The sequence below is a fragment of the Balaenoptera ricei genome, chromosome 3 (assembly GCF_028023285.1).
Source record: "Balaenoptera ricei isolate mBalRic1 chromosome 3, mBalRic1.hap2, whole genome shotgun sequence".
Classification (NCBI taxonomy): domain Eukaryota; kingdom Metazoa; phylum Chordata; class Mammalia; order Artiodactyla; family Balaenopteridae; genus Balaenoptera; species Balaenoptera ricei.
Window position 1 is genome coordinate 127,572,556 of NC_082641.1, and position 143,114 is coordinate 127,715,669.

The window sequence follows — 143,114 nt, forward strand, 5'->3', positions numbered from 1 at the left end:
CTGAGAGGCGCCCCCAGAGTTTCATCTTCAAAACCTCCCCACCAGCCTGGATGAAGGGACCAGGGAGGGGCCAGGTATTAATAGTAATTATTAGTTTCACTAATAAAGAGGAGAAATGGGATTATCACCAAGCCCAATGCATTCTCCCCTCTCTGTCTACCTCTTCTGTCCTTCCTCTGGCTCCATTTCCTTTCTCTTTCCACTTTTCCTCCTTCTTCCCCTCTCCTCCCTCCCTCTATCTTCTTTTCTTTTTCTCCAGGCCTTGCCTCTTCCGTCTGTCCTCATTTCAAGGCCTCAGGATCCGCCTGCCCGTCTGGGTCTCATCAGCTTTCTGTGTCAGGATGTCTGGAGCACCAGGACATTCAGGGAGAACCCCTGTGCTTATCTGGGGTGCACAGGGAGGGTGCGGGGCAATGTTGCGGGGAGAGCGGGGTGGAAGGGTGTCTGTGTCCATTCATTCATTCATTCATTCACTGTTTTACAAATAGTTATTGAACATCTACTATGTGCCAAGCACTGGCTTGGGCCCCTGGGATTCAGTGCTGACCAGGACAGACATGGCCCTGCGCTGGGGAGCTGACATTCTACCAGGGAAGATGGATAATAAACAGTAAACTGACAAGTACACTTGAGGTCACAGATTGATGCCCACTAGGAAGGGATAAACAGCAGTTATGATGAAGAGCTAAGTGGGTGGCCACTTGAGGCTGGAGGACCAGGAAGGCATCCCTGAGGAGGTGGTGTTTGGGCTGAGAGCTGAATAATGAGAAGGACCCCATGAGAGAATGATTGAGAAAAGTGTTCAGGGCAGGGAGAACAGCCTTTGCAAAAGCCCTGAGGTGGAGAAGATCATGGACCTTGTGAGGATGTGAAAGGAGGACGGGGTGGCAGGAGGGGAGGTCCGGAGGGAGAGGCCAAGGTGAGCTGGGGTATGCAGGCCCAGGGGCAGGCCCCCTGTGCACTCACCCGGGCCTCATGCATCATTGAATGCTCTGCTGTGCCTGTCGTTGAATTCTTAATTTTTGAGCAAGGGGTTCTGCATTTCTATTTTGTACTGGGCCCCATCAGTTATGTAGCTGTCCCTACTTGGGGAGGTCAGCAAAAGAAATGAATGTCTAAAAAAAAAAAAAACTGGAATGTCTGTGTGTAGAAATATGAAGGTATGAAGACTGGTGCGCTGGCATTTGGTAAATGAATGAAGGAAGGAAGGAATTTGTGTGCACACATGTGCGAGCTCATCTGTGAGGGTGTCACAGGGTCACATAGGCCTAGACCAGGTATGCTGCTCACACACAGACATGGCCCCAACATGTCCCAGAGTCCTGCAGTACCTGCTACATTTCCCAGAGCCCGTTGCCGGAGGGGCTCCCAGGGGCTATGTGCACCAGGCCCAAAGCAGCACCCTAAACAGGGGATGGTGAGGCCAGGCTTGCTCCAGGCCCTGTTTTGGGAAATAAGGTGACTCCTCTACCCCAGGTGGAGGTGGACCTGTCTTTCCTGTAAGACCTGAGACTTTGGAGCCAGACAGATTTGAGTTCAAATCTCCTTCACACCCTGACTAGTGGATGCAAATAACTAGACTTTGGGCATGTGATTTGCTTCTCTGATCCTCAGTTTCCTCATCTGTAAAATGGGGATCACTACTTAGAATTTCTGAGAGGATTAAATGAGGTAATGAGAGGAAAGTTCTTGGCAGGGTCAGAGCTTGGTAAATATTTGCAATAATAATAATAGTTATTATAATCATACAATCTCTGGAGACTTGGGTAAACATTTGCTCCTGCCCCTAAATGTCTGCATAATCATGAACAAGTCACTTAATCCTCCTGGGCCACAGCTTCCTCTTCTGTTAAATTGGGGTGATAATAAACCTACTCATCTCTAACCAGGGTGGTCAGGGTGATCCCACACATTCACTGTGGAGCCTCTTTGAGAACTGATGTGCCCATGTGAGTTGTTGGCACGTTCCCGACCCCCACCTCCCCCATCTTGGGGCAGGTTTTCTCCAAATATGCCCCCTCCACGGAGAGAAAATAGCCCCCCCTCCCCCGTTCTTGGCAGCACATAGAACCCAGTCCCTGGATTCCCAGCCCTGAGCTGTTGTCCTCACACTGGAAAGTCTGCCTGGGAGTGAACCTCAGGGTCAAGGTCTGAGGTTGGGCAAGGAAGAGGAAGGTCCACAGCTGGGGCAGGGGAGGGGGAGGATAAGCTAAAGGAAAACAAAGGAGCTGGAGCCCAAGTACCAGGTGGCCTTACTTCCTGCCTCCCTCTGGGCAGGAAGTAGCCAGAAAGCTGTGAGAATTAATCTCTGACAAAGGGCCGGGGTGACAGTCTTGGAGTGGGTAGAGTTCCCACTTCATCTCCCACATACATCCCCAAAGGCTGATTTGCAGGAGCCTCCAAAACCCATGGGAAGCCCTGAACAGCACCAGCACTAGCCCAGGAAGGGGAGCGCCCTCCGTGACAGGATTCCTGGCCAGAGGACCCTGGAAGGGAGAGCTAAAGGGGTCCTCGGCCATCGGCAAGCAAAGACCATGGGGTCTGGGGGCAGGAAGGCTGGGTCCACGTCTAGGTGCTACGGCAAACCAGCAATATGACCACGGGGTTACTTAGCCTCTCTGTGCCTCAGTTTCCTCATCTGAAACATGGGGATAATAGTCACACCTTCTCAGAGTGTTGCTGGGAGAACTAGGTGCTCTTAAGGTTCTTAACAAAGCGTGACACATAGTGAGTGCTTCAGAAAGGTTACTTATTACTAAGGGCTTTAAAAAATGAGGCTACCCTGTGAGCTGTTACAGAATCTGTCAGATCTCCAGAGAGACTAGTTCAAAGCCTTCCCCTATATTTTGCTGTATTCTTGGCTGGCGAAAATCATTCATTCATTTGCTTATTCAAAAAATATTTATGGAGCATTTTTATGACAGCGAAGGATGGCAGATGGGGGCCCCCAAAACTGATCAGTTCTTGGAAGGGCATTTGAGCCAGAACTATGGGCTTAGTTTATGTACACTCAGACGCCCACTGCCCTGGAGATGGGTATCAGCCAGTTCACCGCGGAGAGAGCCCAGCTGAAGTCACAGACACAAGATCACAGAGCTACTAACTAAGTAGCAGTGCTGGGACTCAGCCCAGGCCCACCTCACTCCAAAGCTGATGCCTTTCCAAATCAGGATTCCAGGGCTACCTTCCTGCGGCACCCCCCTACCCCCCACCTCCGCGCCTCCACGTTGGCAGAGCCAGATCCCTAGAGGCCAAAGGTCGGACTGTTTTCTGCGGCCCTTTGTAGCAGGATTTTTGTCATTTCCTCTCTGGTTCTCCTGACCACGCAGAACAACCTTGGGGTTTTCCTCCGAGGGGAAACCCAGCCTGGAAGCAGCCCAGCCTGGAAAATATGGCTACGGGTAACTCCTGATCTTTGTCTCCTCAGCTGCAGAGCCTCTGGGTGCCTGGGAGTGGAGCAGGATGGGGGGGCGGGGGTGGGGCGGGTGTACTCCCTGAATGGGTGCTGAGCCAGTGATTCCCCAGGGGCCTAGACCCAGCCTCCCTCTGGCTCTATAGTCCAAGACAGGTCATAGCCCCACTCTGGGCCTCAGTTTCCCCACCTGTGAAAAGTGGGACAGTAACAAATCTCCAGCACCAGGCCCTCTGCATGGCCTTCGTGCTGGGAGTTGATGGGCTGATGGCACATCCTCCCTCCCACCTTTCCTCTTGGGCTCTCATGAGGATAAATGGGACTGTGGCTGTGAAAGGACTTTGAAATAGAGGACAGAACTGGATACCAGCAGATGCAGAAGCTGATTGATGTCAACTGAGACCCTCCCCACCCAGCTCCAGCTTCTGCCTCACCCAGACTCCTGCCTATGCCCCAGTGCCCATTCTCCGGACCCTTTGTAGGGCCTATGGGCCTGCCGCAGGGGGAGCCTGGGAAGAGCCTGGTTGGAAGCAGGACACTCCGGGCCTTGCACAAGCATCCGGAAGCCAAGAAGTCACCCCCTGGATACAACCCCTGTGGGGCCTTCCAGCAGCCTCGCTAACACCCTGCCATTCCAGGTTTGCGCCTTGACTTTCCCCACGGGCAGAGATGGAACGGGGAGTTTGAGAGTAGGAAGAGGAGGCCTGTGGCTGAGCAGGAGGCATCCTTCTGGCAGATCACAACACTCGACTTATGCCTGGGGGGGAAATCCCTTCTGCTTTTGGGCCGCACTTTCCCTATCTGCATTGTTCAGGCTATATCACAGGACCTCACAGTGAGCCTTCTGAGATGCAATGGGTGGGTCTCTGGGCCCTAGGCTCGAGCAGATGGAGACCAGTTCCATCCTCAGGGGCTTCCATCTGGGATTTGAACCACACTCCCCAGCTCTATCTGCTCCAGCAGCACCCCCAGATGCTCTCCAGAGTGGACAGAAGCCAAGGCTGGGGGGCAGGGTCAGCCCCCCTCCCCAGGAGGACTCAGAGGCAGGAGTCCCACTGCCAGGCTTGTGCGCATGGATGGAGAAATGACGAGCCAGAGGGATGGTGGGAGAGGCAGCTCCACGTGGAGAGGCCAGCGCCCTGGGCACACGGGCACGCCCACCCCCTCTTCCACCGCCTGGGTCAGATGGTGGGGGCAGCTGAGGGGAGGGTTCCTTGCTCCCCTCTCCCCCAACCCAGGGGCTTTGAAGGGCCTAGATTTCTTTCCACACAAAAGACACGTGGGGAGAAGCCTTATCCGCACGCAGACTTGGGGCAACATTTTAGTCTGGTGGAATCACAGTTGTAGCATTACAGAACATGAATACGCTGTAGAATTCTAGAATCTCAGAGGCACAGCATCCCAGAATTTCAGCAAAGTGAGTCATAGATTTTAGGTTTCCAAACTGTGCCATCCAACACTGTAGCCACTGGCCACATGTGGTTACTGAGCCCTTGATATGTGACTAGTCTGAATGGGATGAGCCGTACATGTAAAATACACAGTGGATTTTGAAGACTTGGTACAAAAGAAAGGATTTTAAACATCTCATTAATAATTTCTTTATATTAATTACACAGTGGACAGTGTAAAATACAAAGTGGACAGTGGATTTTGAAGACCTGGTATAAAAGAAAGAATTTTAAACATCTCATTAATAATTTTTTTATATTAATTACATGTCAAAATGATAATATTTTAAATATATTGGGTTAAATACAATGTATTACTAAAATGAATCTCACCTTTTTTTTTTTTTTTTTTTGCTTTTAAAACATGGCTACTGGAAAATTTTTAATTTGATGTATTTCATTTCAGAATTTTGAATAGAATTTTAGTACCAGATTTCCAGATCTTTACATTGCTAGCTGACTTTGAGTCTTAGACACTAACTCTCAGAGCCTAAAAGAATCTAAGAAGAATTCTGATCCTTTTCCCACCCAATGCAGGGATCCTCTAGCCCACCCTGACCAGCACTGACCAGCCTCTGCCTACCCCTTCCCCCCACCTCCCCAGTGGAGAACTCACTGCCGCCATGGCTGCTGGGCTTTTGGAATGGTTAGAGTTTCTGGGTGTCAGGTGGGATCTGCTTCCTGCAGCTTCTTCCACCCTCACGGTTGGTTCCCAGAGCATCTTCCAGGGCCTCCCAGAACAGGTCTGCATCCTTCTCCCCATGAAAGGTGTGGAGTCTGAGTCCTGCCCCTCTCTCCCCTCCCCTCTAGGCCACTGTTCTACAGGCTGCAGGGTCTACCTCGACACCTGTTCCTACAGGTGAGCTTCAGGGAGCCTCCGCTCCAGATGCCCCTCTCTGCTTCCCCATCCCTCAGCAGAACTGTTCCTGGGACGGACCCCAATGACAAGAGTGAGGATCCTTCTAGCCTCTCCCAGTTTGTAGAGTATTCTGTTTGTCTGTCTGGGTAACTGGCCTGCACTGCGTGGTCTCTGGGCCCCACCCTGTTCCCAGCTCTAGGAAGATGTGTGATGGGTGACTGCAGGTGCTAGGATGTGGGGTGACACAGGAATCAGCAGGTTGATTTAGGGTGCTTCAAATCTGCCTGTAGAATGCTGTTTTCAATTTTAAGAGATTGTGGGGAGGAAAAAGGAAGAGGCTTTCTTACTGACAGAGTCAGGAATTCCAAGGCAGTACTAAGTGGCAATGACTCACTCAGAGCACCTTAGCAATTCACAGGAGGAAGATCAGAGGTCAGTCAGGGAAGGCGTCCTGGAGGAAGTGGGACTGGAGCTGGGACTTGAAGGAAAGGAGAGGGTAGTTAGAGTTGTGAAGAGGTGGAGAGGAGGGCATTCTGGGCAGAAGGGATGCTGGGCACACATGGCCGGTACCCAGGCCTTGAGGGTCCCAGGCTGCCTGGAGTAGAGGGGTAAGAGGGCGTGCGGTAGGGCTGTGAGGGTGGGCTCAGCTGGCTGAGGGCAGCCTGGGAGTTGGCTTCTGGGGAGGGGTGTGTATGTACAATAGAGGGGGAACCCCAGTGAGCTATAGCGGAGTGCTGGATAAAACAACAGTAACAACTACAGCTATGCCAGGCATGGTGCTAAGTGGCTTCCTAATATTTCCTTTAATCTTCTCAGTAACCCTATGATGTAAGTACTATTATCCCCATTCTACAAATAAACAATTGAAGCCACATTAAGTGACAGTAAGTGAAGGCTGACCTTGGATTTCCACACAGAATAGTCTGGCTCCAAAGCTCTTAAGCAGTGGAAGGAGGGCAGGTTGGGGGAGAGGGGGGTGGGTGGGGTGAGTGGTGTGTGCAGCGGATGAGTGAATGAGTGTGACCATGTTATGTGTGAATGGGGGGTGGGTATCCCTGCCATTTCCCTCCTGCTTCCCTCCCCCAACCCCAGCTCCATCTCAGGACAGACCCAGCCCAGACAGGTCTGTGTGAAGAGGAGGCCTTGGAATGATAAGAATTTCCATGCCTGTTGGAGCAGATAGCCCCAGACAAGAGTCTGGCCACCATGCCAGTTCCAGAGCCAACTTCCCACTGGGGTCAACACTGTCCTTCCCCCCATATGCTGGCACATCTCCAAGGGCCCAGGAATGGTGTCTAGACTTGACCCTGGGAGTCCTTGCCTTACTGGTGCCACCTTCTTCTCAGCTTCTGATGCACACACAGCTGGGCAATGGGGAAGGGTCGTCGTAGCTCGGCTGCATCACTGGTGATGGGGGCAGGCCCCTGTTCCTCTCTGGGCCTCAGTGTCTCCATTTCTGTAAAAAGGCAGTTTGGATTGGTTCAGGAATCATAAACGAAGATGACAAGGTAGCCCAGGAGGAGAATGCAAACGAATGAGGTGGGCTGGGTATGTGTAAGGGGTGCGGGGACCCAGGAGAACTGGACAGCAATCTCCAGACCAGGTGCCGCACTTTCTTTAACTAGAAAGTGGGGATTGTGGTGCCCACTGCCTACCCCATGGGAGTGGTGAGAATTAACTGGAATAATTGATGGGAATCTTGAGGAGAAATGTGCCCCCTGCCTTTGATGAATGTAATCTTTTGATCTGAGTCATGTTAAAAGGATTTAGCTCCAAGCTCATACAGCTCAATATCAAAAAAACAAACAATCCAATTTAAAAATGGGCAGAAGACCTAAATAGGTATTTCTCCAAAGATGACATACAGATGGTCGACAGGCACATGAAAAGATGCTCATCATCACTAATTATTAGAGAAATGCAAATCAAAGCCACAGTGAGGGATCACCTCACACCGGTCAGAATGGCCATCATGAAAAAGTCTACAAATAATAAATGCTGCAGAGGGTGTGGAGAAAAGGGAACACTCCTACACTGTTGGTGGGAATGTAAATTGGTGCAGCCACTATGGAAAACAGTATAGAGGTTCCTTAAAAAACTAAAATAAAAGTTACCATATAATCCAGCAATCTCACCCCTGGGTATATATCTGGAAAAAATGAAAACTCTAAATTAAAAAAGATACATGCACACCAATGATCATAGCAGCACTATTTACAATAGCCAAGACATGGAAGCAACCTAAGTGTCCATCAACAGAGGACTGGATAAAGAAGATGTGGTATATATGCACAATGGAATATTACTCAGCCATAAAAAAGAACGAAATAATGCCATTTGCAGCAACATGGATGGACCTAGAGATTATCATACTAAATGAAGTAAGTCAGAAGGAGAAAGACAATTACCATATGATATCACTTATATGTGGAATCTAAAAAAATAATACAAATGAATCTGTATACAAAACAGAAACAGACTCACAGACATAGAAAACAAATTTATGGTTACCAAAGGGGAAAGGGTGAGGGAAGGATAAATTAGGAGTATAGGATTAACACATACACACTACTATACATAAAATATATAAGCAACAAGAATTTACTGTATAGCTCAGGGAAGCATATTCAATATTATTCTTATAATAACCTACAATGGAATATAATTTGAAAAATAATATATAACGGAATCACTTTGCTGTACACCTGAAACTAACACAATATTGTAAATCAACTTTACTTCAATTTTTTAAAAAAGGAGTTAGCTCCCGGTGGTCAAGTGAAGAGAACTGAAGAATGAGGAGGCCAGATAGTGGAGGAGTGGATGAGAAATGGCCTGGGGGTGAGGGCAAGGCCAGTGCAGAGCCCCTCTAGAGAGGTTTGGGAAAGAACAGTTCCGCCGCTGCCCTTAGCTTCTGCCCTCACATTAGGAGGGTTCTGGTCCCAGATTAGCAGGCTGGAACTGAGCCCCAGACCCTGCCTTGCCCTCAGAGGACTTGGAGCTTATTGCGGTAGTGTCATTTAGAGACCACACGCGCTTGTATTTTTCTTTTGCCAGGTTGTAATTAGTGCATCACAATGAACACAGTAAAAAGGGAAATTAACCGATTTACATTTGTTTGCAGAAGCTATTATCTTCTCTGTGTGAGGATTCTGAAGATCTTTCACCCTTCATCTCCGTTCTCTTGGTCAAGTTGAACCTTCCAGGGACTTGGAAGAATGCGGCCGGTGGTCTGAAATGGTGTTTAGCTGCAGCTCGGCTCTCTGATCAGCTGAGGGGATCTTCCACGGTTTGGCCAAACCTCCATTTTCTCATCTTTGGGGGTGGAAAAGCCTCATCATCATCAAATGGGGGTGAAAAAGCCTCCACTGTGAAAAATCCTCGGGACTGCTGTGGAGTCCCCAGGAATTGGTTTACAGAATGGGGAAATGCTTTAGAAAACACAGGAAGAGTGCTGCACGTGCAAGGGATTGTGCTAGCTGAGTCCTTGGCCCAGGCAGCTCCTGGGAGTGAGGAATGGGCTGGGGAAGGCGGGACACACATCCTTGGGTGGGTTCTGCCTGAAACAGGAAACCTGGCCCCAGAGACGGGACTGCTTTGGAAACCAGCTGCAAGTGCTCTTCAGACAGCAGCAGCATAGATGAAAATGGGGGTGCAACAGGGAAGGGTGGGCGAACCCTGTGGAAGCGGGGGAATAGGGCACAGAACCCAGGTGGTCCTGCACAGTTTGGAGACTCACTGCCCCCGGGCACTGGGAGGTGGGGTAATAGTGCTAAGAAGTTAACCTTTGAGTTAGGGGGGCCTGGATTCAAAACCTCCTCTGCCACGGCTGTCTGGGTGACCTTGGGAAAGTTGCTTCACCTCTCTGAGCTACAACTCTCTGGGCTGCTCAATAACAAATGGCGGAAAGCAGGTAGCATGCACCAGAGTAAGCAATTATTTGCTGTTAATTACTCCCATTCCCCACCTCAGACACTCTTTGGTTGCTTTTCAGAACAGTTTATATCCATTGTCCATCTGAAGCATGGATAACCTGCCCATTTCACAGATTTTTCTCCTTCATTTGATTAACAGATATCAAGGTCTGCCAGGAAGCAAATAGTCCCTGTCCTTGAAGAACTGCCTGCGTGTGCATGTGTGTGTGTGTGTGTGAGAGAGAGAGAGAGAGAGGAGAGAGGAGAGAGGAAACTGTTACACCATGTGGTCAATGCTGTAATTACGGTGACCATGTTCTCCAAACCACAAATCAGGTCACATGGTCTGACAGAGGCTATTTTCTGCCTCCACTGAAGTCCAAACGTGAAATCACATGTAGTTACACATTCATTGAATCACCTTTTACTTTTTTGAGAAGCAAATGACATGAAATTTGGATTCTCTGTGACAAATCCCACCATAGTCCCAGAAAATCACTAGAGCCGTGACCAAGTCCCATAGAGATCCCTGGCAGGAACAGGAAGACTTCCCAGAGGAGGTTCTGCTTAAGTGGGGCCTTGAAGGCTGAATAGGAGGTCTCCAGGCAGGGAAAGAGGGGTGATCTTAATGCCCTTGGGACAGGACCTACCTTTCCTGCTCTGTTATAGACAACCCTGCTAAGACCTGGGGGTAGGGGCTAAAGTAGGCAACAGTGTCTGTTTTCATTTACTTTTCACTTTCCTGTTCCAAAGACCTCCTGGGAAGCAGAATTGTTTCAGGCCAGTATAACAACATGGTTACATTGCGTCATATCTTCTGGTGCATTTACATGTTTGTCTCTGCAGTAGACCATACATTCCGTGAGGACAGGGGCCACATCTGTCATGTTCATCTCTGTATCCCTCTGCTTTTCCTCCCCCACCAGGATGGTGTGAGGAAAACTATAGGAGAGGTACTAATCAATGTCAAATGACTAAATGAATGAAGTACCATGGACGGGCATGTTGTACGGAGGCAGTGTTCTTTGTTTTGTGATGAATCTGTTGACTTTCATTTTATCTGTTTAGTTAGCAAATCTGTGCTGGTTGCCTGCCCTGTGCCTAGCTCTGTGTGGGGTTCCAGAGCTCAGCTGTGTCCGAGACAAATGTGGTCCTGCTCACACACAGCTTACACTCTAGAGAGAGGCAGCCGACAAGTAACTACAAGAATGATGAAGAGGGATTGTGACATGTAGACCAGGAAGTGGTCTGGGTTAGGGACACAGGAAAAGCCCCAGGACGAAATGAAATTTAACCTGATACCCGCAAAATAAAAATTAACCATTTAGCTAACATTTTAATAGTGCTTATCATGTGACAGACACCACTCTGAGGGCTTTACATGTTTAACTCATTTAATTCTCACAATTGTCCTAGGCAGTACAGACTATTATCCCATTTTAGAGATGTACACAGAAAGTTTGAAAAACTGACCCACAGGAACTTCCCTGGTGGCAAAGTGGTTAAGAATCCACCTGCTAATACAGGGGACATGGGTTCGAGCCCTGGTCCAGGAAGATCCCACATGCCACGGGGCAACTAAGCCCGTGCGCCACAACTATTGAGCCTGCGCTCTAGAGCCTGCAAGCCACTACTACTGAGCCCGTGTGCCACAACTAATGAAGCCTGCACACCTAGGGCCCGTGCTCCGCAACAAGGGAAGCCACCACAATGAGAGGCCCACACACTGCAATAAAGAGTAGTCCCCACTCGCCACAACTAGAGAAAGCCTGCCTGCAGCAACAAAGACCCAACGAGCCAAAAAAAAAAAAAGATAAATAAATAAATTTATTTTTAAAAAAATAAAAACTGGCCCACGGTCACACAGCTTGTAAGTGGCAGAGCCAGCATTCAAACCCAGGTAGTCCACACTCTGAACGAGGAATTAGTCAGGTAAAGGGGAAGGCCAGGCATACCACTTAGGACAAGAGATAAGGCTGGACAACAAGGTGGGGAATTTATCCTGAGAGCAATGGGAAGGCATTGGTGGCTTTAAGTAAGAAATGGGCATGATTAGGTTGCATTAGAGGAGGCAAAGTTGGGGGGAGGGAGAGCAGTGAAGGGGCTGTTAACATGGGCCGAGGCAGAGACAAGATGTTGACTTGGACTAGGGTGGTAGTGATGAAGGGATGGGGTTGGGTTAGAGAAGAAAACTGGAGGCGGAACCAATGGCCCTGGCTCATGGATGGGATGTGGGAACAGGGGCTGGTGACAGATTTCTGGACTGGACATGTGAACTGGACACATAGGAGGAGGGAGAGAAGCAGGTTTGGGTGGATGCAGGTTTGGAAGTTCAGCCTTTGGTTTACAGAGTTGGATAAAGGGGACCTTGGGGCAGCCAAGGAGCATGTCAAGTGGCCAGTGGGGAGGACACTGGACTGAGGAGGGGGTGTGGGCAGGGGAAGTTACCAGCACAAAGAAGGTCCCCAAAGCTCTGGGAGGTGTGGGTGGGTCCTGAGGGGATGGAGGAGCAGGGCACCTCGACAGTCTTCCTCAGAACCTCCCAAGGTATAGTTAGAAATGCGAGTCCTCAGCTTCACCTAGACCCATGGAGGCCAATGCCCAGGGTGGAGCCTGGGCCTTGCCTTTTTGCAGGCTTTCTGGGTAACAGTGAGCTGGAGGGCCTTGGGCCCAACTTGGTGAACGGTAACTGAAGACTTGAAAAGAGTAGGAAGAGCTGTCAGTGATGGGGAGTCACCCCAGCTCACAGCTGTCCCCCCTCCCCCCTGCCAATGCTTGGGACCTGCAACTCCATTGGTGAGATGCTGGCTCTCGCTCAGCTTGGGCAGAAGAATAGCTTCGTGACCTGACCGGCCTCCATTCCCCTCTACCCTCCCACAGCATCGTTCTTATTATCTCCTTCCCCTGCTTATAGCCTTCTCACTCCACCTGGCCCTCAGGATAATGTCCTTTCCTTTGGGCCCCTCATAGAAGGTCACCCATAAACTGCTCCTAACCCACCTCTCCAGTTTTCTTGCTCATTCTTTCCTTCCTGCTTCCTCTACCCTTCCCCCCACCCACCTCCATGCAACACTCAGCTTTTCCTGAACACTTTCCATGTGGCCTGTAACAGGTTGTTCCTTGTACTGGGAATGTCCGTATCCCCGCCCTGATCCCCTCCGGTCCCTCCAGATCCTGCTCAGAGGCTGCCTCCCCCCAAAGTTCCCTTGTTCTGCTCCCCTCTTATTGTGGGCCATAGCACTTGCCCTGGGCCTCCCCAGCAGGCCCTCAGCTCAGCCAGCCTCCGGACACAGGGAGGGACATGCAGATCACCTCCAAACACACCCCGACACTTCTTGAGAGTGCAGACCCATGTCTCTTTCAACCCTGTATCTCTGTTACCGAGAACACAGTGCCTGGCACAGGGAAGATGCTACAGGACCTCATGTGGATGAAAATGGTCTTCTAAAGCAGAGATTAGCATAAGATTCTAGGGGCTTGTTTAACCTGCCCAAGACCCAGACAGTATTCAAGAACTTTAGATCATTGACCACAGGAACATAGATTATAAAAGAGAATTTGCTGGTGGATGTTGATTTCCCTGGCTAAATTGGTGGCATGGCTGGAGTATACACTAGGAGGTCACAAGCCTATCTTTGAACATGGCCTGCAGTTTGGGCCTGTGATCACCACCTTTAGGCTTAGTCCTACTGACTACACTCCGTGCAAAGCTGTCACATGGGCATGACTGGGAGTCCAGAGCCTTGTCTCATTCCCCAGCATCAACCTTGCTCAGGCCTCAGCGTCTTTCCTCCTCTGAGACATGAGTGGGCTGGCTGAAACCCCTTCCCCCCCTCCCCCCAGCACAGGAGGTTACCCTTTAGGGGAATTGGGATGATTCTCTTCCTATTCTTGTATGTCAAGCTTGGCTTCTCTACCTCTCTTGGCTCTGCTTTGGTTGCTCATATTTTTTTTAAGCTTTGCTCCTACAATTAGGTAATCTCGAGCCTCTGAAGGTCCTTAGGAAACCACCAATCCATTGTTTTCCAAATTTGCTAGTCTCACCCCAGGCCCACAGAGCCAGGATCTCTAGGGTGGCCTGGTGATCTACATCATTAGCAAGCTCCTTATGGCTCACTAATCAACCAATCAACTAATGACCCAGTCCCTCATTACAGGCAGGCTCATGGATGGTAAAGAGCCCCACCTGGAACAGTCAGATCTGAGTGCAGGCTGGGGCTCTCAGCCATTTTAGAGACGCCCAGAAATCATTTTGTGTTTCTGGGCCTCGCTGTTCTCATCTGTGTAATGAGGATGACCAGTGTAATCTTGCCTAATTTGCAGGGTCCTTGAGATGGTTGCACTAGGGGTGGGAAACTGAGGCGCAGTGGGAGAAGAGATTTGCACAATGTCATCCACCTCTATCTGCCTGTTATGTGCCAGGCGCTGGGAATTCAGCTGGGAACAACTTGTTGGGGGAGATGACATTCTAGTAAACAATGCAACCAGTAAGTGAACCAGATAGTCACGAAAAAGGAAATAAAGGGGTTTTCGAGAGTAAGGGCAAAGGGGTAGGTGGGGCTGGGCAGGACTGCCCAGGAGGGGTCACTCCAGCAGAGACCTGATTGTTGCAGAGCCGTCTGAGGAGGCCCTGGAGGGTTGTCATCAGCCCAGTGTTGGTAGAGCCAGGAGGCCCCCTCGGGCCAGCCAGGGCGCTCCGAGGACCCTCGGAGGCACGGCGGGCGCGGGTCTTTGTCTCTCTCGGTCTCTCTGCAGCCTCTCCGACCCCCAGTGCTGTTCCCTCTTTGACCCCCGAATAACTTGTTGGCTTCCCCCGGGCTTTGTTTCCCCGGGGTCACCGCCTCCCGGACTCCCGGCAGCCGCCCCGGACCCTCGTGGGTCCCGCATCTGACACCCCCTCCGGCCCCCGCCCCCTACCCGCTCTGAGACTGGGGTCAAAGGCAGCCTGCGTCACGTGGTCGCCGAGCAGCACCGAATCGGCCGGGAGAGCCGAGGGAGAATCCGGGTGGAAGCCGAGAAATCCAGCCCCGATAGCAGCGCCCGGTCCCGCCCCGGCCCCCGCCCCGGGGTGCTCGCCGCACGCCAGCCGGCCGCTCGGGCCTCCGGAGCCGATCTCCGGCCGGCACCCACGCTCCACCACGGGATCGAACCCCGCTCCCTCCGCCGACATTCGGGGAGGTAGGCGCCAGGGACTGAGGGGGTAAGGGGAGACAGGCTGGGGGCCCCTTGGCGCGCGGGTTCGCCCCTCTGTGTTCCGCGGGCCCGCGGGGAGCGAGGCGGCGCGCCCCAACTTCCAGTCTTCAGGGAGACCCCCACCTCCCACCGCGGGATGAGGGGGGAGGCTGCGCGCTGCCTCAGCGCAGTGCCGGGGACCGGGACTGGGGGCTGGGCACCGAGAGGGAGGGGGAGGGGGAGAAGAGCGGGCGGGAGGCGGGGCGGGCGGCGGCAGCGACGGCTGCGGCGTGGAGCGGGGGTGGGAGCTGCGGGAGGCGGACGCGAAGGGGTTAAGTCCGGCCCGGGCCACTGCCCGGCAGCGCACACACGGCCCAGGGGACCCAGGCGTCCGGCGGCTCGCCGGGAGCGCCCCCTCCCCCGGGTGGCGCCCCAGCCGTGGCAGGTAAGAGGCTGGGAGGGCCGGGGCGGGCCAGTCCCCTGTCGCCGAGCCTGCGGGGCCCGAGCCGAGCTGGGCGTGCAGGCCGCGCGGGGCCCAAGCGGCCGCCGGCGCAAGTTTGGTGCGGGCGGGCGCCGGGCGGGCTCGTAGAGTCTGCCGGGCCCCGCGCACCCGGGTGGGAGGACAAAGGGGTGGGGGACCGGGCGGGGGCCGGGGGCAGGCTGGGGTGCCGGTGAGGGCAGCGCGGCAGCTGTAGGTCATGGATAATGTCACTCACGAGGAATGCCCCTTCCCCCTCCTCTACTCCCGAACAGGGGAAACTTTTGTCTGGCGAGGGACGGGGTTAGAGGCCAGGTCCCCGCTTCGGAAAGGGTAAGGGAGCCGGACCGGTTTTCTCTGGGCTGTGATCGGCCTGGTCTCTAACTCCCCTCCTCCCTCAGGTTCTCGGGAGCAACGATACCCCCGCTTTGAACGCTGCCCTTTAACACCCTGGGACGGGGTAGGAGGGGGCGCGCGAACGCGTGGGCTCTGGGACAGACTGGGAAATTGGCTCTTTCCCAGATTTAAGCAAGCGGGTCAGCTAGGAGCCATGCCAGGCCCAGAGGATACAGAATCCCACCATCACACCCGGGTGCTGTAAAACCGCCCCTCCACCCCCTGCCCCAGAGCATTTGGAATGGCCTGGGGCATTATTGTCCCTGGTTTGAGGTTCAGACTGACCTGGGTGTCTGTCACTTCCCAGCTCTGTAGCCTTGGGCTGGTTCCTTACCTTCCCCTAGCCTCAGTTTCCTCACCTGTAAAATGGGCAAAGTATAGAATCTGCCAGAATATGGATGAAATGAGAACCTGTGGTACCTTAGTAAACGGTGGCATGTTTATGTTCAACAAGTATTTGTTGCATGTGTACTATATGTCAGGCCCTGGGCTAATTGCTTTAGATACATTATCTCATTTAATTCTCCCATGTTACTATTAGCAGCATTTTACAGCGGGGCAAACTGAGGCACAGAATCGTAAAAGTCGCACAGCTGTGATGTGGTGGAACTTGGATTTGACTCCCCTCCCCCAGCCTGAGTCTCAACTGCAAGGCTTTATAAGATCCTGCTGTGACCGAGCTCATTTTCCATTGAAATCATGAGGACACAGGCCGCTCTTCCCTTTACCCTTACCCCCAGGTGTTGCTCCTTCTGTCTGGTACTGGTGTGGGCTGAGGTCTTGTGCCCTGGCTCTTGTTATTGTGGGCAGCTGGAGCCTGGGCCTGGAGCTCCGTTAAGGGTCCAAGTTCTGTTGCTGGCTGGGTCCGTGGCAGGAACGCTTTCGTAGTATGGGTGGTGCAGGGAGGAGCGCTCCCTGGCTCTGGCTGGGGACAGCTGGTGGCTTTGTCAACAGGCCTCTCCCCAGCACCCAGGGGACCGAAGAGCCTTTCTACTCCATCCAGACCAGGTCACTTTCAGATCAGCAGGGGGCAGAGGTAGGGCCAGGAGTGGAGCCCTTGGGATGATGGGATTCATATTGCAGGTGTCCTCTTGTGTGACTCATCAGCAGGGTCCTCATTGAAAAAGTAATGCCCCAGCCCCAAGGGTCCTTGAGAACAGTAATGAAGGGTGGACTTTGAGCACATGTCTCGACTGCAGAATCCTCATGGAAAATGCATGCGTGTATGGGTTTCTGAGCCTAGGGCATGCATTTTCCATGTAAATAGCCCAGGAGTGAATGTGGGGTGGTCCAGACTTTCACTCACCTTAGTGCCCTGTGCTGGCCTAGCCTTTTGGTAGGGTACCATCCCATGACTATGGGTCTGGCTCTGAGTGGGAGCCTTGAGTAATTTCTAAAAAAATGGAAAACAAATTGCTAGTTAGTGAATGACATCTGAAAACAATGGAGTGGGAGCAGATAGCTTAAAAAAGTCCTGGGGAGAGGAAAGTTTGTGCATTACTATTCTAACTTCTCCGAGGGCTGTGCCAGCACTGCTTCTGGAATTTGCAGTGTCCGTAGGCTTTTCCTGGGTCCTGAGAATAGGAGGTCCTCCTGGGCTGACAGTTCACTGCCAGCTGGTAGGAACAAGAGTGGAAATTCCACTACTTAGCTAGACTTTAAGGGGGCTCAGAAATGTGGGGGATTGAGTAGAGGGGCTGAAAAGATTCCTGAGGGATGGGGATGACCCTAGGCATGTGGTCAGACTCTCCTTGAGATCAGAGCAAGAGAATCAACAGGTGAAGGGAGGAGGAACCAGCAAGAATGAAAAGACAGATAATGAGTTTCCTATCACAAGGGGTATACAAAGAACAGTTTTACAATCACAAGTTGAGGATGTGGTTAAGAGTATGAAATCATAGGCTGGGGTTGACCTAGGGGCCAACTGAGAGACCCTGCACGTGAGAGACTTAGAAATGGACTCTGGTCTTAGCAGCCCAGAGCTTTCTCTGCCCTGGGCTTTGGGCCTGCTTGACCCGGTTTCTGTACTTTGGGGTCAAAGCCAGGCCTGCGAGTCCCTAGAGACTGGGTAGACTTCTGCTGGCTTGGAATTTGGTTTTGGGTATGGCTTGAAATATCTGGACTGTTTGGAGGACTTGGACATTCTTTACTTGAAATGGAACGTTAGGGTAATTTGTTAAATATGTATGGAAAATGTCTGTGGACGGGGGTGACTGGGAAATGAAATGAGGTGAGATGCTCCTGCTTTCTGGCTGGAGAGGCCGCTAATCTGGCAGGGGAGGGAAGGCAAGGATCAAGTGATGGCGAAGAGGCAGGATGGGATCAGTGATAGATGGGCTTTGGAAGGTCAGTGGAGGGGAAAAGCTCTTCTGGTTGTTAATGTCGACAGGGCTTCCTGGGGGAGGAAGTGTTTGTGAGGGTGCAGGCAGTGGGAAAGGGGGCTGTGGGAGGCAAGATGGGGTCGTGGGGAGCTTGCAGTGTTCTCCTCGGGGGTTTGGATTTCATTCTGTGGCTGGTGGAGAGGACAGAGGGTTGTAAGCAGCTCGTTGAGTCGATGCCTGTTACTGTGTCTTGTGCCAGGCTCCTTACAGACGCTCCATTGAAATCTCACAATACCCCTGCAAAGTAGCTGCTGCTGGCCACCCCCAGCCCCACCCCATTTTCAGATGAGGAAGTGGAGGCTCCGAGGGGTCGAGCCACTTACAGAACTGTGTTTGAACCCAGGCTTGAACAGTTTCTGCCCTGTTGTGCTGCTCCTCTCAGGGGTCATTTGGCCAAAGATGGTGCCAAGACTGGCAGGGTTGAGACCAGCTCAGAGATGATGCTAATTGTGGTCTGGCAGAAAGTTGACCAAAGGTCTGACTCAGGCCATGGGACTGAGAGGGAAGGAGAGGGAGGCTGCAGGACTTTGTAGGTATCTTGGGGATGGGGTCATCACAGGTGGTGTAGGGTTTGGGGAAGGACCCTTAAGTGGCAGTGTCACTGCTTTCAATTCCCTGCAGGGCTGTCTACTGGCAGAGGGCATAGTCTTGTCCTGTGTGGCTCTCAAGGGCAGAGACAGCACCAAGGGTGACAATGAAGCTAACGGGAATTAACTGCCTGGGGAGGCAGCAAGGTCCCCATTGCTGACAGTATGCAAAGAGGCCAGAGAGTTGGAGAGGGTGCCGGAGGCGTGTACTGAGAGGGTCAGGCCTGGGTGACCTCTCTCAGTTCCCTTTTCACCCGAGAATCTTGGGGTGGTGCTCGGCCCACTTCTACTCCGTTTTTCTCATAGCTTTTCATAGCTGCCCCTTCTGGAAGTTCCCCTGCAGCGCTCTGCCTGGGAGAGCCCTTGCCCCATGGAAAACACTCAGCCCAGCTGATCTTTGAGGGGCCCCTCAGAATTTCTGGATCAGCCACCAAAGTCTGGGTTGCCAGGGACTGTGGTTTCACAAAGGACTGGAACCTTCTGCTTTCGTTTCCCAGTCTGTGAAATGGGTTCAGTCTCTCGTTCCTCAAATGTGGGGAAACAAGGCTGAATCACAAGTCAGGCTGAATCAGTAGGGGCTGGAGGAAAGGGCTGATGGATTTGAAAGTGAGGAGTGGGAGGGGTGGGGTGCGTGGGCTGGGGGGCAGGGCTGTCCCTCTCCTTCCCCTCATTAGAAGGTAAAGCCGGGGCTCCCGGCCTGAGGGGTCACAGCCAAGGTGCTTTCTCCTGCCTGTGGGGCTGGCACAAAGCTCTGTCCATCAGCTTCAGCTTGGAGGTTGGGAACTTAGAGGCAGGGGTGGATGTGGATGTGTTGGACTGTGTGGCCTCAGGGCTAAAGCCAGTCTGTCACCAAAGGAGTTACAGAGGGGCCTGAAGCTCTTACCTAGATGAAGAAGGGTTTGTGTCAAGTTGCCTCCTGGCCCTTTTTATTCCTACCTGTTTTATTTGTTGATACAGATTGGATTAGTTTAATTTTAAAATGTGCATTGCAAATGAGCATTTATTTATTTGCGGACAAGGCGTGGTAGGTGGCCTGCTATGTGACCACAGTGCCTCACCTCCCAGTCTCCCTCAACCCTCAAAGAGAACCTGCCACTTTTCCCTCCCTGTGTGCGCCCTATCCATTCCTGCCTCCACATTTCTGCTCACAGTGAGGGTGCTGCACCCCAGTCACTTCCGCTCACCCACCCCCAAATCCCCCCCAGCCAGTGCCCAGCTCCAGCGTGACCTCTTCCTAATTCCGCAGAGCTCGCACTACCTGCTCCCTGCTTTCCATGTGCACAGTCTGTTATCTGGGCCTCTACAGGGCCCTCACACAGCTGGCTTTGAATTCCGGTTCCTTCAGGACATGTCTCATCTCCTCCAGGCTCTGTGCTCTGGAGGCAGTGGCTGTGGGCAGCCCATTCCTGCCCCACTGGGTGTGGGCAGCATTGCAGAGCGGAGTCAGAAGTCCTGGCTTCACATCCCAGCTCTGCCACCATTAGCTGTGGGATCCTGATCAAAGTACCTAAATCTCTCTGGGCATCGTTTTCCTCAGCTGCAAAATGAGGATAGTAACAGTCCTGTTTTGCTAGGGAGATTGAGCAGATCAGTGCCTGACCCATTGTAAGAACCCAGTAAGTGGGAGCAGTTCAAAGCCAACAATGGTTATCATAATTACTGTTTATACCTAGGAGATGATCTATCCTTTTAGAGATAGAGGGAAGAATCTCTGGAGTTTGAGTTTCTCAACTTTCTGTCTAATGACTTGAGGCATGTATGGATGAGGAAACTGAGGCCTGGAGAGAAAGGGCAATTTGCCTAGGGTGTGGGACCTGCCCGTCTTATCCTGGAAGCCTGGCAGGATTTCCTCTCTCGGTTACACCTGTTTTTCCTCTTCTCTTCTTTCATCAAGGTTAAGGTGCTCAAGTTCTGTAGTCCCAGCCTCCTCCCTGGTGGCCACGTGGAGTGGTATCTAAAACTTGTGCCAGATAAGTTGGCCTGGCTGGCAGGCCTTCTGACTGTCCCCAAGACCAGGGACCCATACCCTAGACTGTGGACACTGTGGAGGCTACAGCCTCCAGAGGCCTCCTGCTCAGCCTCCCTGTGCCCCAGGAACGGGGAGAGGATGGTGGCAGGGAGAGGTGACCTGGGCTAGATCTCACTCGAGGTGGGTGGCTAGGACACAGATAGAGGAGAGGCTGGAAACTAAGCTCTGGAGCAGGATGATCTGGGTTCAAATCTCTGATGGGCCACTTCGTACTTACGGGACTTTGGGCAAGCTGTTTTTAGTTTCTTCATCTGTACAAGGGGGATAATAATTGTCCCCGTCTCACAGCATTTAGAAAGAAAATTCAGGGAAGGTGCTTAACTACAAGCCCAGTCCATGTTAGTTATGGTTATTGTTGTAGTTGATGATGTAGTTAATGACTAAGAAGCTTATTTTAATCCTCCCAACAGCAGTAGGAGACGGGCAGTGTTACCACCCCCTTTTAGCAGATACGGTGACTAAGTCCCGGCAAGGTGGACGGCTCGGCCTGCAGAGGTTCAGACTCGGGGGACTGCCTTCGGGGTCTGGTGATTTCGAGCGGCTGCTCTGGTCGGATGAAACTGACTTGTCGTGTGAGGCACTGGGAGTGAGGAAACAGAGCTGGCCAGGATGGAAGGGATTGTGTCTGGAGGTGTGGAGCGGAATCCTGGTGCTCACGTGGCTGAGAAGTGGTGGGGAGCCGAGGTCTGGTCCACGAGGCGTAGCTTGGATTCTCCTCACCTGCGGGCTGGCCCAGGCTCGGCCTGTCCGGGCAGGTCCGGGCTGTCGCTCGGTGGAGGTTTGCTGTGGTTATTGTGCAGCCGCCGCTGGTTAATGCTATGTGCCCAGGCAGAGGCCAGGTGAGGAGAAATGAATGTCATCATCGCAGGGCCTTCACTCAGGCTGCACCCTCTGCCCAGGTCCCCTTCCTCCTCTCCTCACACCGGGCGGCTCCTGCTTGTGCGTTTACAGGACTGTTAGCATCACCTGTTCACAGAAGCGCTGCCTGATCCACCTGCAGGTTATAAGTCAGTGGTTCTCAAGGTTGGTCTCTGGACTAGTAACATCGGCATTACCTGGGAACTTATTAGAAACGCAGATTATCTAGCCCCACCCCAGACCTACCGAATCAGAAACTGGGCGGGGTGGCGGGGTGAGGAGGGGGACCCAGCAAGCTGTTTAAGTTCTTCAGGTGATTCCAGTGCATGCTAAACATCCACAAACACTTGGTTAGGTAATATAAAAAAAAAAAAAAAAGATGCTTCTTTCTTTGGGCTCTTAACGTATTCAGACACCAGCAAAGGTTGGGGACCCAGAGGAAAGCCCAGTTTCTCTCTACCCTGTCTTCAAAGAGCCACCGTCTTATAACAGCTTCTCCTGCCCAGGAAACAATCTTGTGCCACAGTGCCACAACATGATTACAGGAGACAGTGCTGGGGCCACTTAAAGAAGGTGGGATTGGGGGACTCGAAGGTGGGAGGCTTTGTGGGTGGGAAGGATGAGTGCCGGGAAAAAGCTGGCTGTGTTCTAGGGCTGGGGCCAGGGCTGGGGTCAGAGAGTGGGTCCTGCTTCAGAGAAGGGTGTGTGCTGGGGCCGGGGGTATGTGCATGCATGTGTGATTACAGTGACCAGATGTGGTCCAAGAGGGCCAAGGGGTCATCAGTCCAGTGGTTTTAAGCATCTCAGTAATTTAATAATGGTGATCATATAATTGCTGCTCACATTTGTGGAGAGCTTGTCAGTGCTTGATAGGCACTTCCGTGTAATCTTATCTGGAGTAATCCCCAGAGTAATCTTATAACGTCAACAACATTATTGGCCCCATTTTATAGATGAAAATACTGAGGGCACACAGTCATAAGGAGGTAGAATCTAGGAATTCTTTAGGGGTGCTTGGAAACAATCTCATTGGAAGAAGGGTGGTGGAGGGTTGTCTTGGAGTGTTTGGGTAGCAGGCTTTATAAAGCTGCAGAAATATATATTCTATCAAATGAGTAAATTGGGCTTTACTGTGGGGGGGTGGTGATGGGATTGTGTTGGGATGGTTAGGGCTCAAGCCTCCAAGTTGGGGCCTCCACTGCAGACACTGTCATTCTCCTCTTATGGATGGGCCATTTGAGGCACAAAGAGGCACAGTGCTGACTTCAAGGTCCCACAGCTAGGGCAAGAGATAGAATCAGAGAGAAAAAAACCAGGGTCTTCTCTGGTTCTAGCAGGAGAGGTGGGGTGTCAAGATCAGTGCCCAGTGTCCACCCTGCTCTTCTCTTCTGCCTCAGTGTCTCCAGGGTACGGTCCAGGAGCCCAAGGGCTTTCCTGACACAGTGCAGGAACCCCTTCATCTCTCAGTGGGGAACAGAGGCCCAGAGAGGAGCAGGGACTCGCACAGGGCCACACACCGTGTCACGATTGGGACCAGACACAGAGCCGTCTCTGTTCTGACCAGGGAAGGGTTTGTTTCCTGAAGACTGTCCCTGCCCCCCACGCCTCCTTTGGCAGGCTGGGTAGCCGTAGCCCTCAGAGTGGCCCAGACCAATGCTGGGGGTAGAGGTGGGTGTGTCCGGGGGAGAAAGCTGCCAAGGAGGGTGGGGCAGCATGCAAGAGAAAGAGCACCAAGAAGCCCAGACCCCAGACGGAAACCAAATGTATTTTCTAGGTCCTGAGAGGATATCTGGAACAATGGAAGTAGAATGGGGGAAGTCAGACTATAAAAAGGGCTTCTTGATATCCTTACGAAAAAAGAAAGTAGAGTCTTTAGGTTTGACTTTTGTTTCTCTGAAGGATGTTTATGTAACTTCCTGAAAGCAGGATCCCAGGGCCCTGTGAAGTTTGTCAGATGCTGTTGTTTATAGACTCAGGGCTGTGGAGCTGGGAAGGGCTTGATAGGGTAGTCTTCCCACTTTACAGTTGGTGAAACTGAGGCTCTGAGAGGTGCGGCGAGGGGGCTGCTGCCTGAGGCTGCACAGTGAGGCACAGAAGACTTGGGATGGGAGCCTGGGTCTTGCGGTGCCTTGTAAGGGGCGGTTGTCTCAACTTACTGCTCCCGTGGCCTTGGCTGGCCTGGAGGCTCGCGGGGATCGTGGAGGGTCCCCTCTTGGAAACGCTCAGAGCTGCTAGAGTCAGGACAAGGCCAGGTCCAGTCTGCAGTGAGGTATGCCCATTGGATGGTGACCTGCATGGTGGGGAAGCATGGTGGTATGCTTGGTGATGCCACCCCCGTCCAGATGCACTGTCTGCCCAGCAGCTGTGAGCTGTGAGTCACACCCAGTGGGTGCAGAGGCGGGGGCTATTGTGTATCGTGATTCATTCTGTTCTCCTAGCCCTGACGGGATGACTAGGCCCTGAGCCCTGATAAGTGCCCACGCCTGTGGACTAAAGTGGCCAACCGTTTGGGCTCCAAGTTCAGACATGAGGGGACCAGAGAACCTGGGGGAGTCCTGTTCCTCTGCTACCTCCTATCTCTGGAGTATTCCATGATCTGGATATATCTCTTCTCACCAGTGCAGGGGTATGTAAGCCCCTAAAATCTTGTGCAACATTTTGTAGGCATTTCCATGGATTCTTTCTCTGCAGAGAGAATCTGTAGGTCTCATCAGGTTGTCAGAGGGCTTGGTGTCACCCAAAGTGCTGATGGGAGGGCCGGGGGCCGAACGCGTGCTCTACAGGCTTGAGAGGAGGTTGCTGGAGAGGCAGTATGGTTCTAGTCGAAAGTAGCGTGGTGGCAGTATAGTGTCGTGGTTCAGAGAATGGTCTTGGAGGCCACTGTTGGCTTCTCTAAACTGGCTCCTCCTCTAAGCCAGCTCCTGTGTGACCTTGGATAAGTTACTGTGTCTGTGCTTCAATTTCCCCATCTGTAAAATGGCGAAAATAAGAATAGTTATCTCACAGTGTTATAGGCTTTCAAATAAGATAATGTGTGTGAAGAATTTATCCTGGTGCCTGGTACAAAGTAACCACTTGGTTAAAGTTTGCTATTATTATCAGTTTCAGCTTTGCTGCTAATTTGCTGTGTGATCCTGTTAAGTGCCTTATCTTGGGGTCTTAGTCTCCACCTGCAGCTCTTTTGGGCTTTTCAGGAGCTGCAGGGTGAGGTTGGAGAATAGCGGAGGGAGGAGGAACCTTCCTCATCCCCGGGCTCCCCAGCCCAAGCCCTCACTGGTGCCTTGAACATAGCTTTGTCCTAAGGCAAGATTATGTAACCAGTGGGGCCTGGCCAGGCAGAACATGATTCTCAACCTCGTTTTGTCCTCCATTGTCTCTTCCTCTCCCTTCCCCCCACAGGGCTATTGCATTAGCTGACCTGTTCCCCAAGCTCCAGGGATGAAATCGAACCCGTGCTATTCTGCCACCAATTGATTTAGTCTGGAGGTTTGCTGGGCAAGGGGCCCCTCCCCTGGCTACCTGGGGACAGACAGAGCTGATGCCTCTGTGCCTGCTTTGGGGGTGGAGACAGGAACCCCTTTTTAGGGGGATAGGCAGGCTATAGGCTGGGGGGTGGCACCCTTGACCCATGGCCCCTATGGCTTGAACGGGTACACGCCCCCACCATGACTCCCCACGAGTGGCCTACCCATCCTTGCAGCCCAGCGCCAAGCCTCCTCTCCCAGAAAGGCTTCCCTGGCACCTTGGCTGCAGGGAAGGCTCATCTACTGAGCTTTGCGTTCTATTCTCCGTAAGAAAACAAAGGCCACAAACTGGCAGGCCACATACACCCCATGGGCAGCTTTTACTTGGCCCATGCCAAATCTTGAGCTAGTTGCTAACAGGAGATTTTACGTAAGAATCCCAACTTCTGGCTTTACTTCAAAAATGAGAAGATCATACAACTTTGAGTGTAGCTCTCCAGTGGCCACTACTGGAGATGAAGCACGTAAGCTCCTCTTTGCCCCATTCCCCCGTCCACTTCGCACACTTATACAGTCTTTCTAGCCCCCAAGGTGTCTGAATTTTCGACCCCATCCTGTAGGCACGGCCAGCTTTCTCTCCTGCGCTGTGGTGTGGTCCCCCATCTGTCTGCTTTGTGGGCTCTTTGGTGGTGGTGGTGGGGGTCTGACTCATCTCTGTGTCCCTCGAAGCATTGTGCTCAGGCTCAGGACTGCGTACACAGCAGGAGCATAATAAATGTTTCCTTTATGAATGAAGGCGGGGCATTGCTGCTCCTCACCAGCTGTGAAGATTCCATTTAATGGAAGCCTCTGGATCAGCCTGCCCCATGGCCAGAGAATCCTCCTCCCAGATAAGCTGTGGCTGCTTAGCCACTGACCCAGGCAGCTTCTTAAGGTGCGGATAAACAGTCACTCAGAGTTTGTCCCCACGGTGCAGTATAAACAAGGAGAGGGACATTTCTCCTGAAGCTGTCCCCACGTTTCACTCTCCCAGGGGGCTTGGAGGAGCTTTCGGGGAGAGGGAGGCTGGGGTCAGCAGCCTTCAGATGGCATCGAGTGCAGACCTTGGCATCCTGGGGAGACAGCGGGATGGGGGGAAGGATCAGTTCAGGTGTTTAATGGACTAGGCTTCCCCTCCTTCAGGCCTTTCTCTGCTTTATTCTTCTCCTAGAGTGTACGCTTTAGCGACCAGCTTCTTTGTCCAGCTATCTGTCTGTCCAAGGCGTATTTCACTCTTTTAATTGAAATCTGAACCTTCCCTAGAGACCAGCTAAGCTATCTCCTCCTTGAAGAGGTCTTAGCAGAGAGGTCACAATTGTACTGGGGACAAGAAAAACCTGGGAAGCTTGTAGAAAAAAAAAAAAGCATGCAGGTTTCTGGCCCCCATCTTTGATTCCTTCAGTCCAGGGTACAGTGTCCCCCTCCCTAGAAGATTCAGACGCGAGGGTCTGTGGACACGCTTTGAGGACCCTGCCTTAGCTCAAGGAGGCCAGGGCTGGTAGAGAGGACCCCTGAGTGGCAGTTGTGTGACATCGCGTGCCCCTTTCCCTCTCTAGGCTTCTCTTTTACCCTGGGTGCACTAATACGCTGGGCTTCTGCTGGTGGTTGTGGCTGAAAGCGTCTGGTGAGCCATCCTTGGAGAGGATGACGGGGGATCCGGGCAGGTGCCAGTGTCTGGGCAGGGCCCACAGAGATTTCACGTTGTTCAGCTAACAGCTCAGAAGAGGAGTGCCCTGATGTCAGGGCAGGAGGCAGGCTGGAAGCCCCGGTCTGAGTGGGCAGGGGCTGTGCCCAAGGAGGTTGGAGGACTGGCCTGGGCTGCCCAGTGACCTGGCCACAGGCTGAGGGGCACCTTGCTGTGTGATCCTGTGGCAGGCAGGCTGAGGCTTCAAGCGCAAGCCTATACAAGCCATTTACAGAAGGGTAAACTGAGGTACATGGAGGGAGGGACTCCCCCTGTGTCACACATGAGTGTGTGGAAAGCCAGGCTTGGACCCCAGATCTTCTGACTCCCGGCGAGAACCCACTCCTCTGTCCTCACCTCACTCTGCAGGGTCGGTGCCAGATCACCCAGCTGGGACAGTCTGCTTGTCTGTGACAGCCTTGAGGCTTGGTCCTGGAAAAGTGAAGCCACCATCGTCACAGCCACCCTGGAGGCATGAAACCGGTTGGGTGTGCAAATTACCTCTCAAACATCCTCCATCCCATTTGTTTTTTTTTTCCTTAAACTGTCTCTGATGGGCCAGCTGCCTCTGTGCCCGTTTCCGCCTGGCACTGGGCTTCATGCTCTTTATTCTGAGAACAAAGCTTCCTTCTGACAGTCCTCCTGCCGACAACAGGAAAAGGGCAGGCATGGCACTGGGCCTCACTCCTCCGCCTCCTCTAGCTGGGAGCATGGGGCAGCCTTTGTCAGATGCTGGACCCTGGCAGCACTGGTGTGCTGGGAGGGAGCCCAGCTTCAGCCCAGTCCATGTTCCCGCTGGGGCTGGAGCCGCCCTGTGGGCCCAGCTGTCAGACCCCAAAGTGGCCAAAATGGTGGGCAAAGGTATCGGACAGGGACCGGCGTAAGTCCTGTTCGGGTCCAAGCAGTTACTTGTCCCAGGACTGTTCATGTGACAGCCATCAAGATTCCAGCTGGCACAGGTGGAGTTTCATTTCCGCCTCCAGGCAACCCTGGTCTCCTAGGGGACTGCAGAAACTAAAGTGCTCAGATGAGGGAAGCCATAGTCCCTCATCCAACACATTTTTATTGAGCATCTACTTTGTTCCAGGCACTTTTCTGGGCACTGGGACACAGCAGTGAACAAAACAGGTTAGTCCCTGTTTTGGACTTGGGGGTGACATTCTGGTGGTGGGAGAGAGTCAACAAACCAATGAATACTAGCTATTTGTCAGTTGGCAAGAAGTGCCTGCCACAAAAATCTGGGTTGGGGGTGGACAGTGTGACTTAAGGGAGTGGCTCTGCTGTGTTGGGGGTCATGGAAAGTCTCTGGTAAGGGGACAGGAGACTCCAGGAGTGTAGCTAGGGAGCCACAGGGTATGTGGGGAAGAGCATTCCAGGCAGAGGGAACAGCAACGCAAGGCTTTGAGGCAAGAGGGTGCAGGGTGTGCTCGAGGAGCAGCAAGGAGGCTGGTGTGGCAGGGGCAGAAGAATAAGAGCAGTCCTGGGAGGAGATGTGGCCAGAGGGAGTCTGCCCATGGGCGGAGGGGATTGCCTACGGCCTCCTGACCTTCGAGAGGACTTCGCTGTTTGGTCTGAGTAAAGGGTAAAGTAAAGTAAAGCTGCTGAGCAGCTGGGGCTGAGGGCTGCCTTGTTTTGACACATGTTTGAGAGGGATCCTGAGGGCTGCTGCGTGGAGAGAAGCCTGGAGGCTGGAAGCGGGATGCCCGCCAGCCAGTGGGTGCCACAGGTGAGGGAGGACGGCTCAGCGTGGGGACGTGGGGAGGCGGCCCGGGGTCAGATTCTGAATTGGTTTCACTGGATGTGCCGATGGATTAGGTGTGGGCTGTGAGAGGAAGAAGGTGTCAACGGCAGGGTTTCTGGCCTGAGGGACTGGAAGGCTGCAGGACAGCAGGTTTGGGGAGAGAAATGGAGATTTCAGGTCAGATGTTTTAGGTTGGAGCATACCTGGTGGGAGGGGAGACACATGGGTAGAGGTTGGTCCTGGGCCTGCACGTTCCTGTTGTTGAAGGGGTGTGAGGGGTGCCCTGTAGGACCTCCCGAACTCTGAGAATCTGTCTGTAAGAATAAGTATTTCCTGGGCCTTTCGTGTTCTTTTTCTTTCTTTGTAAACCTCTTCCTGCTTTTCCCTTCCTCCTGGACAGAGGAAAAAGGCAGATTCTGAGGACTCACTGTCTTGATGGTGGCCCTGGCCTTTCTGCCTGCCGTGCTTCTTGGGTGGGGGGCTAGGGGGAGCCCTGGAAGGGGAGGCCAGAGGCCTCAGGCCTTTCCCTGGCTCGGCTGCCAACAGAGAGAGGTTTCTCTCTGTGCCTTGGTTTCCTCTCCTGCACATAGACGTGTTAAGTTGGCCCCAGGGTTCTGAGGGCGGCAGGGAGCCCTTGAGGAGGCTGGATGCACAGGGGTGAAGAACCTGGCTTGAAGGCCAGTGTGGGTGCGAATCCTTGCTCGGCCGCCTGCCTGTGAGACTCTGGGCCAGTGACATAACCTCTCCGAGCCTCAATTTTCTCATCTGTGAAAATGAGCCAACCGTAGTACCTGCATCACAGAGTCGCTGTGGAGGGTTAAATGAGAAAATGCACATGAAGCACTTAGCCAAGTCCCTGGCATATACCACACCCAGTTAACAGGGGCTGTTAGTGACTGTGCAGTCGGTCAGGATAAGGGGTTTTGCCTGGTAGGTGGTGGGGGCCGTGGAAGGCTATCGAGTAGGAACCCGGTACTCATGTGGTCTGAGGAGGCTGCTGTGAGTTCGGAGACTTGGGCTGAGCCCCTTCCACCTGCCGGAGTGAGAACTGAGGGCCAGCCCTGATGGACTCTCCTGCCCTTCCTTTAACTGCGGGTCTTCACTGACTTGGCATGGGCAACCTCTGTCTTGAACAGGTCCCTTGGGGATGGGGGTGGTCATTTTCCCGAAGATCTCCTACAGAACCCTTTGTCTCTACGTCCCAGTGGCTGACCTTAGGGAATGTGAGTGTGGGGCTCTGAGGGGTGGGTGATGTTGAATGTACTCGAGTTGTCTGGACAGGATCAGCAGGGGCAGGGCAGGCCTGGAGTGACATTCCACTGGGCACTTGGATGTGACCTTGGTTGCTGGTCTGGGTCCCGGCTGGGTGGTACTTGCTCCAGTGGGGCCATGGAGAGGTTGACAATGGGCGGAATGTGGCCCCCTTAGGACCCACACTTCAGTGGTGCCTAGGCATGCTGGCCGAGCCCTGTGCTTTTGCAAGCCTGTTACCCAGCAGTTGAATCGTGCCAGGACGGCCAAGGACATTTCAGGTTCCCCCAGGGCTGGCAGCCAGGCTGTCACCAGGCATTGCTTGTTTTCCCAGGGTCCAAGGGCTTTTCAGGATGGAGAGGGCTCTGGAGATATTCCAGGAACTTTTCTTAACAGCTGGGTAAATTGAGATCCAGAGAGAGCAAGGCACTTGACCAAGGTCTCACAAGGCCGCCTCCCTCCTTTCTGTCACCTCCCTCTGTTCCCGTGTCCCTTGCTCAGACTCCTGGCCTCCTGCCTGGACGTTTGAAACAACCTCCATCTTCTGGGCTCTCCAAGAGCTTTGTTTGTCTTCCTATTATCCTAATCTTGCCATAACCTGCCAGGCACACATGCTGTTCGAGTGTGTCTGCTCTCCTTTCCCCTCTGGTCCCAGACAAAGCACGGAGGTTCTGAGCGCAGGCCCCAGAGCCAGACTGACCTCAGTTTGAATCCCAGCTCTGCCCCTTCCTAACACGGCAGACTGGGGCAAGATACTCCACATTTCTGAGCCTCAGTGTCTCTGTCTACGAAATGAAAACAGTAGCAGTACTTAGTTTATGAGGTTGTCTTGATGGCTAAATGAGATAATACGTGAAGTGCTGGGTATAATACCTGCACAGAATGAGCTCTCAAAAATGGTCATTGTTGGGAGTTCCCTGGTGGTCTAGTGGTTAGGATTTGACACTTTCACTGCCGTGGCCTGGGTTCAATCCCTGGTCGGGGAACTGAGATCACGCAGCCAAAAAAAAAAAAGGTCATTGTTACAAAGACCCATCAATGCTGGTTGAACTGAAAAGTCAAGGGCATGGAAGAGTAGACAAAGCTCTGGACCTGGAGGAAGAAGATGTGGGCTCCAAGTTCATTGCCAAACGTTGCCTCACCATGTACTTTTGGGAAGTCACTCTTCCTCCAGGAACCCCACTTTCCTCATTTGAGAAAGAGGGAAGAAATCCCTGCCATGATCTTAGAAGCTTGTCATGTGATGCCTGAGCAGCATCTGTGAAAAAGCTTTGCATCTGTGTAATGATTTAAAAATGGCACAGTGGTGGCTGTGGTGTGCTGATGGTGACGAGGACATTGTAGCCACAGCAGTGGACAGCTGGCTGGGGTGGAGGCTGGTCAGTCTGCAAATGCTCAGCACCCACACAGGCTTCCCATTCCTGCCTGCCTGCTCCCGCCTCCAGCAGCCCGCCTTTAGCATTAGCCTCAGCATTGCACACTCGAAGATGTAGGAGGTGCAAAGACCCAATGGCATCTTCTGAGCCATAGTGAGTTTTGGGTTATCTGTGGCGGATCCCATGGAATGTAGGATTACAGCCAGGCGCTGGTTCAAATCTCAGCTCAGCACTTCCCACCCGGAAGCTCGAGCCAGTTGCTTAACTTCCACGAGCCTGTTTCCACATTTGTAAAATGAGGCCTTGATGAAGCAGAGGCCAAGCGTTTAGCAAAAGGCATAGCACACGGTTATATGGAGAGGTTGTATCATGGTGGAGCATGGTGCCCGATGGGCTTATGGGTGGCGGGAGTGGGGGCCATTGTGCCCATTTCTGGGGAGGAGCAGTGGAGGTCAGTTACACTCCCTGCAGAACTGCCCAGCTTCGAGTTAGAAGGGCCCCTGGAGTCATCTGGCGCCATTCCATTTTACTGGTGAGCAAAGCAAGGCCTGACAGGAGCGGGTGCTTGGTGGGGTCACTGGCAGGTTAGTGCAAGGCTGGGCCTAGGGCGAGGCGAGGGAGGCACTTAGAGGCGGACTGTGAGGAGTGCTTGGGGCCGCGGTGCGACTCTCGCCGCCGTCATGCAGGTGCACGCCAGCAGCTGGGAGTGGGCGCCTCCTTCATGTTTGTGCCTGCTGCCTGGATGCCTCACTCTAGCCCAGTCTAGGACTAGAGCGCCAGCCTCCTGACCCCAGGAACTGGTCCCCGAACCTTGGGGGTCTGGGGACACCTGCCAGCTACCTTGCAGAGTCTCACCAAGGTCCCCTGGCCCCTTTAAAAAGGACCTTCGATAAGTAGGTCACCTGCCCAGTGCTTCTTACTCTGTCTCTGCTCTCTAGCAGTCTGTGATCCAGAGAAAGCGAGGTCCTCCCGCCCCCTCTCCCCACCTGCTGCCCCTTCCCCTGCCAGCTGCGCCTCCATGTAAGCATTCGAGCCCCTCACCCTGGAGGGGAGGCATGTTAGCGGCGGGCTCCTGTCACAGCGACAAGCCCCAGCGAGTCTGGAGGGGCGAGCTGCTTTTATGCGGGCCCTGATGAAGCTTCCCTGGTCTCAGCAGGCCTGGGTTGTGCCCACCAGGCCTCCAGGAGATTAGGGGGCTTCTGTGGCTCCAAGTGCCTCAAGGCTTTCCCTTCCTCTTTGTTGCCCCCAGTGCACCTGGCTTCCCTCCACTCTGGCCACAGGGCCTGGAGCCTTTTCAGTTTCCCCAAGGCTTCTGGGAAGCCTGGTCTTGGGGTGTCCAGCTGGGCCAATCTCCCCATCACCACCTCCGGGCCTGCAGGCTGGGCCTCAGGTGACTTGTGAAGAGGTGGCCACAGCCGCTAATCCCTGCAGGGGTTCCTGGGATCACCCGGGGCTGGCAGGAGCCTAGGCCACCCTCGTGGTTTGACATGAGGGGCCTTGGACAGTCGGCAGTCTCCACCCCCAGGTCCTACATGTACAGACATGCCATTATTTTCCCCACTGCTGCTCTTGGGACCTGAAATTCTGCTACTTAGCAAGTTTCCTTGCGCTCTCCTTGGCATCCTCTAAAAAGGCAAATACCAGGGCTTCCCTGGTGGCGCAGTGGTTAAGAATCCACCTGCCAATGCAAGGGACATGGGTTCGAGCCCTGGTCCAGGAAGATCCCACATGCCGCAGAGCAACTAAGCCCGTGTGCCACAACTACTGAGCCTGTGCTCTAGAGCCCGTGAGCCACAACTGCTGAGCCCGTGAGCCACAACTACTGAAGCCTGTAAGCCTAGAGCCCGTGCTCCACAACAAGAGAAGCCACCACAGTGAGAAGCCCACACACCGCAACAAAGAGTAGCCCCTGCTCACCGTAACTAGAGAAAGTCCGCGCAACAACGAAAACCCAATGCAGCCAAAAATAAATAAATAAATAAAAAGGCAAATACCCTCGCAGGTGGACACTCTTTCGTGTTTGCTGCTGAAGAGCAAACCCAGGCTAGCCTGGCCCTCATCCAGCTGCCTGTGTGATCGTGGCCGAGTTGCTTCTCCTCTTTGGGCTTTGGAAGGCCCTTTTCAGCCGTAGCACCTCCGCACTCTGGCAGTTACCCTTCTTTCTTTGTGGGAGTTGGGGACGGGGCAGCGAGGGCAATGGGAAGGGCCTGGCCACTGAGCTGGGGTTGGGTCAGGGACCAAAAGCCAACATCACAGGCACTTTGACCACCTGCTGGCCTGATAGGAGATATCAGTCCTTCTTCCTCTTCTTCTCAGGACAGGCGGGGAAACTGAGGTCTGGGGTGGGGGAAGAGCCCTGCATGGATCGCATAGGCAGTCAGGCAGGGCTGCAGCCAGAGCCCAGTTACCCTTGCTGACAGTGAGGGCTCAGCTGCTCCTGGCTGCCACCTTTCTTGAGAGGAAGCCTAGGGCGCATTGGCATCAGGGTCAGGGACATGCTTTCTCCTCTACCATGGAAGGCACCTCTGGCAGGGCAGGGGTGAGCGAGCGGGATCCCTGCCTGCTGAGGGGTCCCCTGGGCATGGGGCAGAGTCAGACAAGACATCCTCTTCCTGAGGTTCAGGAGGTAGGGGTCGGTGGCCTCTGGCAAGGGACATGGCGGTGGGGAGGCCTGGAGGCTTCTGGGAACGTGGTTGGTGGCCCAGGGTGCCCTAGGGCCACGCCCTCCCTCCCAGGGAGGGAATTGGGTGGACAGTCATGCCATTTGTCCTGGCTCTGGGATTAGTTGTGACTGCGTTACGTGAGGAGCGTGAAGCCATTAAGAGGATGTGGTGACGCAAAGTGGAGTGGAGCTGAGCAGCTACTACCTGGAGCTCGGGTGGGTCCTGTCATTTTCTCCCCGACCTCCCTGTACCCTCTGACCACAGCCCCGTGTCCCCTCCCTCCTGTCCAGTCCTCCCAGGTCTGTCTGATGTGTGTGTACCCACAGTGTGTGCGTGTTCATACCAATGCAGGAGGGGGCCGGGGGGTGCAGGGGTTAGGGCGAGCTGGCCCCTAAGCCTGGCACTGGGTCCCGTCTGCATTCAGGACCAGAAGTGGGTTCCTCAAGTGTCCCAGCCCCCAGTACTGCCCCAGGGAGATGGGCCAGGGCTGACCTGGCAGATTCCTGATGGTAAAGGAGACCATGGCTGAGGGGTGGGAAGGAAGGGCTTAGCTTCTCTTTGAGCTTCTTCTGACAGCTCAGCAAGTTCACAAATCCACCTGAAGCCAGCAGGTCTGGGAGTTAAAGATTTACTGCAAGGCCATGGAGGGAGCTGGAATGACGCGGTCCCAGGGGCTCAGATGTTACATTCATGGCTTCAGTCCTATCTTGACGGTGAGGCTATGGCTTGTCTAAGTCAGAGGGGCTGCTACAGAGTTTCCATATTCTTAACTTGGCTTTTGGAGAGGGGTGCGGTCACAACCTCCCTGAATTTGTATGGAGTAAGTAAGTATGGCATCTGTCTGGGGAGAGTCCACTAACAGCCTTCATGATACTCTCAAAGGTTCTTTTTTTTTTTTTAATTTTATTTTTTATTTCTTTGGTTTTTTTGCGTTGGGTCCTCGTTGCTGCGCATGGGCTTTAGTTGTGGCGAGCGGGGGCTACTCTTCATTGCGGTGCGCGGGCTTCTCATTGTGGTGGCTTCTCTTGTTGCGGAGCATGTGCTCTTGATGCGTGGGTTTCAGTAGTTGTGGCATGCGGGCTCAGTAGTTGTGGCTCACGGGCTCTAGAGCGCAGGCTCAGTAGTTGTGGTGCACGGGCTTATTTGCTCCACGGCATGTGGGATCTTCCTGGACCAGGGCTTGAACCCGGGTCCCCTGCATTGGCAGGCGGATTCTTAACCACTGTGCTGGTTAGGGAAGTCCTCTCAAAGGGTTCTGTAACCCCAGGAGATCACAAACTTCTGATCTAATCTATACCCCTTGCTGTCCAGGTGAGGAAACAGGCTCAGAGAAGGGAAGGGTATTGCCCAGAGGGAGCCAGTGGAAGCGCTGGAATGCCGATGTGGACTCCAGGCGCACATGGAGTTTGCTTCCGCATCCTAGAGATGGAGGGCTTCCCCACCCCCCATACACCTGTTTCTCAGAATCTGTCAGGGATCATATGGCAACCTGGAGTGGGCAAGTGGGAGGGCGGGGGCTGGGGCTGACCAGCATTTCCTGGCTCCTCTGCAAGGGTGGCAGACAGGGGGGAATGAATAATGGTAAACTTGTTTGTACTTCTTTGAGAGAAGATGACGAATAACTGAGGTCATGATTGGGAAGTGCTTGTACCTGGCGTGCAGCAGACCTGTGAGGCTGTCCAGTCACTGCTGTCCTTTGAGTTGGCCCTTTTAGCTGAGATCTCCTGCTTCCGAGCCTCCCCACCTCTCTCTCCCTCCCATTCCTCAGCATGAGACCTCTGCCTGGGGCACAGAGGCAGCCTCCCTTTCTCATGTGGGGTCTCTGCCTATCTGGGGATGACACAGGCCCCTGGGGCGGGGGAAGGTGAAGACCGTCTGGCTGAGGTCCTGCCTCTGGGGATCTGTGGTGCCCCTGTCTGCCCGTGAAGGGAGGCTTTCCCATTGCCAGAGGAGCCGATCAGCCTGCGCTGAGGCAGCTGGGGCTGGTTACCTGCAGGAAGCCTGTCTCTGGGTACGTTCTGGGCCGCCGACCTGGCTCAAGAATGGTGTGGAATGCTGGGCAGCTGCCCGGAGGTTACAAGCAGGGGCTCCGAGGTGGGCAGGCTTGGGGTTGTCCAAGTTCTCCCCCTGCCCAGCTGTGTGACCTTGAGTCAGTTGCTTCGTACCCTCTCTGAGCCTAGGTTTCCTGTCTGTGAGTGCACATATCGGTGACACCAGCTCTCAGCGTGTGAGGAGTGGGTGTGATAAATCAGGGAAAGCTGGTGTGGGGCTGGCAAGTTACCAGGAGCTCAGTCAGTGCTGGCTGCTGTCAGCGAGGGAGGTTATGATATTTGCAAAGAAATATCTTTCTGTTTTTTTCAAGTGCCTGTGATCTGAGCCTAAGAAAAATAGCTAGGAATGGATTTGGCTCTGCGTAGATGGATTTGGGGGTTGGGTGGAGAGAGTCCTATTTTGGGGAGTTCCGTGGGCTAACGAAGAGCTTGCCCTGTGAGGGTCCTGCCCACCTTGGTCTGCCCTAGAGCTTCAGTGGGACCAGAGGGCAGCTGGTCCTGACCTGTCTTGTTCCCCACTCTGCAAACCCCCTTGCCCCCAGCTGTCTTGTTTGTTTGCTCAGTAAACTCTTTTTTTCAGAGCTGGTGCAAAGATAAACTCTCAACTCAGGGCTTGTTGGAAGAAACACAAATTCTCAACAAGTGGGGGGTATAAGTTCTTGAGGTTTTTGTTGGGCATTCCCCTCCCGGGAACCCAGAACAAATCCCAGGTTGAGAACTGGGGAGTGAACCGGCGCTTTATGCTTTGTTTGCTTGTCAATTGATGCGTGATTTGTGGGTCTGCTTCCAAGAAGGATCGTTAGAGGCTGCTTTTGATGTTAAAACACACATAAAATGCATGAAAATAAAAACAGAAAGTGGTATTCAAAGGGAGTGGAGCATGGGGTGTGTGGGCGCTGGCTTATGTCAGCTGTCCTAGGTGAACACGGAGGGCGTGTGTTGCTGAAGGATGATGAGCTGGCGCCTCGGTGCTGAGATTCCCAGTTACCCACTTGTTAGCTCTGTGGCTGGGCAAGTCACGGGCCCCCTCTGGGCCTCGGTTTCCTCATCTGTAAAATGAAGGGAACGTAGGTCATGGTGCTATTGTAAGGATTAATAGTAGCATGTAGTGCAGGCATATCATGTCTGATAAATGGAAGTTCATGTTTTAATGCATTTGGCTTGGCGATTCCTCATAGCACATTCAAAAAGGGAAAGGTCATTGGCAAGGGCACTTCGCTCTTAAGTACTTGCTGTGGGTGGGAGACCACTTCTGCCTTGGAAAGCTTTAGGTGAAGTTGGGGACCAGTGTTCTAGTTATAATTGCAGCCGACATCTGGCAGCATAAATCCGGCACTGCATGGTGGGGTATGGAGCAGGAGAACTCATCTAGGACTTCTGAAATCCACAGCTGGCAGAGTCCAGCTCTCGGCTGAGGCTGGCCTTGGAGGAGGACCTGCAGGGTTTTAGTGGGTAAGAAAATGGGCCAAGGCAGGTGGGGCTGGGGCAGGCCTGGGAACGCCACCCGAGGGGGTCCTTTTCTGTCTCTGGGCCTCAGTGTCCCCATGTGCTCACCGCAAGATGGACTGTATACTCTGTAACCCTGAGACCCTTGAGCCAGACTTCTGACAGTCCCTTGGTGGCAACCATGGACTCCGGGGTGACTGATGGGCGGCATCTTAGCCCCCAGCCAGGCGGTACTGCGGGGCTATGGGGGATGGGGTGTGCAGCAGATTACAGCAGAGGAAGGGATTTGCTTCTGGTCTCGGCCTCCCAAGGGTGTAATTGCGCTGGAGAAACTCCTGCACAGCTGGGAAGCAAATGTGGAGGATTTTCTTTGCTGTACGTAGTGGGTGGGGTAGGCTAGGGCGGGGTAGCTGGTGGAGCAGCGTGGCTGTGGGGTATGGCTGGGTAATGGGTGGTGGCGTGACTGTGCTGGGGGTGTGACAGGATGGGAGGGGCCAAGTCAGCTCTGGGGAGTGGCCCTGGGATTGCATGTGGGGCTACCAGTGCCCGGCCGGCAGCCACTCCTCCTCCCCGAGGCCGGGTGCCCCTTCACATAATTTTGAGCCTGCTTGTGGGGCTCTCCCTGCACTCCTCTCAGCTCCCCGCCCCATACTTGTGCCTGTGACCCAGATGCCTGTGATGACACCATTTGAACATCTCGGCACCATGTGAGTTTGCCTGTCCATTCGTGTGCCTGTGAGAGGGGAGGGAGTAGGGGGCATGGTCGGGAGTGACCCAGGCAGGGTGAGCATGGGCTGGGTGAGCATGCGGGGCTCTGGGGACCTGCTCCATTCGCCCGGCAGCAGCATCACACCAGATAAAACCTTGGAGCCCAAAGGCCTGCATCTTCAGTGCCCAGTGCCAGGCTTGGTACCTGGCGGTGCTCAGGTACAGAATGAGGGAACAGGGAATGGATCCTCTGCTTGTTCCCGACTTCCCGTGTGCTCCCAAGCCTGACGTCTCTTCCTCTTTCTGGATCCACTGTCAATTTGATATGTGGCCTTGGGTCAGTTCCTTCCTGAGCCTCAGTTTCCAACTCCATTAAATGGATAATCATTTTGTTAGCCTGCATCACTGTGTGCCAGGCACTGAGCAGTTTTACGCATATCATCTCTCTTAGTCTTGGCAACAGCCCTGCAAAATAGATAAGTAGTATAAACCCTATTTTATACTTGGGGAAATGGAGACTCAGAGAGGTCGAGAGATTTGCGCAAAGGTCACAGGCTGGTAAATAATGGAGGCAAGATTCAAGACCATGCAAGCTGGCTCCAGTCTGAGCCTTTAACAGAGATGCTAGCAGCCACTGCATCACTGCCCCTCAGACGGTTGGGGTGAAACAGCATGATGCATTCGGCCCTTCACAGGAGGCCTGCTGCACATGGTAGGCAGCAAGTACATGGGAGTTGGGTTGTTAAGTGCATTTTACCATAAAAGGCACAGGGAGCTCTTGGTCTCATTCCTGGAGCCCACCTGTCTATCCATGGCAGAGCTGGTCCTGCTCTCTAGACAGCTTGGTCTCCGAGAAGTCCCTTGTACCTCTGCCTCCTTTTCCTTTGGGTCCTAGAGAGGACTGTCGGGGCACCAGAGCATTTTGGAGTGAGGGGTGGGGTCGTGAGTGACTTTCAACTCCAGAGCAGTGGCCACAGTTACCGTGGTATTTCCCGAAAGTGCAGTGTTGCCATGGCATCTCCATGACAACCAGAGCATCTCATTCATTATCCCCAGCACCTTGGCAGGGAAAGCTAGGCCTAGGGCTGGGAGAGCACAGTGGAAGCCTGGCTGAGGGCTGGAGGCCTTGGTAGCTGAGGCCCCCTCATGCTCTCCCCTGTCCCTGCCAATATTCCCCTATGGGCTCTGGATCCATCACCACTTCATGGGGTCTGGGTTCAAATTTCAGCTCTGTCACTGACTAGCTGTATGGTTTTGGGCAAGTGACTTAACATCTCTGAGCCTTATTTTCTGCAACTGTAAATGTGAATAATGACAGTACTAGTTGTAAGGATTAACTGAGATAAAGTATGTAAAAGTGCTTAGCACAGTGCCTGGCTCAGGGTAAATGCAGTTAAAAATAACAATGATGATAATTATAATGGTATTATTGCTATTATTTTTAATTATAGAAACACCTGGGCTTCATGGAGGACTGAAAGTCACTTCACCTTGGGCCTCAGTCTCCTTATCTGTAAACTGGGAATAATAACAGCTGCTCATCATTTATATCCTGAGTATTCAATAAGGACCATTGCTGGGAAAAGTGATGGGAGCTTCCACAATGAATCAGACTTGTCCCTGCCCTTTGGGGCACCCAGGCATGTGGGGAAGGCCTCTGTGTGCCAGGTACCAGGCAGGGCCTGCCCATGCACAGGTCAGTATATCCTGGTCCGGCCCCGTGATCTGCAGGTTCCAGGGCACAGAGCCGTATGTAGAAACGCCCCAAGTCTGCTCCGCCTGGACCACACACTCAGGTGTGCTCAGGGGCTGGGCAGGAAGCCAAATGAGAGAGGGAGGTTGGTTATGGGACTGTGTTAACCCATGTGAGGCTGGCACTTTATAGCCTCAGCTGATGGTGGCCAGTGGGCGTGTGTGTCACCAAAATGTGCTCTTTTTATATTTCATGTTTTTTTTTTTTTTTTGGCCGTGCTGTGCTGCATGCGGGAGCTTTGTTTCCCGACCAGGGATCGAACCCATGCCCCTGCAGTGGAAGCTCGGAGTCTTAACCACTGGACTGCCAGGGAAGTCCCTAAAATGTACTCTTTTTAAAGAAGTCGGAAGTTCTGACTTTTATATGAAATCTCCTGATTTTAAGATGTTGATAGCTAATCTCAAAGAAAAATGCTGTCAAGGAACAAGAATGCTGCATCCTGTTTTAGCCTGAGGGTCCTGGTTTTCAGCTTCCATGCTATAGCTTAGGGATGGGGTGGGAGCCTAAGGAATGGGACATGGGGGCGGGAAACGGGGTGGTGGGTGGAGATGACTTCAGAGAGGTGATGACATTGGAACTGGGGTCTTGAAGGATGAGTAAGTGTCCCAAGGGGTAGGGGGAGGCATTCCAAGCAATGGGAACTTCATTAGCAAAGACTTAGATGCATGACCAAGATTGGTGACTGGTTGGGCGAGGCTGGAGTTTAGGAAAACGGCTGGTGATGTCGGCAAGGCCCAGGCAGGCCCAGGGCGGGAGGGAGGTGTTGAGGCCTCAGCCCCGCAGCTGTCCTTGAGGCCTGGGTGGCTCCAGAGGGGTTAGAAACCCCCAGTTTGCCATCCCTTGAGCCACAGGGGTGCAGGAATTCAGGCGGGCACGGAGGGCCTTGAATGGCTGGTGCCAGGCCTTTGAGGGGTTGCAGTGGGGCCAGTGCTGGAGGCCCCCGTTGCCAGCTCACGGGTGGTCAGCACTTTGCCAGGGTATTCGGCCTTCTCTGGGGATGGGGGCTAGTTGGCCCACCCTCTTTCTCCCTTTACCCTCTCTCGGGCCTGGGCTTTGCATGGCCTTCTCCCTAGCCTGCTGGCCTCTCTCTGGCCTCTGCTCATCCATCCAGCTCCCGGGCAAGACACAGTTTCTCAAAATGGGGATTTGGGATTCCAAGGGCTGTTTGAGACTTGAGAGAGAGAGAGAGAGAGCGCGAGCAAGGAACTTGATGGTGCTTTGTGCGCTCAGGTGTTGCCCACATTGTGAGTATGTTAAATAGGCAACAGGAGTGCATGACAACAGCGGCTGACCCTTGTTCAGCACTGTGTGCCAGGCATGGCACCACCTATGTGTCCACTCATTTAATTTTCACAACTTTGGGAAGTATGTCAAGTTTTCCCATTTTACAGATTAGGAAGCTGGGGGCACTGAGAAGTTAAATAACTTGCCCAAGATTGCACAGTTACTGGGTGGTAGGGCTTGGGTTTGAACGAAGCTGCCTGGCTCTAGTCTGCCCATGTAATCCTTAGGCTCTACTACCTAGGGCTTTAGGTCCATGGATGGGGCTGGGGACACGGGGTTTGGACTCTGAAATTGTTAAAACATCTTCTAGCATATGTGCATATTTTTTATGGAGAAATGTTGTCAGATTCACACAGGGGTCTGTGACCCCGAGATGCCTGAGACTGCTGATTGTGTCGTCATTAGCACACATGTTGAAAGGCTGTTAATGCAATAGACCAAAGGCCAGAGACCGCAGTGCCCAGGCCTGCAGGGGTTGTGGGGTTAGGTGGCCCGAGTAGGCAGGTGCCCCCAGGCAGCAGGCAGGGTACCTTCGAGGCAGCTCTGCCTCCCCACTCACTCTGCTCCTGCCCTGGCCCCGGGCCAAGGGGTGGGGCTCGCTGTGGCTGCAGGGCAGAGGGCTGCCCTTATCAATGGGAAGTGGGACGTGGGTGCCCTTTGGGAATAATTGCAGGGCCAGTCGCCTCAGCTCTTCTGGCTTCGCCCAGGAAGCCTGCCCCTTCTGGCCCCGCTCTCAGCTGGAATTGCAGGGACTCCCTGGAAAGCTCTGCCTACTCCCCTGCCTCCAAGCTGTGTATGTGTTCCTCACTGTTCCTACCCCTGGTCAACCCTTACTCGGTCTTCTGGCCAGTTCTGCTACCACTTCCTCCAAGAAGCCTTCCTTGGTCCTCCCCCTTCCTCCTGCAGGGGGATTAAGTGCCCCTCAGTTCTCTCAAATACCCTCCCTTCCCCTGTCACACTCCCCGCATTGTAGGTGCTTGTTTTCTTGGCTGTCCCGGCTTCCCTGTGATGCTGGCACATAGTAGAGACTGAATTGTAGAATATCAGAGGTGGAAGAGCCCCCAGACACCATCTGGCCCAGGCCTCTCTCTAACAGGCAAGAAGCCCAGAAAGGGGCAGGGTGTGCCTGGGGTCACACAGCACATTATGGCAGAACTGGGAGCAGACCCGATGTCCAAGACATGTCCTCATTTCACACCTCTGCCTTTTGCTTCTGAGCACATCTTTTAAAAACATTTGTTTTCTTATATTCACAAAAATAATAAATGATTATTGTAGAAAATTTAGGAAACAAAGGCAAATAAAAATCAGAGATAATTGTTACCATTTTTGTTTTGTTTCTTGGATTAGTACCAGTTTCTGGCTTATGCATAAAATTTTTCACAAAAATATGACCATGCATACGGTCTTATAAATGTTTTCCACTTTAACAATATATATGGTAATTATATTTCTTTTTTTTTTTTTTTGAAAATTTATTTATTTATTTTGGGCTGCATTGGGTCTTCGTTGCTCCGTGCAGGCTTTCTCTGGTTGCGGTGAGCGGGGACTACTCTTCTTTGCGGTGCACGGGCTTCTCATTGCAGTGGCTTCTCTTGTTGCGGAGCGTGGGCTCTAGGCGCGCAGGCTTCAGTAGTTGTGGCGCATGGGCTCAGTAGCTGTGGCACACGGGCTTAGTTGCTCTGCGTGGCATGTGGGATCTTCCTGGACCAGGGCTCGAACCCATGTCCCCTGCATTGGCAGGCGGATTCTTAACCACTGCACCACCAGGGAAGTCCTGGTAATTATACTTCTATGTCAGTAAACGTCCGCCTTCAACATATTGTAAATGGCTGCCTGGGATTCCATCACATGCTTGCATTGTAATTGCTAAAGACAATCCCCTATGGTTGGGCATTTGCTATTATAAACAACATCCTTTGCTGTTATAAACAGCACTGGGATTCGTATTCTTGTGGGGAAATGTTGACACACTTCTGCAATTACTCCCTCTAGGATAAGTTCCTAGAAGTACAATTGTAGGGTCTCTGGTATACTGTATCCACGCGAAGCACACCATATAGTCTTGGGCCGGGAGGGATTCTGAAGATCTTCCCCCCGACCCCGACTCTGGATCTGAGGCTCACATTCCCTCCCTGGCAGCAGGCCAGTCCCTCACACCTTCTGTCCTTGTCCCCATCTCCCATCTCCAGGGGAGCTCTTCTGCCAGCTTTCAGCGGCGGCCTCCACTCATGTTAAAGGGAGACTGGAGGGCCGTGGTGTGGGGGGGCGCTGTCTAGGTGAGGAAGTTGGGCAACTTGGGATCCTCAAGTTGGGGAGTTCAGTCACCTGCTGTCCTGTGCCACTGTGGGCACGTACCCTGAGGATGAGAGATGCCTGTTGCATTAAGGGGCAGATAGTGACAACTGCGATTTCTTTTTTTTTTTTTTTTTTTTTTTAGTTATTTCTGAGATATACATTTTAAGGTAATAACTAGGATTATGACTTATAACATTATACCAGAACATATAAGATTTTTAGAAATTTCACGTAATGTCTGAAACATTTATATTAACATATTTCCATACAAATAACCCAATGAAAGTTTAGTATTAGTTGTTTTGTTTGTTTTTTTATACTGCAGGTTCCTATTAGGCATCAGTTTTATACACATCAGTGTATACATGTCAATCCCAATCGCCCAATTCAGCACACCACCATCCCCACCCCACCGCAGTTTTCCCCCCTTGGTGTCCATATGTCCGTTCTCTACATCTGTGTCTCAACTTCTGCCCTGCAAACTGGCTCATCTGTACCATTTTTCTAGGTTCCACATACATGCATTAATATACGATATTTGTTTTTCTCTTTCTGACTTACTTCACTCTGTATGACAGTCTCTAGATCCATCCACGTCTCAACAAATGACTCAATTTCGTTCCTTTTTATGGCTGAGTAATATTCCATTGTATATATGTACCACAACTTCTTTATCCATTCGTCTGTCGATGGGCATTTAGGTTGCTTCCATGACCTGGCTATTGTAAATAGTGCTGCAATGAACACTGGGGTGCATGTGTCTTTTTGAATTACGGTTTTCTCCGGGTATATGCCCAGTAGTGGGATTGCTGGGTCATATGGTAATTCTATTTTTAGTTTTTTAAGGAACCTCCATATTGTTCTCCATAGTGGCTGTATCAATTTACATTCCCACCAACAGTGCAAGAGGGTTCCCTTTTCTCCACACCCTCTCCAGCATTTGTTGTTTGTAGATTTGCTGATGATGCCCATTCTAACTGGTGTGAGGTGATACCTCATTGTAGTTTTGATTTGCATTTCTCTAATAATTAGTGATGTTGAGCATCTTTTCATGTGCTTCGTGGCCGTCTGTATGTCTTCTTTGGAGAAATGTCTATTTAGGTCTTCTGCCCATTTTTGGGTTGGGGTGTTTGTTTCTTTAATATTGAGCTGAATGAGCTGTTTATATATTTTGGAGATTAATCCTTTGTCCGTTGATTCGTTTGCAAATATTTTCTCCCATTCTGAGGGTTGTCTTTTTGTCTTTATGGTTTCCTTTGCTGTGCAAAAGCTTTGAAGTTTCATTAGGTCCCATTTGTTTATTTTTGTTTTTTTTTCCATTACTCTAGGAGGTGGATCCAAAAAGATCTTGCTGTGGTTTATGTCAAAGAGTGTTCTTCCTATGTTTTCCTCTAAGAGTTTTATAGTGTCCAGTCTTACATTTAGGTTTCTAATCCATTTTGAGTTTATTTTTGTGTATGGTGTTAGGGAGTGTTCTAATTTCATTCTTTTACATGTAGCTGTCCAGTTTTCCCAGCACCACTTATTGAAGAGACTGTCTTTTCTCCATTGTATATCTTTGCCTCCTTTGTCATAGATTAGTTGACCATAGGTGCGTGGGTTTATCTCTGGGCTTTCTATCTTGTTCCATTGATCTATGTTTCTGTTTTTGTGCCAGTACCATATTTTCTTGATTCCTGTAGCTTTGTAGTATAGTCTGAAGTCAGGGAGTCTGATTCCTCCAGCTCCGTTTTTTTCCCTCAAGACTGCTTTGGCTATTCGGGGTCTTTTGTGTCTCCATACAAATTTTAAGATGATTTGTTCTAGTTCCGTAAAAAATGCCATTGGTAATTTGATAGGGATTGCATTGAATCTGTAGATTGCTTTGGGTAGTATAGTCATTTTCACAATGTTGATTCTTCCAATCCAAGAACATGGTATATCTCTCCATCTGTTGGTATCATCTTTAATTTCTTTCATCAGTGTCTTACAGTTTTCTGCATACAGGTCTTTTGTCTCCCTAGGTAGGTTTATTCCTAGGTATTTTATTCTTTTTGTTGCAATGGTAAATGGGAGTGTTTCCATAATTTCTCTTTCAGATTTTTCATCATTGGTGTATAGGAATGCAAGAGACTTCTGTGCATTAATTTTGTATCCTGCAACTTTACCATATTCATTAATTAGCTCTAGCAGTTTTCTGGTGGCAGTTTTAGGATTCTCTATGTATAGTATCATGTTACCTGCAAACAGTGACAGTTTTACTTCTTCTTTTCCAATTTGTATTCGTTTTATTTCTTTTTCTTCTCTGATTGCCGTGGCTAGGACTTCCAGAACTATGTTGAATAATAGTGGTGAGAGTGGACATCCTTGTCTCGTTCCTGATCTTAGAGGAAATGCTTTCAGTTTTTCACCATTGAGAATGATGTTTGCTGTGGGTTTGTCATATATGGCTTTTATTATGTTAAGGTAGGTTCCCTCTATGCCCACTTTCTGGAGAGTTTTTATCATAAATGGGTGTTGAATTTTGTCAAAAGCTTTTTCTGCATCTACTGAGATGATCATATGGTTTTTCTTCTTCAATTTGTTAATATGGTGTATCACATTGATTGATTTGCGTATACTGAAGAATCCTTGCATCCCTGGGATAAATCCCACTTGATCGTGGTGTATGATCCTTTTAATGTGTTGTTGGATTCTGTTTGCTAGTATTTTGTTGAGGATTTTTGCATCTATATTCATCAGTGATATTGGTCTGTAATTTTCTTTCTTTGTAGTGTCTTTGTCTGGTTTTGGTATCAGGGTGATGGTGGCCTCATAGAGTGAGTTTGGGAGTGTTCCTCCCTCTGCAATTTTTTGGAAGAGTTTGAGAAGGATAGGTGTTAGCTCTTCTCTAAATGTTTGATAGAATTCACCTGTGAAGCCATCTGGTCCTGGACTTTTGTTTGTTGGAAGATTTTTAATCACAGTTTCAATTTCATTGCTTGTGATTGGTCTGTTCATATTTTCTGTTTCTTCCTGGTTCAGTCTTGGAAGGTTATACCTTTCTAAGAATTTGTCCATTTCTTCCAGGTTGTCCATTTTATTGGCATAAAGTTGCTTTTAGTAGTCTCTTAGGATGCTTTGTATTTCTGCAGTGTCTGTTGTAACTTCTCCTTTTTCATTTCTGATTTTATTGATTTCAGTCCTCTCCCTCTTTTTCTTGATGAGTCTGTCTAATGGCTTATCAATTTTGTTTATCTTCTCAAAGAACCAGCTTTTAGTTTTATTGATCTTTGCTATTGTTTTCTTAGTTTCTATTTCATTTATTTCTGCTCTGATCTTTATGATTTCTTTCCTTCTGCTAGCTTTGGGTTTTGTTTGTTCTTCTTTCTCTAGTTTCTTTAGGTGTAAGTTTAGATTATTTACTTGAGATTTTTCTTGTTTCTTTAGGTAGGCTTGTATAGCTAAAAACTTCCCTCTTAGAACTGCTTTTGCTGCATCCCATAGGTTTTGGGTCATCGTGTTTTCATTGTCATTTGTCTCTAGGTATTTTTTTATTTCCTCTTTGATTTCTTCAGTGATCTCTTGGTTATTTAGTAACGTATTGTTTAGCCTCCATGTGTTTGTCTTTTTTACGTTTTTTTCCCTGTAATTCATTTCTAATCTCATAGCATTGTGGTCAGAAAAGATGCTTGATACGATTTCAATTTTCTTAAATTTACTGAGGCTTGATTTGTGACCCAAGATGTGATCTATCCTGGAGAATGTTCCGTGCACACTTGAGAAGAAAGTGTAATCTGCTGTTTTTGGATGGAATGTCCTATAAATAGCAATTAAATCTATCTGGTCTATTGTGTCATTTAAAGCATGTGTTTCCTTATTAATTTTCTGTTTGGATGATCTGTCCATTGGTGTAAGTGAGGTGTTAAAGTCCCCCACTATTATTGTGTTACTGTCAATTTCCTCTTTTATGGCTGTTAGCAGTTGCCTTATGTATTGAGGTGCTCCTATGTTGGGTGCATATATATTTATAATTGTTATATCTTCTTCTTGGATTGATCTCTTGATCATTATGTAGTGTCCTTCTTTGTCTCTTGTAACATTCTTTACTTTAAAGTCTATTTTATCTGATATGAGTATAGCTACTCCAGCTTTCTTTTGATTTCCATTTGCATGGAATATCTTTTTCCATCCCCTCACTTTCAGTCTGTATGTGTCCCTAGGTCTAAAGTGGGTCTCTTGTAGACAGCATATATATGGGTCTTGTTTTTGTATCCATTCAGCCAGTCTATGTCTTTTGGTTGGGGCATTTAATCCATTCACGTTTAAGGTAATAATCGATATGTATGTTCCTATGACCATTTTCTTAATTGTTTTGGGTTTGTTTTTGTAGGTCCTTTTCTTCTCTTGTGTTTCCCACTTAGAGAAGTTCCTTTAGCATTTGTTGTAGAGCTGGTTTGGTGGTGCTGAATTCTCTTAGCTTTTGCTTGTCTGTAAAGCTTTTGATTTCTCCATCAAATCTAAATGAGATCCTTGCCGGGTAGAGTAATCTTGGTTGTAGGTTCTTCCCTTTCATCACTTTAAGTATATCATGCCACTCCCTTCTGGCTTGCAGAGTTTCTGCTGAGAAATCAGCTGTTAACCTTATGGGAGTTCCCTTGTATGTTATTTGTTGTTTTTCCCTTTTTGCTTTCAATAATTTTTCTTTGTCTTTAATTTTTGCCACTTTGATTACTATGTGTCTCGGCGTGTTTCTCCTTGGGTTTATCCTGTATGGGACTCTCTGCGCTTCCTGGACTTGGGTGGCTATTTCCTTTCCCATGTTAGGGAAGTTTTCGACTATAATCTCTTCAAATATTTTCTCTGGTCCTTTCTCTCTCTCTTCTCCTTCTGGGACCCCTATAATGTGAATGTTGTTGCGTTTAATGTTGTCCCAGAGGTCTCTTAGGCTGTCTTCATTTCTTTTCATTCTTTTTTCTTTAGTCTGTTCCGCAGCAGTGAATTCCACCATTCTGTCTTCCAGGTCACTTATCCGTTCTTCTGCCTCAGTTATTCTGCTATTGATTCCTTCTAGTGTAGTTTTCATTTCAGTTATTGTATTGTTCATCTCTGTTTGTTTGTTCTTTAATTCTTCTAGGTGTTTGTTAATCATTTCTTGCATCTTCTCAATCTTTGCCTCCATTCTTATTCCGAGGTCCTGGATCATCTTCACTATCATTATTCTGAATTCTTTTTCTGGAAGGTTGCCTATCTCCACTTCATTTAGTTGTTTTTCTGGGGTTTTTTCTTGTTCCTTCATCTGATATATAGCCCTCTGCCTTTTATCTTGATTATCTTTCTGTAACTGTGGGTTTTGGTCCACAGGCTGCAGGATTGTAGTTTTTCTTGCTTCTGCTCTCTGTCCTCTGGTGGTTGAGGCTATCTAAGATGCTTGATGGGAGGCTCTGGTGGTGGGTAGAGCTGACTCCAGCTGCGATTTCTTGGGTGTTGCTTATGCCGGGCTCCTCTGACAGGTTTACTCACTTATCCCTTGGCCCCAACCCGATGCTGCAGGGGTGGTGCTTTCCAGATGAGACCACTGGTGTTTGAGAGGGGCTCCTAGCACAGCCAAGCTGCTGATGCCTCACAGCCCTGAGTTTGAATCCTAGCCTGAGCCTTAGTCTTTTCGTCTGTCAGATGGGGCTTCTGGGTGCATTCAGAGAAATGGGTGGGGAAGCACGTGGGTAAGTGAGGGGAAGATGGTGAGAACGTGGTGTTGGGTCGTGATTTAGAATTCCACCTCTAGCTCCTAGGCCTTGCAAATGTTTGTTGTCTCACTTTGTCCTTCCTGCTTCTGGAGTTTTCTTGGTTTAGTCTTGGACTGATCATTATGATAAATAGCAACTATCATTGTAGACATCATATGCTAGGTACTGCCCAGTGTGATTTATACACATTAGTGGATGTAATCTCCCAGCCTCTTGTGAGGCAGGTACTGTTGTCAACAAATGGAGAGGCTGAGGCTCAGAGAGATTGACAAGCTTGCCCCAAATGATGAACTCAGGTTGGGTAGCGGTCATTGAATCTGGGCCCACCGAGGTCAGGACCTGTGGGTCCACAGTCAGCGGACCCCCGGAGCCCACACTCTGACTTTCCGCCTTCTGACTCTCCTCCTCTCTCCACAGCCTTAGCCCCGGGGGCCCCACCGAGCGAGCGGCATGCGGCACCCCCAGGCATTCGCAGCATCCTTCGGCCCACTGCCCAGCCCCCCCAGGAGGCCCTAACGCCCTGGGGCACTTCTGCTGTGCACAGGACCGCGTGGGGGTTTGCCATGGTGACATAAAGGGGCGCGGAGGAAGGAAGGAGCGCAACCAGCCGCGGACTGCACCCCTGGCTGGGAGGAAGGGCCGGGGCCCGGATCCTCCACTGCCACTGCCACTGCCCGCTTCGGGCCTTGCTCGCTGAGTCTCTGTGAACTTGTTGGTCGGTGGACAACTTCGGAGTCTTCTCCTGCGTGGGGCCTTGGGGCAGCCAGGGCGGCCGGGCCCCCGGTGGCCGAGGTCTCGGGGGCCAGGATGCCCGCCCTGGCGCGCCTCCGCAGGCTGTGTCGGCACATGTCCCCGCAGGCTGTACTTTTCCTGCTTTTCGCCTTCTGCCTGTTCAGCGTTTTTGTCTCGGCCTACTACCTATATGGCTGGAAGCGGGGCCTGGAGCCCTCGGTGGACGCCCCCGAGCCTGACTGTGGGGACCCGCCGCCTGTGGCCCCCAGCCGCCTGCTGCCACTCAAGCCCATACAGGTGGCCGCCCCTTCCCGCACGGACCCGTTGGTGCTGGTGTTCGTGGAGAGCCTCTACTCCCAGCTGGGCCAGGAGGTGGTGGCCATCCTGGAGTCCAGCCGCTTCAAGTACCGCACAGAGATCGCACCGGGCAAGGGTGACATGCCCACACTCACCGACAAGGGCCGCGGCCGCTTCGCCCTCATCATCTATGAGAACATCCTCAAGTACGTCAACCTGGATGCCTGGAACCGGGAGCTGCTGGACAAGTATTGCGTGGCCTACGGCGTGGGCATCATCGGCTTCTTCAAGGTACGTGGGGAGGGGGTCCCTGCGCTGTGGAGAGCTCCAGCTGAGTTTGATTCTCATCCCCACACTTGCTAACTGGGTGTCTGACTCTCCTCACCTGTAAAATGGGTTGTAATGGTAGCACCTCCTCCTCGGTTGTCATGAAAGGTAAGTGGGTGAGTGTAGGTAAGGCGCTTGGAGCGCCTGGCGCCTGGTGTCTAATAGGTACTTTTTAAGTATTAGCTTTCATTGGGAGCACACGACAGGGGCATTGCCTTCCAGGCATGGGGCCCGGCACACAGCAGGCTCGTGCCTAAGGGAGGCCCCAGGGATGGGTGCAAGGGAGGAGAGCATATGCTCTGCTGGGTCCCTCAAAACCTTTCATGGCAGTCCTCCCAATGGATGGGGTGTGTCCTTGTTTTGCATATGGGCAAACCAAGGCTCAGGAGGATTAAGTTAGGTTACAGGCGGCCATGTAGCCAGTAAGTGGGAGAGCCAGGATCTGAACCTGGACTTAGACGGTTGGGGGCTCTGGGTCCTGCGCCCTTTCCTCTTGGCTGTGGAGGGGTGTGGAGTTTATGTACCTCTTGAACCAGAGCCATTTTGCGTTGGAAGAAAGAGGAGAAAGAAATCCCAGTGGACAGGTGAGCTGCTCTGGGCTCCGCGGGATACCCAGAGCAACTGCTGGGACCACAGTCCTTGCAGAAAGTGTCGTGGAGAAGCTGTCCTTGGGGAGGAGGTTGTGAACAGCGGGATGGGGGATCCAGAGGCTCTGGTCAGAGAACTCTGACGCGCATGGCGGGTGGTTGGGACTGTAGTTGGGTGCTCGGGGGTGTTTGTTCCATCATTCAGCAAATATTTACTGAGTGCTTACCATGTTCCAGGTCCTTTGCTAGGCACTGGGGACACAGTGGTTATCGAAGTATGCAAAGTCCAGGCTGTGGTGCTGTGGACATTTCAGTGCAGTGGGTGGGGTGGGTGACTAGACAGTGAACAAATAAACATATCATGTGACAGGTGGTGATAAGTACAAAAAAAAAAAAGAAAGCGAGGAAGGGCACGTGGGTGATGGATATGGGCAGTTGGTGCTGGTTTTGATAGAATGCATTACCAGTGATGTCATCTTTGATAAAGTGACCAGAAGGGAGTGAGAGGAGCCCGTGGCTCTCTGTGCAAAGGGCCTTCCAGGCAGAGAGGACAGTAAACACACGGGTCCCAAGGTCGGCTCTTGCTTGGCATGAGTGGGGAGAGGAGCAGGAGATGGGTCAGAAGTGGGCCGTGTCCACCGACGGCTGCTCGTTCGTCCCCAAGCGTTGGCGGCACAGCCTCGCCCTGGACCCGTGCTCCGTGCTGGGAGGAGCCTGGTCTAGCTGAGGGTTTCTCACGGCTGTGTTCTTTCATGCACTAATGGATCGGGTTGCTCTGCCACTAAAACAGGTTTTGTGGGCCAAGAAATTGAAGGCCCTTAGAAGTCCTGCAGTAGAGCAACCTGGTGAGATTTGTTCCCCAGCTGGCTTAATGACAAAACCCTTTATTTCATGGCTCACTGTCTGGGAAACGCTGGCCCGGTTTATGGCTGGGCAGTGGCATAGCATCAGACAGCTTCATTGTCTGTTTCCCTTTGCTCCTGGACTCTGTTCCCTTTCCTGCCATGAACTTCATTAGGCTTGATTCAGAGCCCCAGGCCTGAAAAACATCACAATGGCTGACACTTGCCGAGTGCTCACCCAGCGCCACGCACGTCCTACGTGCTTTATGTGAATTAACACATTTGACCCTCATAAACCATCCTCCAAGCCAGGTGGATGTCATCTGATTTAAGAGAGAAGGAAACTGAGGCAAAGAGGGGTGAAGCAATGTGCCCACACTCACACCTCTAATAAGCACAGACCTAGGATTTGAACCCAGGTGGTCTGGCTCCAGAGGCTTTATTCCTACACTGTGGGATGAGTCCAGGAACTTCAAACACCATTTATTCTATTTAGTAGAATTTGCATCAGAGACCACAACTGGTGCACAGAGCTCCCACAGTCTGTGGGGACCAAGCAGTGGGCTGTGGTCATTGGGCACAGTCGGTACAACATAGCTTGGATCCTATCAGGCCCCCGGTTCCTTGCTCTACAGAAGGTGAACATGAGGCCCAAGGAGGGGCAGGGAGGTGCTCAGAGTCTCCCTGTGGGGTCAGTGGCAATTCCAGGTCTCCGTGCTCTTCCTACCCTGCTGTGTAAGACAAGACCCCTCGTTGGTTTTGATCAGGGGCCTGTGACTTTCTGCTCTAACGGGAGCCATCTGGTGGTCAAGCTGCATCCTTCTACTTTTCTGCAAGGCCTGCTTCAATGCTGTGCATAGGGCTTGGGACTCCAGGGATCTGGAGACACTCACTTTCCAATGCCCGCTGGCAGTGGATTCCCAGGTCAGTGGGAGAGCAGGGGCTAAAAAGTCCAGACTCTGGTTCAACTCTTTCTGTCATTTATAGGCAGAGTGTCCTTGGGCAGGATATTCAACCCATCTGTGAAGTGGGGGCCAATCACAGCACCACCTCACTGTGCCATGTTGGAGATAGGACAGTGGAAGGGAAGCACTAGCACAGTGCCTGGTACCCAGAGCCACCCAATAAATGGCAGGTGGCATGCCTTGTCATCTCACCTCGGCACTCACAGCTGGTGGTAGCTCTTTATCTGTCTTGTGGCTTGGCCAACATGTGCCCCTGAGGACCCTGAGGGTGGGAGCGGGTCTTCATCGGTAGCCCCATTTCCTGGCTCAGCCTTGCAGCTCCAGGTGCCCCGGGGTTGAGCACATCCTGGTGGAGGCCTGACAAGGGCCACTGATGCTTGATTGCACACTTACTACGTGCCAGACCCTGAGCTCATTGCTTTGCAGGCCTTATCGTATGTAATTCTCACAGCTACCCTGTGAAGTGGGCACTTTATTTTCAGGTGAGGAATCAAGGCTCAAAAAGTTATGTGGCTGTCTAGACCGACACAGCTAATAAGTCAGAGCCAAGATTCGACCACCGCGCTCAGCCCTTCTAAGCCAACCACGGGTGAGCGCGTTGGAGCAAACTGACCGACGGACGCGGGACCTGAGGCCCTGAGAGGAAGCACCTTGGAGACCCCAGGGTTCCCAAGGTCATGCAGCCAGTTACTACCTAAGTCTGTACTAGGTCTCCCATTCCCCGATCAGGGCTCTTCCTTCTTCTGCCTGATGACCCCACTGGAAGATTTGGTGTCTCCTGCGTGGGTCCCCAGTGCTGAAGAACAGGAGGGATTCCCCTCCCATGGGGCGAGGCCCGCAGTGGGGGTCACTCTCTGCAATGCTTAGGCTTACTCTCCATTCCCTTCCCCAGATGGTTGCTTTCACTGCAGACTGGGGTGGACAGTCGGCAACTTGGCTTTCTCCCTTCCTTGATGCCTCCCAGCTGGGCAGCTGGCTGAGCTGCCAGCGCCTGGCAGTCAGCTCGGAATCGGGGCTTTGAAATAGGATCTCTCAGTGCCTGTGGTCCAGTGTGGCCTCCCAGGCCACAGCAGGTGATAGACAGGGCCTGAAATGTCGCTGGCCCCCACTGCCTTTGTCCCCAGTGCCGGCTTAGTGGTCTTGGAGAACCGGGGGCTGGGGGAGGGGCCTCTCAGTTTGGGGCTGTCAACACCAGAGGCTGGCTCAGGACAGGGTGGGAGTTGGCAGGTACTCCTGGTGAGTGGAGAGTCAAATGCAGGCCTCTTTTCTCGGTTTACGAGGCAAGGGCCCTGCAGAGCCTTCGTGGGAATTAGAAAAAAGCACTTCTGCATGAAGGTTATTACTAAAAGGCACCCTGGGCAGATGTAGCTCTACTTGAGGCCCAGGGCTCAGCCCTCAGCTGAGTGTCCTTGTTCGGTGCTCACGCGGTGAGCTCTCCAGGGCGGCCCTGTGTACCACTCTGCCTGCCTCTCCAACCTCATTTGCTGCCCTTTGTCCACTCTTGATTCGTCCCACCCCACTCATTCTTCACACAGTGGCCAGATGGATCTTTTTAACATGCAAATTGGAACCTGTCATCCCTCTGTTCAAAACCCTTTGATGGAGTCTTTGATGGCTTCCCACTCAAGCCTCTAGGGTCCTGCAGGTCTGGTCCCAGCTGACCTTTCTACCTCATCTCCTTTCCTCCCTCTTGATCACTCTGCTGGCCTCTTGATATTCCTTGACTGTGCTGAGCTCTCTCCAACCTCAGGGCCTTTGCACTTGCTGTTCTTTGAACTTGGCTCCCACCTCTCCCCTAGTTGATGCTTGCTCAGTCCCTTTCTCCAGGAAGCCTCTCTTGAGCCAGCTGACTATGCCCAGTTATCTACTCTTCTAGGACTATGAACCTCCTCTGTGTAGCATGTGTCACACTGAAGTTTACATATATTTCTGCTATTTTGATTACTCTCTCTCTTCTCTGCTCGCCTTTACAGTTCACAAGGGCAGGAGCCATGTCTGTTTTTCTCACTGTATCCCTGTTACTTAACACAGTGCCTGGTATAGTGAATAATTGTGGGATAAACAAATGAAACCCGTAATGAAAAGCTGTCATGTGCCAGGTATTTGGGATCTGTCTGTTCTTCTTTCTTTTTAAAAATCCAGTTACTCATCCGATATGCGTTTGCTCCCACTGGGTGTCAAGCCTGTGCTGGCACCAGGGATCCAAGGTGGAAGTGACATAGTACTTGCCCTTGAGAGGGTGCAGACTGGTGGGGGAGACTCTGAACAGATAGTGCAGCAGCCAAGGTGAGAAGTGCTACAGCTGAGGCTTTAATGTCCCAGGGAGGCCAATGAAGAGAAGAGGGTAGATGCATGTTTTTTGTTTGTTTGTTTGTTTGTTTGTTTATGGCTGCGTTGGGTCTTTGTTGCTGCAGGTGGGCTTTCTCTAGTTGTGGTGGTCGGGGGCTAATCTTCATTGCGATGCGCGGGCTTCTCATTGCGGTGGCTTCTCTTGTTGCGGAGCATAGGCTCTAGGCGCGTAGGCTTCAGTAGTTGTGGCTCTCGGGCTCTAGAGCGCAGGCTCAGTAGTTGTGGTGCACGGGCTTAGTTGCTCCGCGGCATGTGGGATCTTCCCGGACCAGGGCTTGAACCTGTGTCCCCTGCATTGGCAGGTGGATTCTTAACCACTGTGCCACCAGGGAAGTCCTGATGCATGGGGTTTTGAAGGATGAGCAGTTTGTCAGGCCAAGAAGACCAAAAGGAGTTGGCACAGGGACAAGGACAAATTGTACTGTATCCAGAGGCAGGTGGCTGGGAGGGTGAGGGATAAGGAGCAGGGGCTGTGAGTCTAAGGAAGAGGAAAAGGGGGGTGCTGTGGGTACTGCCTGCAGGTGGGTCCTGGGAGGAGAGGGAGGCACAGGGAGCTGGGCTCCTCTGGGGCGTGGCCTTGGGAGTGCGGGGGGCATGTGGGGGCTGGGAGCACTGTGGGCAGAGTGTCTGCTCCTACACTCCCAGAAGATACCTCCTCTTTGATCTCTTCTCTGTTGGCATCCGCCCAGGATTTCTCCTGAAGAAAGGATTGTGACAAAAGCCAGCTTGGAAACCCTAGGCAGGGGAGCCTGGTGGTCAGGTGTGTGGGCTCAGGGGTCAGCCATCTGGCTGTGAGGTGTGGCTCGTCCTGACCACTGTGCGACTCAGGGCAGCACCGCCCTCAGAGCCTGGGTGTCCTCGTCTGTGAAGTGGGGATGACAGAGGAACCCTCCTCCTGAGGCTGATGTGAGGACTGAACGAGCAATGGGCGATGCCGCTGGCCCTGTTCTAAGCACTTTGTGGGAGTCAGCGCTCACCCTCCTCCGTCACCCCTTGAGGGATTTACCATTCTTGGCCGTGTTTTACAGCAGAGGAAACTGAGGCGCGGGGAGGTTACATAACTTGCCCAAGGCCAGGCAGTCTGGTGGCAGAATCCATGCTCTCCACTGCTAGACTTCCCTGTGTGTGATTTTGGCCAAGTTGCTTAGCCTTTCTGGGCCTAATCTCCTTGTCTGTATAATGGGACTGAATGGCAGTGATGCCTCCATCGTGGGGTCACTGCGAGGGTTACGGCACCCCTTCACATCAGGTGCACGAGCTTGGTTCCTGGCTTTGGTAAGCGCGGCATGTGTGTTAGCTGGTCTATTACGATGACAGGCGGAGCGGGGTTTGCACCGCTAGGTCAGCACAGGATCAGGAGCGTGCCGAGCCCTCTGTGAATGTTAGTGAGTACTGTTGACATGACTGTTATGAGTCCACAACTGATACTCCGTGGTCCCTTGGGGCTGTGGTTCTGACGGCTCTCTTCCCCCTGCCCCGCCCCACCCGGCTGCAGGCCAATGAGAACAGCCTGCTGAGCGCGCAGCTCAAAGGTTTCCCCCTGTTCCTGCACTCCAACCTGGGCCTGAAGGACTGCAGCATCAACCCCAAGTCCCCGCTGCTGTACGTGACCCGCCCCAGCGAGGTGGAGAAGGGCGTGCTGCCCGGCGAGGACTGGACCGTGTTCCAGTCGAACCACTCCACCTACGAGCCTGTGCTGCTGGCCAAGACGCGGTCGTCCGAGTCCATCCCGCACCTGGGCGCGGATGCCGGCCTTCACGCCACGCTGCATGCCACTGTGGTCCAGGACCTGGGCCTCCACGACGGAATCCAGCGCGTGCTGTTCGGCAACAACCTCAACTTCTGGCTGCACAAGCTCGTCTTCATCGACGCCGTGGCCTTCCTCACAGGCAAGCGCCTCTCGCTGCCTCTGGACCGCTACATCCTGGTGGACATTGACGACATCTTTGTGGGCAAGGAGGGCACGCGCATGAAGGTGGAGGACGTGAAGGTACGGCTGGGGGTGCCAGACCATGTAGGGTGGGCCTCGCCACCTTCAGACCTTACTGTCCCCATCGTGACTTTGCTGTCTGCACCTCCCCTGTGCTGTCAGTCCCCCTCCCTTGGCCACTTGGTTTTATTGTCTTATTAGAAGCAAGTGCCATTTAAAATTATTTGAAGTATTGAATATACAGGAATTTTGCATCTGGTTATATGGAGCTCAAGAATATAACTATGGAGAGAGAGATGGTAGCTGTGCAGAGAGTACCTACCTCTTAATCCAGACATGATTTTTAACTCTCAAAAATGTTTATGTCAGTACCAAAGCTCCTACAAAACTCATAAAACAAGAATTAGAGTTTGAATCATATACAAAGCATACTTTAACTGCGGTCTATATAGATAGTGAAAGGCATGTGTTTAATTCAAAAAATGTTTACCAAACTAAACTAACTGTATGTAAAAGCATTTTGCAAACCATGAAATTTTACACATGTATCACTGTAAAAGAGAAGCCTGCAAATTAAGACCATTTTCATCTACTCACTATTTTACTCAGAGTTGTATGCAAAAGGAACAACATCACTAGTGTAAATGGGGAAATCAGTATCAGTTGCCATACATAGAGGGCAACCATAACAATAGATCCAATGAAAACGAAACAGGGGATTAAATTCTAGCGAAGTACTGCTGCCTACTGCTGGCCTGTCCTCTCTTACACGAGATTAGTGAGAGTTAGAAACGTATTAGCACCAAACCAAGACTTCTTTTTGACGTTAGGAGGAGGATTGAAAAAGAGACTTGATTAAGAGGAATGCTTTCCTCCGTGTGGGTGCTGTGTTGGGATCGGCCGTGGGTCCTGGAAGGAAGGCCCTGGGCTGGGGCAGGGGGCGGGGTACATTGTCCTCCTGCCTTGGTCTAGAGTGAACTCTCTGCTCCTCCTTACACCTCCAGAGGAGAAGGGCAGAGCAGGCACTGTCTGTGGAGTCAAGACCTGGGTTCCAGTCCCAATCTGCCCCTAACTGACTGGGTGACTTGGGCAAGTCCCTTCCCCTGTCTGAGCCTCAGCGGTGAAATGACAAGATGGGGTGGATGGGAAGGGCCCGGATGGCTGGGGTGAGGGGGCATGTGCAGATGCCAGGCTCTGAGCCCTCCCGGCTCTACCTCTGGGACAGAGCAGTGTTGCTTTGATCTGCTTTATCCATTGTGTTTGCTCCTGAGATTTCACTTCCTCAAGGGCTCCGCTATTGAAAGAAAGTTCTGAGACGGCTCCTGTTGAGCCTTCCAGCTCTGAGGCTTCATGCAATGCCACGACCCACCTCTAGCAAAGAAGATTACTCTGTTTTCTCCTTAGGACGTTCTTCGGGTGGCCCAACCTCGCTCTGTCCTGCTGTAACCTAGGTATTTTCTTGCTGTCCAGGATGAGTCCTTGAGACTGGTCCAGGGTCGACCTCATGAGGAAATCAGGCTGCCAGGCTCACTGTGTCTCCTGTGTGAACCCTGGGCTTGCCCTTCTTCGTTCTTATTTTCCCCATTATTGGAATGAGAGGAATGCTAGCAGTTTGGAGCCTTAAGAATACCAAAAGAGATGCCCTCTTCAGTGTACTCAGGTCCCATTTGCCTTAAACATCCTTTTGAGTCAGAAAGGACAGTTGTTTTTTTTTTCCTTTAATCCCAAGGACTGGCTACAACTGAGCTTTTCTTGCAGAGACATGAATGTTGCCTCATTAACTTGTACAGTACGGTCTGTACAGTGCAACTTAAATGACACCAACAGCAATGCTTATTCAAGGCTTGGCGAGCGCCAGGCTCTGTGCTCAGCCCTTTCTGTGCGTTGCATCATCTGATCCTCACAGCAGCTCTGTGAGGTGGGTATTGTTTTAAATCCCATTTTACAGAGGTGGACACTAAGACTCAGAGAGGTGAAGTAACTGGCCCAAGGCCACACAGCTAGAGCATGAAGGTCCATCAGGTAGTACATGGCCTTGGTAAGATGCCGGTGGTGGCCCCAAGGAAGGCCAGAACTTTTTGTTTGCAAAGTGTTCTGATAGCGGGCTCTTCTTACAGGTTTCCTAGCAGCCTTGTGCATCATACCTGGTAGGGATTTTTTTGAGTCCTGACTCCAGAGGACAACTGTATGTTTGTTTCACAAGTGTCAGCATCCCTTCATTGACTTGCAAAGCACTGGGTGCGCTGTGCATGGAAACATTGCATTGCTGGGCACACAGTACGCCTCTGGAAAAGTCGTGGTCCTTTGACATCAGCCTTGCAGTCACCAATGAGGTGAAATCTCCCACATTTGACAGATGAAGACATGAGGCTCACAGTGGCAGTGACCACAGACATGATAATGGCACTATTTTTCATCATTTACCAAAATGCCAGGCTGTTTTACATGCAGTATCTCATTTAATCCTCCCAAGAGCCCCATGAGGGAGCTATTATTATCCCTATTTCACACCTGGGGAAACTGGGGCCTGGAGCAGTTGCAAAGCTTTCTCAAGGGCATGGCAGAACCAGGCTAGAGTCTATGTCCTGTCTTGCCAGAGGCCTGGTGGAGGTGGCAGCACAGGGCTGGCTTCATGGGTATGGAACCTGTATAGTCACACAGGGCCCCATGCTTGGAAGGGGCCCATTCAAGATAATGCTCTGCTATTTACTTCTTGACATTTTTAACAATCTTTGAGCAAGGGTGCCTATTTTCATTTTTCTATGAGCCCTGCAAACTTTGTAGTTGGTCCTGCAGGAGCAGGACCCTTCTGGACCCTTATGGGAGGAGCGGGGAACTTCTGGCTTCCCCTCACCCCTTTCTCCCCACTCTGCCTATCCTAGGCCCTATTTGATACGCAGAACGAACTACGGACACACATCCCAAACTTCACTTTCAACCTGGGCTACTCAGGGAAATTCTTCCACACAGGTAAGTGGGCCTGGCTCTGCCCCCACTAGCAACTTCCAGGGGCCCTCAACATCCGGACCCTCGGGGTGCTATGCCATGGGGTCAGCAGGTGGGCGGATGGGCCCCCTTAGGGCCACATTTGACCTCTGTGGCCTCTCCCAGAGCCAGACAGCCCACAGAGCAGTCACAGCCCCAGGCAGAGGGCATTTGGAGACAGCAGTGACACACGATGGCCCCCACCCATCTGTCCCCGGGCCTCAGGCTCTGCTGTTCAGGGGGTGGGCATCTTCTCCCTCTTGTCTCCCTCTCACCACCACCTCTTAATATTCTTTATACTACTTCTGCCTTAGAAAGGAATTGGTTGAATTTTAAGAATTTTACAGAAATACATAGCAGAGAAAATGAAAATGCCCTATAATTGTACCCACCCCAGAGATGAGCACTGTCACGAGTTTTTCTTTTTTTTTTAAATTTTATTGGAGTATAGTTAATTTACAATGTTGTGTTAGTTTCAGGTGTACGGCAGAGTCATTCAGTTATACATATATTTATTCGTTTTTAGATTCTTTCCTCACAAAGGTTATCACAGATGTTTTTTTTTTTTTTTTTTTTTTTTTGGCTGTGCTGCCTGGCTTGTGGGATCTTAGTTCCCTGACCAGGGATTGAACCCAGGCCCTCAGCAGTGAAAGTGTGGAGTCCTAAACACTGCACCACCAGAGAATTCCCCCATCACAGACTATTGAGTAGAGTTCCCTGTGCTATTCAGTAGGTCCTTGTTGGTTATCTATTTTATACATGGTAGTGTATGTTAATCCCAAGCTCCTGATTTATCCCTCCCCACCATGTTTCCCCTGAGGTAACCATAAGTTAGGTAACCATTTTTGTTATCTGTAAGTCTGTTTCTGTTTTGTAAATAAGTTCATTTGTATCATTTTTTTAAAAATTAGCTTCCACATATGAGTGATACGATATTTGCCTTTCTCTGTCTGGCTTAGTTAGTATGATAATCTCTAGGTCCATCCATGTTGCTGCAAAATGGCATTATTTCATTCTTTTTTATGGCTGTGTAATATTCCATTGTATATATGTACCACATCTTTTTTATCCATTTGTCTGTTGATGGACATTTAGGTGGCTTCCATGTCTTGGCTATTGTAAATAGTGCTGCAGTGAACATTGGGGTGCATGTATCTTTTCAAATTATGGTTTTCTCTGGATATATGCCCAGGACTGGGATTGCTGGATCATATGGTAGTTCTATTTTTAGTTTTTTAAGGAACCTCCATACTGTTTTCCATAGTGGTTGTACCAATTTACATTCCCACCAACAGTATAGGAGGGTTCCCTTTTCTCTGCACCCTCTCCAGCATTTATTATTTGTAGACTTTCTTTTGGTTGCACTGCGCAGCATGTGGGATCTTAGTTCCCTGATCAGAGATTGAATCCACATCCCCTGCATTGGAAGCACGGAGTCTTAACCACTGGACCCCCAGGGAAGTCCCTGTTTGTAGACTTTTTGATGATAGCCATTCTGACCAGTGTGAGGTGATACCTCATTGTAGTTTTGATTTGCATTTCTCTACTAATTAGTGATGTTGAGCGTCTTTTCAAGTGCTTTTTGGCCTTCTGTATATCTTCTTTGGAAAAATGTCTATTTAAATCTTCTGCCCATTTTTTGATTGAGTGGTTTGTTTTTTTGACATAGAGCTGCCTGAGCTGTTTTGTATATTTTGGAGATTAATCCCTTGTCAGTCACTTCCTTTGCAAATATTTTCTCCCATTCTGTAGGTTGTCTTTTCATTTTGTTTATGGTTTCTTTTGCTGTGCAGAGCTTTTGAGTTTAATTAGGTCACATTTGTTTATTTTTGTTTTTATTTTCATTACTCTAGGAGGTGGATCAAAAAAGATATTGCTGTGATTTATGTCAAAGAGTGTTCTGCCTATGTTTTCCTCTAAGCGTTCTATAGTGTCTGGCCTTACATTATTTGATCCATTTTGAGTTTATTTTTGTGTATGGTGTTAAGGAATGTTCTAATTTCATTCTTTAACATGTAGCTGTCCAGTTTTCCTAGCACCACTTATTGAAGAGATTGTCTTTTCTCCATTGTATATTCTTGTCTCTTTTGTCATAGATTAATTGACCATAGGTGTATGGGTTTACTTCTGGGCTTTCTGTCCTGTTCCATTTATCTATATTTCTGTTTTTGCACCAGTAGCATACTGTTTGGATTACTGTAGCTTTGTAGTATAGCCTGAAGTCAGGGAGCTTGATGCCTCCAGCTCCGTTTTTCTTTCTGAGGATTGCTTTGGCTATTTAGGGTCTTCTGTATTTCCATACAAATTAAAAAAATTTTTGTTCTAGTTCTGTGAAAAATGCCATTGGTAGTTTGATAGGGATTGCATTGAATATGTAGATTGCCTTGGGTAGTATGGTCATTTTGACAATATTGATTCTTCCAATCCAAGAACATGGTATATTTTTCCATCTGTTTGTGTCATTTTCAATTTCTTTCATCAGCGTCTTATAGTTTTCAGAGTACAGGTCTTTTGCCTCCTTAGGTACTTTTATTCCTAGGTATTTTATTCTTTCTGATACGATGGTAAATGGGATTGTTTCCTTAATATCTTTCTTTTCTTTTTACATTTTGGCCGCGCCATGCGGCATGTGGGATCTTAGTTCCCCGACCAAGGATCGAACCCGCGCCCCCTCCATTGGAAGCATGGAGTCTTAACCACTGGACTGCCAGGGAAGTCCCATTAATTTCTCTCTCTCATCTTTTGTTGTTAGTGTGTAGTAATGTAAGAGATTTCTCTGTATTAATTTTGTATCCTGCAACTTTACCACATTCATTGATGAGCTCTAGTAGTTTCCTTGTAGCATCTTTAGGATTTTCTATGTACAGTATAATGTCATCTTTAAACAGTGACAGGTTTACTTCTTCTTTTCCAATTTGGATTCCTTTTATTTCTTTTTCTTCTCTGACTGCCGTAGCTAGGACTTCAAAAACCATGTTGAATAAAAGTCATGACGGTGGACATCCTTGCCTTGTTCCTGATCTTACAGGGAATGCTTTCAGCTTTTCACCATTGAGAATGATGTTAGCTGTGGGTTTGTCATATATGGCCTTTATTATGTTGGGGTAAGTTCCCTCTATGCCTACTTTCTTGAGAGTTTTTATCATAAATAGGTGTTGAATTTTGTCAGAAGCTTTTTCTACATCTATTGAGATGATCATATGATTTTTATTCTTCAGTTTATTAATGTGGTGTATCACATTGATTGATTTGCAGATACTGAAGAATCCTTGCATCCCTGGGATAAATCCCACTTGATCATGTTGTGTGATCCTTTTAATCTGTTGCTGGATTCGATTTGCTAGTATTCTGTTGAGTATTTTTGCATCTATGTTCATCAGTGATATTGGCCTTTAATTTTCTTTTTTTGTGGTATCTTTGCCAGGTGTTGGTATCAGGGTGATGGTGACCTCATAGAATGAGCTTGGGAGTATTCCTTCCTGTGTAATTTTTTGGAAGAGTTTCAGAAGGATAGGTGTTAACTCTTCTCTAAATGTTTGATAGAATTCACCTGTGAAGCCATCTGGTCATGGACTTTGGTTGGGAGTTTTTTGATCACTGTTTCAATTTCAGTACTTGTGATTGGTATGTTCATATTTTCTATTTCTTCCTGGTTCAGTCTTGGAAAATTGTAGCTTTTTAAGAATTTCTCCATTTCTTCTAGGTTGTCCATCTTATTGGCCCATTGTTGCCTGTAGCATTGTCTTATGATCCTTTGTATTTCTGTGGTGTCCAGTGTAACTTCTCCTTTTTCATTTCTAATTTTATTGATTTGAATTCTCTCCCTTTTCTTCCTGATGAGTATGGCAAAAGGTTTATCAATTTTGTTTATCTTTTTAAAGAACCAGCTTTTAGTTTCATTGATCTTTTCTATTGTTTTCTTTGTCTCTATTTCATTTATTTCTGCTCTGATCTTTATGGTTTCTTTTCTTCTACTAACTTTGGGTTCTCTTTGTTCTTCTTTCTCTAGTTGCTTTAGGTGTAAGGTTAGGTTGTTTATTAGCCTATTAATCTCTGAATAACCTTTTTTCAGAGATTTTTCTTGTTTCCTGAGGTAAGATTGTATTGCTGTAAACGTCCCTCTTAGAACAGCTTTTGCCGCATCCCATAGGTTTTGGACTGTTGTATTTTCATTGTCACTTGTCTCTAGGTATTTTTTGATTTCCTCTTTGACTTCTTCAGTGATCTGTTGGTTGTTTAGTAGCATATTGTTTAGCCTCCATGTGTTTGTGTTTTTTAAAGTTTTTTTTCCTGTTATTAATTTCTAATCTCATAGCATTGTGGTCAGAAAAGATGCTTGATATGATTTCAATTTTCTTAAATTTACCAAGGCTTGGTTTGTGGCCCAAGATGTGATCTATCCTGGAGAATGTTCCATGTGCACTTGAGAAGAAAGTGTATTCTGCTGCTTTCAGATGGAATGTCCTATAAATAACAGTTAAGTTCATCTGGTCTAAGGCTTGTGTTTCCTTGTAGATTTTCTGTCTGGATGATCTGTCCATTGGTGTTAGTGGGGTGTTAAAGCCCCCTACTATTATTGTGTTACTGTTCATTTCCCCTTTTATGGCTGTTAGCATTTGCCTTATATATTGAGGTGCTCCTATGTTGGGTGCATATATATTTACAATTGTTATATCTTCTTCTTGGATTGATCCCTTGATCATTATGTAGTGTCCTTCCTTGTCTTTTGTAAGAGTCTTTATTTTAAAGTCTATTTTGTTTGATATGGAGTATTGCTACTCCAGCTTTCTTTTGATTTGCATTTGCATGGAATATCTTTTTCTGTCCCCTCACTTTCAGTCTGTCTGTGTCCCTGTGTCTGAAGTGGGTCTCTTGTAGATGACATATATATGGGTCTTGTTTTTGTATCCATTCAGCGAGCCCATGTCTTTTGGTTGAAGCATTTAATCCATTTAATTTAAGGTAATTATTGAAATGTATGTTCCTATTGCCATTTTGTTAATTGTTTTGGACTTGGAGGTCTTTTTTCTTCCCTTCCTCTTTTGTTCTCTTCTCTTGTGATTTGATGTCTATCTTTAGTATTGTGTTTGGATTGCTTTTTCTTTTTTGTGTGTGTGTCTATCATAGACTTTTGGTTTGCAGTTCCCATGAGGTTTTGATATAGCAGTCTATATATGTACAAGATTGTTTTAAGTTGCTGGTCTCTTAATTTCCAATGCATTTCCAATATCCTGCATTTGTACTCTCCTCTTCTCACGATTGCTGGTTTTGATATCATATTTGTGTGTGGATGATTTCCTACCTTTACTTTATGTTGCCTTTACTGGTGAGCTTTCCTATTTGTAATTCTCTTGATTCTATTGTGGCCTTTTCTTTTCTGCCTAGAGAAGTTCCTTTAGGATTTGTTCTAAGGCTGGTTTGGTGGTGCTGAATTCTCTTCGCTTTTACTTGTCTGTAAAGTTTTGATTTCTCCATCAAATCTGAACGAGAGCCTTGCTGGGTATTCTTGGTTGTAGGTTTTTCCCTTTTATCACTTTAAATATATCGTGCCACTCCCTTCTGGCCTGCAGAGTTTCTGCTGAAAAATCAGCTGATAACCTTTTGGGGATTCCCTTGTATGTTATTTGTTGCTTTTCCCTTGTTGCTTTTAATATTATTTCTTTGTCTTTAATTTTTGTCAGTTTGATTAGTATGTGTCTCGGCATGTTCCTCCTTGGGTTTATCTTGTATTGGACTCTCCACATTTCCTGGACTTGAGTGACTGTTTCCTTCTCCTGTTAGGGAAGTTTTCTGCTATAATATCTTCATATATTTTTTCAGGCCCTTTCTCTCTCTCTTCTCCTTCAGGGACCCCTATAATGCAAATGTTGGTGCATTTAATGTTGTTCCAGAGGTCTCTGAGAGTGTCCTCATTTCTTTTCATTCTTTTTTCTTTATTCTGTTCTGTGGCAGTGATTTCCACCATTCTGTCTTCCAGCTCACTTATTCATTCTTCTGCCTCAATTATTCTGCTGTTGATTCCTTCTAGTGTATTTTTCATTCCAGTTATTGTATTCTTCATCTCTGTTTGTTCTTTAAATCACTAGCTCTTTGTTAAACATCTCTTGTATCTTCACAATCTGTGCTTCTATTCTTTTTCCAAGATCTTGGATCATCTTTACTATCATTACTCTAAATTCTTCTTCAGGTAGGTTGCCTGTCTCCATTTTATTTAATTGTTCTTGTGGGTTTTTATCTTGTTCCTTCATCTTGAATGAGTTTATTTTTTATTTTTGAGTCTTAAGGGTTGAGGTTGAAGGCTCAGGGTCACCTGGTTCATACTTGCCCTCCTCTTGGGGGCTTTCCCAAGGTCCTCACAAGCTGCCCCTTGGGACTGGGCAGGAGGGAACAGCCTCTGAGTAGTCATCTGTAGTGAGCATTCCCTCGAGCTGCCTTTTGCGTGGGCCACAGTGAGGACAGCCTCTCTTGAATTCTAGGCAAACCCTATTAGTCTGAAGTTCTGGGAGGAAAGTCTGCAGCATAGCTCCAAAGCCAAATAAGAGCAACACTTGGTTGTCTGTGTGTATTTTTATATTCTTAACCCTTAGTATATCAGATGTAGTTGTAGTGATATACACAAGACAGGGTTAAACATCTTGTACATATACAAAGAGCATCTACAAGTCAATAAGTAAAAGACAAATGACCCAGTAGAAAAATAGGAATAGGATCAGAGTAGGCAAGTCAGAGCTAGAAGAAACCATTAGAATCATTGCCTCTGAACTGCATATTGCATAGACAGGCTCCAAGGGCCAGAGGTGGGGAGTACTTGGTCAAAGTCACCCACTGAGTCAAGGCCATACTCGAATCCAGGGCCCTGGACTGGGGCTCTATCTGCCCCACACTGTAGCTTACAGAACTACTCTAAGCAGCTCTCAGGTGGGCTGTGGCCGTGCACACCCATCCCTGGGCCTCGTGGCAGGTGGGCCGGGCTGAGCTGCCTGTGCTCGGGCTGTAGGTACCGATGCTGAGGACGCGGGGGACGACCTGCTGCTGTCATACGTGAAGGAGTTTTGGTGGTTCCCCCACATGTGGAGCCACATGCAGCCCCACCTTTTCCACAACCAGTCCGTACTGGCTGAGCAGATGGCCCTGAACAAGAAGTTCGCTGTCGTGAGTAAGATTCCCTACAGGGCAGAGCCGGGAGGGCTTGGGGCTGGGCTGGGGGTCAGAACTACTGGCCTTGTGCTGCTTTTGCAGTTCGTCTGACAGCTTTTTATTAACATCTTTATAGCTGCTGTCTCACTGAAGCCTCACAGGGATCCCAAGAGGCCGGTATCTCAATAGCCTCATTTTAAACAAGAAACTGGAGCTCTGGGAGGCCACACCAGCTAATAAGAGGTCCGTGCAGGACTTAAACCCAGGCCTGTTTGCTTCCTGAGCCCAAGCTCTCATCTTCAGGCTAGAGTGGGTACCCCAGAAGGCTGGAGGGAGATGCCCAGCAAGGAGGGGATGAGGCCTGCTTGCTGGCTCAGCCTGAGCCACCAGCCAGTCAGAGGCCAAGAGAGGCAGGAACAGCACCTGTCCTTGTTCCTCACTCCTGGTGCTGGAGGAAGTGAACACTGGGCCGAATTGGAGTCCCGGCTCAGCTGGTGCCTCTTTCCGAGACTCTGGGCCCTGAGCCTCAGCTTCCCCATCTGCACCTCAAGGGCTCAGACCCACTGCTCTGCCGTTCTAGCCCCTGATTTTTCTCTGCAAAGGGGAGATAAAGCCCAGAGGGGAAGAAATCCTGTGCTCACCCTGCCCTGGCCCTCCTCTCCCCAGGAGCACGGCATTCCCACAGACATGGGGTACGCAGTGGCGCCCCACCACTCGGGCGTGTACCCTGTGCACGTGCAGCTGTACGAGGCCTGGAAGCAGGTGTGGAACATCCGCGTGACCAGCACGGAGGAGTACCCCCACCTGAAGCCAGCCCGCTACCGCCGCGGCTTCATCCATAACGGCATCATGGTGAGTGCGGCCCAGAGCCTGGGAGGCGGGTATGCACATGCTATCCTGGGAAGCATAAGTCTGGGGAGCTGGTTAGGGGTTTCAGGCCACTTTCTACTGTCCCCTCTGTCACCTGAGGCTCTCTATCCCAGGGAAGGAGGACTGCCAGTCTGCCTCTTTCATGAGCTACTCCTATGCTTTTGTGACAGGGGATCAGGAGATAAGCATTCTTTAAGGGGCCTCTAATGAGGCCCTGGGATAGGCTTCTGTCTCATCCATTTGTTGGCTTATGTAAAATGTGTGTCTGTCCCTTTTCTACAGAATACTGAAGTGCACAAAATCTGGGAATACTGAAGTGCACAAAATCAACAAAAGTCCTCACCTTTGTAGACCTGACATTCTAGTGGCAGGAGACAGTGCGTTCATAACTGTGTAAAGTATACAATGGTCAGATGGCATAAGTGCTGTGGAGAAAAATCAAGCAGGGAATGGAGACAGGGGGTGCTGAGGAGAGGAGAAGCTTAAACAGGATGGTTAGGGAGAGCCTTCCTGGGAATGAGCCATGCTGCTACATGAGGAAGAGCATGCGTGGCAGAGAAAACAAGTGCAAAGGCCCTGAGGCAGGCTTGTGCTGCGTGGTTTTGAGGACCAACTAAGAGACAAGTATGGCTGGAAGGGAGCAAGTTGGGAGGAGGTGGTAGGAGATGAGGTCAGAGTGGTGATTGATGGACCAGATCATGCAGGGCAACATAAGGCCACTGGATGGACTTTAGCTTTTAGTCTGTGATGGGAGGGTTTTGAATGGAGTGCTCTTATGATCTAACTCATATTTTAAGAGGATTTCCATCATTCTGGCTGCTATGAGTTGCAAAGCCTGTAGGGGGCCAAGTGGGGAGCAGGGAGACCAGTTAGGAGGCCGCTGAAGTCTTCCTGTTGAGGCATAGTGGCTTGGACCAGGGTGCAATGCTGGGACCTGATCACATTCTGGACATATTTAGAAGTTAGAGCCAACAGGAATTGCTGATGAGTTGGATATAGAGTATGGGAGAGAGAGGTAAGGCAAGGATGACTCCAGGTATTTGGCCTCAGCCACTGGAGTGGCTAGATGGTTCTCATCAGTCCAGATGGGCAGCTATGGGAAGGCCAGATTCATGCCTGCATCCATCTATCCACTGACCTCCCAGGCGTTCCTACTGACTCTGGGGATGAGGCGGTGACGAGACGGGTGAGTTCTCTGCCCTCCTGGATCGCATACTAAACAGCTAAACCAGTGTACAACCAAGAGTGCTACGAGGCAGGTTCTAAAGCCAGGAGAGAAGTCACAGAGTGTGCCTGGGACAGCTGCTCTAGAGAGGGGCGGGGACCCTGGCTGGGCACACAGTCCAAGTTTCCAGAAAGATTCTCACTTGCCTGCCCCTGTTACTTTGGAGTCTGCTCATTTTGTAGAGAGAAATATGAAAAGTGTGTACATATGTAAAATGGCAAGGGCCCATGGGGTCACTTGGGGGAGTGTCACAGGCTGCAGGTCTTTGGTGGAGAAGACCCCCAAGGGTTGGGGGGCTGTGTGGTCACACAAGAGGCTGCCTTTCTGAGGTCACCTTTCTGGTGACCCTGCTCGTCACCATCTGTCCCTGGAGAAGCCATAGCTCCTCTCTCCCACCCCATCCTCAGGTCCTCCCGCGGCAGACCTGCGGCCTCTTCACACACACGATCTTCTACAACGAGTACCCAGGCGGCTCCAGTGAGCTGGACAAGATCATCAACGGGGGCGAGCTCTTCCTCACAGTGCTCCTCAACCCTGTGAGTGCTCCACAGCCCTTGGCTGGTGGTGAAGAGCCAGGGAGGACAGTCGTCTGCAGCTGAGGGAGGCCTTCCCAGGCCTGGGGGGGCGGACAGGAGCAAGTATGCGGCCAGGAGTTGGGAAACCCGCACTCTAGCCCTGGCTGTGTCCCCGCTCTGCTGCATGACCTTGGTAGAGAATCTGAGCAGTCTTTTTTTTTTTTTTTTTTAAGAAAGACTTTATTTATTTATTTGTTTGTTTATTTATTTATTTATTTATGGCTGTGTTGGGTCTTCGTTTCTGTGCGAGGGCTTTCTCTAGTTGTGGCAAGCAGGGGCCACTCTTCATCATGGTGCGTGGGCCTCTCACTATTGCGACCTCTCTTGTTGCGGAGCACAGGCTCCAGACACGCAGGCTCAGTAGTTGTGGCTCATGGGCCCAGTTGCTCCGTGGCATGTGGGATCTTCCCAGACCAGGGCTCGAACCCGTGTCCCCTGCATTGGCAGGCAGACTCTCAACCACTGCGCCACCAGGGAAGCCCCTGAGCAGTCTTTGTTTTCCTTTTATAATCTTGCACTTCCATACAATAGTGTTGGCACTTTTTTAAAAAAAATAAATTTATTTATTTATTTATTTTTGGCTACGTTGGATCTTCGTTGTTGCGCACAGGTTTTCTCTAGTTGCGGCGAGCGGGGGCTACTCTTTGTTGCAGTGTGCGGGCTTCTCATCGCGGTGGCTTCTCTTGTTGCGGAGCACTGACTCTAGGCACACAGGCTTCAGTAGTTGCAGCACGCAGGCTCAGTAGTTGTGGCTCACGGGCTCTAGAGTGCAGGCTCGGTAGTTGTGGCGCACGGGCTTAGTTGCTCCACGGCATGTGGGATTTTCCCGGACCAGGGCTTGAACCCATGTCCCCTGCATTGGCAGGCGGATTCGTTGTTTTTTTTTTTAAACTTGTTATTTTGTGTGTTTATTTTATTTCTTTTTAATTTTTTAATTTTATTTTTATATACAGCAGGTTCTTGTTAGTCTGCGCCACCAGGGAAGTCCAATAGTGTTGGCATTTTTGTCTGTTCTTTTTCCAGTCTTTGTGTGTGTGTATAAATATATAAATGTTGTATATTAATATACATAGTAAACTGAATTTGTTAAGGTATATATTAAACTATATATCTACATAGATAGATAGTTTAAAATGCACTATATATATAGTTCAGCTGAAAGTTCAGCTGAACTTTCTGGGTCTCTCCTTATCTGTAAAATGGAAATAATCATCCATGCTTTAATAATATTAGATAGATATCAAGTGGTGGTGTTATCAGCTTTATGGGGTAACCGTGTACACCTTATCTTCCATGCACCCCCTCACCCTCCTGCCAAAAAAGTACAAAAGAGCACCCATATGACTGCACAGGAGGTCAGCTTCCCCTTTCAGGTGTCAGTCAGACCAGATTCACCTGGCTGTACCTAGCCCAAGGTCACGCTGTGAGTTTATTGACGGCCCCGGTGAACCTTGGACTGGTCATTGAGCGGCCCTACAAGCTCAAGCAAGACCAGAGGGTCAGAAGTGGGGGTGAAGGTAGTGAAAGGGGCTCAGAGGCTAACTGGCCCCGCCTCGCATCTTGCCTCCCCGGAGCAGATCAGCATCTTCATGACGCACCTGTCCAACTACGGGAACGACCGCCTGGGCCTGTACACCTTCAAGCACCTGGTGCGTTTCCTGCACTCTTGGACCAACCTCCGGCTGCAGACACTGCCCCCGGTGCAGCTGGCCCAGAAGTACTTCCAGATCTTCTCTGAGGAGAAGGACCCGCTCTGGCAGGTGGGTGGGATGGGTGGCCTGGGTGCCTCATTGCAGGGATGGAAGGCCTACCACCCACGGGCATGCACCCCAGGTATGGTCTCAGGGACTCAGTCCTCAGGCCCTCATGCTCTCTCAAGTGTAAACTCAGGTGCACACTTGCTCACCAGCGTGGGCATGCTTGCTTGCTCTTGTGCACACTAGACCTCCCACGCAGACCTATGTGCATGCATACTCACAGCCTCTGAAAAACAGCACCACAGAACTGTAGGTGAACACAGTGTAAACAAGTGTGGAAAGCAGCTGCCCTGCCTGGCATGTACCTTCTCACTCCAGCAGGCTCTGAGCGTGGGAAAGGGGACTGATCACAGGGCTTGGGGGACAGTTCTTGGGGAAGTTGCCCCAGGGCGCTGTCAAAAACTGGAAGCAGAAGCTGGAATTGATGGTCTCAGGGGTCCACAAACCATGGCTTGTGAGCCAGTCTGGCCTGCAGTCTGTTTTTGTAAATAAAGTTTTATTGGAACATGGCCACACTCATTCTTGTACATACCATCTGTGGCTGCTTTCAATCTACAACAGCAGAGTTGAGTAGTTGCAACAGACCGGATAGTACCCAAGCTTAAAATACAATATTTACTAAACATTTCAAAAGATTTACTAAACTTTATAGAGAAAGTTTGCTGACCTCTTGCTGAACTTTTAAATTCAACAATAGGAGCTCATGAGCCAAGTGCTGTGCTGAGCATTTTACTAGGCTATGTCTGGGAGCGTGAGACTGACTAGACATGGTCGCTGCCTGCCAGCCGTTCAGTGTCCCAAGATGGGGATGTGACAAGGACACATGCAGTTACACTTGTCATTCAGGGCTGTAAGATCCACATATCCATGTGCAGTGGGAGTCCAGTGTCCATTCTTGGGCACCCCTGACATCTCTTCCCCTGTTGTTTTAGGATCCCTGTGAAGACAAACGCCATAAAGACATCTGGTCCAAGGAGAAGACATGTGACCGCTTCCCAAAGCTCCTCATCATTGGCCCCCAGAAAACAGGCAGGTCTCTCCACTCTTGACCAGCCTCTCCCAGTGCCTGCTCTCTCAGCCACAGAATTCTGAGGGCCACCATGCCCTAGTCCCACTCCCCAGTAATCTGCCCCCTCTTTCCTAGGAAGTGAGAGTGAAGCTGGGGTGAACATGAATTGCCCATCAGTGTGGAGGTGGGAAGAGGATAGAGGTTGGGCATTGGATTCTCCTATCTGTCCTGAACCACAGCCTCAGGGAGCTCTCCCTGTGTCCTGCTGGGAGTCTCAGAGTCAAATCAGAGAAGCCCAGATCAGCTACTCTGCAAGTTGGAGCAGTGCCAGGCAAAACTGGTTCAGAGCAAAGAAGACTGTGATCAATTAGTCATGTCTGCCAGAGGTGCAGGAGGGAGCAGTGGAGAGATGGTTGCTAAGCATTTACCATGCGCACTATATGGCATGGATGGGTACTCCCATGTTACAGACAAAACACTCAAGGCTCAGAGAAGTTAAGTGACTTTCCCTAACACATTTAGTTAGGAAATGGCAGATCCAGGTCTGGAACCCTGGTCTCTGTGACCCCAAAACTTACACTCTTGATCACCAAACTCTGTAGTCTCCTTCTCTTCTAGAACCTCTCATTATAGCATATTAACTGTAGACTCACACGTAGGAAAGGAATGAACTCTCTAAAGGAGGGGGTCGGTCCTGTACTGTCAGTTAGGGGAGGGAGTATGAGTGAAGGAAGGGTACCCAAAGAGGAGGCATCTGAGCCAGATTTCTTAGCCCTTCAAGAATTTCTTATCAGCACACAAGAGTCTGGAACTCCCTTGTCCTTGAGTTCCTCCCAAGTGCCATAGAGCACAGAGGCCCAGAGCCAGAAGGGACCAGCAGAAACCGTCTAATTCCTGGATTATGAGGAGATAGTAATCAAGTGTGGACATGACTGCTGGAGTACAGTGGTGAGAGGATTCTGAGGCCAAGTCTTTGTTTAGTGATGAAGAATGCCGTGATGGATTAGTGACGTCTGCAGTGGATGCAGGAGTTGGCATGCCCACGTGCAAGCCATGTATTTGCCCATCCTGAGTTTAGTATGATTCCTTCATGGTAGAGATGAGGAAACTAAACCCAGAGAAGGGAAGGGACTTTTCCAGTATCTCCCAGTGAGTAATGGAGAGCCAGGACCAGAACCCAGAATTTCAGACTCCATCTTTGTGTTGGGGTGCTGGGCCCAGGTCTCACCTACCTTCCCTCCCCCCAGGCACCACGGCCCTCTACCTGTTCCTGGGCATGCACCCCGACCTCAGCAGCAACTACCCCAGCTCCGAGACCTTTGAGGAGATCCAGTTTTTTAACGGCCACAACTATCACAAAGGCATCGACTGGTGAGTGGGCCTTTCTGTCAACAGTGGGATGGGATGGTCACCATGGAGTCTGCCCAGGAGGAGGTCTGCTGTGGCCATAGCAGGAAGCAGCTGGAGCTCGCTTACACACAGCTAGTTCCTGTAAACAGGGACAACACACAGTGACCCTTGAGTCATGATGCTGGAGCCTGGTCACAGATGGGATAGTTGATGGGGAAGCCCTTTTCCCCTTTACATTATTGCCTGGGCTCAGAGAATACTAGAAATCAGAGCCCAGCCCCTCCCTTGCCTGCACAGAAACACCCTGAGTCCCAGAGGAGAAGAGGGACATGCCCGAGGTCCCGAGAGCTGGGGCTAAAATCCAAGGGTTCTGACCCGAAGGCTGGCCCTTCCCACTGTGGATGGCTGACTGTGGAGCAGGAGGTGTTCTTGTGAGCCCTTCAGAGGTGGCTTGCTAGCCTTCAGGGAGTCTCCTGGGGAGGTGGTTGAAATTGCAGATTCTCACCAGCGGTTGTAACACATGTATTACTCTTGTTTATTATTTTTATGTCAGTGGTTTACCTGAGTAGAGATATCATGGGCGTTCTTCTGTTTGTGTTGTGGTATTTTTCTGTGTGTATTTCCATCAGTCTCTTTCTAGCTGTCTATCTTTCAATCAGCCAATCATCTGTCTGTCAATCTACCTGTCTATTTCTCGCTCCAATATTGCCACAGTCTCTTATCTAAAACCCACTGTAGCCAGATGCATTATTGAAAGTCATCTCTTTCTGGATTTAGAGAGACACAATATATTTAACAGCACCTTCACCAAGGTCTGGGGCAGTGCCCATTAGCAAATACATTAATATATCTGTAGGAAAGTATGTGAATATTTATGCCAAGTAAGATTCATAAGTCAGGTTTTGCTGCCAAATGTCTTTGCTACAAACTTAGGAAAAAAGCTTCTTTCTCAGAGCTTTCTCCATTTAGATATAACAAACAATGGATTGTGGACGTAAAAATGCTATTTTGTAAAGAAAATTCAGAAATGTGAGAGAGCTAGCAGTTTCTCGGCTCCATTCTCAAGATTTTGATTTTGTTTGTAGGGGTGCAGAAATCTCACAAGCCCCCAGGTGATTCTGATTTCTGATAAAGGGGTCCCTGGGACCACCTCAGAGAAACCCTGTCTCACAGGATAGAGTAGGGATCCTACACCCTTAACTAGGGTAGGCTTTGTGGGTTTTGGTTCCCACACACCCCTGAAGTTGTACCTCTATTTTGCCTCAGTAGGTGCTCCTGGGAGGGTCTGGAGTGTTCACTTAGTTTTCTGAGGGGCCCTCAACCTACAGGTGGTCTCACAGGACTGGTGTGGACAGTCACTCTGGGTGGGACGTGGGAGGTTCATCTGGGAAGCTATCAGGTTCTCCCGCATGAGGCCGGGGAGGGGGTATGGGTGGCAGGAGGTGAACCCCGTCCCCGCCTTGTCTCCTGGTCCACAGTAGCAGCTTAGAAAGCACCATCAGAAGTCAGTCTGGAGGCAGCAGAGGGCGTCCCTCCCCTCAGTGCTGGCGTCCCCGGGTCAGAGGCATCCCCGCGTGCCCCCTAGCGGCAGTGAGAGTTAGGGCCCTGCCAGTTTCACTCTGGGACCATCCCATTTAGGATGGAAAGATGCAGCCCCCTTCCCATACGCTGCCACCCATACCATACCCACAAGTCTTCACATCCTCCTGACCCCAGAGTCTCCCCGAAAAAGGAATGAATTCATAAAAGGGAGACTGCCAAGTGGCCACTCCGTCTAGGACCCCTGCCAGAAGTGAGTCCTTGTTTGACTGAGAGCCATGTGCCTGCTTGCTTTCTCAAGTTCCACCCCCAGCCACCGCGGCCCTCCCAGCTGCGTCCCTCAGACCCCTTCATCCTGGGTCTTGCCTGTGAGCCCTCCTCTCTGGGCTTCCTGCAGGTACATGGAGTTCTTCCCTATCCCCTCCAACACCACCTCTGACTTCTACTTTGAGAAAAGCGCCAACTACTTTGATTCGGAAGTGGCTCCCCGGCGGGCGGCTGCCCTGTTACCCAAGGCCAAGGTCTTGACCATCCTCATCAACCCAGCAGACCGAGCCTATTCCTGGTACCAGGTGAGCCGGGGTCGGGGTGGGGCCCTGGGTGGGGGTACGGGCTCTGTCTACCACTCAGCCACCAATAAATACCAGCAAATATTTATTTATTTATTTATTTATTTAAATTTATTTTATTTATTTATTTTTGGCTGTGTTGGGTCTTCGTTGTGGTGCACGGGCTTCTCATTGCAGTGGCTTCTCTCGTTGCGGAGCACGGGCTCTAGGCGCATGGGCTTCAGTAGTTGTGGCTTGTGGGCTCTAGAGCACAGGCTCAGTAGTTGTGGCGCACGGGCTTAGTTGCTCCGCGGCATGTGGGATCTTCCCGTACTAGGGCTCGAACCCGTGTCCCCTGCATTGGCAGCCGGATTCTTAACCCCTGGGCCACCAGGGAAGTCCCTCAGCAAATATTTATTATGCGCCTCCTTTGTGCCAGCCCTCAGTAGGCTCCTGAAATGCTGTGGTGGGTAAGAACGGCCCCGCCTCCACTGCGCTTCTAGCCCGGAGGAGAAGCCAGGCAGAAATCCATGTTGAATCCCAGCCGAGTTACCTGCTCACCGTCCCAGCTTCATCTGGGGACCTGCCTCTGACACCAACAAGAGGTGGAGGCTGGTTCCATCTTGATGAAGCCTAGATTTGGTGAACAGTGATCTGGGCTCATACTAACCGTGGCCTCCTTGCTGGGCACGGGGCGGGAGAGGGGTGGGAAGTCAGAGAAGAACAAGACACAGGACCTGCCATTCTTAGTGGAGAATGCAAATGCCCGATCAGGTAAGGAAGTTACGTGGACTGCGGTTTGTGCTAGAGAGTGTGACTCCTAGTTCCTACTTGACTATGTAAGAACTAGAAGGTTCTTTAATTTCAATGACCTGACTTAATTTTTTCTGAACATCATTCCACTGGGCTTGCAGGAAAGCTTAGGCTCTGGCCTTTTGGGGGTTTCCTCCCCTGCCTACCAGTCTTCCTAGGATTATGCCACAGTGCCAGGGTGTGGGGCTTCCTCGTCTAGAGCTGGTCCAGGAAGGCCCCTCTAGGTCTGGCCACCCTCTGAGCCTCGTCTCTGGGGCCTCATTGTGGCCACAGGCTGGCAGGAGGCAGGTGCAGACCTTCTTTGCTCCCTGTTCCCACAGACCTCTCTCTCTCCTCTCACTCCCCAAGCCTGGGGACCCTCCTCATCTGGTGGGCAATCTCTCTCTTCTACTTGCTTCTCTAGGACTTTCTATCTATATCCCAATATTCTCCTTCCCTCTGGGCTTTGTCTGTGGGGGAACAAAGGCCACTTCTCTTTTCTGCTCTGCCGAGTGCTCCCCACCTCCTGGCAATGAGCAGAGATTGGCTGTCTGCGCTTATGGGGGAAGGAAAGAGGAAGGAGAAGGCTGTAGCGGGAAAGCGGCCCTGGCTGAAGTCCGTCCCCATTCTGTTCTAATGCTCCTGCTCTACATCTTCACCTCATTGGAGCGTCACAGCAGTTTTCTAGAGGGCAGAGGGCTTTGTGCATGTCCCCTCTCACAGATGAGAAGACCAAGGTTCAGCAAGCCAGGTGACTAGCTCAAGTTCATGTGCTGCCATTTTGAACCCAGCTCCTCCAGGTCTAAGACCCTGTTCTTTCTTCTGTCCATGGTCGAGGCGGGATAAGGAGAAGGGGGACTAATTCCTACCAGGAGGATCCAGGAAGGTGCTGGAGGGAGAGGAAGGACAGTGGCCTGCCTCAGAGGGGAGGTCAGGAGGGGGAGCTGTTATGCACCATTATTGCACCTCCCCCACCCGAGCTCTGTGTGGTCCTCAGTGGAGGTGTAGGGGCTCGTGAGGGTTACCCCTGGTGGACAGGTTCCTGATCTCTGGACTTGGGAATTCTGCAGATGCTGACTGCCCGTGGCATTATTTTAGGTGGTTCAAACCTGGTGTTTTCCCCTTTCCAATTCTTCCCCAATCCTCCTGTCTTAGACTGCTTGGGCTGCCATAGCAAAATATTATAGATTGGGTGGCTTAAACAACAGAATTTTTTTCTCACAGTTCTGGAGCCTAGAAGTCTAAGTCCAAGATCAAGGTGACCGTCGGTTTGGTTCCTGGTGAGAGCGCTCTTCCTGGCTTTTAGACAGCCACCTTCTCACTGTGTCCTCACATGGCAGAGCAAGCAAGCGAACTCTTTGGTGCCTCTTCTTACAAGGGCACCAATCCCATCACAGGGACCCCACCCTCCTGACTGTATCAGGCCAGTAGCAGACATTTGTATCTGCCTGGTGTTTGAGAACATTGCTTTATTTTTATTGTATTTATGAATGATTACCTTTATATATGACAACTGATTCTAGTTTTCTATTTATGGAGGCAGTATTGAGTTTTATTTTGAAATACATTTACGTGAATAAGAAAGATGATTCAATGTAAAGAAACTTAGGTTGACTTGGCACGTACAGGTGGTTTGTGGATATGGCAGAAATTGCATAGATGGTGTGAAGCAACCAGCATTTGGAAGCTCTGATCTAGTCCAACTCCCATCTTGCAAAGATGGGGAAACTAGGGCTCCGAGGGGCTATGACTTCCCTGAAGTCAAAGGGTAATGACAGGTAGAACCAGAACTTGAACCCGGGGCTCCTGGTTCCAGCTCAGGGTCTTCTGGCTGCCTCCTGGTTTCTGTCCCACAAAAGCCTCTTCCTTTGGTCCCTCCACGTGACATGCTGACCCTCTCTCTCCCCTTGTCTGCAGCACCAGCGAGCCCATGATGACCCGGTGGCCCTGAAGTACACCTTCCACGAGGTGATCACAGCTGCGCCCGATGCATCCTTGAAACTGCGTGCCCTCCAGAACCGCTGCCTGGTCCCCGGCTGGTATGCCACCCACATCGAGCGCTGGCTCAGCGCCTTTCACGCCAACCAGGTAGCTGCCTGTCCCTGACCCTCGGGAGGGCAATCACAGCCCTGGCTCTGGGCGGTTAGCAGAGAGCCTCAAAATCTCTTTTACCAGTTACAGGGCCAGACATGGTGTCATTGGAGAGTTAGATCTTTGGGGTCTTCAAAGGTTTCAGTCTTGTTTATCCCAAGCCCTTGTCCCATCACAACAGGCTCTGTATCCCTAAGGGGACCCAGAAAGTTCTGGGATAGGCCCCTGGGAGTGAGGGAGACAGGCGTGTGTGACGGAGGGAGAGCCTGGTTGCAGAGGTAGATGGGGCCAGATTGCTGAGGCATTTTAGGGAAACCCTTGGAGGATTTAGGCAGGAGAGTGACATGTGGTCCGGAAACTTGGAGAGAGGCAGAGAGGGGATGTCACAGGGATATGAGGGGCAGGCAGGGTTTTGCCGACAGCCTAAACCCTAGGAGAGGATGGCATCGGTCAGAGGAAGCTGGCAGAAAGCAGGGAGTTAGACTGCCCAGGACTGAGGCATGGGGACATCTCCCGTCCACAGGTGGAGGAAGAAGCAGTCTACAGAGTGTGGGGTCCCCAATTTATAACCATGGCTGCTGACCCAGAAGACTGGGGGCCTGTTTGCCACTGGAGTGAAAACAGGTTCAGATCACACTCTCCTTTTTCTTTTTTTCCAGATTCTGGTCTTGGATGGCAAACTGCTGCGAACAGAACCTGCCAAAGTGATGGACACAGTGCAAAAGTTCCTTGGGGTGACGAACACCATTGACTACCACAAAACCTTGGCGTGAGTGTTACCTTGGCCTTTCAACAGGGGGATGTCCTGAGCAGGCACCTGGGCCCAAAAGCCAAAGGCTTGAATGATTAGGAGAAAAACACAGATTAGTCAGCAAGTGTGAGAAAGTATGCATGTCCCTGATGGCAGTTTAGCAGGAAAGTTAATATGACTTGAGTCATATTAATAAAGATATTGACTCAAGAAAAAGTGATGTGATGACTCTGGTCAGTCCTACACCTGGGGTGTTCTTTTCACTCTGGGCTGAACATTTTCAGAGTGTTTTACCTAAGTAAGTTAGACCAGCAATGAGCAACTCCAATTCCCACAAGGGTTTCTTATCATTAGATTATGACTTACATATAATTTAAGGAAAAAGATACTATAAATATTGTCATTGACTAATCATTCCCATCACTCAAAACCCAGTGCAAGTGCACTGAGAACGCTGTCCCAAGATGGATAAGTGCCAGCCTATGTTGAGGGGCTCAGGGCTGGGGAGAGGCTGTCTCCGAGGGTCACAGACAGGTGACACACACATCTGAATGAGGGGGTCTCAAGAGAAGGAGAAATAGTCACCTTCCCCAGCTACCTTCTTAGGAAAGCCCTTCAGCAAGAATATTCCCTTCTCCTTACTTTGGAAGTTGAAACCGGAAGGTGGAGAACGGTAGTCAGTCCTTCCCTTTGAGGGTAGAAAGGAGCAGCAGCTGAGGGTATGGCTGTGGCAGTAGAGATGCCTGGGTTAGGATCCCAGACATCTTCTTTAACTGTGGACCTTGGACATGTGTCTTAGTTCCTTCAAGCCTCACTTTCCTTCTCCGTAAATTGGGGATAAAGGTAATAATTCCTACCTCTGGAGAGTCACTGTCTTGAATGAAAGCATGTGGGTGGGGCTCTTGGCTCAGTGCACGGGATGTACTAATCTCAGTAAATGATAGCTACTCTCATCCTCATCACCACCACCATTACCATCACGTGTGCCTACCCTGGGACCCATTCAAAAATCCCCGTCTCCCTTTCCTGCCAAATGTGAACTCTGTTTTCCTTCTGTCCTCATGCCCAAGAACCTCCTAATGGTTCCTGATCTGGGACTGAATTCTGATGCCATTATGCCTCTCCTCCCCATGACAGCATCAGATGTCCTCTCCCAAAAGTACCTTTGAAGGTCCAGCATGACTTCAATTCTGAAGGCAGTCTTGCTCTATCATTTCTGAAATTTATTTTAAAAAAAACACAACATTCCAGTGACGCACATGCTTAAATGCAACTGTAGATACAGCATTTCTTGATAAAGATTGCATTTATTAAAAAGCAAAAGAACCTCCACTAAACTTTTTTCCCCCTACTGGGTTCTCACCCCTGAGTTGGAGAGTGCTAAGAGGATCCCCAGAATAAGGAAGGATGGGAAGTGTTCATGTTAGGGATTTGCTGCAGGAACTGAGCCTGCCCAGTCAGGAGAAGAGAGATCTCAGAGCATGCGGCCTGCCTTCTGCTGGGAAGAGGGGGCAGGTGTGTTTAGTGGAGCCCAGAGCCAAAGCTTGGGCAAACAGATGCAAGTATCAGTCCCACAGACCAGAGTGTGCATATGGGAGTGGATCCTGTGATTTTCTAGTAGGCTCTGCCATTCCTGAGGTCTGTGAACATTGCCTGAAGTGGGAAGGGGCTGGGCTGGGCCGGGCCAGCTCCCATCCACAGGCTTTCCCCACCTTCACAGGTTTGATCCAAAGAAAGGATTTTGGTGCCAACTGCTCGAAGGAGGAAAAACCAAGTGTCTAGGCAAAAGCAAGGGCCGGAAGTACCCAGAGATGGACTTGGATGTAAGTAGCAGACCTGCTGCCTGCGGCAGGGGAATAAATGATGGGGGTCCCTGTACTGGAGGGAGTCTTCTCTTTACCTGACACCCAGCACTCAATGGCTTTGGCATTTCTTGGGTGGTGTTCTTAGCAGGAGGAAATGTGGGCTAGGGGATATGGTGGATCAGAATTGATTTAGTCAACTGAGTATTTCTTCTACAAGGGCTGAATGCTACGGGGCTTTGAGAATGAATCAGACCTGTTCTTTGCCTTCAAGGAGCTCCTAGTCTAGGAGGGAAATGAGTCACATATGCCAATAAGTAGAATACAAGGGAGGAAGTGTTTTGTGTAGTTAGGTATGAACAAGTGCTGTGAGACTTCAGAACAAGGACATGCCACTTGAAGTTGGATGGGTAAGAAGGCTTCTCAGACGAGGTGGGGGGGGTGGGGGGGGGTGTCTCTCGAGTTGGGCCTGGAAGGATGGAGTAGTATTTGGACCTATGGCATGGAAGGATAAGGCATTCTTGTAGGAAAGGACAGCATGTATAAGGATATAGGGGAAAGGGCACACACTGTGACTCTGGTTACATTTCCCTTTTTTTTCCATTACCCCTTGATAATTTTTTAAGAACTGAAGTATAGTTGATTTATAATATTGTGGTAGTTTCAGGTGCACAGCAAAGTGATTCAGTGATATATATATATTTTTTTCAGATTATTTTCCATTATAGGTTATTACAAGATACTGAATATTGTTCCCTGTGTTATACTGTAAATTCTTGTTGCTTATCTGTTTTATATATAGCAGTATACCTGTTAATCCCATACTCCTACTTTGTCCCTCCCCCCTCCCTTTCCCCTTTGGTAACCATAAGTTTGTTTTCTGAGTCTGTTTTGTAAATAGATTTATTCTTTAGAGTCCACATATAAGTGATATCATACGGTATTTGTCTTTCTCTGTCTGACTTCACTTAGTATGATATTCTCTAGATCCATCCACATTGCTGCAAATGGCAATATTTCATTCTTTTTTATGGCTGAGTAATATTTCATAGTGTATATATATACCACATCTTCTTTATCCATTCATCTGTTGATGGACACTTAGGTTGCTTCCACATCTTGACTATTGTAAATAGTGCTGCTATGAAATTGGGGTGCATGTATCTTTTCAAATTAGAGTTTTTGTCTTTTCTGGATATATGCCCAGGAGGAGGATTGTTGGATCATATTGTATCTAGTTTTAGTTTTTTAAGGAACTTCCATACTGTTTTCCATAGTGGTTGCACCAATTTACATTCCCACCAACAGTGTAGGAGGGTTCCCTTTTCTCCACACCCTCTCTAGCATTTATGGTTTGGAGATTTTTGATTTTGGCCATTCTGACCAGTGTGAGGTGGTACTCATTGTAGTTTTGATTTGCATTTCTCTAATAATTAGTGATGTTGAACGTCTTTTCATGTGCCTGTTGGTCATCTGTATGTCCTCTTTGGAGAACTGTCTATTTAGGTCTTCTGCACCACTCCGTTTTTGTTTTTTGTTTTTTTTAATCAGTCATCAATTTTATACACATCACTGTGTACATGTCAATCCCAATCGCCCAATTCAGCACACCACCATCCCCACCCCACCGTAGTTTTCCCCCCTTGGTGTCCATACGTTTGTTCTCTGTGTCTCAACTTCTGCCCTGCAACCCGGTTCATCTGTACCATTTTTCTAGGTTCCACATACATGCGTTAATATACGATATTTGTTTTTCTCTTTCTGACTTACTTCACTCTGTATGACAGTCTCAAGATCCATCCACGTCTCAACAAATGACTCAATTTCGTTCCTTTTTATGGCTGAGTAATATTCCACTGTATATATGTACCACACTTCTTTATCCATTCGTCTGTCAATGGGCATTTAGGTTGCTTCCATGACCTTGCTATTGTAAATAGTGCTGCAATGAACATTGGGGTGCATGTGTCCTTTTGAATTACGGTTTTCTCTGGGTATATGCCCAGTAGTGGGATTGCTGGGTCATATGGTAATTCTATTTTTAGTTTTTTAGGGAACCTCCATATTGTTCTCCATAGTGGCTGTATCAACTTACAGTCACACCAACAGTGCAAGAGGGTTCCCTTTTCTCCACACCTTCCCCAGCATTTATTGCTTGTAGATTTTTTTTTTTTTTTTTGGCTGCATTGGGTCTCCATTGCTGTGTGTGGGCTTTCTCTAGTTGTGGCGACCAGGGGCTACTCTTCGTTGTGGTGCACGGGCTTCTCATTGTGGGGGCTTGTCTTGTTGCAGAGCATGGGCTCTAGGCACCCAGGCTTCAGTAGTTGTGGCACATGGGCTCAGTAGTTGTAGCTCACGGGCTCCAGAGCACAGGCTCAGTAGTTGTGGTGCCCGGGCTTAGTTGGTCCGTGGGATGTGGGATCTTCCCGGACCAGGGCTTGAACCCATGTCCCCTGCATTGGCAGGCAGATTCTTAACCACTGCACCACCAGGGAAGCCCCTGTTTGTAGATTTTTTTTGATGATGGTCATTCTGACTGGTGTGACGTGATACCTCATGGTGGTTTTGATTTGTATTTCTCTATTAGTGATGTTGAGCATATTTTCATGTGCTTTTTAGCCATCTGTATGTTTTCTTTGGAGAAATGTCTATTTAGATCTTCTGCCCAGTTTTTGATTGGGTTGTTTTGATATTGAGCCGCATGGGCTGTTTATATATTTTGGAGATTAATCCCTTGTTGGTCACTTCATTTGCAAATATTTTCTCCCATTCTGAGGGTTGTCTTCTTGTTTTGTTTATGGTTTCATTTGCTGTGCAAAAGCTTTTGAGTTTAATTAGGTCCCATTTGTTTATTTTTGTTTTTATTTTCATTACTCTAGGAGGTGGATCAAAAAGGATCTTGCCACGATTTATGTCAGAGTGTTCTGCCTGTGTTTTCCTCTAAGAGTTTTATACTATCCGGCCTTACATCTAGGTATTTTATTCTTTTTGATGTGATGGTAAATGGGATTGTTTCCTTAATTTCTCTTTCTGATCTTTCATTTTTTGTTAGTGTATAGGAATGTAAGAGATTTCTGTGTATTAATTTTGTATCCTGCAACTTTATCGAATTCATTGATGAGGTCTAGTAGTTTTCTGGTAGCATCTTTAGGATTTTCTGTGTATAGTATCATGTCATCGGCAAACAGTAACAGTTTTACTTCTTCTTTTCCAATTTATTTCTTCTTTTTCTCTAATTGCCGTGGCTAGGACTTTTAAAACTATGTTGAATAATAGTGGCAAGAGTGGAATCCTTGTCTTGTTCCTGATCTTAGAGGAAATGCTTTCAGCTTTTCACCGTTGAGAATGATGTTAGCTGTAGGTTTTTCATATATGGACTTTATTATGTTAAGGTAGGTTCCTTCTATGCCCACTTTCTGGAGAGTTTTTAATCATAAATGGGTGTTGCATTTTGTCAAAAGCTTTTTCTGCATCTATTGAGATGATCGTATGGTTTTTATTCTTCAATTTGTTGATGTGGTGTATCACACTGATTGATTTGCAGATATTGAAAAATCCTTGCATCCCTGGGATAAATCCCACTTGATCATGGTGTATGCTCCTTTAAATGTATCGTTGGATTCAGTTTGCTAGTATTTTGTTGAGGATAAAGATCAGAGCAGAAATACATGAAATAGAGATGAAAACAATAGCAAAGATCAATAAAACTAAAAGCTGGTTCTTTGAGAATATACACAAAATTGATAAACCTTTAGCCAGACTCAAAGAAAAAAGGGAGGGCTTCCCTGGTGGCACAGTGGTTAAGAATCGCCTGCCAATGCAGGGGACATGGGTTCAAGCCCTGGTCTGGGAAGGTCCCACATGCTGCGGAGCAACTAGGCCCGTGCGCCACAACTACTGAAGCCCAGGCGCCTAGAGCTAGTGCTCCGCAACAAGAGAAGCCACCACAATGAGAAGCCCACGCACCACAACGAAGAGTAGCCCCGGCTCGCCGCAGCTAGAGAAAGCCCACACACAGCAACGAAGACCCAACACAACCAAAAATTAAAAATAAAATAAGTATTTTTTAAAAAGGGAGAGGACTCAAATCAATAAAATTAGAAATGAAAAAGGAGACGTAACAACTGACACCACAGAAATACAAAGGATCATAAGAGACTACCACAAGCACCTATACGCCAATAAAATGGACAAATTCTTAGCAAGGTACAATCTTCCAAGACTGAACCAGAAAGAAATAGAAAATATGATCAGGCCAATCACAAATACTGAAATTGAAACTGTGATTAAAAATCTTCCAACAAACAAAAGTCCAGGACCAGATGGCTTCACAGGCGAATTCTATCAAACATTTAGAGAAGAGCAAACACCCATCCTTCTCAAACTCTTCCAAAAAATTACACAGGAAGGAACACTCCCAAACTCATTCTATGAGGCCACTGTCACCCTGATACCAAAACCAGACAAAGATACCACAAAAAAAGTAAATTACAGGCCAGTATCACTCCTGAACATAGATGCAAAAATCCTCAACAAAATACTATGTTTCTCTTTTCTTGTTTGCTCCTAGTTTTAATTCTGTCTCTCTTCTCCCTATCACAAGAATTTTGACTTTGTGTGCTATATTTTGGTGCTCCTACTATATGAGTTTTCTTTTGAAGGTTGTGATTTTGAAGAAGATTGTGAATAAATAACGGGAGTGTGGGAGGATGCCAACAGGATGGTGGTTTTAAAGAAGCGGGGGGGGGGGGTCACTCTTGAGTCAGCACACGACCAGGAGCTGAGCTTTCCTTCCTGTTACAGTCCCGCGCCTTCCTGAAGGACTATTACCGGGACCACAATGTCGAGCTTTCCAAGCTGCTGTACAAGATGGGCCAGACACTGCCCACCTGGCTACGGGAGGAGCTCCAGAACACCAGGTAGCCATGGCCACCACCGCCAGACTGAATGTGACGGCAGGGACGTCCCGCCACACGCTGAGCCAGACTGACCTGCAGAGTGGGGAGCTGGGCCCGGGCTGGCCAAGCAACTTACAAGCAATACTCTGCTGCGGCCCAGGCAGGGCCAGGAGAAGAGCCCAGGCAGGTCCACACGCGCCTCAGAGCGTCCAGTGCTGGGTTGCTGGGTTGGTGGCCTCTAGGACCTCCTTCGCCAACTGGGGTCCATTCTGCTCATAGTCTTTCATGAGGAGGCCACTTCCTGTTGGTGGAAGACCACAAGCTGGTAGGAAGGAGTCCACAAGACTCTGTTTTCCGTCCCTGTGTTCTACCCACCGTACCCTCTCCGTCCCATCACTCCCTGCTCCAGTAGGGTGTCCACTCAGTATTAGCTGCCCTATTTTCCCTGTCCTCCAGCCAACGAGGAGAAGAGCCCAGCTGGGGCTTTTGCCAAACCAGGGAGAGAGATTGGACGTTTCCCTGATGGTTCAAGCCAGGCTCTTCAGAGGGGTCAGCTGGGAACCCAGAGGTGGTCCCTAGGCTGGGTGTGAGTGTGTCCACCTCGAGAGAACGCTTGACCTCCACACCCATTCTGCTTCATACCTTCCCATCTCACCTTCCCTCTTTAGAGAAAGAATCGCTGGTTCCTACAGTACCCACCCAGTCCTAAAGGCCTCCTTCAGGGCCCTGGGGCACTGCCATGCATTTGGACCCAGAGACCCAGGCCTCAACCCTACCCCGTTTCTTCCCCCTGGGATATGACATGTGTGGTGTTTCCTGTGGTAAAAGACTGAGGCGGTCATGGAGTCGGCCGTATACATGTTCCAGTGTACATATGTTGTCCCTAAGCCCACCTGGCCTTGGCCTCTGGCAGATGCTGAGCAGAGTTGAGGAGACCGCCATCCCTGCTTTGCGCCCAGCTGCCTGTGGCCAAGGGTTTCTAGAGAGCCCCTTAACCTCCCAAATACTAAGAAGCTAAAGTATTTTAATATTTTTTTTTCTTGGTGCCAGAGTTTATACCCTGGGTGCTGGGGTCGCACTGTGTTACATATATATATATAACATGTATATATATATATTATATTTTTTTGGTTGGGTTTGTTTTTAATTCAGTCGTACAAAATGGTGGCAAACCCCAGTCCCAAAGTGCGTCATATCTCAGTGCTAGAGAATGGGATGGAAGGGCAGGGGGTCCATGTTCATGTGTGGAGGCCTCAAGGACACAGTATGGAAGTGCCCTGGGAGAGGTCAAGTGCCATGGCTGCCCCGGGTGAACAGGTGGCGAGATGCATAAGCAAGACCTACTCTTTCCAGGAGATCTGGCTTCATGAAGCGCGGTGACCCTGGGGCACTTTTGGCCAAAGGAAACAGCCAGGATGGGGTAGGAGACCCCGGGGCTTAAAGGCTGGCCTGTTCCCCTTTCCCTCACATGGTGCTAGGTTGGGAGCTGCCCTGGGAGCCACAGAACTGCCTCCAGGCCCCCTGCAGACAAGGGGATCTCTGGGCTATTTTCTGGTTGGGGCCTGCTCCTACCCACCCCTCCCGCCCCCATCTTTTAACAATGTGAAGTGACTAAGGCTGGGGTGCCTTTCCCCAGCCCCTCCCACTGCCAGTTCAGCTTTGAACTGACACCTGGGAAATCCTTTCTGGAGAGCCTTGTCTTGTTCAGAAGACTCTAGCATGTTGGGGCTGAAGGGTCCTTCAACGGGTATGGACACAGGTCCAGAAATGGGAGATGGCCTCCGGGGCTGATGTCACAGAACTGATGGGGAGCAGGGCCCAGAACTGAACTCGAGGCTCCCTATTCCGAGCCCAGTGCTCTTCTTCCAATGCCACACTGCCTCTGAGCCCATCCTTGGGACCCTACTCTGTGCCAGGTTGCTGTCCCTCCTTTAGTCACGCCCTTGGTCATTCCAGGATATGGGGACAAACCACTCCTTCCCAGCCAGGGTGCCTTTGAGCCTTCTCAGTTGCAGATCTGCATTTGCATCCCTGTCGTGCTCTCCCCACCTCAAAAGGTCCTTTCCCAGCCTGGGAGCCTGGGTCTTAGTTCCCAGGGTCTCCACTGGGATGGAGAAGTGGAATGTCCTACGGGGCCGGCTGCATATGGCTCTGCTGTCTCCTGAGTGAAGCGTTTCCATCATGCTTCTCACTGGGGCCTTAGAACCCGGGAACCCTGGGCGCTGCTAACCCTGCAGGAGATGAGGAGCGGAGTGTCTGAGGGCAGGGTGGCGTGTCTGCGTGTACGCTTGTGAAGACTTACCTGCACCAGGAACCAGACTCCCAGAGCGGGCAGCGGCTTCCGCGGTGCAAAACCTGGGCCTCACTTCCCATCTGTCAGCGCAGGGCTCTGCTCCGTGACCCGCGAGGACGTCACAGCTCCCACCGTCTGAGATCTTCCCTCTGGGCCTGGACACCTGGGCAGGCTGCCCGGAGCCTGTCCTCGTGGGGCGGGCAGGTCCGCTCCCCTTGTCCTCTGGCCTGAGGAAGAAACAGGCAGGTCTGAGGCCCTGTGGTAGCAGAGGAAATGCTGGAGACTTTTGTCCAGGCCCTTCTGGGAGTCTGGGGACTTGACCTGTCACATGTTTTAAGTCTGTCTTGTCACTGCTACTTTTTCCCTTCCCACTAATGAATCTCTCTCGAGAGCCCGCTTCCAGGACCGGTAGGTACTGGGGAGGGGAGAGAAGTCCCTCTAGGTTCTCTCAGCCGCTGAGCACACAGACCACGCCCCCCCCCCCCCCCCCACAACGAGAGGAGAAAACCAGAGGTCAGTGGGCGCAGTATCCTCAGCATCTTCCATGTTTACTAAGTCACTGGCCAAAAACAAGAAAAAAAACTCTACCATCCCTTCTGCCATCTCCTCCACACACCTGTGCCTCAAGCTCGGTGCAGGTGGCATGTGTCACCTGCAGCTGCCTCCGTCACTCGGGGCTCTAGAGCTGCCCACAGTGCGGGCCTCTTGTGCCGGGAGAAAGAGTCTGAGGTTTAAAAAGACTGATCTCTTTCGAGCTCTAAGTAGGAGCAGCCAGTGCCTCTGGGGCCCAGCTGGGGGAGCAGTGGTTTGTCCCCAGTAGAAGAATACCGCTAGGTTGACTCGCAGAGATTGCCGGTCCCAACATCGAGCTGTCCCCGCAGGTTTGTTAGGAGAAAAAGCAAGTAAATAAGTAAACGTTGTACCAAATATTTTATAATGAACTCCCACTGCCCACCATTCAGACTTAAAATTAATGTTTTGCCACATTTTAATCTTTCCTTCTGTACAAGCATATTTTTTCTGAACTAGTTTAAAAGTTGCAAATATAATGAGACTCCACCCCAAATGCATCAGCCTGCATCTCCTAAGAGTTAGGACATTCTCCTACAATTGGCCCAGTATCACACCCAGTATCACAACAGTAATTTCCTAGCAACATCTGCTAATCAATCCATATTCACAGTTCTCCCAAATAACTTATACCTGGTTTTGGAATCGGGAACTAGTTAAGGTACACATGTTGCATCTTGGAACTGTGTTTTCTAAAATCTCTTTCAAGTCAGTAAACTTTCCCTTCTGCTCACTCTGGTTGTTTGAATGACATTATTTCGGAGGCTAGCAGGCTGCTGTCTTATAGAAGTCCCACATGCTGGATTTGTCTGTTTCTTCATGGTGTCATAGAACAAGTTCCTCTAACCCCTGTATTGGCAAGGGTAATTTAGGCTATGGGGATTGGTACCTTTTGTGCTGACTTGAAAACTTCAGTCCATCCTAAGATGCCCCTCTGCTGTCACCGGTACCAAGTGCCAAATCAGCAGAGGGGCCGGCCAGAGCTGGAGAGGGCGAGGGGGGAAGCATCACAGCCGCGCCTGGGAGGGTCTAGAAAGAAGAGGCTGGACCACACAGTGTGGGCCTGTTGGGAATGAGATATCCCGGACTCAGAAGATCCTGTGCTGCCCGCTTTGCTCCTGGTGATGGCACACAGGGCACCAAAGAGCATCTCTCTTTCTCTCTGTTTTGTGGTCTCTGGGTTTTCATTTCCTGGAGGCCCATGGTCTATGTGCACTGGAGCAGAGCCAGCCCCTGGGATGCACCAAAGAAGGGCTCCGCGGGGGCGCTGCCCCACCCAAGCTGCGGTTGCGGAGGAGAGCACTGGGCTGGAGGCAGGAGATGTGAAATTTTGTCCCAGTTGAGTACACTGAGTAGCTGAGTGACAGTTTTCCTCCCAGGGACTCAATTTCCCCATCTAGAATGATCAGATGGGCCTACAGCATGGATTTTCAGACGTCAAAGAAGGAAGCAGGTCTGCTCTAGTTAAAGTGAGGATGGAGGTCCCAGGCCCCCCTCACCACTGCCCGCGAGGCACTGCTGGGTCCCCAGGCTGCTCGCCCAGGGCTGCCTGCCCCCAGAGGCTTCCCCTCGCCAGCTCAGACAACCAGAGACATTTTTTAGTTCCCACAAGGGAGAGGCATGGGCTTTGTGTGGGGGTCAATGTCAAGGGCCTATGGGGAGACTCTGGCTGTGTTTTATCCTAATAAGTTCATCCCTCCCTCTCTCCTTCCTCTCTGTGGCCCTTGAGGAGAACGAGGGCGGAGAGGGTTTTCTATGACTGTGCTAGCTTTTCTTATCAGCAAGAGGGCTCCTTTTGTAATTTGTGCATGAAATTCATGTCATTTCCTGGGGAGAGGAGAGGGCTGACTGGAGAGGGTGCGGGACACATTAGGGGAGCAGGCAGAGGTTTCTTTCCCTTGTGGGAGTGGGGAGAGGAGTAGAGAGGGGGGCGCTACCCCGCTCACCTGGTCAGGGCTCTCAAACCAGCCGTTTTGGGTTGTGTTAAAAATGGGAACCTTCCCTCCATTAATGTACAATCTTGAACTCACTGCTAATAAAGTGGGGTTCTGTTTGTACACGTTGGTCACGTCTGTCCGTCTGCCTGACGCTTTTGTAAGGCCCGCAGGGGAGGGTGGAGAGAAGGATGTTCACATACACAGCCAGTCTGGCCGCCCCCGTACACACAAGGTGACTTTGTCAAATCAAAGATCAATTCAATGGATTGTAAACTGAAGCTTTTCTAGATAGCAGAGGCCTGTCCCAGGACAGCCAAGTGGGGTGTCTCAGGTGACAAAGGGCCCTCAGCCACGCTAGATGGTTGAGAAGTGCTGGGGATGGAGCACTGAGAAGAGCCTCAGTCTAGAATTAGTTCTGCTATCAGTGTGTGATGTGACCGGGCCAAGTCACTCTTATGCTTTGATCCTCAGTTTCCCTCATCTCTTAGGGGTGTGGAAGGAGTTGGACTCAGTGGCTACTCTGGAGAACTTGCTTAAAATGCAGATTCTTCGGCTGTGCCCCCAGAGATTCCTCTCTGGCAGATGTGGGGTGCGACCGGAGCACCTGCATTTTAACAACCTCTCCAGCACTCTGGGAAACCCTGGCTCAGATAGAGGGCTTCTACGGGTTCTAATTAATTCAGAGTCCCGCTGTCCGAGGAATGAAAACTTTGGGTAAAAACAAATGACTTCCTAGCCCTCCCAGCCTGGTTGAGCTTGAGATTTGCGGGGGAGGGGCAGAGGCAGGGAGCAGAGAGGCAGGAGCCTCTGTGGAACTTTATGAAATGCACATTCCCAGGCTCCCCCAGTCCCGTCCACTCCGTCAGAACCTCTGGCAGAGAGACCCAGAAATGTGGCTTTTAAACAAACTCCCTGCCGCACAGGAAAGTGTGGGAACACTGAATCAGGCCACGAAGGATGAGCCACAGAAGCTCCACAGAACTGTGGACGGCTGGGCGTGCTGGGACACAGCCGGGAGCACAGCGAAACACCAACCCCAATGGTACAAGGGCGGCACTTGCAGACACCTGTTTGGGGTTTGCCAGCTGGGAGCTTGGTATGGGTCGTGGGGCAACAAGAACATGGGTGGAGGCTGCATTAATGGGAGCAGTGGATCTGCATGATACAGATAGGATTCCGGTGCTGGGTAGGTGGTCAGGCTACATCAGAGATTTTTGAATTTTAAAACAGCCTTTTGTTTTTTAAAGAGAAACTTAATTGAAAACCAGGTAGAGGCAGGAAGGGTGTTTCTGGTTGGATTTGGGGTGAGTATCTGGGCTGTCATCAGTTCAACTCCTCTCTGTCACCATACTATCTTGGAACCCTAGGAATCCTTGAAACACATTCTGAAAGCCCAGCCCAGGTGCTCTCAGAGGTCCCAAGAGTCCTGCAATTCTAACAGGTTGAGCGAACAAAGACACATCGAACCCTCCTCATCCCCTAAGTGAGGAGACCACTCAGGGGACATGGTGCCCCAGGAGCAGTGTTGGATCCTGAAAGTGGGCATTTCCCTCAGAGAAGCCCTGGATCAGGTGCACAGGGCAGTGTGTTCCATAATAGCAAAGCCCTAGAAACAACTTAGATGTCCACCTAGAGGGGATCAGCTAAATAGCCACTCGTGTGGCCACATGCTGAAACATGATGATGGAGGAGAGAATAATCAGCTCAGTCTCCAGGTCCCACCAGGAAATATCTTTGAGACTGACCTAAGTGTGACCATTTGTGGAAAGAGAATGCTACATAACTAAGTACACATACATACTCTGCTGGCTCGTACTGCTTATGCTATTCTGCATTATTTTTCCTGGCAATGTAGCTAGCTATCTCTGTCTCACGCCAAACTGATAACTCGTTAGCTCTGGTAGAGGGGGCAGGGAAAGGGGAGAAGATTTCAAAGGGGACTTTAGCTTTGGCTGAAATATTTTACTAAAAACAATGAAAATGCATGTGTCAGTTATGGAATGAAAAAGTCTTAAAAGTAATTAGAAATGGGTGAAGCAGAAAGGGGGTCCAGGCAGCTGGACTGTTGTGGGATGCTACCATGAAAGCAACCCTGCTGTTCCCCCAGCCCACAGGCACCCAAAGTGCAGGGCCAGAGGAGGCCCTGGCTGTTGGGGGGAAGCTCTTGCCTTGCTGCAGGTATCCTGAGCGCTTGTCAAGCCCCTGAGCTGAGGATTCCGACTCGCTGTGTGACTATAGGTGACTCCCAGCTCCCACATGCTCACAAATGGGGGAGTTAGAGTGAACACCAGTGTTGGGACAAACCAACATTGCTTGCCTGAGAAGGACACAGCCTAACACCTGTGAAATTCCTGAAAAACACATTAACATGAACCTACCCAAGGAGAAAACAGTGGCACATCCATGTTGAGGGATATTATGCAAAATAACTGGCCTGAACTCTAAAATTGTCAGGGTCATGGAAGATAAAGAAAGGCGGAGAAATGGTTCAAGATTAAAGGATACAGAAGAGACCTGGCAATCAAATATCATTTATGATCCTGGAGGGGTCCTAGACCAGGAAAGAGTTACCTATAAAGAACACCATATTGACAACCGGCAAAATGTGAATATGGACTGTGTACTTGGATAATAGTATTTTATCAATGTTAAATTACGTGATTTTGATTACTGTTCTGTAAGAGTATGTCATTGCCCTTAAGTCGTACATGCTGAAATATTGATGGGTAAAAGGGAAAAATAAAGCTGAATTTTGACTGATGGTCTTTTTCCAATGGGTCAGACTTATCTGGTGCAGTTCACAACATGTCCACCAGGGGACACTGTCATCCCAGTCTCTGACGGGCTAGAGTCGGTGTGAGCCTCCCCGGGAAAGACTGGGCTGGTAGTTAATGGTGGTGAGGTGATGATATTATAAAGAATTCAATGACATGGATAATAAAAACTATTTCTCACTCTGTCGGGAAGGCCTTCTGCTTGTCAAGTGCCGTCTCTCTTCATCCTTGCCACAACTCTGAGGTAGGGATGGTCATCATTCCCATTATGTAGATGAGGAGTCTGAGATTCAGAGAGGTTAAGTGATTCTGCCAGGGTCACAGAGCTGCGAGTCCTTGGTCTGTGAGACTCCACCGCCTTAAGCCCCCTGGGTAGTCCTGCCTCCTGTCATGAGGCAAAGTGGAGAGAACTCACTGAGCCTGACCCTGTCCCTCTCCAGGCTGGACATTTAAAAGTATGTATGTATGTATGTATGTGTGTGTATGTGTGTATATATATATCCACGAAGACAAAACACAACACTGCCTACAGTGAGATCTAAGTCCACCTCTAAACAGCTCACCCCACCCCCGACCCTCACCTCTAACCCACCCCCCTGACCCTCACCTCTTCCCCAGCCCCCTGACCCTCACCTCTTCAGGGGAAACCACTACCACCAGTTTCTGTGGATCTTTCCAGAAGTTTTTTTTTTACAAATATGAGTAGCTAAGTACACATAACATCCTCTGCTGGCTTGTACTGCTCATGCTATTCTGTACTTCACTTCTTCACTGGTACTGGGGACTGGGTAGAGGGGTATTTGCTGCTTTGTGTAGTAACAGATGGAGGTTCTCCTCTGCTAGAGGTACCTGGGGAGGCTCCACTCTGCCAAACCTTTAGGGAGGGAGGGAGGGATAGGCTGGAGCTTAAATTCTCTAGCCTTTGCCCCATTCTAGGGCGTTGTCCCTCAGGAAGGGAGGAGGCTGCATAGCATAGTTGTTGAAATATGCACAGATAGGCAGACCTGATGTCAGATAGGTTCATGTTGGTTATGTGATCTTGAGCAAGTACCTCATGTCTCTGAGGCTGACTTCTCATTGGTGAAATGGGAATAGTAATGGGTGGCAGGTGCCAGGGCTATTGTGAAGATTAAGGAGTGCCTTACTTTTCCAGTGCCTGGAAAGCCCTCACCTGAACCTGCTTCATGCTGAGTGCTCAGTAAAGCCTGATCCAGTTCTTGTCATCAGACTCATGCAGCTCCCATGCCTCAGCCTGGGGGTGACACTGCCACCTTTGTCCTGAGGCTGATGAAGATGGGGCTGAAGGGCCAAGAGGCACACCCAAAGTGGAAACTCACTGCATATGATTGTTCTTTCTGGGACCCTTGAAATCAAATTGGTTAGGTGATCTAGGACACTGAGAATGACCCCTCAAAATATACATACAACTGCCAACTTCACAGAAATACAAAGGATCATAAAAGGCCACTATGAACTGCATGTCAACAAATAGGATGAACTTAGATGAAATGGGCAAATTCCTAGAAATACCCAAGCTAACAAAAGTGACTCAAGAAGAAATAGAAAATCTGAATAGACCTACAACAAGTCAGGAGATTGAATCACTAATCAAAAAACTCCCAGCAAAGAAAAGCCTAGGATCAAATGGCCTTGCTGATGAATTTAACCATGTATTTAAAGGGGAACTAACACCAATCCTTCTCAAACTCTTTCCAAAAAAACTGAAGTGGTGGGAACACTTCCTAACTCATTCTGTAAGTCTAGCATTACCCTGATACTGAACTAGACACAGACTCTACAAGAAAATAAAACTACAACATCCCTTATCAAAACAAATGCAAAAAATTCTCAACAAAATAATAATAAAACTCAGCAGCTAACTAGAATGATTATATGCCAGTATCAAGTGGGATTTATCTCAGGAATGCAAAGGTGGTTCAATATAAAAATCAAGGTAATATACCACATTAATAGAATGAAGGTAGAAAAACCACATGATCATCTCAACTTGATGCAGAAAAAGCATTTGGCAAAATACAACACCCTTTCAAGATAAAAACACTCAAACTAGGAATGGAATGGAACTTTCTCAACATAACAAAGGCCATATATGAGAAACACAGCTTGCATCATTCTCGATGGTTAAAAAACAGAAAACTTTTCCACTTGGATCGGGCAAGACAAGACTGACTGCTTTTTTCCCCCTTCTATTTAAGATCAGGAATTTCTATTCAGTGTACTGGAATTTCTAGCCAGAGCAATTAGGCAAGAAAAAGAAATAAAAGACACCTAAACTGGAAACGAAGTAAAACTATCTTTACTTGGAAATGACGTGATCTTCTATCTATAACACCCTAAAGAATCTACACACAAACACCCTTAGACCTAATCAATTCAGTAAAGTTGCAGGCGACAAAATCAACACACAGAAATCAATTTTACTTCTGAACACTATCAATAACCCAAAGGAAATTAAAAAGACAATTCCATTTATAATACTATCAAAAAATAAAATATGTCAAGTAGGAAATCATCCACACACAAATATGATATCAAAACCAGCAACCGTGAGAAGAGGAGAGTACAAATGTGAGAAATGGGAATTGCATTTGAAATTAAGAGACCAGCAACTTAAAACAACCTTGTATATATATATAAACTGCTATATCAAAACCTCATGGGAACTGCAAACTGAAAAACTACAACAGGTACACACACAAAAAAGAAAAAGCAACCCAAACACGACACTAAAGATACTCATCAAACCAAAAGAGAGGAGAGCAAAAGAGGAAGGGAAGAATAAAGACCTAAAAAAAAAATCCAAAACAAGAAAATGGCAATAGGAACATACATATCGATAATTACCTTAAATGTAAATGGATTAAATGTTCCAACCAAACGACATAGACTGGCTGAATGGGTACAAAAACAAGACCTGTATATATGCTGTCTACAAGAGACCCACTTCAGGCCTAGGGACACATACATACTAAAAGTGAGGGAATGGAAAAAGATATTACAGGCAAATGGAAATCAAAAGAAAACTGAAGTAGCAATACTCAGACAAAATAGACTTTAAAATAAAAACTCTTAAAAGAGACAAGGAAGGACACGACATAATGATCAAGGGTTCAGTCCAAGAAGAAGATATAACAATTGTAAATATATATGCAACCACCATAGGAGAACCTCAGTATATATGGCAAATGCTAACAGCCGTAAAAGGAGAAATCAACAGTAACACAATAATATTGGGGGACTTTAACACCCCACTAACACCAGTGGACAGATCATCCAGACAGAAAATCAATAAGGAAACACAAGCTTTAAATGACATATTAGACCAGATAGACTTAATTGATATTTATAGGACATTCCATCCAAAAGCAGCAGAATACACCTTCTTCTCAAGTGCACATGGAAGATTCTCCAGGGTAGATCACATCATGGGCCACAAATCAAGCCTCAGTAAATTTAATAAAAATTGAAATCATATCAGGCATCTTTTCTGACCACAAAGCTATGAGATTAGAAATCAACTACAGGGGGAAAAAAATGTAAAAAAACACAAACACGTGGAGGCTAAACAATATGCTTCTAAACAACCAATGGATCACTGAAGAAATCAAAAAGGAAGTCAAAAAATACCTAGAGACAAATGACAATGAAAACATGATGATCCAAAGCCTATGGGATGCAGCAAAAGCAGTTCTAAGAAGGAAGTTTATAGCAATACAATTTTACCTCAGGAAACAAGAAAAATCTCAAATAAACAACCTAACCTTACACCTAAAGCAACCAGAGAAAGAAGAACAAATAAAACCCAAAGTTAGTAGAAAGAAAGAAATCATAAAGATCAGAGCAGAAATAAATGAAATAGAGATGAAGAAAACGATAGAAAAGATCAATGAAACTAAAAGCTGGTTCTTTGAAAAGATAATAAAAATTGATAACCCTTTAGCCAGACTATCAGGGAAAAAAAGGGAGAGGGCTCAAATCAATAAAATTAGAAATGAAAAAGGAGAAGTTACAATGGGCACCACAGAAATACACAGATCATAAGACATTACTACAGGATGGTTCAAGATGGCAGAGTAGAAGGATGTGCGCTCACTCCCTCTTGCGAGAGCACCGGAATCACAACTAACTGCTGAACATTGACAGGAAGACGCTGGAACTCACCAAAAAAGATACCCCACATCCAAAGACAAAGGAGAAGCCACAATGAGATGGTAGGAGGGGCACAATCACAATAAAATCAAATCCCATAACTGCTGGGTGGGTGACTCACAAACTGGAGAACACTTATACCACACAAGTCCACCCACTGGAGTGAAGGTTCTGAGGCCCATATCAGGCTTCCCAACCTGGGGGTCTGGCAATGGGAGGAGGAATTCCTAGAGAATCAGACTTCGAAGGCTAGCAGGATTTGATTGCAGGACTTCGACAGGACTGGGGGAAACAGAGACTCCACTCTTGGAGGGCACACACAAAGTAGTGCACACATCGGGACCCAGGGGAAGGAGCAGTGACCCCATGGGAGACTGAACCAGACCTACCCTGCTAGTGTTGGAGGGTCTCCTGCAGAGGTGGGGGGTGGCTCACCATGAGGACAAGGACACTGGCAGCAGAAATTCTGGGAGGTACTCCTTGGTGTGAGCCCTCCCAGAGTCCGCCATTAGCCCCACCAAAGAGCTGCGTAGGTTCCAGTGTTGGGTCGCCTCAGGCCAAACAACCAAAAGGGAGGGAACCCAGCCCCACCCATCAGCAGACAAGGGGATTAAAGTTTTACTGAGCTCTGCCCATGAGATCAACAACCAGCTCTATCCACCACCAGCCCCTCCCATCAAGAAACTCACACAAGCCTCTTAGATAGCCTCATCCACCAGAGGACAGACAGCAGAAGCAGAACTACAGTCCTGCAGCCTGTGGAACAAAAACCACATTCACAGAAAGATAGACAAGATGAAAAGGCAGAGGGCTATGTCCCAGATGAAGGAACAAGATAAAACCCCAGAAAAACAACTAAATGAAGTGGAGATAGGCAACCTTCCAGAAAAAGAATTCAGAATAATAATAGTGAAGATGATCCAGGACCTCGGAAAAAGAATGGAGGCAAAGATCAAGAAGATGCAAGAAATGTTTAACAAAGACCTAGAAGAATTAAAGAACAAACAGACATGAAAAATACAATAACTGAAAGGAAAAATACACTAGAAGGAATCAATAGCAGAATAACTGAGGCAGAAGAACAGATAAGTGACCTGGAAGACAGAAAAGTGGAATTCACTGCTGCAGAACAGAATAAAGAAAAAAGAATGAAAAGAAATGAAGACAGCCTAAGAGACCTCTGGGACAACATTAAACGCAACAACATTCGCATTATAGGGGTCCCAGAAGGAGAAGAGAGCGAGAAAGGACCCCTGAAAATATTTGAAGAGATTATAGTTGAAAAATTCCCTAACATGGGGAAAGAAATAGCCACCCAAGTCCAGGAAGCTCAGAGAGTCCCAGACAGGATAAACCCAAGGAGAAACATGCCGAGACACATAGTAATCAAATGGACAAAAATTAAAGACAAAGAAAAATTATTGAAAGCAATAAGGGAAAAACAAGAAATAACATAAAAGGGAACTCCCATAAGGTTAACAGCTGATTTCTCAGCAGAAACTCTAAAAGCCAGAAGGGAGTGGCATGATATATTTAAAGTGATGAAAGGGAAGACCCTACAACCAATATTATTCTACCCAGCAAGGATCTCATTCAGATTCAACGGAGAAATCAAAAGCTTCACAGACAAGCAAAAGCTAAGAGAATTCAGCACCACCTAACCAGCTCTACAACAAATGCTAAAGGAACTTCTCTAAGTGGGAAACACAAGAGAAGAAAAGGACCTACAAAAACAAACCCATAGGTCCTGTTACCTTGGAGAGCTGAAGGGGTCCAGAGGTCCTGTGACGGTGTTCTGGGCCGGAGATCTAAACAATCTAAACATTAAACAGTACAGCTGCCTCAAATCCCTGGGAATTTCAGAATGACTGACACTTCTGAAGCTGTTCCAAATTTTGAAGAGATGTTTGCCAGTAGATTCACAGAAGATGACAAAGAGTACCAGGAATACCTGAAACGCCCTCCTGAGTCCCCTCCAATTGTTGAGGAATGGAATAGCAGAGCTGGTGGGAACCAAAGAAATAGAGGCAATCGGTTGCAAGATAACAGACAGTTTAGGGGTAGGGATAGCAGACGGGGGTGGCCAAGTGACAATCGATCCAATCAGTGGCATGGACGATCCTGGGGTAACAATTACCCACAGCACAGACAAGAATCTTACTACCTCCATCAATATGGACACTATGGTTACAACCAACGGCCTCCCTATGGCTACTACTGATAGAAATGTCAGCAGCTTTTAGTAAAACCATTTACTCTGTTAACATGACAAAAGTTTATGTTGTATTTTCTGTTGGTCATAGTTTTACATCTGATTGTAGAGAGTGGATTGATTTTTTTGGAACTTGAGACATTTTTTAAATTAGATCTTACTGGAGAGATATGATGGCTGCTGGAAATATCAATAAATACTCCCCTAAAAAGGTTGTGGCTTATATTGCTTGACTTCTACCTCAGATTCTTCTTTATTTCATGACTTAATAGTGCTTTGAATGTTGTGAATTTTTTCCTTGTTTGACTTTCAGGAGTTCTTTGTTTTACACAGAAATAAAAATTTTACATAGAAAATGCTTGCTTTTACTTTGTAAGGTAAGGAAGTATCCCTGTACTCGGATGTGCTCATTCCTAATATTTTACAGAAGTAGTACAATCAGCTCCTAAATGCACAGCTATGCTTACTTGTGATATATTGTACATAGTAGTAGTTGAAAGGAAAACAGTTATAGTATATTTCATTTGGCTTTTGTTATTATGTGACTGTGGTACTTTGTAATTACTCTATAGGTATGAATCATCTTCACAATCGTTTTGGTTTCTTTTTAGAGGGATATCAAGAATAAAGCTGTAAAATCAGGAAGGAATCATTCTCAGTTTCAATGTCTTGATCTAGTGGTAGGTGGGATTAAGGCACACAGTAATTTTATACAAACTCTAAGGTTTTTTGCTAACTTAAACATACCAGGTCAAAATTCACGCATTATACAAAAGTTTAACTCTGCAATGTTCCCTTCCTTTTCAATCATACGTAAATAATGCTGCATTTTGTATTTACTTTTATGGTATTTAATGTGGGTTGATTTTACAATGTTATGTTCACCTCCAAATGTGCACCTTTGCTGCTTCCTCTTCTGTAAATCCAGTGATGCTGTAACTTCCTTTCAGAGTGATCATTGTATTTCACATCATTTTAATGGCCATTATAATGGTTTTATTCAAATAAAATGCTTGTAAGTAAAAAAAAAAACAAAAAACAAAAATCAAAAAAAACAAAAAAAACAAACCCATAACAATTAAGAAAATGGTCATAGGAATATATATATCGATAATTACCTTAAATGTAAATGGATTAAATGCTCCAACCAAAAGACACAGGCTTGCTGAATGGATACAAAAACAAGACCCATAAATATGCTGTCTACAAGAGACCCACTTCAGACCTAGGGACACATACAGACTGAAAGTGAGGGGATGGAAAAAGATATTCCATGCAAATGGAAATCAAAAGAAAGCTGGAGTAGCTATACTCATATCAGATAAAATAGACTTTAAAATAAAGAATGTTACAAAAGACAAGGAAAGACACAACATAATGATCAAGGGATCAATCCAAGAAGAAGATATAACAATTGTAAATATGTATGCACCCAACATAGGAGCACCTCAATACATAAGGCAACTGCTAACAGCTATAAAAGAGGAAATCGACAGTAAAACAATAATAGTGCGGGACTTTAACTCCTCACTTACACCAATGGACAGATCATCCAAACAGAAAATTAATAGGGAAACAGAAGCTTTAAATGACACAATAGACCAGATAGATTTAATTGCTATTTATAGGACATTCCATCCAAAAACTGAAGATTACACTTTCTTCTCAAGTGCACACAGAACATTCTCCAGGATCGATCACATCTTGGGTCACAAATCAAGCGTTGGTAAATTTAAGAAAATTGAAATCATATCAAGCATATTTTCTGACAACACTATGAGATTAGAAATCAATTATGGGGAAAAAAACGTAAAAAACACAAACACATGGAGGTTAAACAATACGTTACTAAATAAACAAGAGATCAGTGAAGAAATCAAAGAGGAAATCAAAAAATACCTAGAGACAAATTACAATGAAAAAATGACGATCCAAAACCTATGGGATACAGCAAAAGCAGTTCTAAGAGGGAAGTTTATAGTAAAACAAGCCTACCTCGAGAAACAAGAAAAATCTCAAATAAACAATTTAACCTTACACCTAAAGGAACTAGAGAAAAGAAGAGCAAACAAAACCCAAAGTAAGTAGAAGGAAAGAAATCATAAAGACCAGAGCGGAAATAAATGAAATAGAAACAAAGAAAACAACAGCAAAGATCAATAAAACTAAAAGCTGTTTCTTTGACAAGATAAACAACATTGATAACCATTAGCCACACTCATCAAGAAAAAGAGGGAGAGGACTCAAATCAATAAAATTAGAAATGAAAAAGGAGAAGTTACAACAGACACCACAGAAAAAAAAACATCCTAAGAGACTACTACAAGCAACTCTATGCCAATAAAATGGACAACCTGGAAGAAATGGACAAATTCTTAGCAAGCTATAACCTTCCAAGACTGAAGCAGGAAAACATAGAAAATATGAACAGACCAATCACAAGTAATGAAATTGAAACTGTGATTAAAAATCTTCAAACAGGCCTCCCATCAAGCCTCTTAGATAGCCTCAACCACCAGAGGGCAGACAACAGAAGCAAGAAAAACTATAATCCTGCAGCCTGTGGACCAAAAACCACAGTTACAGAAAGATAGAGAAGATGAAAAGGCAGAGGGCTATGTCCCAGATGAAGGAACAAGATAAAACCCCAGAAAAACAACTAAATGAAATGGAGATAGGCAACCTTCCAGAAAAAGAATTCAGAATAATGATAGTGAAGATGATCCAGGACCTTGGAATAAGAATGGAGGCAAAGATTGAGAAGATGCAAGAAATGATTAACAAAGACCTAGAAGAATTAAAGAACAAACAAACAGAGATGACCAATACAATAACTGAAATGAAAACTACACTAGAAGGAATCAATAGCAGAATAACTGAGGCAGAAGAACGGATAAGTGACCTGGAAGACAGAATGATGGAATTCACTGCTGCGGAACAGACTAAAGAAAAAAGAATGAAAAGAAATGAAGACAGCCTAAGAGACCTCTGGGACAACATTAAACGCAACAACATTCGCATTATAGGGGTCCCAGAAGGAGAAGAGAGAGAGAAAGGACCAGAGAAAATATTTGAAGAGATTATAGTCGAAAACTTCCCTAACATGGGAAAGGAAATAGCCACCCAAGTCCAGGAAGCGCAGAGAGTCCCATACAGGATAAACCCAAGGAGAAACACGCCGAGACACATAGTAATCAAAGTGGCAAAAATTAAAGACAAAGAAAAATTATTGAAAGCAAAAAGGGAAAACCGACAAATAACATACAAGGGAACTCCCATAAGGTTAACAGCTGATTTCTCAGCAGAAACTCTGCAAGCCAGAAGGGAGTGGCATGATATACTTAAAGTGATGAAAGGGAAGGACCTACAACCAAGATTACTCTACCCGGCAAGGATCTCATTTAGATTTGATGGAGAAATCAAAAGCTTTACAGACAAGCAAAAGCTAAGAGAATTCAGCACCACCAAACCAGCTCTACAACAAATGCTAAAGGAACTTCTCTAAGTGGGAAACACAAGAGAAGAAAAGGACCTACAAAAACAAACCCAAAACAATTAAGAAAATGGTCATAGGAACATACATATCGATTATTACCTTAAACGTGAATGGATTAAATGCCCCAACCAAAAGACATAGACTGGCTGAATGGATACAAAAACAAGACCCATATATATGCTGTCTACAAGAGACCCACTTTAGACCTAGGGACACATACAGACTGAAAGTGAGGGGATGGAAAAAGATATTCCATGCAAATGGAAATCAAAAGAAAGCTGGGGTAGCTATACTCATATCAGATAAAATAGACTTTAAAATAAAGAATGTTACAAGAGACAAGGAAGGACACTACATAATGATCCAGGGATCAATCCAAGAAGAAGATATAACAATTATAAATATATATGCACCCAACATAGGAGCACCTCAATACATAAGGCAACTGCTAACAGCTATAAAAGAGGAAATCGACAGTAACACAATAATAGAGGGGGACTTTAACACCTCACTTACACCAATGGACAGATCATCCAAAATGAAAATAAATAAGGAAACAGAAGCTTTAAATGACACAATAGACCAGATAGATTTAATTGATATATATCGGACATTCCATCCAAAAACAGCAGATTACACGTTCTTCTCAAGTGCGCACGGAACATTCTCCAAGATAGATCACATCTTGGGTCACAAATCAAGCCTCAGTAAATTTAAGAAAATTGAAATCATATCAAGCATCTTTTCTGACCACAACGCTATGAGATTAGAAATGAATTACAGGGAAAAAAACGTAAAAAGGACAAACACATGGAGGCTAAACAATACGTTACTAAATAACCAAGAGATCACTGAAGAAATCAAAGAGGAAATCAAAAAATACCTAGAGACAAATGACAATGAAAACACGACGACCCAAAACCTATGGGATGCAGCAAAAGCAGTTCTAAGAGGGAAGTTTATAGCTATACAAGCCTACCTAAAGAAACAAGAAAAAGCTCAAGTAAACAATCTAACCTTACACTTAAAGAAACTAGAGAAAGAAGAACAAACAAAACCCAAAGTTAGCAGAAGGAAAGAAATCATAAAGATCAGAGCAGAAATAAATGAAATAGAAACAAAGAAAACAATAGCAAAGATCAATAAAACTAAAAGTTGGTTCTTTGAGAAGATAAACAAAATTGATAAGCCATTAGCCAGACTCATCAAAAAAAGAGGGAGAGGACTCAAATCAATAAAATCAGAAATGAAAAAGGAGAAGTTACAACAGACACTGCAGAAATACAAAGCATCCTAAGAGACTACTACAAGCAACTTTATGCCAATAAAATGGACAACCTGGAAGAAATGGACAAATTCTTAGAAAGGTATAACCTTCCAAGACTGAACCAGGAAGAAATAGAAAATATGAACAGACCAATCACAAGTAATGAAATTGAAACTGTGATTAAAAATCTTCCAACAAACAAAAGTCCAGGACCAGACGGCTTCACAGGTGAATTCTATCAAACATTTAGAGAAGAGCTAACACCCATCCTTCTCAAACTCTTCCAAAAAATTGCAGAGGAAGGAACACTCCCAAACTCATTCTATGAGGCCACCATCACCCTGATACCAAAACCAGACAAAGACACTACAAAAAAAGAAAATTACAGACCAATATCACTGATGAATATAGATGCAAAAATCCTCAACAAAATACTAGCAAACAGAATCCAACAACACATTAAAAGGATCATACACCACGATCAAGTGGGATTTATCCCAGGAATGCAAGGATTCTTCAATATATGCAAATCAATCAATGTGATACACCATATTAACAAATTGAAGAAGAAAAACCATATGATCATCTCAACAGATGCAGAAAAAGCTTTTGACAAAATTCAACACCCATTTATGATAAAAACTCTCCAGAAAGTGGGCATAGAGAGACCCTACCTCAACATAATAAAGGCCATATACAACAAACCCACAGCAAACATCCTTCTCAATGGTGAAAAACTGAAAGCATTTCCTCTAAGATCAGGAACAAGACCAGGATGTCCACTCTAGTCACTATTATTCAACATAGTTTTGGAAGTCCTAGCCACGGCATTCAGAGAAGAAAAAGAAATAAATGGAATACAAATTGAAAAAGAAGAAGTAAAACTGTCACTGTTTGCAGATGACATGATACTATACATAGAGAATCCTAAAGATGCCACCAGAAAACTACTAGAGCTAATCAATGAATTTGGTAAAGTTGCAAGATACAAAATTAATGCACAGAAATCTCTTGCATTCTTATACACTAATGATGAAAAATCTGAAAGAGAAATTAAGGAAACACTCCCATTTACCACTGCAACAAAAAGAATAAAATACCTAGGAATAAACCTACCTAGGGAGACAAAAGACCTGTATGCAGAAAACTGTAAGACACTGATGAAAGAAATTAAAGATGATACCAACAGATGGAGTGATATACCATGTTCTTGGACTGGAAGAATCAACATTGTGAAAGTGAATATACTACTCAAAGCAATCTACAGATTCAATCAATCCCTATCAAATTACCAATGGCATTTTTTACAGAACTAGAACAAAACATCTTGAAATTTGTACAGAGACACAAAAGACCCCGAATAGCCAAAGCATAATTGAGGGGAAAAAACGGAGCTGGAGGAATCAGACTCCCTGACTTCAGACTGTACTACAAAGCTACAGTAATCAAGACAATATGGTACTGGCACAAAAACAGAAATATAGATCAATGGAACAGGATAGAAAGCCCAGAGATAAACCCACGCACCTATGGTCAACTAATCTATGACAAAGGAGGCAAGGATATACAACGGAGAAAAGACAGCCTCTTCAATAAGTTGTGCTGGGAAAACTGGACAGCTACATGTAAAAGAATGAAATTAGAACACTCCCTAACACCATACACAAAAATAAACTCAAAATGGATTAGAAACCTAAATGTAAGACTGGACACCATAAAACTCTTACAGGAAAACATAGGAAGAACACTCTTTGACATAAATCACAGCAAGTTTTTTTTTGATCCACCACCTAGAGTAATGGGAATAAAAACAAAAATAAACAAATGGGACCTAATGAAACTTAAAAGCTTTTGCAAAGCAAAGGAAACTACAAACAAGATGAAAAGACAACCCTCAGAATGGGAGAAAATATTTGCAAATGAATCAACTGGCAAAGGATTAATCTCCAAAATATATAAACAACTCATGCAGCTCAATAGTAAATAAACAAACAACCCGATCAAAAAATGGTCAGAAGACCTGAAGAGACATTTCTCCAAAGAAGACATACAGATGGCTAAGAAGCACATGAAAAGCTGCTCAACATCACTAATTATTAGAGAAAGGCAAATCAAAACTACAATGAGGTATCACCTCACACCAGTTAGAATGGGCATCATCAGAAAATCTACAAACAACAAATGCTGGACAGGGTGTGGAGAAAAGGCAACCCTCTTGCACTGTTGGTGGGAATGTAAATTGATACAGCCACTAAGGAGAACAGTATGGATGTTCCTTAAAAAACTAAAAATAGAATTACCATATGACCCAGCAATCCCACTACTGGGCATATACCCAGAGAAAACCATAATTCAAAAAGACACATGCACCCCAATGTTCATTGCAGCACTATTTACAATAGCCAGGTCATGGAAGCAACCTAAATGCCCATCAACAGACGAATGGATAAAGAAGATATGGTACATATTTACAATGGAATATTACTAAGCCATAAAAAGGAAGGAAACTGGGTCATTTGTAGAGACGTGGATGGATCTAGAGACTGTCATACAGAGTGAAGTAAGTCAGAAAGAGAAAAACAAATATCGTATATTAACGCATATATGTGGAACCTAGAAAAATGGTACAGATAAACTGGTTTGCAGGGCAGAAATAGAGACACAGATGTAGAGAACAAATGTATGAATACCAAGGGGGGAAAGTGGCGGGGGGGGGGCTGGTGGTGTGATGAATTGTGAGATTGGGATTGACATATATACACTAATATGTATAAAATGGATAACTAATAAGAACCTGCTGTATAAAAAAAATAAATTTTTTAAAAAAAGACATTACTACAAACAACTATACACCAATAAAATGGACAACCTAGAAGAAATGGAGAAATTCTTAGCAAGATACAACCTTCCAAGACTGAACCAGGAAGAAATAGAAAATATGAACAGACCAATCACAAGTAATGAAATTGAAACTACGGTTTAAAAACTTTCAACAAACAGAAGTCCAGGACCAGATGGTTTCACAGGTAAATTCTATCAAACATTTATAGAAGAGTTAATACCTATCCTTCTGAAACTCTTCCAAAACATTACAGAGGAAAAACCACTCTGAAGCTCATTCTACAAGGCCACCATTAACCTGATACCAAAACCAGACAAAGATACCACAAAACAGAAAAGTACAGGCCAATATCACTGATGAACACAGCCGCAAAAATCCTCAACAAAATACTAGCAAACCGGGCTTCCCTGGTGGCGCAGTGGTTGGGAGTCTGCCTGCCAATGCAGGGGACGCGGGTTCGAGCCCTGGTCTGGGAAGATCCCACATGCCGCGGAGCAACGAAGCCTGTGAGGCACAGCTACTGAGCCTGCGGGTCTAGAGCCTGTGCTCTGCAACGGGGAAGCCACGACAATGAGAGCCCCGCGCACCGCGATGAGGAGTGGCCCCCACTCGCCACAACTAGAGAAAGCCCGCACACAGAAACGAAAACCCAACACAGCCAAAAATAAATAAATAAATAAATAAATTTATATATAAAAAAAAAATACTAGCAAACCAAATCCAACAGTACATTAAAAGGATCATACACCATGGTCAAGTGGGAATTATCCCAGGGATGCAAGGATTCTTCAATATACGCAAATCAATCAATGTGATACACCACATCAACAAATTGAATAAAAACCAAACGATCATCTCAACAGATGCAGAAAAAGCTCTTGACAAAATGCAACACCCATTTATGATAAAAACTCTCCAGAAAGTGGGCATAGAGGGAACCTACCTCAACATGATAAAGGCCATATATGACAAATCCACAGCTAACATCATTCTCAGCGGTGAAAAGCTGAAAGTATTTTCTCTAAGATCAGGAACAAGAATAGGACATCCACTCTTGCCACTTTTATTCAGCATAGTTTTGGAAGTCCTAGCCTCAGCAGTCAGAGAAAAAAAAGAAATAAAAGGAATCCAAACTGGAAAAGAAGTAAAACTGTCAAGGTTTGCAGATGACATGATACTATACATAAAAAAATCATAAAGATGCTACCAGAAAACTACTAGAGCTCAATGAATTCGGTAAAGTTGCAGGATACAAAATTAATACACAGACATCTCTTACGTTCCTATACACTAACAATGAAGGATCAGAAGGAGAAATTAAGGAAACAATCCCATTTACCATCACATCAAAAAGAATACCTAGGAACAAACCTACCTAAGAAGGCAAAAGACCTGTACTGAGAAAACTATAAGTTCCTGATGAAAGTAATCAAAGATGACACAAACAGATGGAAGGATATACCATGATTTTAGACTGTAAGAATCAACATTGTCAAAATGACTCTACTACCCAAAGCAAAATACAGGTGCAATGCAATCCCTATCAAATTATCAATGGCATTTTTCACAGAATTAGAACAAAAATTTTTACAGTTTGTATGGAAACAAAAAAGACCCCGAATAGCTAAAGCAAACTTGAGAAAGAAAAACAACGCTGGAGGAATCAGGCTCCCTGACTTCAGACTATAGTACAAAGCTACAGTCATCAAAACAGTATGCTACTGGTACAAAAACAGAAATAGAGATCAATGGAACAGGATAGAATGTCCAGAGATAAACGTACACACCAAAGGTCAACTAACCTATGAAAAAGGAGACAAGAATATACAATGGAGAAATGACAGTCTCTTCAATAAGTGGTGCTGGGAAACTGGACAGCTACATGTAAAGAACGAAATTAGAACACTATCTAATACCATACACAAAAATAAACTCAAAATGGATTGAAGACCTAAATGTAAGGCCAGATACTATAAAACTCTTGGAGGAAAACAAAGGCAGAACATTCTCTGACATAAATCGCAGAAATATCTGCTTTTATGCACCTGCTAGGGTAATGAAAATCAAAACAGAAATAAACAAATGGGACCTAATTAAAAGCTTTTGCACAACAAAGGAAACCATAAACAAAATGAAAAGACAACCAACAGAATGGGAGAAAATATTTGCAGATGAAGTGACCAACAAGGGATTAATCTCCAAACTATACAAACAGCTCATGCAGCTCAACATCAAAAAAACAAACAACCCAGTCATAAAGAGCAGAAGATCTAAACATTTCTCCAAAGAACATACAGATGGCCAAAAAGTACATGAAAATATGCTCAACATTGCTAATTATTAGAGAAATGCAAGTCCAAACTACAATGAGATATAACCTCACACCATTCAGAATGGCCATCATCAAAAAATCTATAAAGGATAAATGCTGGAGAGAATGTGGAGAAAAGGGAACCCTCCTACACTGTTGGTGGGAATGTAAATTGGTACACCCATTATGGAGAACAGTATGGAGGTTCCTTAAAAAACTAAATATAGAACTACCATATGATCCAGCAATCTCACTCTGGGGCATACATCTGGAGAAAACCATAATTTGAAAAGATACATGCACCCCAATGTTCACTGCAGCACTATTTACAATAGCCAAGACATGGAAACAACCTAAATGTCCATCAACAGACGAACAGGTGAAGAAGAAGTGGTACTTATATACAATGGACTATTACTCATTCATAAAAGTGAAGGAAATAATGCCATTTGCAGCAACATGGATGGACCTAGAGATTCTCATACTAAGTGAAGTAAGTCAGACAGAAAAAGACAAATGTCATATGATATCACTTATATGCAGAATCTAAAAAAATGGCACAAATGAACTTATTTACAAAAAAGAAATACAGTCACAGATGTAGAAAACAAACTTACGGTTACCAAAAGGGAAGGGGGGAGGGGTCAATTAGGAGATTGGGATCAACATATAAACACTATTATATACATAATACATAACTAATAAGGACCTACTGTGTAGCGCAGGGAACTCTACTCAATATTTTTAAATAACCTATATGGGGAAAGAATCTAAAAAAGAGTGAATATATGTATATGTATAACTCTGCTATACACCTGAAACACAACATTGTAAATCAACTATACTCCAATAAAAATTAAAAAATAAAATAAAAATATTACAGAATTTAATCAAGGAGGTGAAAGACTTGTACCCTGAAAACTACAACACATTGCTTAATTTAAAGAGGACCCAAATAAATGGAAACAACCCATGTTTAAAGATTAGAATGCTTAATATTGTTCAAATAATACTACTACCCAGAACAATATACAAATTAAATTCAATCTCTATTAAATCGCAGAGTTGTTGTTTTCTTTTCTTTTTTTTAAAAATGGGAAAAACAATGCTAATATTCATATAGAGTTCCAAGGGAGGCCGAAGAGCCAAAATAATCTTGCAAAATTGTGGTACTGCATTAGCGTAGATGTATAGACCATGGAATACACTTGAGACCCCAGAAACAAACCCTCACATCGATTTTCACTTGATTTTTGATAGGAGTGCAAAGACTGCTCACTGGGCAAAGAACAGACTCAACAAATGGTACTGAAAAACTTGGATCTCACATGCAGAACCTTGAGGTTGGACCCTACCTCATACCATATACAAAACTTAACTCAAGATCAACCAAAGCCCTAAATTTTAGAGCTAAGCTATAGAACTATTGAAGAAAACATAGGTGCACATCTCCATGACCTTAGATTTGGCCATGATTTCTTAAATATGACACCAGAGGCACAGAAAACAACGAAAAATAGATACATTGGTCTTCATAAAAATTAAAAACTTGGGCTTCCCTGGTGGCTCAGTGGTTGAGAATCTGCCTGCTAATGCAGGGGACGCGGGTTCGAGCCCTGGTCTGGGAAGATCCCACATGCCACGGAGCAGCTGGGCCCGTGAGCCACAACTACTGAGCCTGCGCATCTGGAGCTTGTGCTCCGCAACAGGGGAGGCCGCGATAGTGAGAGGCCCGCGCACTGCGATGAGGGGTGGCCCCCGTTTGCCGCAACTAGAGAAAGCCCTTGCACAGAAACGAAGACCCAACACAGCCAAAAATAAATAAATAAATAAATAAATAAATAATAAAAATAAAGGAATTCCTTTAAAAAAAAAAAAATTTAAAACCTTCCGTGCATCACAGGACATTATTAACAGAGCAAAAAAAATCCTACAGAATGACAGAAAATGTGTGCAAACGATAGGTCTGCTAAGGGTTTAATATCCAGTATATTTAAAGAATGCCAACAACTCAATTCAAAAATTGGCCAAAAACCAGAACAGACATTTCTCCAAAGAAGACAAACACATGGCCAACAGCACTTGTAATGATGCTCAACATTGCTGTTATTAGAGAAATGCCAATCAAACCTACAATGAGATATCACCTCACACCAGTCAGAATGGCCATCATCAAAAAATCTACAAACAATAAATGCTGGAGGGGGTGTGGAAAAAAGGGAACCCTCCTGCACTGTTGGTGGGAATGTAACTTGGTATACCCATTATGGAAAACAGTATGGAGGTTCCTTGAAAAACTAAATATAGAACTACAATACGATCCAGCAATCCTACTCCTGGGCATACATCTGGAGAAAAACTATAATTCAAAAAGATACATGCACCCCAGTGTTCACTGCAGCACTATTGACAATAGCCAAGACATGGAAGCAACCTCAATGTCCATCAAAAGACAAATGGGTAAAGAAGTGGTACATATATACAATGGAATATTACTCAGCCATAAAAATGAACAAAATAATGCCACTTGCAGCAAAATGGATGGACCTAGAGATTCTCATACTAAGTGAGACAAATGTCACATGTTATTGCTTATATGCAGAATCTCAAAAAAATGGTACAAATGAACTTATTTACAACACAGAAATAGAGTCACAGATGTAGAAAACAAACTTATTGTTACCGAAGGGGGCAGGGGGAGGGATCAGTTAGGAGACTGGAATCAACATATACACATTACTATATATATATATATATATATATATATATATATATATATATATATATATATATATACATAATAGATAACTAATAAGGACCTACTGTGTGGCACAGGGAACTCTCCTCAATATTTTTGAATAACCTATATGGGGAAAGAATCTAAAAATGAGTGAATATATGTATATGTATAACTGAATCACTCTGCTGTACACCTAAAACTAACACAACATTGTAAATCAACTATACTTCAATAAAAATTTTAAAAAATATATTACATAATTTAATCAAGGAGGTGAAAGATTTGTACCCTGAAAACTACAACACATTGCTTAATTTTCAGAGGACCTAAATAAATGAAAAATAACACATGTTTAAAGGTTAGAATGCTTAATATTGTTCAAATAATAATAACTACCCAGAACAATATACAGATTCAATTCAATCCCTATTAAATGTCAGAGTTTTTTTTTTTAATGGGAAAAACAATGCTAATATTCATATGGAGTTCCAAGAGAGGCCAAAGAGCCAAAATAATCTTGCAAAAATGTGGTACTGCATTAGCATAGACATCAAGGAAGTTTATTATTAGTCATAAGGGAATTCAAATCAAAACCACTTCACACCTGCTAGAATCACTATAATTTTTTTTAAATGAAAAGTTTTGCTGAGGATGTTGACAAATTTGAACCCTCAAACGTTGCTGGTGTGTCTCTAAAATGGTACAGCTGCTATGGCAAACAGTTCCTCAAAGAGTTAAACATTATTCACAATAGCCTAAGATGGGAACAAACTAAACATCCATCAACAGATGAACAGATAAACAAAATGTGGTATATACCTACAGTGAAACGTTTCTGTCAAAAAAAAAGGAATGACGTTCTGGTACATGTTACAGTGTGAATTAACCTTAAGAACATTATACTAAGTGAAATACGGCAGTGTTGGGCTGTACCCTACCAGCCAGCAAGCCTTGTATTTGCCCAGCCTCGAGACAGAAGAAAGAGCCTTGAGACGGTGACAGAGGTAAAGATTTTGTGGACAGGGCATCTTCCACCTCCAAAACTAAGGGTCCTAGATGGATAGCCCAGCAAGTACGGCAGATGGCAGGCAGGCCATGGCAGCAATTTGCTACTCGGGGGCAGAGGCCACCATTTACAGGGAGAATTGACATTAGGTTGGCTCACTTGTTACCAGGGAAACCAGCAGCCTGGGCACCTCCCTCACAGCCCCTCAGGTTAATGACCGTCACGAGGGCAGATGTTTCCCTTTAACAAACCAGCAGGTGGAGCGTCTCTGGCCTGGGGATTAAAACAATCACCAGCTGGTGCAGGGGGCAAGCACGTTCACGTGAGTAAGTGTAGGAGAAAAAGGCACTGGTCGAGCAGGGGGATGTACAGAGAGCAAGAGAACAGCCATCTTGAGTGGCCTGACCATACACTCCACCACTATATGCCCTGCACGACCCTTACCATCTCAGTCCGCCCATCTTCCACTCTATCCATGAGGTCAGGTGTGCAGAGGGGCACTGCAGCCAAATACCACAAATGCAATACAGACACCAGCAGCTAGAGAGTGTCTAGAGTCTAAGAGGTGGGCAAACTTTGGAGCCAGGCGCATATCGGGTCAATTTTTCATGGAATTCGAGGAGGACGACAACAGCATCTCACTGTAGACCCAGCAGACAGAGTCTTTTCGCAGTGAGGGCACCGTTGTCCCCCAGTTGGCCAACAGATTCCCTCCCCTCAGACTGTGGACTGTAAGTGAGCAGGACCCAGTGGGGCCTTCCTGGGACAGAGCCCCCTCTGAGTCCTCCGCCTATCTCTTTGTAGAAAAACTTGAGCCTCCTAGGCCTTCTCCAAGTTCCATAGCATAAATTTACTCAGAGAAGTAAGAAAATGCAGAAACAAAAGGAAAACAGTCAAGCAAGACAAAATAATAATTTAGCTATTAAACAAAGTCAAGGACCTTTAGCCCCTCCTCAAGGGCTATAGATAATACTCTGAGCCAAGTCCTTTGAGCTGTTTTGCAGATACTGAAACCCCAACCAGGTGGAAGAAGTTAACTGTATGCTGACCACAAGCATGTAGACACCAGACCCATTGGAACCAGAAGGTTGATGGTGTTGACTCCCAATTACCTCTCCACAACCAATCAGAAGAATGTCCATACCCAGTAACCCTCTCCCTCACCCTGTCTTTAATAAACCTTTCCCTGAAAGCCCTGGGGGAATTCGGGCCCTTTGAGCAGAGCTGCTGGACTCCTTGCTTGGTGCCCTGCAATCCGCACTGCACTTTCCTTCATCACAACCTGGTGTCAGTAGATTGGCTTTGCTGCAATGTGGGCGAGCGGACCCAAGTTTGGTTCTGTACTTTGGTTCGTCACAGGACGAAATGTGAGCTGTTTAACAGGCACAACACAGGGACGGTCATGACCATTAAGCAAAATACAAGCAGTAAGAGGATTCTGAGATAATAGCAGCCCTGCCTGTGGTTTTTGTCCTGGCCTGCCTTACCATACCCTCTGTCCACCCTCAGTACCCACAGCCAGTGCGGAATACCGGGGAGGTAGTTTAACAACAGACCACAGGGTTAATATAATGTGCCTTTCTCCGGTGAGGGGCCCAGATTAATCACCTTAGTAGTCTTAGGCGGGGCCAGGTAGAACACAGGTGAAATCTGTAAGTCCCTTTCTAATCCTATTCCCCACAAAGCGGCAAACCCAAACCACCAGACACTTACCTGCCAGTTCCAGGGCCATTTTATAACGTGTTCCCCTGGGGGCAGATGCCGTGGCAAAGGGCAAAAGCTAGTTGTTGTCCTGATGAATAGTTGGCAACGGTCCTTTGGTGGTCAACAGTTGAGCTCTGATTGTGTTGACTGGTTGCCTCTGGGTTAACATGGCGTGAGCACTGGGAGGAGTGCTCCTGGGATGTGTCCATGTGTTGACAGAGCGGGTTTCCCATCTCTATAGTTGTTTCAGTCCATTCATAGCCCGGCAGCTGTGGGGTTGTAAGGCAGGTGGAAGTGCCAGTGTGTCATTTTTATCGGCCCATTCCTGAACTTCACGGCTGGTAAAGTGGGTTCCTTGGCCGCTGTCAGTGTCCGTGGAGGTCCTGTATGTCACGCACAGCCGTTCTAGATCCAAAATAGTGGCTTTTTGCATTGTTTGAATTCCACCATGTCTTTCACCTGTTGTAACACATTGTAGACCGCGTATAGCTAGTGTTCTATCACACTATACCACTGCTCTGCCCCCTTCCATAGCTGGGACCAGAAGCCAATGGGTACTCATATTATTTTGCCACTGCTGCAGGCTGCAACCAAATCCTTCCAGGTCAACCAAATCCTTCCAGGTAACTGGCCATGTCCAGTTCACAAGCTTGTCCCTGAGTTAATATCCCTAAAGCCTGTGTCTGTAATCGTTTAGGGATGCTAGGTCGGGGGTATGCTTGTTTTACCCAACCAGTTAACATCCAAGATAATCCAGGTCCTTACATTTTGTCTGTATTCACCAGCCAACCTCATGTAGTCAGATGAGCCACGAGCACAGGGCTGCTACTTTTAAACTGGGAAGGTTTAACAGGATAGCATCAACATGACAGAAGAGAAAGACGTTTCTCATGGTATTCAGCTGCCACAGGGCTCCACATGCAAGTGGACGGCCACCCCGGGTATCACTCTCACAACCTTCCGTTCCCCGTCCTCGTTTCCAGACATCTCAATGCTCCCAGGAGTTTCCTTGGCCGGCTCGCCAATTGTTGGGCTGCACCCCAGCAAGTGTTGTAGTTGCTCAGCCTCAAGACCGAAGAAAGGGCCTGGAAACAGTGACAGAGACATCAATGGTTTATTGGACGGGGTATCTTACGCACCCAAAACAAAGGGGCCTGGAGCAACACCCCCACTGCGAACGATAGCCGGCAGGCAGGACGTTGCAAGCTATCTGCACTGCTATGGGGAGATGGAGGTTGCCATTTATAGGGGGAAGTGACGTCACGTTGGCTCATCAGTTACCAAGGAAACCAGCGGCTGGGGCACGTCCCTCACAGCCCTCAGGTTAATGACCATCAGGAGGGCAGACGTTTCCCTTTAATAAACTAGCAGGTGGAGCCACTCTGGCCTGAGGATTAGAACAATCAGTAGCTGGAGCAGGGGGCAAGCACGTTCGAGTGAGTAGGTGCAGGAGAAGCAGAGACTGGTCAAGCAGGGGATGTACAGAAAGCAAGAGAACAGCCATCTTGAGTGGCCTGACCATACAGGCAGACACGCAAAAGGACAAATATTGTATGATTCCTCCTATATGAAATATCTAGAATGGGAAAATTCATAGGGACAGAAAGTAAATTAGAGGTTACCAGAGGTTGAGGGGAGAGGGAATGGGGAGTTGTTGCTTAATGGATCCAGGGTTCCTGCTTGGGGTGATGGAAAATGTTAGAAATAGAGAGTGATGGTTATTACAACATTGGGAATGTAATTAATGCTTAAAAGTGGTTAAAATGGGAAATTTTATGATATATATATTTTAGCACAATAAAGATACACACACAGCATTAAAGGCAGCTCTGACTTCTAAAAATTGAGATAAAATTCACATACCATAAAATAATCCTTTGAAGTGTACAACCAGTGGGTTTTAGTGTTCACAAAGATGTGCAGCCATCACCACTATCGAATTCCAGAACATTTAATCACCTCAAAAAGAAAGCTCATATCCATTAGCAGCCGTTCCCCATTCTTCCTTCTTCCCAGCCTCTGGCAAACACTCAGTTACTTTGTTTCTATGGGTCGCTTATTCTGAACATTTCACATAAATGGAATCCTACAATTTATGGCCTTTTGTGTCTGGTTTCTTTCACTAAAACATAATGTTTTCAAAGTTCATCCACGTCGTAGAATGAATCAGTACTTCAAACTGTTTTCCACAGTGGCCAAGCCAGTTTGCATTCCTGCCAGCGATGTACAAGTGTTCCAGTTTTTCCATATCCTTGCCCAAACTTCTTATTTTCCATTTTTAAAAACTGTATCTATCCTAGTGGGTGCAAAGTGGTTTTTGATTTGCATTTCCCTGATAACTAATGGTGTTGAGCATCTTTTCATGTGTTTGTTGGCCATTTGCATATCTTTGGAGAAAGGTCTATTCAAGACCTTTTCCCGGTTTTCTAATTCATTCTTTTTTTTATGTAAATTTATTTATTTTTTTAATATTTATTTTTGGCTGCATTGGGTCTTTGTTGCTGCGCGCAGTCTTTCTCTAGTTGTGGTGAGCGGGGGCTACTCTTTGTTGTGGTGCATGGGCTTCTCATTGCGGTGGCTTCTCTTGTTGAGGAGCACGGGATCTAGGCACACGGGCTTCAGTAGTTGTGGCACACAGCCTCAGTAGTTGTGGCTTGTGGGCTTAGCTGCTCCGCAGCATGTGGGATCTTCCCGGACCAGGGCTTGAACCCGTGTCTCCTGCATTGGCAGGCGGATTCTTAACCACTGCACCACCAGGGAAGTCCCCCTTTGCCTGTTTTTGAATTGGGTTGTCTGGTTATTTTTTCTTGAATTGTAAGAGTTCTTTATATATTCTGGAGACTGGACCCTTAACAGATAGGTCATTTAGGTCTTTGATCCATTTTGAGTTGATTTTTGTATATCGTGTAGGGTTGGGGTCCAGTTTCATTCTTTTGCATGTGGATAGCCAGGAACAGAGGAGGATGTGAGAACTGTGAGTGACTCCCCACCCCACGTTCTATCCACAGACACTGGGAACTCTGGGCCAAGGTTCCCAAACACCCACCTGTGCCAGACACAGACACTTCTGGCCTCAGAATCAATTGGGCAATTTCCAAAATTCAAATACCTGGTGCTGCTGCTCCAGATTCTAATTCAGGAACTCTGCAAAGGGCCCAGGAATCTCTGTTTTACCAAGTTCCCCAGGGTTTCTGTTGTGCAGCCAAGTTTGGGAGCTGCTGGGGCTGGCAAGTCTTGATCATTTTAATCCAGTGTGCTTTCTTCCTGCCCTCCACTATAACAGGCTGTGTGTTTCTGGGGTGGAGTATAGACATGGATCCCTGTCCCAGATGACCACCCCCCAAAAAGACCCATAAATCTCTCTTTCAACTCTCTTTCTTCCCTTTCCGCTCTCCTTTCCTCTGCCTGTCAAATTTATAGCCCTTAAATCTCTCTTCCTACAGGAAGTCTTCCTGGCTTGCCTCTACATACTCTCTGATCACAGATATTCACAGTCACTTTAAAAATATAGAAATATAATATTAAAGAGTATGATACAGTAATATATAATGTATGGGTTATACTGGAGATAATTTTATTATACCATATGTTTATAGTATCACATGGTATACATTTTTATTATATTACAGACAGATAATTACAGGCATTTAGTCCCAGTGCCTAGATTTATGAGTCAAGCATGATGTGGTAGGGCTGAGAAGGCTCGTCTAATCTCTTAGTTCCTCTCTCCCCCATTTTACAGAAGGGGAAATTGAGGCCAAGGGGCATAGATAATAGAATTCAAATGACTTTGAGGATGCTTGGCCCCCACACCCCCAGCTCATTTGGATGTAAGCTCACCCACGATTGACCCACCTAGTTCTCTAACTGCCCAGCTCATAGCAGCTTGTGGTCTAAGGAGGTGAGGCCAAGGCAAGTCCTCAACGGTCAGCCCAGCCCCCATCCAGCTCCCAGTGTGCACGAGGGCCAGGGCCATCTACACAGCTGCAGTCAGTTACCCAGATGTTTATAGTTCTGGTGTTTATAGTTCCGCCTTTGGGTCTGCTTTGCATCCCCACTCTAATTAGAACAATACTCCTGGAGGCGGCATGGGGTGCTGGGGGACCACTGGATGGGAAACCATCGGCTGGACCTGAGCCCTGGCTTCTGCCTAGCCTCGGTTTAACAAGGATTTCAGACCTCTTTCAAGGATGCAGGAAGGACAGCAAGATGGCACCAATTAAAAGTGGGTGAGAAAACAGGCACACAGAGAAGGAGGAGAAAGTAGAGGCAAGAAAAAGGCTAAAAATGCAGGCTGCCGTGACTTAGACACTTAATGCAGGCAAAGCCTTGGGCCAAATCTTTCCTTTTAAGAAAATACATGTTTTTTAATCACAAAAGTTATAGATGTCCATTGTGGAAAACTGAGAACATACAGACAAATTAGAAGAAAATGAAAATGTCTGTACCCCATGACTCCAGGATAACCACTGTTCATATTTTAGGACTTTTCCTTTCTGTCTGATGTATAAAATCGTTTTTGTAGAAATGAGAATATACCAACATTCTATTTTGCAAAACTCTTTTTAATCGTGATAAATTGTCAACATCTTTACATGTTACTAAATATTTTTCTAGTACATCAACTTATTTCCATTATTATTGTGATACAAGATTATTGTGAAAGAATTGCAGTCATCAGTGAAGTGCACAAAATCTAAAGCATAAGTGTCTCTCTTGCCCCGGTCCCTGGGCTAACACTTCTAACTCTTTGGTGGGACTCCTTCACACGCTCTCCTATGCACATTGTAGAGCTGTGTTGTAGCTTATTTAAATGATCCCCTCACATTGAACACTGAGGTTAGGTACCTGGCTGTGGCTTGAAGCCCATGGGCAGCCAGTGTGGTCAGGGAAATCACCTGGTACCGAAAACAGATCAGTTTCTCCCAGAAAATCTCATCAGCGCATCATAATGAGCAATGTCCTCAACAACATGCTGGCAGGAATCACAGGCATGAGTCCCACTGGTCTGGTTCCTTAGGAAGTCATGTTTGTTTTTATTTTTCAAATTAATACACGTAATACACATTCGTTACAGGAAAAAAAGTTAAATACAAATAAGCAAACCTAAGAAAATTAAAATCACTCATAACACACTTTGGTGTCTATAATCAAAAAGCAGTGTCATCCCCATCTTACAGATGATGCAACTCGGTTCTGAGGTTTGGTGCCTTGTCCGTCGTCTCCTGGCTACAGGGTGGCAGAGTCTGCCCTTGGACCAGGCCTTGTAGCTTCTGAGTCTATGCTTTTACACTACACCTCCTGCTTCTTTTACATGTCTGCATGGGGGTTTTCCTCTTTTGCTTTTTTTCTCTGACTGTCTCCTGGTATCATTAAACATTCTTGGGATTCAGTTTTGTGACTGTCCCATTCTTACTTAATTGTTGAACATGATGGATTTTTAGTATCATAAACAAAGCCACTTGAATATTTTTGCGGCCAAACTCTTAAGCACATCCATAGTTATTTCCACAGGGCTGCTTTCTCCAATGGCCCTCACTGACCCTTCACACCAAAGGGCATGGGGGTCAGGGTGAAGGGGGACAACCAGTGAGATGTGAGTACCAGCTGTTGGCTCTTCAGCTCACTTTGAGGGAGACAGCGTAGTATATGGAGCAGACAAAAGGGACGGCTCATCATAAAACCATCCTCCAGGAGTGGTTTCTCAGCAGAGCCGAGAGAACCACTGAAAGGCTAGGAGCTAGAAGTGACCCATTCAGCAAATGACGCCCTGGACTCCCTAGATGGTTGAGTTAGAAGAGGCACAGAGAAGACCCATCTAAAGAGGCAGTGCCCCATCTTCAACAGAGGAGAGAGGAAGCCTCTCATTCCTCCACAGAGATAGATTCGGAATTTGGGGCCAGGCCCATAGCATGGCCCACGAGGCCCCAGGGCTCTGCTCCTGGCCCTCGGAAAAGGGGGGAAGGCATGCCCCGGAGCCCAGTGGGGCAGGTGGGGCAACCTGGTGCACCGGGTTCTTAGCTGAGTCTTGAAGGCCTGGTTAGCCTGGGTGGGAAAGGAAAGGTTCCAGGCACGTGAAAGCAGGAGCAAAGCCTGAAGGTGAGGGACAGAGGGCCAAGGGCTACCGAGAAGCTGAAGGCCTTAGCCTGGGGAGTGGAGGTTGGGGCAGGGGTGAGGGAGGAGGGGTGATGAAGCTGGAGACTTTTGCCAGGTCCTTGGGGCCTCGTCCAAGGGGCAAGGGGTCTGCGCTTTATCCCGACGGTGGCAGGACTGCCACCGTGGTTTGGTACAAAGAGACGTGACAAGGTTTGCGCCTCCCCTCGACACTTCCTCCCTCCCCTCTGTTCTCAGACGCCCAGGAGCCTCTCCTCTGTGCCAGGCTGTGCTGGGTGCTGGAAGGAGGACATGGGTCCTCGGGGCCTCTAGACTGGGCCTTGGGAAGCTCTGTGGGTGGGAAAGGAATCTGAGCCGGGAGCACTGCCCTCCAGAAGCCCCAGGCACTGGAGACCCTCAGGGAAGGAGCTCTCAGCTCCCTCGGGCAGGCCGCCCCGTGCCGGCCACCCGTGCAGCAGGTGGTGTGGAAGCTCCAGCCCGGGCTCTGGAGCTCGTTGTGTGCTCGGCCTCTCCCCAGCTGTGTGGCTGCGGCCTGGTTGCTTACCCTATCTGAATCCGTTTGGCTCTGTGTAATGCAAACATTAATCGAAGGAGGAGGAGAATTAAGTAAGACGCTGCATGCAATGCACAGAGCGCGGCGCCCAGCAAGGGCTCAGTGAACATTCGTTATTCCCATGCTGTTTGCCCTGAGCCTCTCCGGCTGCAGTGGAGGTGGGAGGCCAGCCAGCCCCTCCCGGTCCGCCTCCTCATGGAGCTGAGGTCTGCTTCTAAAGCTCCCTGGGTGAGGCCTTTTGAAGTGTGGAGGGAGCTGATGGAACTACAGAGGGGACTGTAGCCTCCCCGCGTCACAAAGGAAGTCACAACGGAGACCAGCCCCCTTGCTCCAAGCTGGGGTCCTTACCCTTCCTCATTGAGTTTGCGAGCCCCTGACAGGCTGGACTCTGGGTACAAAGTGCACACTATGTGCCAGGCCCTTTCTCCGCGCCAAGCCCCGTCTCACTGAATCCTCACAGCCCCGGGAAGGGGCTCTGTTACCCCCCTTTACACCGAGGGTGGTGCCACGGCCCAGAAAGCTTCTGTGTGTCGCCCAGACGGAGCCTGTGGGTGGCAGGCCCAGGACCCGGCCCTCCTCTGACCACAGGCCCTGGCTCTTTCCTGTGGTGCTGCCCTGTCCCCCCCAGCACAGCCCCCACTGAGGTCCCCGCACTCCTCCCTCTCCAAGGCTGCCCACCTGGCCCAGCCTGTGCGCAGGTGAAGCCTGCCTCCCTCTCACAAGGCACCACTCATCCCGGCAGGCTGCTGATTGAAACCATGTGTGGTGAGGCCGGCCAAGGTGGCGGCAGCTCCGGAAGCCGGGCCTGGCCCGGGGCCTGGGGGCCCTGGGGGAGGAGGTCCAGCTGACCCACAGGCCTGGCGGGCTGGCGGGAGCTCCAGGGCAAGACTGACCTCCCCGCTGCTATGCACACAGCAAGGGGACCCTGGGCTGCGGCCCTGACTCCTGTGCCCAGGCTGGGAAAGTGGGAAGTAGAGAGGCCCCTCCAGGTGAGGGTGGGGAACTGGGCCTGGAGCACCTCAGGGTCCTTCCCAGGGCTGTCCTTGGCAGGGTTTGGCAACTGAGGACTGTGTGCTCGCATGTGCCTGTGTGTGTACCCGTGTGTGCCTGTGCGTGTGTGTGTGTGCGCGCACGTGTGCTGACCTCCATGGAGGGTGCCCTGAGCCCTTGGACTCATGATCACTTCAGGGTTTCCACAGGGCGCTCTGATGGACTCTGGAGGCTCACAGGCCTGGGTTTGAGTTCCACCTCTGCTGCTTCCTGGCTGTATGACCAGAGGCAAGCTGCCCAGCCTCTCTGAGCTCCTCTCCTCATTCACCAAGTGAGGCCTGGGGCCTGGTCAAAACGCACGAGCAAGGACACCCTAGGGTGGGTTTTTGGGCCCTAGCCCCCAGCCCCAGGGCCTCTGAAGTCATTTCAGCCCTGACTCCTGACCTCTGAGTTGTGGCCTGTCTGGGAGTTGGGAGGGTGCTTAGCACAGGGTGTCTGGCTTTCCTCTGAGGCCCAAGGTGCCAGTTAGTGAGGGTGAGCCGGGAGCACTGGATCCCCAGCCAGTGTGAGTGTGGCTGAATTAGCCGCCCCCTCCCGGGCCAAGAACAGAGTGGGGCATTGTTCACAGGGCCTCCTCCCTGGCACCGAGGCCCCCAAAGGAAGGGGTGGGCAGGCCAGGCCACGGCCAGCACTGACCGCAGACTTGGCTGAGCCGGGACCCTTCAGGGGCTTGGTGTCCCAGAAGGCGCCCTGGTTTCCCAAGGAATGCACATTCTGCTGGGCAACTCAGGCCTTGAACAGCCTGAGGCTCGGGAGACAGACACTTTGAGGGCATTTGGTCCTGGCTGGGCATCTCCCACGGGATGCCCTTGAGACATCCCCAAGGATGAGACTAGACCCAAAACAGAGCTCCCTGGAGACAGGGGTCCCCAGACTCCACCCTCTACTCCAAGTCCAGGCCTTCCAAGAACAAACCTGGAAGAGCCCTGCCCCTCCTGACACAGGGCAATGCTGAGGCCAGGAGGGAGGGGGTGCCCATGGCACAGAGAGCCTTCAGGGGCAGAAGCGTTTTCCTTTGGGGTGGGTGGCTGAGGCAGGGGGAGCAAGCAGAGGGCTGTTGTGAAGAGGGGAACCTGAGCTGATGTGGAACAGCCCTCCACTTCCCAGCTGAGTGCCTGGGGCGGCCACGTACCCTCCTCTGGGCCTCCAGCTGCTTCTAAAGCAGAGAAGAGAATCCACCACACAGGGCTGTAATGAGGGCTGTGATGCAGAACCCGAGAGAGGTGGGAGCATGTGCTGGAGGGAACCTGGGTGCAAGCCCCAGCTCCTCCCTCTCTGCTGTGTGAGCTCGAGCAAGTTACTTTCTCCTAGAAAAAAAAGAGTTTAAAAAAATCTTCCTTATGGGATTGTTGGAAAAGCAAACCAGCTAGCTTGGGCTTGGCATTACATCTGGCCAATGCTGTGGTGGTCAGTTTTATGTGCCAACTAGGCTGGGCTGCCGTCCCCAGTTATTCAGTCAAACACTAATCTAGGTGTTGCTGGGACAGTATCTTATAGATGTAATTAAAGTCCATAATCAGTTGAGTTTAAGTAAGGGAGATTATCCTAGATAATCTGGGTGGCCCTGATTGAATCAGTTGGAAGGCCTTAGCAACAGAGCTGAGGTTTCCCTGAAGAAGATACTCCACCTGTGCCTGAGAGTTCCAGCCTGCCCTTCCTGACAGCCTGCCCTACTGTATCAGGCAGAGTCCTCCAGAGAAACAGAACCAATAGAATGTATACATACATATGTACACACGCACGCACACACACACACACACGCACACACACACACGCGCGTCTAGTGAGTTGGCAAGCTCAGGAGAGCTGATGGTGTAGTTCTAGTTTGAGTCTAAAAGCCTGAGAACCAGGAGAGCCAATGTTTCAGTTTGAGTCCAAAGGCAGGAAAAAGCCAATGTCTTAGTTCAAAGACAGTCAGGCAGAAAGAATTCTCCCTTACTCACAAGAGCATCAGCCTTTTGTTCTACTCAGACTTTCAACTGATTAGATGCAGCCCACCCACATTAGGGAGGGCAATCTGCTTTACTCAGGCTACTGATAAAATGTCAATATCATACAAAAACGTCCTCACAGAAATACCCAGAATAATGTCTGACAAAATATCGGCACCAGATCAAGTTGACATGAAATTAACCATCACCTATGAATTTCATACTTGCCTAGCCAGCTGCTGCAGTTGTGTAAGCCAATTCCTTGTAATAAATCTCTTAATATGTCCCTCCTACTGGTTCTGTTTCTCTGGCTGAACCCTGACTCTTGCACATAGTAAACTAACATAAGAATAAAACAGGGGCTTCCCTGGTGGCGCAGTGGTCGAGAATCTGCCTACCAATGCAGGGGACACGGGTTCAAGCCCTGGTCTGGGAAGATCCCACATGCCGCGGAGCAACTAAGCCCGTGTGCCACAACTACTGAGCCTGCGCGTCTGGAGCCTGTGCTCCGCAACAAGAGAGGCCGCGATAGTGAGAGGCCCGCGCACCACGATGAAGAGTGGCCCCCACTTGCCGCAACTAGAGAAAGCCCTCGCACAGAAACGAAGACCCAACACAGCCATAAATAAATAAATAAGTAAATAATTAAAAAAAAAAAAAAAAAAAAGAATAAAACAGTTACTATCATCTTCTCTGAGAAGTCCCCAGCAGTGGGCCTGCACATAGTAGGCTCTTGGAAAATGACATGGAGCCCTGTCTCATAAGGGAGCAGAAGTCATGTCAGTTTCTTTCATGACTCCAAAGGGGCCCAAGCAGCAAGGACAAGACCCTTCCCAAGTCCCCAGAAACAAGCAGCTTCACGACCCCATACCATAACTAGGTTGGCATCTATGGGTGCCAAACACACACACATAGCTCCACTGCACACCAGGACCTCTACTAAACACTTAACATATTAACTAATTTAATCTTCATAACAGCCCTCTGAACTAGGTACTATAATTCTCCCCATTTTACGGAAGGGGAAACTAAGTCACAGGGAAGCTCATTGTGTGCCCAAGATCCCACAGCCAGGAAGTAAAGGAGCAGGGCCCCAACCTGAATCAGATTCTTCCTCCTGCTGCCTTCATGACAGCTCTGGGCCTGCCACTTCTAGAAACTAAAAGAGGTTTTGGAGTGACGATGTTAGGTTCCTTTTATGTTTTCCCTCTTTATGAGATGGTAAAGTGGGTTTCCTCGAGCTTTGATCTCAGTTTGAATTCCGGCTTTGACCCTTCAGTGCCTGATTCATCTTTATATCCTGACTACTTGGTACATAGTAGGTGTTCAAGAAATATTATTACATCTTTTTTCTGGGCCTCAGTTTTCTCAGTTATACAGTGGGGATCCTGATATATTCCTTGAAGATTCAGGTGTCCAGTTGATTTCCTTTTTTCTCATTTTACACTTGTCACCTACCTGTACATACATTCTTCTCTCCTGATACCCCTAAACTCACCCCTGTTTGGGGTGGGAGGAGAGGAAAAGGCAGCCTGAGAAAGGAAGGGGAGACACGGCACAGACAGAAGAGAAGGGCCAAGGCAAGGATGCCTGCTCTTGCCTCTTCTCTCAGTGTTGTACTGGATATTCTAATTGGGACAACTAGACAAGAAAAAGAAATAAAAGACATCCAGATTGGAAAGGAGGAAGTAAAACGAATCTTCTTTTGCAAATGACATGATCTTGTATATAGACAGCCCAAGGAATTCACTAAAAAACTATTAGAGGGACTTCCCTGGTGGCACAGTGGTTAAGACTCCGCACTCCCAATGCAGGGGGCCAGGGTTTGATCCCTGGTCTGGGAACTAGATCCCACATGCATGCCGTAACTAAGAGTTCACATGCCACAATTAAGGAGCCAGCGAGCTGCAACTAAGGAGCCCACCTGCTGCAACTGAGGAGCCCACGTGCCACAACTAAGAAGGCGGCAAGCTGCAACTAAGGAACCCGCCTGCCACAACTAAGGCCTGACACAACCAAATAAATAAATCAATAAATATTTAAAAAAGAAAAATTATTAGAACTAATAAACGAGTTCCACAAGTTTGCAAGATACAAGTTCAATATACCAAAATCGATTGTATTTCTATACATTTGCAATGAACAATCTGAAAATGAAATTAAGAAAACAATTCCACTCACAATAGCATCCAAAAGAATAAAATACATAAGAATAAATTCAACAAAAGAAATGCAAAATTTATCTCTGAAAGCTATAAAATATTGCTGAAGTAAACTAAAGATCTCAATAAGTGGAAAAACTTCATGGGTTGGAAGACTCCATTAACATTATTAAGATGGCAATATTCCTTAAAGTGATCTACAGATTCAATGCAATGCCTATCAAACTCCCAGCTGACTTCTTTGTACAAACTGACAAGCTGATGCTAAAGTTCAAGGGATCCAGAATAGCCAAAACAACCCTGAAAAAGAAGAATAAAGTAGGAGGACTCACACTTCCCAATTTCAAAACTTACTACAGAGCAATGGTAATCCAGGTGGTGTGGTATCAACCCAAGGCTAGACATTTAGATCAATGGAATAGAAGTCAGAGTCCAGAAATAAATCCATACATCTGCGCTCAACCAATTTTTGACAAGGGCACCAAGACCATTCAATGAGGAAAGAGTAGTATTTTCAAGAAGAGAAGAGCAAGGAAAGAGTTTGGGTTTGGGGATCAGGCAGACTCTGCCATTGTCTTGCTGTGTGACTCTGAGCAAGTGAGTTAATCTCTCTGAGCCTGACTTTTCTCATCTGTTAACACAAGGATATGAGAGAGCGCCCATCTCACAGGTATGGACATGAGAGATAACTTTATGTGAAGTGCTTAGCTTAGATCCGGCCCCTTGAGCAAACCCACGGACAGGGTGGGACATGCTAGTGAGGGTTAGGGTCTGGCGTTCCTCCTAGGTCCCCCCTGGGGAACCCCTTTCCCCAGGAAAAGGCAGGGCTGCTGAGGTTTGAATGTGCAGACTGTGCTTGGCAGAGCTCTGCGGGTTGGTAATAAATGGACAGGAAAGGAGATTCCATTACGCAGGAATGTCTGGGGAGGAGGTGGGAAGGAGCCGGCTCCCTTCCCAGCACCAGCCAGCCCTGCAGCCTTGATTGATGTGCCTTGCATCACAGCAGCGTTAGGGCCTGGCGGAAGGAGGCCCCTCCGCCGCTCACCCCTCCTGGAGCAAGGCCAGCAGCCAGATGTTCCTGGTCTTTGGGGACCGGGGATGGGGGCAGGGAAGGCTGGCAGTGGGCCAGGGGGCAGCCGCCCAGAAGTCGAGCTTCTGCCTCCTTCTCTTTGGCAGCTGGACTCAGGTGGCTTTGGTTCTGCTTTGAACTTTGGCCAGTGGCCACATCTCCCTGGGACTTGACTCTGTTCCGAATTGGGGATGATGGTCTTCCCCTACCCTGTCCTGCTGGGAGAGGCACATAGCTGCCCAGGAAAGGGCTTTAAGGTCCAAAGAGAAAAATGTCCCCAAAATCCTGCCCAAGGCTCTTGTGTTATTCCGCCCAGAGCCATATGGAGAGGTATGACCGGGGCCTGAGCCCTCCATGGGGTCAGGAGACCACAGTGAGGCCCCCGGATTTGTGATTTGGGGAGTGGGTCTGAAGGCAGATTCTGGGCAAGAGGGTGGTTCCACCAGCACTAAGATAAGACACAAGGCTTATTGCCTCGTGCTCCTCTCAAGTCCCATGACTGTAGCAAAGACTTACACGGCATCATCTCCAGGCCTGCTAATGATTTGTAATATTAAACACGTAATAATTAGAGGAGAACAGGAAAAATATACATATAAGGAACAACAAAAAAAAGAGAACATCACCCCAAGATTCACCATGCAGAATAATTAACTGCTAACATATTTGTGTAAACTCTTCTCTTACTTATATTCTGGGGCTTATGTATATAAATAGTTACGTTTGCACAGTTTCCCAAAAAGTGGGCTCATCGTATACATCCAGCTTCCTGGACCTGTAACCTGCCTTCCTCCACTCAGCAGCACACGATGACCACCTGCCCGCATCCAGGACTGGAGATCCACAGCAGCCTTGTTGGTGCCTTTCCATTGTGCAGCTGCCCCATGTTGTCGGCTTTGGGTGATTTCCAAAATGTCCCTAATATGGACAGTGAGACACTGAATCCCTTTGTACGATACCTATACCTTTGTACGCATGTGGATTATTTCCTTAGGATAAATTCCAAGAAGTAACATTGGTCGGTTGAAGAGTATACTGTATGGGGTTTGGGGGACGCGTGATGAAACTGACTTCCTGAAAGCCTGAGCCTATTTCACGCACACGCGCAGGTCCTTGTTCCCCCAACTCGGGTCACCTGCTTCATCCCGGACCTGCCCTCCATGTCCAACGAGCCTGACCCCACCTTTGGAGGAAGGTGGTTGGCCGTGCCTGCAGTGGCCAGCGGGGGTCTGCCTGTGGGCCCAGAAACACATCCTTCCCTGCTGTTCTCAAGAAGGCAGCTAGGGGTCGGGGAGTCCTGGATGGGAACTGAGGGGACCTTGGATAAATCCTGTCTGGTCCTCACTTTGCCCATCTGCAAACTGGGGGAGCCGGTATCACAGTTCTCTTCTAGCTCATAGGGTCTGTGAACCACAGCATCTCCACTATAATCCCGCCCAGCTGGCAGGGACTTCTGTGACTCAGGTGGGGACTGTGGCAGCCACGAGGGCAGGACATCATCTCCTGAGCACCTACCCCAGGCCCGGGCCTGGGTACTGACAGGCCTGCTTACCCCCGACAGACACGGAAGACCAGGCTGGGTGAGCAGAGCAGCCTTGAGCGAGCCGCTGAGGAAGACTCCTGGGGTCCTTGGGGAGAGGGGCATGCGACAGCTCGGCAGGAGCCGTGATCTCTTGGAAAAGCACTGGACGAGGCGAATGGCCTTGGAGGTGACCTCTCAAGGGTTCCTGGAACCCAAGAATCCCATGAACTGCGTGGAAACTGCACCTTTGGTGACACACTCCCACTCAGCATCAATTACCCGCACCTCTGGTGACACATTCCCGTGCACACTCCCACTCAGCGTCAATTACTCCCGAAGCATTCCAGCCATCTCTTTCCTTCACGTGTGCGCGTGTGCACGCACGCTGAAGCCTATACTTTCCTTGCCTCGCACGCTCGATCGTGCTGAGACACACAATAAGAGTAATAATAATAATTAATAATAATGATTAAAAAATATTTTTACTAATACATTGATTGAGCGTTTACTACGTGCCGCACTTCCCAGGCACTGTTTGATCCTCCCAACAGCGGGCACCATCACTGGCTCCATTGCACAGATGAGATGAATTCACTTGCCTGAGGTCACAGAGGTGGTAGGCAGAGGAACCCCGCCCTCAGCGCACACGCACTTGGCCCACTCCCGTTCCCTGACTGCTGCCTTCCTGCCCAGGCTGGGTGCTGGCCACACAAATCCCTCCACACCTCTCCCAATCCTTGGTACACAGTGAACAGACCTGGCTTGTCAAGATTCAGGCAGCTGGAGATGCAGTAAATCCAGGCTGTAAGCCACCTCCTCGCCTTCTTGTGTAGACCCAGCGTTTTCCCCAGCCCTGTGCTTCTGAGCTGGAAAGGGGCAGCCCTACCCGCCCCCCGACCCCGTCCCTGAGTCCTTTACCTTCCCAGGCCTCCCCCGCCTCCTTCCCTTCTCCCTTCCTCTCCCTCCCTCCTCTCTCCTCTTTCTCCTCCTTTGCCCTTTCAAGCCAACCTTGAGGACCTACTTCCTGTGTGCCTGGCACTGAGGTCAATGCTGGGCTATAGTGGGGAAGGTAGCCCAGGTTCCCATCCTCAAGGGACTGACAGCTCCGTCAGTCATATGAGGCCCAGAGGACGGGCTTGCTCGAGGTCACACAAGGAGTGAGCGGCAGGGCCAGGCCTAATAGCGAAGTCTCCCCACGCCCAGGCTAGGGCTTTTATTTGAGGAGACGTAGCACAGCCTCTCCCCGCCAGGAGAACTAACAGTGGTGTTGCTTTCCGAGTATGGGGCTCGGACATGGAACACTACAGGAGATCAGAGCAGCACTAACGCTGATTGTAGCTGGGTACGGCTGGGTGGCAGGTACTTTTCATGGCTTCTCTTATTTACTCCTCCTAGGAACCCACTAAAGTAGATATTATTATTACCATCTTTCCCCCATTTCACAGATAAGGAAACCAAGGCTTACAGCCAGTCAGGACTCAAACCCAGGACTGTTTCTCCAAAACCCAAGCTCTCTCACCAGGCTGCACTCACTGGCTTGAACGAGGAAGAGACTGGGGCACCAAACAGTTGAAGGCTTTGAGAAACTGGGATTTGAGTGGTCTTTTAAAAGGATGGGGGGAAAGGATGGGAGGAGAGAGAGGAGCATTCTAGGAAGTGGGCGTGGCTTGAGTCGAGGGATGGGGGTGGAGTGTCCCTGTGAGCCCCGCACCAACCAGGGGACAGACCAACCTGAGGGGAGGCTCGTGGCTAAGGGATCCGCACGGACCTTTGTCAATCCTCCTTCTTTCTTGAGGGCAAGCCTGGCCCTGGTACCCTGGTCTGGGTTGCTCCTGGGGACTCTGCCAGGGTTGGCCCTGGAGGAGCCACAGGAGGCCCTTAGCCAGGCAAAGGTCTCCCTGGTGTCACTAACCAGGACCCATGGAAGGGGGAGGAGCCAAGAGGCCCCTAGTGGCTGTGCTACCCCCAGAGGGGGACACTGCCGGGTGGCACAGGTACCAGGCTCTGAAGGTCCTTGGGACACATTGGCATCAAGCTCCCTGGCACAGGGCTGACTGCAGGCCAGTGTGCCAGGCAACAGAGGTGAGTGCCAGGCAAAGGCTGGAAATGAAGGAGGGAGAAGGGGAACCCCACCTCCCCAGTTGTCTCCGTCTAGGCCGGGGCAGCTGAGACCAGCACTGGGATGTGTGCTCAGCCAGATCCCCAAACCACAGGGTTTAGAATCCATCGCACTGTAGGAGAAGCAGACAGCGATTCAGGCAGGAACCTCCTAAACCACAACCTGTGGGGTCACTATTCACCCCGATTTCCCATCTTCTGGTTAATGCCTCCTCCTCTGTCAGGTCTCAGCTCAAGCGACCCCTCCTTAGGGAAGCCCACCCTGATACCTGCCCGCAAGCCCCACCACACACTGGAGGTGCAGCCAAATTCCTCTGGAATAGCATTTACAGAACTGGGGCTTCTCCTAGCATGGTTTGTAATTATACTCTCATCTGTGGGATTATTTGGTTGATATTGGGTACCTTCTAGCTTCAAGCTCTGAGAGGGCAGGAGATGTGTCTGTCATGTTCACTGGTGTACCTACAGGCCCTGGCAAATAGTTAAAACCTGATAGATATTTGTTGAACAAATGGGTGGGTGGACGGGTTGTATGTATATATGGATGGATGGATGGATAGGTGGATGGATGGGTCCTGGATGGGAAGGTAGATGAATGGGTGGATGGACAGAAGCACAGGCAGAGGATGGTTAGGTGGAACTTCAGAAGTTAGACTGTTAGAACGTTTATAATCATAAAACTCTAGATTGCTAAAGTCAGATGCTTTTTATTTATTATATCATTAGAATAAAACAGCTCAGCATTATAATTAGAAGGGACAATTACAGAGTTCAATTCCCTCTTATAAGAGATGGACAGGCTCAGAAAGGTAAAGCAGATTTAGCCAAGATCACACAGCAAATTTGGTGACTCTAAATCCCTGTTTTCTAACTATCATACAAAAACAGCCTTTGAAAATGGGGTCAAAATCCTTTGTTCCAGTCCTGTCTCTTCTGTGGTTTCTGTGTGATCTGGGATGAGTCACTGGACCTCTATTTTCCCTTTAAAAGAAGAGGTTGCAAAATCTAGGGTTTCCTTTGCATTCTTGGGAAGGCCAGCCTCACCGGATTTTGTCAGGCCTGGTACAGATACCCTCCACCTTCCTCAAGGCCCGGTGGAGCTGTCAGGGTGGACTCCAAGCCCCTGGGAGTGTGGTGCATGAGGCCCCAGGTCTGCAGGGCGAGGACCAGCCTCCCTCTCCCTCTTGAGCCGGCCTGCCCACCAGCCGTATCCCAGCGTATGATTTTCTACTCTCAGGTGTGCCCCGAGGGCTGCAGGTTGTGGAAGGGCCCCCCAGTGAGTTTCCGGCTCCACACATCCTGCCTGGAACTTCCTCACCTACTTGGACACCTGCACCCCGGCCCCTGAAGCTGGGGGGAGTGTGCTTCATGGAGGAGAACTCCCCTAGAGCTGGCCTTGGGGTGCCTGGCCCAGCCCCAGGGAAAGGGGATCCATGTGTCGGCAAGGAAGGGGCTTTGTGGCTGCACCAGAAGAAGGTAGGTCTTAAGTGGACTCAGAGGCCCCAGACACAGGACTGCAGGAGTCAAAAGAGGAGGAGATCTCGTTCTGTGTGTGTGTGTGTGTGTGTGTGTGTGTGTGTGTGTGAGAGAGAGAGAGAGAGAGAGAGGAGACAGCCCCACGCCCCGTGGCAGAGGTGTGGGGTGGAGTGCGGTGTAGGAAGGGGCCGAGGAGAGGAGGCTGGGGCGGCAGTCGTGGGGGTTCCTGGGGCCATAAAGTCAGGTTGAGGCCTTTAGACTTTATCCTCTAGAGTAAGGAATCATTCTCTTAAAAAAGCTTTCACATTTTTTTTTTGACACTAAAAAAGTTTATGTTGCACACTTATTGTAAAAAAGAAAAAAACAGAAAATAGTACAACCGAATGCTTAGTAAAAAATAAATTTCTCTCCTCTGCCACCAGTTCCCTCCCTAGAAGGCAGCCTTATCATCAGGTCTTATATATCCTTGAAGAGGTATTCTAGGCTATATTTGTTCAATGTATCCATCCCTCCTTTTTACACAATGGAAGCCTACCCTACACACCATTCTGTTGGGTTGTATGTTTTGCAGATCATTTCTTAGCACAGATCTTACCACCATATGCCGCCGTCCGGCTATGCAGACACTCTGCACTTCATTACCTAGTCCCTACTGATGGACAGTGACATTTGTTTCTAGACTTTTGCTTCCACAAACAGTCCTGCAATGAATATATCCTTGCACCTCCACCTTTGAATACATGGGCTAGTATATGTTGGATGAATTCCTAGCCGTGGTATTGCTGGGTCAAAGGATACATGCATTCAGTGTTCAGTACACTCCCCCAATTTATCCCCTCAGAAGGTTTCAAGCAGGGGAATGACAGGCCTCCACAGTCTGGTCAGTAGCTCCTGAGGCAGGGATGGAAATAGCAAGGTATTGGATTATGAGCCGCACACTTTCGAGGTCTGAAATGGGCTAAAGGATCTTCAAAGGAAGGTCCACTTGTGAGCTCCCAGCTCCGTGCTCTCCGCAGTGCCTTCTGGAGCCTGGGAGAAAGGGATGACATGTTCCTTTGCTGTGGGGAGAGGCCTCCAGACTGGGGGCCGTGCATAGGACCCGCTCCCCTCCCCGCCCCTGAGGGGGGCTGCAAACAGCCTAGCGGGGAGAGGACAGGCTGCCGGCAGCTGTGAGGGGCACGAGTTCAGCCAAAGCCCGTGCAGAGGGCTGCCAAGAGTTTCTTCTTTTCATTTTTCCAAGTCCTGCACTTTGGGCTGGGCACAGTGTCATCCTCATGTTTCCTATTACTTTACAAGGCTCGGCATCAAAGCTCCAGCCGTGCAGGCCCTTTGATGTCTGAGCCGAGCCTGCCTCTGCGTTTGGGAGAAGCATCTTTGCTGAGGATCAAGAGGGGAGTCAAACTGAGATGGTCCCCAGGCCTTCCCTTCCCAGCGTGTTCCCGTGGCTCCACTCTCACTGAGACCAAAGGCTCCTGGAGGAGAGTGGAGGGACCATCACGGCCTGACCAAGACCCCTGTGATCGAGCCCAGAGGGGACACAGAGGCCCAGAGAAGGCAAGGGGCTACCCCAGGCCACACAGCGATTTGGTGAAGCGCTCCCTTGCAGGTGGAGCAGACACTGGTGGAGGGGATCCCGACTGGATCGGCGGAGACCAGCGGCCCCTTGGTTGTTGGTCTCTCAGTTTCCCACTTTGCTTCCTAGAAACTTTCTGGTACTAACACCCTGCAGCTGAGGCGGGTGGTTCAGTGAAGGTGTCTGCAGTCACCCTGCCAGGGTTCAAATCCTGGGCTCGTCCCTTTTAGCTGTGTGACCGTGGTCAAGTTACTTAACTCCTTTGAGCCTCAACTGTCTCCTCTGTAGAATAGGATAAAGACAATTCCTACCTCAGAGGGTCCTTGTAAGGGTGAAAATGAGAAGATTCAAGAAAGTACTTAGCGGGCTTCCCTGGTGGCGCAGTGGTTAAGAATCCGCCTGCCATTGCAGGGGACACGGGTTCGAGCCCTGGTCCGGGAAGATCCCACATGCCGCGGAGCAACTAAGCCCATGAGCCACAACTACTGAGCCTGCGCTCTAGAGCCCGTGCTCCGCAACAAGAGAAGCCACTGCAATGAGAAGCCCACATACCGCAACGAAGGGTAGCCCCCGCTCACCGCAACTAGAGAAAGCCCGTGCACAGCAACGAAGACCCAACGCAGCCTAATTAATTAATTAACTAATTATTAAAAAAAAGAAAGTACTTAGCACAGTGGCTGATACAGACTCTCAAAAAAAATGAGCTCTTACTACTTGTTGATGATAAAAAGACCGGGGAAGGGCTTTCTAAGTAGAGGGGGCTAGTGTGAAGTAGACTTGCTAATACAGGTCTCCACTCCTGCCCAGTGGTGCTCTAACGAGGCGCTGGGGCCATCACTGCCATCCAGGGAATTAGTTTCTTCTCTGCTCCTCTCCCAACTCCCCACCTCCAATTCCAAGGCTGTCTTCTGAGCCTCAGCTGGGGGGTGTGGATGGGAAGAGGGTGCCAGGCCTTGGGTGGGGGCACCGATGGGGTCTGGGCCAGGAGGCCTGGGGGAGGGTTTTGTGGGAGGATGTGGCCCTGCAGGCCCGCTCCTCCCTCCCCCCCCAATGCAGCCCTGACTCCAGGAGGCAGCCAGAGTGGGAAAGGAGGGGCGGTTTCCTGGCACAGCTGAAAAGGTCTGGATTTGACTTGGAAACACATTGAGAAGTCCCTGGCGGCTGCCTCCACAGAAACAGCCTCTCTGAAGTTGAGACCGGACTGGGGAGGCTGTTTTGTATAAAGGGGCTCCGGGGACCTCAGAGATGGAGGATGGGCTGAAACCTCTCCCCCAGAATTGCAACACACACGGATGAGGGACGGAACCGCTGCACTTCCCAAGGGCCTGCCCTGGGGGTGGGAGAATTCCATCCTCCAGCCCGTGCCAGCAGGGGACCAAGGACTGAGCCAGGGAGGGAGGGACCCTGCCCCTGGGAGCCCACTGATGGGGAAGGAGAGAAGCACCTTCTCAGGTAGCCCCAAGACTTATCCCTTGTTGCCACCTTACTGGTTTTTGGTCATATCTGAGTTTAGCCTGTGATCTTATTATATAACTTCTTTTCTTTAAATTGACTCACTTTTAAAAACTTGAATACGTTTCTTTAAAAAGGAACTTCGTATTTGCTACTGTAAATGGAAGACTTGTATCACTTGTTATACAGAGCAACCATATAAATAAAGTACAATAAACAATGTTAAATTCTAGCTAGAGCCTGAGACTTGCTTTCTTTGATTAAAAAAAAAAAAAAAAGGTAGGGGGAGATAAGCAAGTATGAGAGCTGTGTTAATGACAGGCTAACGCCCAACTAAGACTTCCTCTTTGATTAGTGCTGCCAGATAAAATACAAGATGCCCAGTTAAATCTAAATTTCAGATAAACAATGACTAATATTTTAGTATAAGTATGTCCTAAATATTGCATAGATCATACTTAGACTAAAAAAAAATATTTGTTGTTTAACTGAAATTCATATTGAACTGGGCATTATGTATTTTTATTTGCTAAATCTGGCAACCCTATCCTTGATGAGTTATTCTTTTATCCTTTTCAAAGAAGAACTTTCTCACTGCTGAGAGATTAGATGTTTGCATGTGGTGTCCCTATGCCACCAAAAATAATCTTGAGAAAAACTGTTCTGATTCAAGGTAGAGTTAGAGCAACAAAACACACTAGTGTGGGAATTTGGAGGTGGGGAAGAGCGTTGCAGTTGGGGGAAATTTTGAGAGGCTCCCCGGAGGAGAGGGAGGCACTGGGGCTGGACTCTACGGGCCAGCGAGGGCAGGGCAGCAGTCTTGTTGGAGTTCTGGGCACCCCTCCCCCCATCGGCCAGGGCTTGAGTGACAAAGGACACTCCTCAGGGATAAAGTCTTGACTCTGCTCTCAGAGGACAGAGGGGCTTGTGTTGGCGTGACTGTGGCTTGTGAGTATGAGCGACTATGTGTGTTTGCCCAAATCACACCCTCTCAGGACACAAAAGGGCTTTTGAGGGCCTCTCCTCTGACACCACCCCCAGTCCCTGCCCGCCCTATGGGGAAATCTGAAACTTGCTTGCATTTCTCCAATGATGGGGCACTCACTACCTCCTAAGGAATCTCTTTCATCGTTAGGCAGGTTGATTGTGAGAAAGCTCTTCCTTAGCCTGAACAGAAATCTGCCTTCCTGTAGACTCACTCTGACCCTCTGAACGAAGTGTTCCCCTCTGCCCCATGACGGTCCTTCAGAGGTTTGTCATCCATAATGATAGCCCACTGGAGTCTGAATAGACCCATTTCTTTGAACTGCACCCTTTATGGCTTGGTTTCTGGCTTCCTCATTTGTAGGGAAATGCCTGGGTAGCCCTGACTTGTGTACAGGCAGGGAGCAAGGGAAGAGGCTGTCTGTGGGGAATGCTGGGAGCTGAGGCGAGGACAGACCAGGACAGGGAGGGAAGTTCCTTTCTTGCAGATGTTCAGCCTCGGGGGAGCTGCAGGAGAGTGCTGGAGCCCTGGGCTCCGTTCCCTGTTCAGTCCCTAACTTGCTGTGTGGCTTCAGACAAGTGCCCTCTCCTTTCTGGGCCTCAGCTCTCTGCTTTATGCACTGTGAACGGCTTGGCCTGTTCTTACTAGTAAAAACATTTGTGCCTGTTCTGATCGACTGGTGCTGTGCTGGCTTGGATTTCTTGTGATAAGAAGGATCCTGAGGCAACGTCTGGATCCAGAGGGAAATCAGGCCACATGTGTAGGCAGTGGCATAGTAGTCCAGGAGCTGCATACGACCAACTGTGGCCTTGAGGGGGCTGCCAGCTCTGGCAGTGCCTGGCTCTGGAATGACAAAGCAGGACAGAACGAGGTGCTCGGTGAACTCAGATACGGGGCAGTGGCCGTCCCTGCTGGGAGGAGGGAGGTACCTTGCATGATTATGCTCGCCTTGGCCCTGTCTTTCTCCAGCCTGCAGACTATCACACATGTGTCAGCCCACGCCCTGCCACCCAGAGGGCCGGAGGACAGAGGTGCTCTGTGGAATCCTGTGAGCAGGCCAAGTCTCAGGGCTTGAAGGTGGTGTGGAATGTGGCAGGGGAGGCTGGCGGGGTGGGGCACAGGGAGTGCAGATGGGGCTCCTCTGCCAGGGGGCAGGTCGTTAGGAAACAAAAACACCGGTCAGAGCTGGGGCTTGGTTTCGACACAAAGGGGCTTTCTCCCCTTCTCTGCCCTGCAGGGCCAGGAGGCTGGAAAAGGGGAGAGCCCAGACTCTGAGTATCTCAGAGGGCTCAGATTGAATTTCCAAGCTGGGTAAAATCTCTACAAATCGACAAGTCCTCCCTCCAGCCCGCAGAGAGGCTTTCCTGACAGATGGCATCTCTTACTTTGCAGATGGTCAAAGAAGGGGGTCCCGCCATCTCCCTGTCTCTCTCCTTTTGACCCCTGTTCTGCGGCCATCTCACCGTGTGACCTTTGTCAAGTTTCTTCCCATTTTTCTGGGCTTGATTTTCCCCAACTGTATGAGGAAGGACTTGGATACGCAGTCTCTAAAAGCCCTGCCACATTTACAGACTCCAAGTTCTCAACAGTGATGAGGAGGAGGAGGAGGAGGAGGAGGAGGAGGAGGAGGAGGGGGAGGGGGAGGGGGGAGGGGAGGGGGAGGGGGGAGGAGGAGGAGGAGGAGGAGGAGGAGGAGGAGGAGGAGGAGGAGGAGGAGGAGCTCTTACAGTTTACAGAGCACTTCCCTATTTCCCACTTAGTTTATCTCGCAACAGCTGGGTGGTTAGTGAGGTGGGCATGGTGAGTGCTATTCCCCTATTTTTTTTCAGATGACAGACTGAGGCTCAGAGAGGGCAAAAGGGTCGTTCAAGTTCGCACAGCAAGGTGGTTGCTGAGCCAGGGCTCCCATGGCTGTGTCCAGACCTCCATCCATGTGAAACACTGGTTTGCACGCTCCCAGAGTGTGGGAGACATGGGGCCTGGGTCAGAATGGGCACAATTGCTTCACTTGTCTGTTTTCCATGTGGATTTCTATGTAGGAAATATTTTGAGGAAAAAATATTTGTGTCTAAAAAAGAATTGAAAGCCCATGCTCTTCCGGGCGTTCTCAGATGGGAGCTGGAAAGGACCCGCTTCTCAGCTGCATAAGCTCTGGGTTGGGTTTAGGTAAGAACTTCATGTGTCTAATGGAAATGAAGGCGATTTGCACAGTTTTTAGCATGTGATGGCATTTGGGTGGAAGTTGGAAATTTTCACAACACAGAGAACCGCAAGGTATGAAAATGTCAGCATCACAAAGTGTTAATGCTGGAAGGATCTTTAGTAAACATCTGGCTCATCCATCCCTCCCTGACCTTTACTGAGGGGAAACTGAGGCCCAGAGAAGGAAAGGGGTTTGGCCCAGGTCACACAGCATCAGAGACAGAGACAGGACCAGCACTTGGGTATCCTGACTTCCCAGATATTTTCAGCATAGGCTACTTGCTGGGGAGGCAACAGAGTAGAGGGGCAGGGGAGGGGGAAGAAACAGAAGGGGCTGCAGACCAGGGGTCAGTCAGACAAGAGGTATGTAGGGCCCAGCCGCCTGCTGATAAGAGACCCACAATGCCATTCCAAAAGGATATTTTATCAAGATGTAATTTTTCTCACCGCAGACACTATTTTCTTTCTCGTGCAGACCAGGCTGGCCTTCGCGATAAGGCGCCCAGACATGTTCACACTGAGGCAGCCAAAACATGAGGCAGGAGGAAAAAAATTCCCTTCTTAATCTCCCCCCAACCCTAGCCCACTCCCCCCTCATTTCCTCTCATTCTCTCCAAGTTCTCATGCCCCCCCCCACCCCGCCCCGACTCCCTACCCTCCCCGCCCCACGGCTGGCTGGCCTCTTCCTGCCTTCCAGTAAGTCAGCCCAAAGGAGTCAGGAAGGTATGTGGCCTGAGGAGGTCAAAGGAGAGAAGCGCGGAGGGGCCTCCCCTGGGAAAAGAGGCCCAGGCCACAGGCTGTCCGGCAACGTGCAGGCGTGGGTGGTGAGGGGAGGGCTTCCCCCACCGTCCCAATCCTTGCAGATGGAACGCAGAGCTCTCTCTGGTTTGGGGGTTTGAGCTGGAGGTGATTAGAGCTTCCTCCACCCAAAGATTCCCTACTCCCTGACCCCCACTTCTGACCTCCTAATTCAAGGACTGATGGGAATTACTGGGGAAGGGGCTACCCTGCCTACTTCCATCTAAACCCCCCAGATTTAAGAGATCTGGCCAGGCAGGAAATCTGGGACCCCCAGTCATGGCTGGACCAGTCCCTTCTGCTCTCTAAGCAGTCCAGACCTCAGTTTCCCCATCTGCCCCTGCAGGGGTTGCCCTGGCCCTGAAATTCTACTTCTGGCTTTTCCAGAAGACGATGTTCTATCCCAGGCCTCCTGGGCGCTTGGCAAGTTGGCTGCATGGCCCCCGTGTATGAGTACCCCGCCCCTGCTCTGCTCAGGAAGTCCACCCCGCCCTCCACATCTGGATGGAATTTACCCCCCAAAGCAACTCAATTACTGGTGATTTGATCAGGATGGCTCATGTGTCAGAGGGGGCCCTGGTGAATGTTGCTCTGCCAGAGATGAGGGTTCCTCATCCCTGTGATCCACCCCTCTCACAGCCCCGGGGGGCCTTCCTTTGGCCCCTGAAGACACAGGGCCTGGTGAGCAGTGTCCTGCTGAGCAGGGGACTCAGAATAGGCTGCCACCTCCTGCTCCGTCCCAGGCCCCTGATTCATTCAAGACCCAGATCAACGCATAAAGGCTGAAGGGTGAAGGAAGGTGGTGTAGCAATTTTACACCAGTTGGTACAGCCAAGTGTCCACTCAGTGGTGCCTGTGAGGGTGGCAACCCTCGTGAACCCTCTTTACAATCTGACCGCTAGCAGGGCAGCCTGGAAGGTAAGGGCTGCTGCTCACCTGCAGGGCTGTGATAGTGAGGATTTGGGAACCGAGTGCGGTGTCTTGGTGTACCGTCCTTGGGGAAGCAAGATAATCCCTGCCATCTTCCTGTGGCTTCTGCTAAATTGGTGAGTGGGGGGCAGTGGGCTTTGGGGTTTCCTGTTTCTTCAAGTCTGCGTTTAACACCCCTTGTCCTGAGCCCATTGCTCAAGAACTGTTTTCCTGGACATGGAGCCTCCCTGCCCCTCACCATCCACACACAGAGGAGGGTCGCTGAGTCCTCCTGTGCGCCAGGCGCTAGTGCGCTGTGCCCCTCAATATGGTGACCTCCTGGGAGCAGGGACCACCAGGTTGCCACAGGAGGGACGAACCGGCCAGGACTGAAAGCACAGTGGATCAAAACCCTCACGCTCGGCAGCCGCAGGATCACACGTGGGTGCCCACTGCCTTCCAGGTGACACAGCATCGTCACAGCTCCGCGTGGGCTGGGCTGGCCTTGCCAGGCTGGAGAAGCAGCACACATACGTGTGCAGACACACCACCTCCTTCCATCAGAGAATCTCACCGCGATCAGTCCAGTGTTCAGCCAATTCACTCACGCTGGTTAAGAGCAAAGCACTGCTGTGGGGAGGACGAAGACTCTGAGGCTGAATCTCACTCCCCCCCCCAAGAGGCTCCCACTGTCAGTGAGATGGAAAACACTGACCTAAAAGCCAGTGAGGAGCCCAGGCTGGCGCTGGGCAGGCCATGGGTGAGTACGGCTCTGCCCCGTGCAGGTGGAGGGCTTCAGGCCAACAGGTTAGCCACCCTACCTGCCTCTTGCCATTGTCAGGTTGTCGGGAGCAAGCAGACAATGCATTTGAAACACTAGCAAGTGCCGGGCACAGAGTAAGTGCTCCGCGAATGGCTGTTGGATTATTATCTTATGAAATAAGTAGCATCAGGACAACAACCTCTCACTTGCCTGGAAACCTTCCTACCTTACAGAACTCATCGGAAGACCCCTTTCTAAAAAGCCCTCTGAGCTGTCACCAGTAAAGTGTGGCAAGTTTGTGCCCTGAAGCTCGTGGACCTTCCTCATCAGTAAACTGATGATAGAAGCGGGAGAGATGGGTGGGTGGTGGTGGTGCTAGTTCAGATCACTAGGAGGCAGGAAGGCTTCCTGGAGGCCCAAGGATGCCAGGCCGACGTGGATAGAGGGTCTGGGCTGGGAAGGAGGGGGAGGTTCAGGTGGGGACCAGGCTCCCGGGGGTCTTGATTGCCCCTCTAACTCATTGGCTGCTGTAGGGCAAACGGGGCTTCTGTGGGGTCACTATGGGGGAGGGACGAGAGGAAGGGGGGCTTCTTCAGGAAGCTGATCCTGGAGGCTGATGCGAGTCCCAGCGAGGGCCACTGACTGGCAACGAGGCCAGTCACGGCGTGTTAGAACCTAGATAGGATTTAATGCCAGGATCCATCCACAACATAAAATTCCAGATAGGGAAATCACCATGTACCTGGCAAAGCGCCCT

At 48.7% G+C, this 143,114-nt stretch overlaps 2 protein-coding genes across 6 annotated transcripts; both read left to right on the forward strand.

Annotated features, from left to right (window-relative positions):
• The first annotated feature begins 14,459 nt into the window (after positions 1-14,459).
• On the forward strand, positions 14,460-91,278 carry NDST1 (N-deacetylase and N-sulfotransferase 1). Of its 5 annotated transcripts, none has more exons than XM_059917510.1 (15): positions 14,460-14,836; positions 49,418-50,320; positions 56,595-57,089; positions 59,912-59,999; positions 67,012-67,166; positions 67,818-68,003; positions 69,654-69,782; positions 71,399-71,581; positions 72,511-72,607; positions 73,835-73,958; positions 75,874-76,048; positions 78,734-78,904; positions 79,567-79,676; positions 81,379-81,481; positions 86,264-91,278. In XM_059917510.1, the coding sequence occupies exons 2-15, from the start codon at positions 49,808-49,810 to the stop codon at positions 86,381-86,383; spliced, it is 2,649 nt and encodes an 882-aa protein (XP_059773493.1). In that variant the 5' UTR covers positions 14,460-14,836; positions 49,418-49,807; the 3' UTR covers positions 86,384-91,278. The 5 variants fall into 5 exon arrangements, with proteins under 5 accessions (XP_059773493.1, XP_059773490.1, XP_059773491.1 ...); XM_059917507.1 differs by having other exon boundaries at positions 14,460-14,814; XM_059917508.1 differs by lacking the exon at positions 14,460-14,836 and adding an exon at positions 15,132-15,253.
• An 8,548-nt stretch (positions 91,279-99,826) lies between these two features.
• Positions 99,827-100,902, forward strand: LOC132363863 (RNA guanine-N7 methyltransferase-activating subunit-like protein). The gene has a single exon (XM_059919565.1). The coding sequence runs from the start codon at positions 99,967-99,969 to the stop codon at positions 100,321-100,323; it is 357 nt and encodes a 118-aa protein (XP_059775548.1). The 5' UTR covers positions 99,827-99,966; the 3' UTR covers positions 100,324-100,902.
• The last annotated feature ends 42,212 nt before the right edge of the window (positions 100,903-143,114 follow it).

Coding starts and splice junctions, on each gene's coding strand:
- LOC132363863 (XM_059919565.1), top strand. CDS start 99,967: ATGACTGACACTTCTGAAGCTGTTCCAAATTTTGAAGAGATGTTTGCC.
- NDST1 (XM_059917510.1), top strand. CDS start 49,808: ATGCCCGCCCTGGCGCGCCTCCGCAGGCTGTGTCGGCACATGTCCCCG. Junction 73,959..75,873: donor TATCACAAAGGCATCGACTG/GTGAGTGGGCCT, acceptor GGCTTCCTGCAG/GTACATGGAGTTCTTCCCTA. Junction 79,677..81,378: donor GACTACCACAAAACCTTGGC/GTGAGTGTTACC, acceptor CCACCTTCACAG/GTTTGATCCAAAGAAAGGAT.